The sequence below is a fragment of the Amborella trichopoda genome, chromosome 13 (genome assembly GCF_054954075.1).
Source record: "Amborella trichopoda isolate Santa Cruz 75 chromosome 13, AtrichopodaSantaCruz75HAP2 v2.0, whole genome shotgun sequence".
Lineage (NCBI taxonomy): Eukaryota > Viridiplantae > Streptophyta > Magnoliopsida > Amborellales > Amborellaceae > Amborella > Amborella trichopoda.
The window spans coordinates 30,154,464-30,286,580 of NC_142348.1; the positions used below are offsets into that span (position 1 = coordinate 30,154,464).

Sequence of the window (132,117 nt, forward strand, 5' to 3'; positions counted from 1 at the left end):
CCATCATCCTATACACTGCTTGCTGAATACTGCCAAACTTGGGTTGTCCAAAGAGGAACTATCAAATTTAAGCTTAACACAACCCAGAGGCTCCCACCTGCACTTTAACAACATCAAAATAATTGGGATTTTTCAAATATAACTCTACATCTACCTTAGAGACCCATGCTCCCCTTTGTAATGTTAAACCAACTCCACACCAAATGCATTATTCTACTTTTAACCATTTGAATTCCCAAAGAAATTCCCATCAAATGTTCGTTTATTCTTTTCCAACCAAAGTTCCCAAATGATATCAGCTCTAAAGATGTCCCAAATCATAGTACAAATCTTCAGTAACCCCATTAATATCAATTGATCCAAAATCTACATGCATGAAGGTGGTCAAAACATCATGAAGCCCATCTTTTGAAACACCCAACACCATATCTCATAAGAGTAAGGGCACTAGAGAAACATATGATCTCCATTTTCCTCATCACTTTTACAAAATAATCAGACATTCATCAACATTTTACCTCTTCTCTTGAGAATTCAATCGTCATAACTCTACCCTGCGATGTAATCCATACAAAAGCCTGCACCTTGTGGGGAACTTTCTATTACCAAATATTCATCAGTTTGGTTGGCTCCATTGGAAGCCATCATGGAAAAGTAAGGTTGTAGGCTGATTTAATAAAAAAAATCCATCATTTTCAAACTCCCAAAGACTCTCATCCTCCAAAAGGCTTGAAACATAAACTCCCTCCAATGACTCAAGTAAATTTGTAATCTATTCAATAACTTTATGGGGCATTTTGTTGTAAGTACAACTTATTTTCCAAACCACAGAGTTATTAGTCCTTTGAAAAATATCATTGATCTTCACCATAGGCTGCATGACTCTATGAAACAAATTTGGATACAAGAACTTTAGAGCTAGAGTACCCATCCACTTATGTTGCCAAAAAAGAATTTTTTTCTCTATTTCCAACACTCCACCTGGTATATCTTTCAAAAAAAGACAGCATGAACAATATACCTTTCCAAATATGTGAGTGTCGATTTCCATTTCTACCTCTAGCACTCAGGATATTTGAAGGATTTAAACCATATTTTGCCACCTATACTTCATGTCATAACTACTTTTCATCTTGTGAAGACCGTTACCACCATTTAGCAATTAAAACCTGATTGACTATTTTCAACCTCCTAATCCCTATGCCTCCTCCTCTCTTATTTTCCAAAGTTAAAATATGTGCAATCTGTGTGTGTTCGTGAGCGCGCAACCTAGTTAAAAGCGAACTTTCTTTCCCAAACGCTGAGCTATTATGTACTCTCACCGTTACTACACTTGTGTTTCTCAATCTAATAATCCCCAAACCATAACTTTCAACTCGGCTTGAGCAACCCTGATCAAATAATTGAGATCTTTAACTTAACTCTTGAGCTACCAGGTGTAGTTAGGGATCGGTATTTGATGGACCTAGTAATTAGGCAGCTTGCCAAAGCCCAATGTTTATCTGGAATCGAAATCTTACTAAAAACCAGAAGAAAATTCCTTATATCAAATCACAGAAGTTCTTGCATGGCCTATTATCTCTTATGGTCGAGCTAAAATGGTGAAGCAAACTACTTACCAAATGGATGAGTTTGGAATCCATCGTCTTGTAGATTACTTCAACGCTCTTTAAGTGCACGCAAAGATGCGAGGGATAGGAAAAAAGGGCAATGTCAGTACTTAATTTGCTACTGACTTGTTACTGTAGAAATGGAAAAATTTCAGAGATGGGGCAAAAGGGTGGTTCCCACCTTAAGAGAATGGCGCCAGATTTATTTGAGAGAGAGATAAAATGGAGAGGATAAGGCCAGCAACCCACCTTCTTGCCCATTCTGGCAGCTTGCGAGAACTTCGGTACTCGAAATCATATGAGAGGAGAGAGCAAGGTTAGAGAGTGAAGTAGATTGTCAAGAGAGAGAAAAGGTTATCACAACAGAAGAAAGGGTAACCGGCTTAACAGGTCACTTTACCCGTTTCTCGATGAACCACAATATCTGACGATAGGTACGTGGGGTCCTATGGAGCCATCGGTATGTGAGGGACGCACAAGGTCATTTTCCTTACAATATAATATAAATCATTTAATATTTTTATACATTAAATAATATATAATATATAAATTATATGTTAATAATATTTATTATAAATATAAAAAATAATATGTTATATAAATAATATATTAGTTTATATTATAATATTATACAATATTAGATAATATGTATTAGTATAATATATATTTATGTTGTATTATATTACAGTATATTATATTACATTATACTTGATATAATAGATAATATTTATATTATATTATAATATAATATATTTATATAATATATAATAAAATATAAATAATATACTAGTCTATATTATATTCATTAATATTTAATATAAAATGTATAAATAATATTTTATATAATTAGTACATTAGTTTATATTATATTATGTACAGGTAATACATATTAGTATAATATAGTATTACATAATATCATATTATATTATATTGCATACGATATATTATATAAAATGTATAATATATATTACATGTTATTAATATTTATATTATATTATGTTATATGATAAATATTATATATTTACATTATATTATACACTATATTATACTATATTATATTATATATAATATATAATATGTATATTATATTATATTATATTATATTATAATATTATGTAGGGAAACGCTTATATAGAGCAGAGGCTCTAAACAATCAAATTTGAGCCTACCTCAAAACTCATTAGAAGAGGTTGTTTTGATGCCCTGATACCTTCAAACTGATCATCTTGACATCAAGATGAATGGATATAAGAAAAAAATGGATTTCAAGTTTTGGAAATAGTGTATTTGTAATGCATTTTTAGAACTTCAATTTCCAATATTTCAAAGTGTTTATAGTTATGTCAATCTACACTGTTTTCTAAGCTTTAAACTTTATAAATAAATATAAATATATATTTTAAGGCTATCACAAAGATTTCAAGTATTGAAACCACATTTCTCGATACTATTTGAAGGTAGGGTCTAATTTGATTGTTTAGAGCCTAGGCTCGATACAAACAGCACCCTATTGTATATTATATAAAAGAGAAAAATTTATATAGAGTCGAGGATCTAAACAATCAAATTCGAGCCTACCACAAAAATTTCACTAAAAGAGGTTGTTTTGATGCCCAAATATCCTTAAATTGATCATCTGGACATCAAGATGTATGGACATGAGAAAAAAATGGATTTTAAGCTTTGGAAATATTGTATTTTGTAGCACACTTTTGGACCGTCAGTCTTCAAGATTTTCAAGTTTTCATAGATCTATTGATCGACACTATTTTTGAAGTTTTAAACTTTATAAATAAAGATGATAATATATTTTCAAGCTATCACAAATATTTTCAGTATTGAAACCAAATTTCTCTAATACGATTTGAAGATAAGTTCTAATTTGATTGTTTAGAGCCTAGGCTCTATACAAACCGCACCCTATATAAAATCAAAGTAGAATGCACCTTCAAATGGTCTCGAGAAATGTGGTTTCAATACTAGAAATTTTTGTGATAGTCTTAAAATATATTTTTATCTTTAATTATAAAATTTAATGCTTCAAAAATAGTGTAGATTGAGCAGGTCTATGAAAATTTGAAAACCTTGAAAATTAACCGTCCAAAAATGCATCCCAAGATGCACTATTTCCAAAACTTAATTCACTTTTTTCTCTCTTGTCCATGCATCTTGACGATTTGAGGATATTTGAGCATCAAAACAACCTCTTCTAATAAAATTTTCGAGATAGGCTCTAACTTGATTGTTTAGAGCATCAGCTCTATATAAACTTTTTTGATATATTATTTAATATATTTGATTTATAAAATAGATATTTACAATGCAATATATACTATATCATATTTATATTTAACATATAAATAATATTTTAATAATATCTACATAGTATTTAAAAAAATATAGTTATATATTTTTAGTTATAATATTTAAATAATGCAGGAATATATTTAATATATTCACAAAATATAAACATATAAAATTCATTCCACAGTGCTTTTTAAATGTGTTAATAAATAGGGAGAAAATAAATTTTGCAAAAAACATTCCAGCAAAGTGTTTATGTATGTAAATATTTTTCTTGGATAAATATTTACACACCCTAAGTTTTCTTCACGATAATGGTGGTGGCAATGTTTTTCTTTTTTTTTTTTTATAATAGGATTGCGGTCGTGGTGGTAACATCACTTGTGCCCCAGTTAAGCTCTAGGCTTCTATTCTCACCTAACACATTAAAAAACCATTAACAATTTCAAAAAACAGGTAGGGACTCGTCATCCTTATTGAATTACTCAAAAAAAAAAAAAAACCAATGGAGTTTTAGAATCCTTGAGAGGAATTCTTCATGTTAATTTGAAGGTAATTTTAAAATAAATATTACTTTTCCAACATCAAATCTCACGCATCCCAAGTTCTTACAAATACTGATTACAACATATCTGGCTAGTGGATCTTGAAAAACTTTTTGTTTGGTAAGTTGAAATGAGGTACAATCTCAAGTTCTTACAAATATTAATTACAAGATATCTGGCTTGTGGATCTTTAAAAACTTTTTGTTTGGTAAATTGAAACGAGGGAAAGTGACCATTTTTATAGTTTAAAATTTTATAATTAAGGATGAAAATAGATTTTTAAATCATTTTAAGAATTTTTTATGTCAAAATTACATTTATGGATGCACATCAAAAATCCATTGGAAAAGGTTTTTTTAATGTTTGAAAAACTCTCTAATTAATCATCTCAACATCGAGATGTATGACTGTGGAAAAAAAAAAATTTGAGTCTCACAAATAGTGCATCTTACAACATATTATCTACACCGTCTATTTTCACGATTTTCATATATTTATAGATCTACTTGATTTTAATTATTTTTTGAGTTTAAAATTTTATAATTAGATATGAAAATAGATTTTGAGATAATCTTAATAATATTTTACATCAAAATTATATATTATGATAAAATTTGAAGGTGAGGCTTAATTAAATTGTTTAAGGTTGTAATTTATGTCCACACCCTTCTTCAAAATTATTATTTTTTTCATTAATTTTTTATTTCATTTGGATGTGATTTTTTCATCATTTTTAAAATATGCCTTTTCATATTTTATAAGATTCTTTTTGTATTTTTAAATTTTTAACATTTTTTTACTGCTCAGGATTTGTCTAGTTAGGCTCGTTGTAGTGACCGGTTTACCGATTAAGTCAGTTAAACAGTTTCCTGCCCGATGTTCCAAAAAGTAAGAATGATACGCGGTGACCAGTAAGAAAAAGAGAGAGAAATTCAAATTCTGAATATTCTTGGTGCTGATGTGGCATCACTTTATTCGGTTCACCCATTGGAACGTATAAAACCTTCTGGACTTTCTCTCTGCCCAATTCACCAGGACTCTCTCTATCTTTGAACTCATGAGAGCTATCTCTACCTTAAACTTATATGAGATTTCTCTCTCTAAACTTAAACTTATATGAAATTTCTCTGTCTTCTCTCTCTATTCCTAAACCTTCTGTCTCTGGTTTCTTCGTTCACTGCTATTCTTTTTAAGTTGTTCCTCTGCTTTGTTGGTTCCCTGTTTCAGTCAACTTTTCTCTCTCTAAAATCTCTCTCTCTGGTTTCTTGGTTCACTGCTAATCTTTTTACGTTGTTCTTCCTCTTTCTTGGTCCCCTGTATAATCTTTTTACGTCTCAATATAATCTTGGTTCATTGATTTTTTCTGCTTTATTTTTATGTTTCAGTGTAATCTTTCTCTTTCTCTCTCTAAAAGGTTTCTCTCTTTGGTTTCTTGGTTCCCTGCCCTTCTTTTTACGTTGATCCTCTGCTTTCTTGGTCCCCTGTTTCAGTAACTCTTTTTCTCTCTAAAATATTTATCTTTCTCTGGTTTATTGGTTCGCTGCTATTCTTTTTAATTTGTTACTCTGCTTTCTTGGTCCCCTATTTCAATAATCTCTTTCTCTCTCTGTTTCTTGGTTCACTGCTATTATTTTTACGTTGTTCTTCATCTTTCTTGGTCCCCTGTATAATCTTTTTACGTCTCAGTATAATCTTGGTTATCTGGTTTTTTCTGCTTTGTTTTTATGTTTCAGTGTAATCTTTCTCTCTCTAAAATATTTCTCTCTTTTCTCTCTCTAAAATCTTTATCTATCTCTCTGCGTTTTTCTTGGAGTATGAGTTTGAGGTGAGGATGCACAAGGGTAATGGCTGCTGCTTTGGAATTGGAGAACGTGTTGAGGTACACTCGCTCTTTCTCTCTCTAAGATTTTGAATAACATTAACCATGTTGAATTGCTCTCTCTCAGGAAGAATTAGTTATCAGTAAATTTTTTAGAACCATGTAAGTTCTTTATTTCCCTATTGGATTTTTTACATCTCTGTTGAAGCCTTCTTTCTTGTACTGTTGGTTTCTCTTTCCCTTCAGAGGAATCGTTTATCTGTAAATTTTTTGAAAACCAGGTAACTTGGGTTGATCCTCTGTTTCTCTAAAACTCCGGGCACCGCCTGAGTTTACAATTCTCTAAAGAATTACTTATTTCTTTGTTAAAAAACAAGGAAAACCAGGTTGCATTTATTCTTCTATCCCTCCCTATGCACATCTCTTCTCCTATTTCAAATTCCTGGATTTCAAATTCCTGAAAACCAATTCTGGGTTGCACTCTTTCTCTTCCTCTGCTGAAAAATGTTGTGGTTCTGTTCTGTTTTCTCTCTTTCTCTCCATCAATTAACACAATAGTGTGGTGCAGATGACTAAGAAACGGAATCAAGTCTCTAAGGTTGGAGAAGGGTTTGAAAGCACAGAGCGCATTGCTAAGATCGATGGTTTGAGAACTTGTGGATGTTCATCTCTGCGTCGATACGACTTAGATTTTGAGGACAATTCGGCTAATGAAGAATGAGAAAAAGAACCCACCTCCGAGCTGCTATCACAAATCACAGGAAGTTACAGTGAGAGAGATGAAAGCAATGAAATGATGGGTATCTTAGAAAGAGAAAGAGAACAATCAGAAACTCCGTGGACCCCAAAGGTTTCCTATAAGGTTGTGCACGATGAAGTTGAACTAGAAGTTGAATATTGCCCTGAGGCCATAACTGAATATTTGAATCTCAAAAGCCAAAGGGGGAATAAAAGAGGACTCCTTCAAGAGATGATGAGGAAAGCAAAGATACCTCTCATGGCATCTGGCTGGAAGTTGGAGCGCAGGTGGGCGACGCACCACCGCTACTTTCACAAAGTGGCAAGGTTTATCACTGTCTCTATCGAGCTTGTATGGTATATAAGAGAGAAGATGAACAACAACAATGTTCTACTCGTAGTTGTATCGACCAGGCAGAAGAAGAAGAAGAAGAAGACCGGGTCAATGATGAAGACATAAGGCCTTCCATATCGAAGAAACCTAGGTTAATAGAGAAGGTCAAAGATTTGAAGCCAGTATATTTTCCTGTAGCTCTAAGAGATTATCTTCTTCTATTTAAGAGTGATATCAGTGAAGGCCAGAAGATAAAGATTGGTAAATGGATGGCCCTAAAAGTAATGGAGCATCTGTTGGCTGTAGGGTGATTACTTTCTTATACTTAGAAGAAGTCAAGGTATAACAAGAGGTATAATTCACCGAAAGGGAAGCGCTATGCTTCACTTAACACTACTTGCTTATCACTAGACAGAGAAGAAGAAGAACCATGTTCTACTCGTATTTGTATCGACTAGACAGGCTCCACCATAGATGAACCCTGTCCTCCTAGCTTGAACTCTCTACCCAATTTTTCCTTTAACTCTGAAACTATAGAAAGAGGTACTCCAAAGCTCCCCATCTCTACTAGCAATGCACCTAATGAAGAATTAACTTCTGGTTCTTCCACTCTAGACGTAGTTTCTGATGTTGAAATGGGAGATTTCTCATTGTTTGAAAATCCTATGGTAGAAGAAGAAGAAGAAGAAGACTGGGTCACTGATGAAGACATAAGGCCTTCCATATCGAAGAAACCTAGTTTAATCAAGACGGTCAAAGATTTGAAGCCAGTGTATTCTCCTATAGCTCTAAGATATTATCTTCTTCTATTTAAGAGTGATATCCATGAAGGCCAGAAGATAAAGATTGGTAAATGGATGGCCCCAAAAATAATGGTGCATCTCTTGGCTGTAGGGTGGTCACTTTCTTATACCTGGAAGAAGTCAAGGCATGACAGGAGGTATAATTCGCCCAAAGGGAAGCACCATGCTTCGCTTCACACTGCTTGCCTATCACTAGACACAGAAGAAGAAGAAGAACAATGTTCTACTAGTATTTGTATCGACCAGACAGGCTCCACCATAGATGAACCCTGTCCTCCTAGCCTGAACTCTCCACCCAATTTTTCCTTTTAACTCTGAAACTATAGAAAGAGGTACTCCAAAGCTCCCCATCTCTACTAGCAATGCACCTAATGAAGAACTAACTTATGGTTCTTCCACTCTGGACGTAATTTCTAATGTTGAAATGGGAGATTTCTCATTATCTGAAAATCCTGTTGTAGAAGAAGAAGAATACTAGGTCACTGATGAAGACCTAAGGTCTTCCATATCGAAGAAACCTGGGTTAATCAAGAAGGTCAAAGATTTGAAGCCAGTGTATTCTCCTATAGCTCTAAGATATTATCTTCTTCTATTTAAGAGTGATATCCATGAAGGCCAGAAGATAAAGATCGGTAAATGGATGGCCCCAAAAATAACGGAGCATCTCTTGGCTGTAGGGTGGTCACTTTCTTATACCTGGAAGAAGTCAAGGCATGACAGGAGGTATAATTCGCCCAAAGGGAAGCACCATGCTTTGCTTCACACTGCTTGCCTATCACTAGACAGTGAAGAAGAAGAAGAACAATGTTCTACTAGTATTTGTATCGACCAGACAGGCTCCACCATAGATGAACCCTGCCCTCCTAGCCTGAACTCTCCACCCAATTTTTCCTTTAACTCTGAAACTATAAAAAGAGGTACTCCAAAGCTCCCCATCTCTACTAGTAGTGCACCTAATGAAGAATTAACTTCTGGTTCTTCCACTATGGACGTAGTTTCTGATGTTGAAATGGGAGATTTCTCATTGTCTAAAGCTCCTGTGTTAGAAGAAGAAGAAGACTGGGTCACTTCCATATTGAAGAAATCTGGGTTAATCGAGAAGGTCAAAGATTTGAAGCCAGTGTATTCTTCTGTAGCTCTAAAAGATTATCTTCTTCTATTTAAGAGTGATATCAGTGAAGGCCAGAAGATAAAGATTGATAAATGGATCGCCCCAAAAGTAATGGAGCATCTCTTGGCTGTAGGGTGGTCACTTTCTTATACCTGGAAGAAGTTAAGGTATGACAGGAGGTATAATTCACCGAAAGGGAAGCGCTATGCTTCGCTTCACACTGCTTGTTTATCACTAGACAGAGAAATCATGGGCTTGGTGTAGAGCATAAATGGCAGCAAAATGAGGGACTCCTCTGTCACTAAGAAGTCTATGGTGAGAAGGGATACGAGAATTAGCAAAGAAAAAATAAACAGAGCAACCCGAAAAGGTCATGTCAATAGAAAGCTCAATTTAACAAATTCAGCCCCCCCACCATCTTCCTGGCCTCCACTGAGCACTAGTGCCAATAGAGAGCTCGATTTAGCAAATTCAGTCCCCCCACCATCTTCTTTCGCTCCATTGTGCAGTAATGCCAATAGAGAGTTTGATTTAGCAAATTCAATCCGCCCACCTCCATTGTGCAGCAATGCCAATAAAGAGCTTGATTTATCAAATTCAGTCTCTCCACCATTTTCCTTGTCTCCATTGTGCACTAGGGGATCCTCTATCAGAAAGAAACAACGACAACATCAATTGACCAGAGCCACTGATAGACAAGGAGATAAAATTTTTAAGGCTTCCAGTGTCTCTCAGAAAAATATGAACCAACGGGCCTTTGCCGTGAGCTTCGTAACCTTCTTGGCACCCAAAAGAAGTCAAGGGATGTGTCATTGAGATCTAATAAGCCCTCTACTTGAACTATTTTGTCATGGATGATAGATCATTATGTGATATTACCAAGGGAAAACATGTCTTATTATGTGGATGGAGAGGATCGTTGTGTTAAAGGAGAAGCAAAAGCAACTAAAGTAGGGATCAAGTGTAATTGTTGCAGCGAAGTCTATCGTATTGCAAATTTTGAGACCCATGTCAAGACCCCATCCACCCAAATTTTTATGGAGGATGCGAGATCACCTTATGATTGCCAAAGGCAAATGCTGGATCAGAGTGTGTTGAAAGACATAAGGCTGAAATCTTGTGAGAGAAAGAAAGCAGATTATAATCAGTGTGAAAATGATGAAATATGCTCAATCTGCTACTATGGAGGAGAACTTGTGCTATGTGACTGCTGCCCCTCTGCATATCATTTGGCCTGCCTCCACCTAAAGGTAGGTCTCCCATTTCTTTTTGCTATGTATATTGCTGAATTTACCTTGTGCAATGGCTGTATTAATTAGTTTCTTAGAAATTTGATCATTAATCTTGTTTCATATACTCTTTTGTTAGATATTGATAAACTGTCTTAATGTTGTATTAGGAAAATGGTTTCCTATTTTTCATAAATGAACAATGCTTGGTTAAATAGTTGTGTGTTATCTTCATTTCCTCCCCCATCATATTTGTTCGTGCGTATTTCAATAAATGGAGTGGATAACAATGATGAATGCTTAATTTGTGGGCACTCACTCCAATTAGCAGTGAAATATATTGGTTTGCTTCCAATTAGCAATGATGTATAATAATGAACTCTCTCAGTGTCTTTTGGTTGAATAACTATCTTGTGAAATTTTCTCTCTTTAACTTTGAAAATACCGCTTGTTGTCTTAATCACAGTAGTTGGACATGTTTGATTGATTGTACACAAAACTTGATGAGATGATCACACTTTTCTTAAACATTTTTATTAACTTTCATGTAGCGGATAAGCATGTTTCAAACAAAACTGTCTTGACAAATCCCTAAATCCAGGACAACGGAATTAGCAATTGAATAAAATAATAGTAGAAGGAATTTTCTATACAAGTCAAACAAGTTTCTAAGTTGCATTAGTTGCTTGTCAATCATTTGTAACTAATCTGAAATGTGTTTTTTCTATAGGATTTTCCTGAAGGAGATTGGCTTTGTCCATCGTGTTGTTGTGCCATATGTGGGCGGGGTGAAAGCAATGCTGATAGTGATCATTTCACTGCAAAGACATTTGTTTATTGCGAGCAGTGTGAGCGTAATTAGGAGTTTTCTCTCTATATCAAAAGACATTTCCTTTCGTCTTTTTCTTTTCAGTTAAATGCTTAAAGTGGCATTTTATCTGTTTATTTTCAGATCATGTGGGTTGTTGCAATGAAAGAGGGCCCATGGTGCTGAAAAGCTATCCAGAAGGGAATTGGTTTTGTAGCAAGAAGTGCTCAGATGTATGCTAATCTTTTTCATCTCTTTATTTTATTGGTTGAATAATTTTTAGTTGCATGGGGATAGATTATCTATGGTTACTTGTTGTGACATTATAATATTTGGAAAATATTTTGACTCTTGGTTATCTAACACTACCTTTTGATGGCCTTGATACATAAAGTCATAGACATGTATATGCTTCAAAGAATTTTGGTGGATTGCATGTTTGAATGCTTAAGAATATTAAAATTGACATGCCTGATTACTAAATCTAGCACAACAATAATTGTCTTTCATAAAAAATATTCTATGTTCTGTCTCTTTTTATCCTCATCCAACACTTTGCAGGATCAAATATCAAAAATGAAAGTGTAACGTTCACATTAATACCCAAGAAAAAAGGAGAGCATATGCATGTTTGACACCACCATTGTGGTCTTGATGTCCACGTCTAATACTAAACGCTCAATCAATATCCTCAATTCTCCTATTAAACTTCTATTTGGCATCAGGAACTGACCACTTTATCCAATTTGGGAGTAGTACTAATTAAATAGTAATTTAAAAAAAAATCTCTCTTCCTTCCACCTAAGCTGAGTTTTCCCTTTCCTATTTTATTTTTTGTGCAAGTTGATGATGCCATGAAGCTAGCAAAACACATAAATTGAGAGAAATGTAAGGAACTCCAAACAATGCAGATGATTGAATACCCCACACCTTCCCTTATTAGAAGGAAATTGACTGGTTACTGCATTGATTAAGAGACTCTCCGACAAATTTAGTCCACTCTACAAGGACCAAGGACCAAAAACTCCTTTCTTTGCCCATCGGATCACATTTAGGTAGTCACCTTCTATGATGAGAAACCACAAGTGTCTATAAATTTTTCTATTTCCACCAAGGTACACCTTCCTTACTCCCAGTTTAGCCCTTTGGACCTTTGCTGAAGTATTGATCCACTTTATTCTTTCCAACTTAGCATCTTTTCTTTTATGGAAGTGGAGGCCTTAGCATGCATTCTAACAACCTTCACCTTTTAAGATATTGTATCCTCTCTTTTTGCCTTATCAACCTTTTGAAAACATAGACCATCTCCTCCAATATCTACCCTCAATAGACATATATCATTTGGTAGCAAAAGGTCTTTACCTACCTCACTTATTCTAACCCAGTTTCTATTTACTGCACCAACAGATGCCAGTTTTTGTCATTCATTAAGGGTACAACTGCATATCTTTTATTCTTTCGAGGGGAAAATATATATTTTCTAATATAAAAAGAAATGCAAATATAATAACTTTTCTAAGCAAATCATCATTTCTTATTGTTCCTCGTTATCTTTTTCTTGCTTTCTTGTTCTTTATTGATTTGACCCTTTCCCAATGTCTATCCTCCTGTCCCATGCTTCATGTATTAAGGGTAATATTGCTAAGTGACAGGCCTCAATCAATGTTAAGTGGCCTTTAGGTTGGATGCACCTTCACAAATTCAGTTGCCTAGCTCATTAGGTCTTATGTTAGTTGATCCGGTGACTTGTTTCATAATGTAGCCGACTATTTTGGGTATTGACTTTGTCATTGCACTAGTAGGCTGGTATATTGCAACATTTTCATCGCCGCTCATGTAATGTGAATTACATCTGATCTAGTCCATGCTATTAAAAGTACAAGTATTTTTAGGCTTTTATTCTTTGCATCCATAAGCTGTCTAAAATGTCAATACATGGAACCTAAGAGATATGTAGGGCTTGCTAAGACAGTTACTAAGACAAATATTGTTCTAGTAGAGTGAAAGGAATTCGTAGAATCTTACTAGATAGAATCTTCTTACTGTCAGAACAGTAGGCATACCTTTCTTAACTATAAGTTGGAATTTATTTATGCCTTTATCCACAAGTTTTTGTGTACTTTTGATTTAATTTTAGTTAAGTTACATTGTTTGAAATTGGTCACTGAAATGTAATAAATTGTAGGTAATTATGGTATTTTCTAATGCTTCTTGCTCTTATTGTTTGTAGATTCATACATGCATAAATGACCTTCTAGGCAAACGAATTCCAACAAATATTTCAGGCATAACTTGGACACTTCTCAGAGCTAGGAGAAGTCGCAATAAGTGCAATAACCAAGAGATTGAGGAGATGACAGGGTATCATTGCAAACTTTGTGTTGCATTTGATATCTTACATGAGTGTTTCATTCCGATTGTTGAACCCTGGACCAACAGATTGTGGATCTCCTTTCTAATAACAGGCAAAGTTTTTTCTGATGAATGATACTATGAAGTTTTTAGTTAAGAAGTAAATCATTTCTTTCAACTGTGAGTGCAATCTTACATAAATTTTTCTGATACAATTTATTGCTGCTTGGGATACTTGTAGGTTTTGCTTTTAAAAAAGGTTTCACAATTAGAATTTTATTACCTAACATACACTATGATAAAATAAGGTAGTTTTAGAGCCCAAAAAGTGATAACCAAGAGGGTTGAAAATGGATCAAATTACTTAAAGGTGAAACCTTGCCTAATTTGCACTGGGTAGGAGCTATTATCTTAATTACTAATTTACATAGGGATTGTATACTATGAGACCATCTATCTTTGATACAAGGAGGCCACAATTGCTACTTGCTATTGGATGTCAAATTGGACAGCTTGGGTAGTGACACAAAGTTCAAGAAGTTTTTTGAACTATGAGTCCAGTCAATGACACTCTCACAATCACCCAATTTGAAATCCGATAGACGAGAGTGATGGCGACCTCCTTGTATTGGAAGTGAATAATCTCTTTGAATTTTTCTTTTTATATATGACAAGGTGATTATCTTTGTTCACATGATTGAGATTTGCATAGACAAATTACTTGATGAAATCTACATTACGTAATAGCATGAGATCCTTGATGATGATATCATGAAACCCAAATCGTGAAATAAACAGCTATATGATTTTCCTATTAGAGAGTGTTTCTAGATTTCTGTACATGCTTATGGTTAAAGGTATTTCTGACGTTTAAGACTAGTGTGTGACCATTTTTATCTTTTTTACTTGTTTATCTTTTTCTTTAAGGGAGATATTGCTTTCTGTCTTAATGAGAGGTAAATTTTGCTCCCAAAGTGCTCTGACTTAACTTGGAGTGTCAACAGTGGCCAACTTTGTGCTTCCCTTGGAATCAGTGCTTGAAAGCCTAACCCTTGCAACCATTATCTCTATATACTATCTAGTGTGATATCCCTTGCATATGTTGATTTTTGACCAGACATGTTGCTCTTTGCATACACCTGGATAAAAAAGAACATAAAGCAGTAATAGGATAGGGTATAATTCTGTTCGTAGGTTACATAATCAGCATGAGGAATTATTTCCATGAGATCATGTGGAGGAAACAGGTGCAAGGCTTGATTTTCTTGGTACATCTCACTGATATGTGTGGAGTTTACACTCCTTAAGAGTTCAATGTTCTGAACATGTCAAGTGATGTCATGTCTCTTGTGATGAGATCACAAGGGTTTTTAGCTTTACCAACTGGATTGTTGGGTTCAGAATTCTGGTTACGTTCATCTTCATAGAGATAACAACATATGGCTTATACTCTGGCATTAGTATTGAGATAGATTTTCATTTTCTTAGGAGTATAATATCTGATGATTTTTTTGGTTATTGAGTTAGATTTTGATTTTTTGAAAAAGCATAATATCGAATGAATTTTCGGTTTTGGGGTTATCCAAAAGGAATATTAAAAATTTTAGTAGCCATAGATTTAGATTATAGCTCTCATCATTTTCTCATAGTAGGACCTGAATGTGATTCGATTGGTTCTATAAGTCTTAACGCGGGTAGTTAGTTATTACTAGCTTTGCGTACATAGGAAGATGGCAAGACCTCTAAGGGCCTATTATTCAACGAGGAATCACGATTGAGGGGCACTAACTATGGTAGAAGGGGTAAGTCTAGAAGAGTAATGTATTAGTCGAAAAGTGTATTGATTGGCTAAAGGTGTCCTAGTTGAGTAAGGTAGCTCTTAGCCTAATGAGTTTCTAGTCTGTTTCATAATCTCTACATATTATTTAAGAGTGGAAAACCAAAACCTAATGTAAAATTTTCAGTTTTAATGCAGTAATATCCATGATGTGCATTAGTGCCTAATGTAGAAAAAGCAGAGCTAGTCCATTGGGTGATTTTGACATCAGAAAGAAGAACGCACTTAATGAATCTACTCAAGTTACATTAGTTTGTTTCAAGTTTGGATTTCTCATCCCAATAGATGAAGGATTACAAACACAAGTCTACATTTGGTTGTTAGGTATGTTCATACTTCATGGTGAAATGAAATATCTAACAAATTTAAATGATGCCCTGATATCAGGGAGTCCTAGAAACTACGCTGAGTTAATCATATTTAGAGACTCCAGCATGACTCACAACATCTATAGTGAGATTTGACCATATTCATGTAATGTGATTCATTTCTTGCTAAAATGGTGCATATTTTGATTAAAATGTAAACCTCAATTTTATTCACTTGATCTGAGCAAGTTGTACCAGTGTATTTTACTGTCCGAGTTATTTTCAAGGATTAAATGTACAATTTATTGTATTTGAGCAATATTTCATGACTTAATATCCGTCTCAAAGTTATTTCTAAAAGCTTATCATGGATTTCAATGAATTCTGTGCATCCAGATGTGAATTGAAAAGATTGGACCTTGGGGGTTTCTACACCCTCATACTTGAAAATGAGGATGATGAGATGATATCGGTAGCTACAATAAGGTAAGTTTCATCTCTTTTCCTTTTTATATTTTTCCAGAGAAAATACACAGTTATAATTGTATCCACTTCTTGTCTGAGTAATATTTGAGTCTGTAGTCATGCCTATTTTTTTTAATTAATGTTATTTGCTTATTGACAAATCTTCATTGCAGGGTCCATGGGGAGAAGATAGCAGAGCTTCCATTAGTCGGAACTTCTATTAAGTTCTGGAGACAGGGGATGTGCCATCTTCTCATTGATGATCTTGAGAAGGTATTCATGATTTTATATGAGCGTTTGCTTTGCTAACTGTACTTCGAACATATTTATACATTGTTATATTGTTGGATCTTTTTTTGGATCATTTTTGCCAACGTATTTTCCATGTCTCTTTTGTTAGCTTTTGGCCAGCTTGGGTGTTGAGAAGTTGTTGTTGCCAGCAGCACATCAAGTGAAGAAGTTCTAGGAGAATATTGGATTCCAAGTGATGGAAGAATCTGAAAAGGAACCAATTGAAGAATATTTAATCCTGAATTTTCAGGAAACTACTTTGTACTCTAAAATGATAATTTAATAAAATTGAAAATATCTAATTATTGTGAATAGATGTTCATTTTTTTGTTGGTTATCGATGGTTGTCATTGGTTATATTTCATTAAAAAATTTACTAAAAATAATTGCGGGCGACCAGTTTGGAAATGGGGAGCTAAGATGGTATCTAGTAGTATCCAGTGTCCGCATTGTCATTGAATAATGTTATTCTCTCTCTTTTCTCTAAACTATATGTTTGAAAGTTTGGATGTGAAGCACATTAGCAAGTGGAATGTTACCCAGGCCATACAGGTCAAATAGATCTATCATTGCCTTCTACTAGGGCTGCTCCTGCGCATGCTCATCTACATGCAATCAAGGATAGAAAGAGGGGAATAATAGATGCTAGTGAAATGGTTCCCAGTGATGAAAAAGAAGAGAGGAGGGAATATTTGAGGGAGATATCTTCTTGCCATTCCAAAATGAGAGCACCCAAATTTGATGAATCTTTATCATGGAGAAAGAGAGAGGGGCCAAATATGTCCACTAAAGATACCAAGCTTGTCTCAGCAGCTGCTTCTAGTGTTAATAGGTTTGCCAATGATGGTAGTTTCTTGGCTCATCTTAATCAATGCGCAAGCAAGGATATTGATGGTTGTGCCAGCCCGTCTCATAGAATTGACAAGGCAAATGAAACTAGTGAACCTAGAAAAGTTTCTAGCAAGCATGATGGTGCTCGTGGTGAATCTTTAGTTAGTAATCAAATATTGAGCGCAAATTAGTCGGCTGTTGAGGTATTGCAACTACAAATGAAAGGGAAGCGCACAAAGAGGCAGAAAGGCTTTTGGTATGATATACTTGTCACTTTATCGGCTTCTTTTTTTATCATGTATACTGTTTATTCGTTGGCTTTAAAGTTACGTTTGTGCACACCCATGGTTTTATAGATTTGTTCATTGCTATGCTTGTATGTAGTTTGATCATCCATAGCTTTACAGCTATATCTATACTATCATTTTTAAAGCAACTATATGTAACCTTAGAACCCCTTACTTGCATTTTGTTTTCAGAAAAAATCAAGGACCATGCATGCCACATTGAATGCAAAGCACAAATGTCACAATCCTAAACATTCAAAAAAAAAAAAAAAAAAAAAAAAAAAAAAAAAAAAAAAAAAGAAGAAAGAAGAAGAAAAGAAACTTTTAATAAGTGATGGTCCATATGAGCATGATGGTCCTTAGGGGCCATCACTACTTTCAAAAGCTTTTACCTTCATTTGGTTTAAGCTTTTGCTGCCTTGCCACGTCCTTTAGTGGACATGGTTTTCACGTGTTAAAGGCGGTCAATTACGCGACACCTCATACATGAGATGGAGGCGTTTTAAAGAAATTAAATAGGCCGAAAGGTAAGACGTCGCCTAACAACTCCTTTTTCGCTGTCCCTCTTACAAACACAGTGACCTCCTCTCTCTAGCTGAATTTTTATTGGAAGCTTCTTCTCAAATATTTTAGGTAAGTGACTTCATTATCTTGAAGAATAATTCGTTTTTTTTTAAATAAAATAATTATTTTTGTCTATTATCACGAATTTTAAGCACGGTAAATTTTATGCGTAAGTGACCTCATTGTCTCGAAAAATAATCTTTTTAATAAAATTGTGATATTTTATCTATGTGAGAAATTTTAGATAGTGTAAAATTATTAGAAATAAATGTGATATTCCTGTTTTTAGTAAAATTGTGATATATCTTTCTACTGTTTTTGAATATTTAGACATTATAAATTTCATGTGAAAATGACTACCTCATTATTTGAAAATTGATATTTTTGCAATTAATTATAGCATTTTCTGTGAAATGTTTATTTGCGAATTGACATCCCATAAATTGTAATAATTCCATATTCTTGAATATCTATAAGAGTTTTTCTATACATTGGCAATTATGCTAGAATGTCTTTATGAACTGCTACCTTTCTAAATTTGAGCCCAAAGTATTTGACTGGTTATTTTTGAAATGTTATTGAAAGTGACTGTTATTAATGGTTTCAGTGAAATTCATATTAATAATTTCAGTGATATGTTGAGTACATGATATTGCTGCTTTCGAATGTTTAAAGAGATTTAAAAATACTTTAAGTATGCAAGTGGACTCATCCGGTTCACCGGTGAGGTATAAGTGGACCTATCCGGTACGTCAGTAGGGATTAAGTAGATTCATCCGGTTCGTCGATGAGGTATAAGTGGACCGATCAGGTACGTCGGTAGGGATTAAGTAGACTCATCCGGTACGTCAGTGAGGTATAAGTGGACCTGCAGGGATTAAGTGGACCTATCTGGGACGCTGATAGGGATTAAGTGGACGCATCAGGACGCTGATGGGGTATATAGGTGACTTACTTGGGACGCCAGTAGGGTAATTTGTGAAATCCTTTGAATTATGCACTGCCGTAAAAATGTTATATGCATTTCAATTATTCGGATTATACTTAATTATGCATTTTTGAAAGTGAAACTGTTAATGCATTTCTGTTAATAGAACTCCTTTTTTGAAAATATTGATATCTTTCAACCATGATTATTTTTGGGATTATGATGATCACTTACTGAGTAGCCAAACTCATCAAATTATGGTAAACATTTTTTTTCAGGATAACTGTGGTTTCATTTTGAGTGCTCGTCAGGATCAACTCTAGAAGATATTGTAGTTATGCTTAAACTTTCTTTTGTTACTTTGTAAGAATTCGCCACTGTAAATTTGCCCAATCAAGAGATGTATATATGTTTTGACTGTCACATCTCAGGAATAGCAGTATTGTAAATTCTTGGGGCGTGACAACAAAGCAGTCATGCAAGGTAATTCCATAAGGTAAATGCGACATTTTTAAATCATCTTTGATTAGAAATGTTGAATGTTTCTTACGATGAATTTCCGTTGGTCATCATTTTCTCTTAGTACAAAAATTGTTATAAGAAAAATATTGCACGTTTTCTTTACCGTTTTTCTTTTTGATAATAAATTGTACACTCTATATCTCTTTGCTGAATTTTCCTAGCCCATTCTTACGAACACATTCTGGGGAATTTTATGCTCAAAAAGAAAAGGGAGGAGGATGCTGACATGCATCTGTCCAAGAGAATAGTTCAAAACAAACAATACACAACATATGAAGAGGCAGATGATGAGTATGAATTTGATAAAGCACTAAGAAATAAGCAAAAGCAAAAAGGAAAATCTGCATTAGAGCAAAAATTAATAGAGAATACCAGTTTCTAGCCACGATTAGTGACCCAACAAGAGCAATGCCACATCTGCTTTGAGAATCCCATTAGACCAAAACATCTTATCTTATCCATTGCTAATTTCATGGACATAGTTGCATTTTGCCAATGCAGGTAAGTTGGTCATGTTTATCTCTTAGGGGATGTGCACCACAATCCATCAGACAATGATAAAGTCGTCAACTGATGGTTATTTATCTTTGTCTATGGAATGATGATTGGTGTTGGAGAGAGATTGAGAGCCACCACTTGTTTATGTCTTGTTTGGCGTATCCCACTGTCACGACCCCGCCCCCTAACCCCATACCATAAATGTCGGAGGGCGGCAGGTGGTGAGCACCACTCAGGTGGGAGTGGCTCAATGCATATAGAGACCGAATCAAGAGCAAAGCACGAAAGAAAAACTCAAATCCATTCGTCAAGACAATACTTAAATTCAAAGCAAAGTCAAATCCATTTACACATTCATTCATCAAAATTCTTTACAATAACCAGAATGTTAAAATTCATTTAAGGCACCAACATCCTATTAACAAAATTACAAAGCTTCACAAACAACACTATATGGCCGACGGCCAGCAAACACCTAAAGAAAAACAAGGAGATCTTCTAGTTGAGCGCAGTCCTTCAATCCACCAATCACGATCACCGCCCACCCATCTTCGACCTGCAGTAGACAATCTATAAAGCTGGAAGCAAAAGAATGAGCTAAAAAGCCCAGTAAGTAGATCACAGTATCATGCTTCCCAGCCTATGAATATTATCTCACAACAATGTTCAAGATTCTATACCATTTTCACAACATAGGAATCATATATCATAGTTACATCACAACTATAGAATGGTTATTTTCATGGTAGAGCACGCACAATTTAGATATCATATATCATATGAATTAGCAATCTCTCAAATCTCAACCGATCAACACAACTAAGCAAGCATAACAAAATCAATAGACACTAACTCCCTCTCTAACCCTATCTATCAGGCCAACCACATATCTCAGATCGATCACATATCTCAAGTAATCATATATTTCAGGTCAATCACATATCCAAATCAATCACATATGTCAAGCGATGCGATATGCGCAAAGCACGCCGGGAAGTCACATCTTACCTCTGGCACACCTCACTAGTGTCAATCATGGTCATGCAATACGCTCAAAGCATGCCAATCAGTCACATATCTCAAGCAATGCAATACGCTCAAAGCACGCTGAGAAGTCACATAACATATCACCTCATGCGCACCTCATGAAAAATCACTTATCCCAGGCGATGCAATACTCACAAGCAAGCCAATAAATCACTGATTACATATATATCTCATATATCACACAGTTGACCACACATGTCTTATCACATATCATTCATCACAGTCATATCATACCACATCACCCTATTAATGGATGACCCATTATATAGTGCTTCATATTACATCTGTGTCGGGTCTCACATCATGACCATTCACTATTTCAGAAGCATGTCTTATAAACACTAGGCACATTCACTAATTCACCCGCATTTACTATTTCATTGCCCTTCATAGGCATTCATTGCTTCATGGCATTCACTACAGCACTCATAAACATTCACTAATTTAGGGGTGATAGTCTCACAGAATTAGACAGAACTTTTAGTTTATAAAGAATCTCAACCTAGTCACAAAACAACAATTAAAGTAGACATAGTTATCTCTCACTCAAAAGTGGTTCGGAGTCAATTGACGATTGTTTGATCAGTCAACCCTTAAGTACAACATAAACAACATTTCTGTAGTTTTCTGCATTTACTAATAGTGACCTGTCCCTCTTAACAAAGGTATAACTTTCAATCTAGAAGGAATTTTGGGATGGTTTCAACATGTAACTTAAATTAAACACCCATATCTTTCAATTGGCAGAGGTTTGGGAGCAATTGGACTCCATTTAATTAGTCAAATCTTATGGCAATAGAAGCAACAGTCATGAATTTCAGTGAAATCTGCTAACAGTGACATACCTTCACAGTTTGGGTCATAGCTCCCCAATTATACAGAATTTGAACTAGGTTAAAACATAAAACTCAAGGTAGACTCATGTATCTTTCAAATGATGGTGATTTGGAGCCATCTGAACTTCAATTTCTCAGTCAAAATCTCAGTACAACAGAAGCAACATTTCTGGAATTTATTACAGTCTGCTAACAGTGACATACATGCACAAATCGAAGCATAGCTTCCAAACTATCAAGAATTTCAACTAGGCCTAAACACGAAAATCAAATTGGACACATATATATTTCCAATGGTAGTGATTTTAGGCAATTTAGATATCATTTTATAGGTCAACAGAGTGTTACAAAAACCTTAAACCTTCTTGAAATTTCACAGCACAGCCATGGCACACTTCAAAGATTACTTGATAACTTCTAATCTATACTAGATAACAACATAAATCTTTCTATCTTAAACTAGACTCATAGGAGCATCAATTCACATATTTCTATCCTCAACAAGAATGATAACAGTGCCTAACATATTAAACCAAGAAAGCCCAATTTCTGGAAAATAGAACACAAAACATGCATGCAATCCTATTCTCTTCACACCATTTATATACAATCTCATGCCTTATTCCATGCTTAATTTCATGCTTCACACTATGGACACATAATAGCATAATCTACTTACCTTGTGCTCCAATGGTGATTCCAAAAGCCTTCACACAGCCACTTCTCCAAGCTTCTTCCACAAGGTGCAAAGGGGCTGGAAATGCTAAGTGTTAAAAGGGGAAAGATACAAAAAAGAAGAGGGAAAAGAAAAGGAAGTCCCTCATGGACTACCCTACTCCAATAGTCCCGACGATCTATTCTCACTCTATTTCTAATACTCGGGGCGGTAACAGCCTCTCATAGCCATGCGTGCTCCATCTCCATCAGACTTTTCCTGCTTGCCTATCTTCCTGGCCAGGAAAATCTCGGTCCTTACATCATACCCCTTTTAAAAAGATTTTGACCCAACATATGGTTGATCTGTACTCCTCCTATACAGTGCCTCGAAAAGTGTTATTTAGATACTGGTTTGAAAACTGTTGTTATAAGCAAACTCTATCAGAGGACTATGCTAAGGACACTTCTAAAACTTCCTAGGCCAAGGATCATATCGTGGCTGCTCTGATACCATAAATTGTCACGACCCCACCCCTTGACACCGTACATGCCGAAGGGCGGCAGAGTGCATGACCATAGCATGAGGTGGCGAACACCACTCAGGCAACGCATATGGAGAAGGAATCAAGAGCAAACCACGAAAAAAAACTAAAATCCATTCATCAAGACAGTACTTAAATTCAGAGCAAAGTCAAATCCATTTACACATTCATTCACCAAAATTCTTTACAATAACCAGAATGTTACAATTAATCCAAGGCACCAAAAGCCTATTAACAAAATTACAAAGCTTCACAAACAACACTGTACGGCCAACGGCCAGCTAACACCTAAAAAAAAACAAGGAGATCTTCTCGAGGGCTTTCAATCCACCAATCACGATCACCGCCCACATGTCTTCAACCTGCAGCGGACAATCTACAAGGGCGGAAGCAAAAGAATGAGCTAAAAAGCCTAGAAAATATATCACAATATCATGCTTCCCTATCTATGAATATTATCTCACAACAACGTTCAAGATTCTATACCATTCTCATAACACAAGAATCATAGATCACAGTTATATCACAATTACATAATGCTTTTTTTCATGGTAGAGCAAGCACAATTTAGATATTATATATCATATGAATTAGCAATCTATCAAATCTCAACTGATCAATACAAATAAGCAAGCATAACAAAATCAACAGACATTAACTTCCTCTCTAGCCCTATCTATCAAGCCAACCACATATCTCAGATTGATTACACATCTCAAGTAATCATATATTTTTGGTCGATCTCATATTTCAGGTCAATCACATATCTCAAATCAATCACATATCTCAGGCGATGCGATATGCACAAACCATGCTGTGAAGTCACATCTCACCTCGAGCGCACCTCACTGGTGTCAATCATGGTCATGCAATACGCTCAAAAGCATGCCAACTAGTCACACATCTCAAGCAATGCAATACACTCAAAGCACGCCAAGAATTCACATAACATATCACCTCATGCGCACCTCATGAAAAGTCACATATCCTAGGCGATGCAATACGCACAAAGCATGCCAATAAATCACTGATTACATATATATCACACAACTGACCACACAGGTCTTATCACATGTCATTCATCACAGTCATATTATACCACTTCACCCTATTAATGGATGACCCATTGCATATTGCTTCATATCATATATGTGTTTGGTCTCACATCATGAGCATTCACTATTTCAGAAAGATGTCTTATAATAACTAAGTACATTCACTAATTCACCCACATTTACTATGTCACTGCCCTTCCCGTTTCATAGGCATTCACTTCTTCATGGCATTCACTACAGCATTCATTACGTCATAACATTCACTAATTTAGGGGTGATAGTCTCACAGAATTAGACATAGCTTCTGGTTTATAAAGAATTTCAACCTAGTCACAAAACAACAATTAAAGTAGACACAGTTATCTCTCATTCAAAAGTGGTTCGGAGTCAATTGACCACCGTTTGATTAGTCAACACTTTGGAAAAACATAAATAACATTTTTGTAGTTTTCCGCATTTTACTAACAGTAACATGTCCCTCTTAACAAAGGTATAACTTTAAATATAGAGGGAATCTAGGGATTGTTTCAACATGAAACTTAAAGTAAACACCCAAATATTCAATTGGAAGTAGTTTGGAAGCAATTGGACTCCATTTTATCAGTCAAATCTTATGGCAACAGAGGCAACAATTATGAATTTCAGTGAAATCTGCTAACACCATAGCTTCACATTTTGGATCATAACTCCCCAATTATACAGAATTTGAAATGGATCAAAACATAAAAATCAAGGTAGACTCATGTATCTTTCAAATGGTGGTGATTTGGAGCCATTTGGACTTCATTTGCTTAGTCAAAATCTCAGTACAACAGAAGCAACATTTCTGGAATTTATTACAGTCTGCTAACAGTGACATACATGTACAAATCGAAGCATAGCTTCCAAACTATAAATAATTTCAACTGGGCCTAAACACTAAAATCAAGGTGGACATATAGATATTTCCAATGGTGGCGATTTGAGGCAATTTTGACATCATTTGATAGGTCAACAGAGTATTACAAAAACCTCAAACCTTCCTGAAATTTCACAGCACCGCCGTGGCACACTTCATATATCACTTCATAACTTCTAATCTATACTAGATAACAACATAAACCTTTCTATCTTAAACTAGACTCATAAGAGAATCAATTCACAAATTTTCATGCTCAACAAGAATGATAACAGTGCCTAATATATCATACAAAGAAAGCCCAATTTCTGGAAAATAGAATACAGAACATACATGCAATCCTAATCTCTTCACACCATTTCTATACAATCTCATGCCTAATTCCATGCTTAGTTTCTTGCTTCACACTATGGACACATAATTGCATAATCTACTTACCTTGTGCTCCAATGGTAATTTCAAAATCCATCTCACAGCTACTTCTCCAAGTTTCTCCCATAAGGCTCAAAGTGGCTGGAAATGCTAAGTGTTAAAAGGGGAAAGGCAAAAAAGAGACAAGGGAAAAGAAAAGGAAGTCCCTCATGGACTACCCTACTCCAACAGTCCCGGTGGTCTATTCTCACTCTATTTCTAACTCTCGTGGCGGTAACACCCTCTCATAGCCGCGCATGCTCCTTCTCCATCGAACTTTTCCTGCCGTGCACGTCTTCCTGACTTGGAAGAGCTCGGTCCTTACACCCATCACTATCCATCATGTCCTTGGATGATGATGACCCTATGAACAATGGTTTCCATAGTCAAAAGCATTGTAACATACTTTCTCTCTCCTATTCATTTCATTCCATAGGACTCGTATTTTCTATCTTGAAGTTTGATTTGACATAGATGTGAGAGCATCAATCATTTATTGTTATCCCTTCATTTGCAGCATAAAGGATCGAATCGAAACCTTGATGATGATGCATGAATGAAATCCGTATATTCAGAAAATGTCTTATTAGAATGTTTGCTGAACAACAAAAGAATGTGATTTTTATCGGGACTACGATGGGATTGTCACAACAGCATCGTCACTGCACGGTTGAATGCATACCTATACTATGTGATATCACCCCAAAAGCCCTCATGTATTTTAAACTGTTAGCTCCAGATTAGTCCAGACAACCGCCTTCCACATTCTTGAGTCAGTTTTCCCTATAAAAAACTACATTTTCACATTTTCAACCCCACTGACAGGGGGGGGGGACGATACATCTTTTAAAAGAAACACTAATTACCTAACCCTGAGCCTAGTCCTTAGAAAACCTTGACCTTAGCTAAGAAACCCTAAAATCCCAACAAGCATGGCCATCTATTTCAGACCAGAAACCATCCTTTCTTCATCTCTTAGAGCATAAAAAACCTTAGACTTTAATAAGACTTTAGTAAGGCAAATCGAGGCCTCTTATCAGTCCAGCTAGTCGTAGGTTTCATTTATTTGCATTTAGCTTATTTCCTTGATATATTCTTAGAAGTTTATGCATGTTTAGGATAGTTTATGAGCTGTTTATTCATTTTAGAGTTTATCATTCATTTCCAAACTTTGATGTGATTTACAAACTGGCACTGCTGACAACTTAAAGACTATCTGATCTCTTGTTTGAGATTCAGTCACCTTTGAGATGGAATTCAATAGGACTCCATCCATCTCTTAAATAACTCATGAAGAGCAGATTTATGTCCTGATCTCACATGAGATTAGTCCTGAATCCCGCTTTACATAATTTGGCGCCCACCGTGGGGCATGTTGAGCTATAAACACATCAAAGTCTCCCCTGAACAGTCTCTAATCTGATATTTAGAGACCTTCTATACAACTTTTTCATAGTTAGAATACACCCTGACATGATTCAGTCCTTTTTAAGGCCTAATAAGCTTCGCATCGGAAGTTGTGAATCAGAATGGTACTATTCCAAGGCAGATCTTGTGTCGTGAAGTAAACTGATCCTTATATCCTCTCTGGAGGCCTATTACGGGAAGTTTCTAGATTTCACTATAAGGCATAGGGGAATCGAAAATTTGATCCACTAAATATCAAAGCAAACTAGGAGATACCCCTCCTTGAAATTCAAAGGAGTTAAAATCACTACAAGGAATGTTGGCATACATCCAAATATTTATCTCAAACCTCTCTGGGAGATGCCATCCATTCTCAAAACTTATGAAGAACAACATGCCTTTTGTTTGGGATGAGGCATGTCAGAAGGCCTTTGAAAATTTTCAGACTTACCTACTGAATCCCTTGGTATTGATGGCACCCGTCCACGGAAAACACGTAATCTTTTATATGGCTATGCTGGAAAAGTCTTTAGGAGCTTTATTGGCCCAACATAATGTAGAAGGAAAGGAGGTAGCACTTTGTTATTTGAGCTGCACCATGACCAGGGATGTGTATAACTATTCCCCCATCAAAAAAATGTGCCTGGATCTAGTGCTCACAATGCAGAAATTACACCACTACATCTTATTTCCAGCCTGGCCCCATTAAATATCTGATGACTCACCTAGAGCTTTTTCCGACCGACTAGAAAAGTGGGCCCTATTGTTGATGGAGTTCGATATTACTTATGTACCATAAAAGGTGATAAAGGACAAGCCTTGGCAGACTTTTTGGCGCTCTTCCGTTTCTTGAAAGTGATCTGATAAAAAAAGGCCTCCTGGATGAGGTCTTGTACATTCAAGATACCCTTGAGTGGAAAATGTATTTTGTTCTCAAACTTTGGGAGCCATAGTTGGGATCCTCTATATAACCTCTGAAGGAAGCTATCTGCTCATCGCGTTTCGGCAACAAAAGGGGTGCTTCAATAATGAGGCAAAATATTAAGCCCTGATAATAAGTGTGGAAATGGAAAATGGAATGGGAATCAAGTGCTTGAACGCCTTTGGGGATCCCAATTGGTGATAAGGCAGCTAAAAGGAGTGTACGAGGTAAGAAAGCCTGAATTGGTGCCTTACTTCAACACAACCAAGCATTGGCTAGCGACCTTCGAAAAGGTGAATATCGAACACATTGCCCAACACCTTAATCACCAAGCTAATGCTTTGGCCAAGATAGCGGCTTCCTTTGAACTATAAGAAGGGTAGTCATTACACATCTCAGAAGAGATCCAAAAGGTGGAAAATCTGGTGGCAGTATTAGATGGTGATGTAGAAAGGACTCTGGAATAAGATTTCTCACCTTACCCAATCAAGAAATGAGTCCACACAATGGCGTGTGCGAATGTGGATGTAGTTGCTTGGCGTGAGCCGGTACTAGAGTAAATTTTATACAGCTGGCTACGTGAAAATCGGAAGGAGTGAAACACTTTGAGAAGGCAGTCAACCCAGTATACCTGCATCAATCAGGTGTTGTATTGAAGATCCTTCGATAGTATCCGCTTACGGTGCTTGTCATAAAACGAGGCCCAACAAACACTGGAAGAGGTCCACAACTAATTATGCGGCCTGCACAAATCAGGCCCTAAATTATATGAGAGAATGAAATGTCTCAGATATTATTGCCCATCCATGGCATGATGCTATCAAGTTTGCCAAGAAGTGCCATGTATGTCAAATCCATGGTTATTTCATACATTAAGCATCAGAGCCCCTCCACCCGACGCTAACCGTGTGGTCAGTTTCTGAGTGGGGGATAGATGCAATGGGCCCATTCAATCCCCCATAATAAAAAACACCTTTATATTTTAGCCACAACAGACTACTTATTGAAATGGGCCGAAGTTGTCTCATTAGGAAAGGTGACCAATATCACGATGCAGAATTTCGATATGAATCACATATCATTTTGGTATCCAAGATAGGATCATATCGGATAATAGAATTCCTTTTATAAACCAGTTGAACGACTTATTGGTTAGTCAATTTAATATCGACTGGAGATAACACCACTGCTTACAACTCAGAGTGAATAGGTTGGCAGAAGCATTCAACAAAAACTTTATGAAGGTTTTAAAAAAGACAATCTCTTGATTCAAAAGAGATTGACACAAGAGATAATTGGAAGTACTATGGGCCTTTCATACGATCATGTGCATGCCTAATGGGGCAACCCCCTACTAATAAGTCTACGGGCCGGGGCGGGGAGGGGGGGCGGGGGGGGGGGAGAGGGAGAAGTTGTAGTGCAACTCAAACTAGAAATCCCATCATTCAGGATTGCAATGAACATAGGAATGTGTCGAGAAGAAAGGGCTCGATTACAGTTAGCAAAATTAGAAGCTCTGGATGGAAACACATTGCTATCCTAGAAAGCACTCGAGGCCTACCAAGTTAGAATGAGTAAGCCATTTGACAAAAAAGTATTTCGATTTTAGGATCTCAGATATAAAACATCATGCAACCATTTTTCTTGTCCCAAAAAAAATAAAAGACTCAAATAAAAGAAATAAAACACCATAATGGCTGCAAGAAACCTATGCTCAGATACCAATGAAAGTTGGTAAGGTGATCTACCACAATTTATATAGTTTTTATTTTTCTTCTTTTCACCGGATAGAACACTTACAAAGTTCCAATTGCAATTAAATAAACTCAAAATAAAACAAGTAAACAAACAAAAGAGTTTCTCATTTGTTTTCACTAATAAAACTTTATTTTATTCAATAAACAAAATCACATAATACTCATGGGCATAAGAAACATACGACTGCAAACCGTAAAAGAAGATGTCAGAAAATTACCTCAATTGGACTTAACACACCACACTCCGAGTATTCTCCTCCAATGGCCAACGAGATCAATGGTCTATCTCATATATTTGAAGTATGGGAAAGCCAGCTACTACCCTTAACTAAATAAGAGAGAAATGGAACAATGCACAAGCTTAAATCCTCAATGCCTTTATGTGAATGGGGTGTGCCCCCTCTTAACACCTAGCTAGGGGCATGCCCCCTATCTCAATATTTTCTAAGAGAGAGAGAAGAAAGAGAGATCTTAGAAGGATGAGAGAGAGAGAGAGAGAGAGGTGAGAGGGTGGTGTGCTACCCTTAGGCGAGAGTGAGAGAGGTGTAGATATTTGATGGAGATAGAGCCCCTATTTATAGCTTTTCTTTAAAGATAGGGATTCTTAGGATTAGCCATTCTTATGGAGGTTAGATCCAAACCATCGATCATAGGAGACCTGTGATGTGAGAGATTTGAATCATACAATCCTTAGATCAACCATCATGATTCAAAGGAAGGTATTAAAACCTTATACTTTAGCTTCATTAATCTAATCTCATCAAATAGTAAAATATAGAAAATAATATCATACTTACTTTTATTTTCCATAATCTTCTTACACATTTTGTTTATTCCAATCAAATCACTTCAATTTCAAAACCTTCCATTTTATTCATCTTGATTGATTTCTTTGATGGCCCTCTTAATACAATTAGAAAGTTCTCCTTTAGGTGGGGCATGCCACACATGGGGCCTCCAATTGGCCCCACGGACTACCCACACCAACTGATAGTGGGCCACCATGGGCCTACATGGGTAAGGAATCTCATTTTAAATTCAATTGAATTTTAGAAAAGAGAAATTGATTTATTTTATTTTCCCTCTGAATAAAATACTAAAAATTTAGTTTCTCTCTATTTTTAAATCTATTTTAAATAAAATATTCATAGACTTCTAAAAATTCAAACTATTAATCTAAAATTGTTTAACATTAAAACAATTTATTATAAATAATTTTGATGGTATTTAGATCCAACTAGGTGAAGGGATTATAAAATTGCTGAAGCACTCCATCTTCAACTATGGGCTATAATCCATGCTCACTTTCTCAAACTAACTCAGCAGTTCCTATAACTGACGAACTATGGCAAGGGTTTATGATTGGGCTACCAAAGTCAGCCAATAAGTTCGAAGACACAATCTCAGTTTATGGATTACATGTTTTTCTGTAGAGACAAGTTCAAGGTCACACAACCACAGCTCTATGGTACATAGGGGTAATCTCTCGCACATATACATGCATCACCCTCAATGGTGATTCATTTTTCCAATACGACTATCACATGTACATGTTGTGTGATAGTTCAAAGATGAGACTTTAGCCATCATCTTTACAAGCCTACCATCGCACACAAGGGTCACATAATCTATTGGCTCTCTACCGTGGGCAACTCCAACCTCATTAAGGGATGACACTACTAACCCTCATTGATTGTGCACTCTACCCAGGTAATTAAGGGTTTACCAATTCGATTGGCATAGTATGTAAAGCCTAGTCAGAGTATCGACAAATAGCATTTGCCTATCTTGATTCAATTGGACCATCTCCCATTGAGTTTATGTTCCACTATATTAAAATATTGATTACAAACTCTCATAAGGTCCTTAATGGCCACAAAAGCGGAACAACTCGTCCATCTCAATATCCTCATCTTAGCTACACCCAAACTATTCACATATTGTTTCTTGACTGTCCACCTTCCTATAAATTATAGTTGGTCTCACCACCACTCTATAAAACTTCCCTTTTAATTTCATTAGTATGAGATGATCACTTAAGACTCTAAAAGCAAATCTCCATTTCATCCATCTAGCTCTAATTCTATGTGCAAAATATTCCTCAACTTCTCCATTTTCATAAATTATTGACCCAAGATATTAAAACTAATCTCTTTTATATATTTCTTTGGCCATTAACATTTAATTCCTCATTTCTACTCCAATTATTACTAAATTTATATTTTATATATTACGTCTTAATGCAGTTAATTTCAAAACTTTTAGATTCTAGATCATCCCTCCGAAGTTCTAACTTTGCATTAATGTCATCTCTAGTCTTACTAATCAGAGCTATGTCATCCACAAACAAAATACACCATGGTATCTCTTCTTATAGATGCTTAGTTAACTCATCCATAACAAAAGCAAGGAGATAAGGGTTCAATGTTGACCCCTGGTGTAGGCCTGCTATCAATAAAAACTTGTTTATCTATCCGCTAGTTTTTCTCACACTAATTAGTGCATCATACATATCTTTCTCCATGTTAATATATTCTCTAGAGACTCATTTCATTTTCAAAACCCATCAAATTAACTCTCTAATACTGATATTATGCTTTCTTTATATCAATAAATACCCAGTGGAGGTCTTTTCCTCTCCCTAAACTTCTTAATTAGTTACCTTATCGGAAAATAGCCTCAATTTGACCTCCTAGCATAAAATTGAATTAGTTTTATGGGACACTTGTTTCATGTTGTACTTGTTGATTACTCTCTCCACAACTTTATAGTATAGGTCATAAGTTTGATCCTTTGATGATTCATATGACTACGTTTGTCTCTTTTGTTATTGCAAATAGGTACTACAATTCTTTTTCTCCATTCATCTGACATTTTATTTGCTCTCAAAATCTTATTAAATAGCTTGATCGACTAGAATATTCAAACCTCTTCCTTGCACTTCCAAACCTCTATTTATATAAACTGGCCTAAAGACCTTTCATATCTTCATCTTTTGTAAAGCTTCTTTCACTTAATATGTCCTAATTCTACGAATGTATCTATGATCTTCGACCTCATTTTCGACAAAGGCTCTTCCTAATGTTGCACTCCCAGAGTAGTCATTATTTAACAATTTTTAAAAATAAACCTTTCATTGATCTCGTTGTCCCTCACTACGGCCCTCCAATCCTCACTATTAATGTGTTTTACATGATCTAGATCCCTACACTTTCTCTTTATCATTTTTCTAGTTTGTAGACATCTTTTTCACCTTCTCTTGTAGCCAATTTATTATATAAATTATCATATGTCGTATGCATAGCCTTACATTTTCTTTGCTTTCTTCTTGACATTTTTATATTCTTTTAAGTTTAACCATTTATATTCCATTGCCAAGCTTTGTAACATGATCCTTTTTCACTAATAGCCTTTTAAACCTCATCTCTTCACCACCAAGTTTCCTCTTCTGAATGTCTTTTCCTCTAGATTCTCTCAAAAGTACTTTTATCACTTTCTTAATACAATCGGCCATCTCCTTCCGCTTAACATCAACTTCATCGTAAGAATTATATTCTCTCTTTTATAAATTTATTCCTAAATAAGTTTATTTTTGTTCCTTTTTAAATTCCACCACTTAGTTATTGGGTACCTATTAGTTTCACTCCCATTTCATCTCTTTATGCATGCATCCATAACCCTGAGCCTATGTTGCATGGTCAAACTCTCACTTAGGATAACTATACAGTTTCTACATAATGGTTGTTCTGCCTTCTTAACTAGAAAAAAAAGTTATATAGCTTTTATATGATCCACTTTTGAATATTATTAAATGTTCGACCACTTTTTAAAGGAGGTGTTTGTTATTGCTAGGTCGTAACCATAGCAAAATCATAGCATCACCCATCATATTTTTTGCCCAAATCCCTATCCTTCATGTACCCGTTATATCCTCGATTATCTTTTCTTATATGATTATTTAAGTCTCCTCCTAAAAAATTCATATCTCAATTTGGTAATCCTTGAACTAATCCATCTATGTCCTCCCATTATTACATTTTAATTCTATCCTCTAGCCGCACCTTTGATGCTAAGCAGTAATTACATTAGTAATCTCTTTCACTAACATAAGTTTAATCAATAGAAGCCTATTACCTACTATTCTAACATCTACTACTTTATCCTTTAAATTTTTATCCACCATTATAACTATGGCATTTTTATTATTATCCATTCCTATATACAAAAGTTTATATTCATCGATTTCCTTGGCTTTTTCCCCTTTCTAAGGGTGGCAAAGGATCGGGCCAGGCCAGGCAATGCCAAAAAGAAATGAAGCAAAAGTAAAAGAAAAAAAAGAGGGTCAGGCTAGGCCTCATCGGGCCAGCACTAGCCCTAACACAGCCCTAACTATGGCCCAAACTATACTTTTTTTCTGGTTGGGCCAACTAGACCAGGTCGGGTCGTGCTACCTGGCCCATTGTCAACCTTACCCATTTCCACCTAGTTTCCTCTAAGCAAACTAAGTTAACTTTCCTCACAAGGTTTGTCTAAAGTTAATAACCCCTCAAATTACAAAGGCTAATATTAGAAGGGGTTGTGATGTGTGTATTTATAAAAAAGATCATTACTTTTTATTTAAAAATTATTTTAATAGGTAACTTAATCATTAAACAATGGAAAATTTGAAATTTTACAAAAGTACAATGGTATTTTGGAAATTAGTGTCCTGGAACTTTATTTCTAAAGTGCTTTTGTTCTTTAGTAAAAAATTTAACTTTACCCCTTATGGAGATGACAAAAGTACCCCTTTTCTTGTACTGATATTTACACAATTATCCTCACTTAATGATAAAGATATCACAAAAAATTAATTTTATAAAAAATAAATTATAAAGTTAGTAATTCCACCCTTCACAATTTATTCTATCATTAACATTTGTAATTTGAAGAGTTGTAAACTTTAGATTATCCCATATATATATATATATATATATATATATATATATATATATATATATATATATATATATATATATATAGAGAGAGAGAGAGAGAGAGAGAGAGAGAGAGAGAGAGAGAAAAACTGGCATAGGCCCACTGCCCTATAGCTACGTAAGATGGCAACAGCCCAGATTCAATCTAAGCCGATTCAATGATCACGATTACGGTTCGTAATTGATATTTAATTTTTTTTTATAAATTTGAATCACTTGAAATTTTGAGCATGTGTTATTTAAAATAGGTTGATCTAATAAAAATATCAAAAAATAGTTTGTAAAAAATAAGCTGATAAAAATACACATAAAACATTTTAGGGGTATTTTGATCAATTTATATTTTCCGAATTATTTTTTTAATATATTTATTAGGTGCGTCTTGATAAGAAGAATGGATGCCTAAAATTTCATGTGATTTGAATTTTTTTTTAAAAAAATTAAAATTAAAATAAGAAATGAAGGTCTGACCGTCAGATCGACCCTTATATAGATTAAAACTGAGCCATTAGACTCATATATAGCTATAGGCTAGTGGGCTTACACCAACATTTTCTATATATATATATATATATATATATATATATATATATAGATGGGGTCACTGCTATACGCCCATACGCGAATGACCCAAATTGAATGTGGGTCAATCTGCCCCCGATCTGATGCTCACAGATGTCCAATAGTGTTTGAATTTTTATTTTTATTTTTATTTTTACAAATCCAATCACTTGAAATTTTTTAGAAGTTGCGTTGCATTATACAAATTCAATGGTCACAACTTTATTTCGTATTTCATTTTCATTTTTTTTTTACAAATCTAAATCACTTGAAATTTTGAATGTCTACTATTCAAAATTAGGATAATCTAATAAAAAAATAAAAAAATAATTTTGAAATATAAATTGACGAAATATGTTTGGTCGATTTATTTTAGTCAATTTATATTTCAAAATTATTTTTAAATATTTTTATTAGGTGCAGAATGAACACCTATAATGTCATGTGATTTATATTTGTAAAAAAATAAAATAAAAATTCAAATACGAAATGCGGTTGTAACTGTTAGATCGTCTATGATTCAATCAGGGCCATTGGCTGGCATTTTATATATATATATATATATATATATATATATATATATATATATATATATATATATATATATATATATATATATATATATATGTACCAGTAACACGCCAAGATCTAAATTCCAGTTTTATCTTAATTAAATTCCACTTTTATCTTAATAACATTGAAAATACTGTAGTCTGGTCTAGTAGTGAACGTAAAATTGTAGTATAATATAAAAAACAGCACAGAATGATGATAAGAGAAATTACAGAGATGCCTTCTATAATCCAAGTAGTATGGATAATATTTCGAATCTTTATGCTAAAAATTAATTTAAACTGCATCTAAACAAGCTTTATTTCACAGAGTTCAAATAGGTACAGGAACAAAAGCAATAACAAATCACTTACAATTTACAAATGCAGTAACTTGAAAAGAGTGCCCATTCGAACGAAGGTACTTTATATAAATTACAATCACACATCTGTGTACATCGTATGACCAAAAGGAGTATAAAAGATCTTACTCAATAAGGGCTTGCCTCAAGGAAGAGAAGTCAGCAGAGCTTTCAGAAAGATGTGTTGAGTAAGTAAGGAAGAGAGAGTGCAGAAAAGAGATCGCAAAAATGGAGATTTCGACCTGTTTTTGAATGAAGGTTTGGAGGGGCTTTTATAGAGGAACGGAGCAGCTGAGGTAGAAGATTCGTTGAGGTTCAACAGTGACATGATAGACGCGGAGAGGCTGAGGTGGAAGATTCGCCAAGATAAGGATAAAAAGAAAGGATGCGACTTAAAGTAAAGCACGAAAGGATGTGACGTAAAGTAAAGCAGATGTGACTTAAAGTAGGAAAGATGCGATAGAAAAGGAAGAGAAAACGTAAAAAAAGGTTAGACCTGACATAAAGTAAAAGTAAAAAAGCAAAGGTATATTGCATAGTATTTTTTGTCGGTTTTTTGTCGGTCGGTGACATCTTCAATAGTTTTTCTTTTGTCGTTTGCGTGTACGGCGATAGCTTCTTTTTTCTGGCGGCATCTTTTGGCAAGAGCTTTTTTGAAGTGACAGCATCTTTTGAGGTGGCAGGAGCATCTTTGTACAGGATATGATCTTTTGAGGTGGCAGGAGCATCTTTGTACAGAAAATCGAGCTAGCATCATTGTACAGAAAATCTTTGCACAGGATATGGACAAGACTATCTTTATTCGATCCTTTGGCATAACTCATCTTCTATAGGTTCGGGCTGAGAGGTAGCATCTGAAGCTTCTTCTTCAATTATTCTTAATAGTTGGGTTTCAAGTTCTTCTTTCGTAGCTCTTGGGTTTTGTTTACGCATTTGTCTGATATATTCGGCGAATTTATTTGGGTCAAATTCAAGAGTATTATTAGTTTGATATTCTGTAAGAGAAAGAGGGATTCGTTTCAGTCTGAGTGAGTTCGGGTCCATGCTGAATACATTCCACCATTTGACAAATATTCGTTTTCCCAATCGAGGGATATACTCATAATTATTACTGGTATTTTATGAGATTCCGTATTCCCATTTGAGGATCCAAGGTATTTGATGTATTGCCATAAAATATAAATAATAATCTATATCAGTATCTATACTATTATATTCAGCAAATTTAGCCTGAGCATTTTTAAATGCATCAAGTAATATTTGGGTTCCTGAGCCCTATATTAAGAACCAATATCTAAACCAACTCGGGAATCTTTCAAGAATAGGCATCTTAAATTGTATATATCATGTATGAGAATTATTCATATTTTGATAGGCAAATATTTTGTGCTAAGCATCCATATATTCTGTATATCTATAAGATTTGTATTGAAATTCTTGGGTTTGCAGCTTTTTTCCTTATGTTGGTTTACATCCTCAATCTTCATACGATAATATTTTCTTTATCTGTATCTTAGAGTAAGAAATAACTTTTGTAGTATGATTAAAGAAATGAACAAGGGATATAGAGCCTGTTTCCATGAGAACGGTTTCATACCATTCTCGAGTTTTGTTTCCATAGGAGGGATTAAAATGATTTTGGAGATATAAAGGTACCAGCTTATTTGGGTCTATATGGATATATTTATCATCGATAGTAATATCTATTAAAAAGGTTGTTTCTTCAAAAACTGCCTTTTGTGAGGTAGAACTGGTTGGTTTATTTTGGTTGGGTACGAGAGTAAATATTGGACTTGGAATTTGGGTAGAGTGTTCTGGGTAATTAAGAGATCTGGCTGGTGATAAAGGTAGGTGCATAGATGTTGGTAAACTGGGTGTTACTATAGGGACAAGATCCATTAGAGTCTGTAGATTCTTTTTTGGTCGTTAAATATTAGTATTAATATTCATATTGAATAGCTGTATTGTTAATGAGGTTTCTTCATATTCAAACGTTGGTGGTGGTGGTAGATCTGGACCCCCCTGTAAAAATTCACGGGTGAGAAAATCAAGAAGAGCGTTAGCAAAGCCGTGAAGATGTTCAATCATAAAATCAAAGGCAGATAAAATAGCTTGCCAACGAGCAAAAATTTATTTGGAAACAAGATTTTGAACATCTTTTTGCAAGATATCTTTAGCAGATTTATAGTCTGTTCGAATAAGAAAAGTATTAAGAATATCACTTTGAAATTTATTCATACAATGAACAATAGCTAAAATTTCTTTTTTAATAGTCGAATAATTTTGTTGTGCAGAGTTCCATGCTTTAGACGTGTATCTTACTAGTTGTTCTTTATTGTTAATTCATTGTTTAAGAATTCCACCTAAACCAAGTTCTGAAGCATCACATTCAATAATCTTAAATGCAGCAGGGTCGGATAGAACTAAACAAGGTAGTTCTTTTGATTTACTTTTTAGGATTCGAATAGCATTAGTATGTTGATCCGTCCATTATGTCCTAATAATCGAATTTTTGTTTGACAAAGAGCTAATTTTTTAGCAGATACTACAAGTCCTGCAGCTTTTACAGTATTAAGGAATATAGTTAAATGTTTAAAATGCTGATGTATATCAGTAGAAAAAATAAGAACATCGTCAATATAGACTATCATAAACTTTAGATAGGGATTAAATACATCATTCATGATTTTTTGGAATTCAGATGGGGCATTTTTTAATCCAAATGGCATAACATTCCATTCATATTGTCCGAAGGGAACATTAAATGTTGTTTTATATCGGTCATTTTCATTAAGTTGTATTTGCCAATATCCTGATTTTAAATCAAATTTTGAAAAAATGCAAGCATTTAGAAGTATATCTAATAATCTTTTTTATTCGGAATTGGATATCGAATCCATTTTAAAACTTTGTTTAATGGTTTATAATTAATGACTAGTCTGGGAACTCCTGGTTCCTTTTCGGCATTATTCTCTACGTAGAAGGTGGCACAGCTCCATGGTGATGGGCTAGGCCTTATTAATCCTTTAGCTATGAGGGAATCTATTTCGTTTTTACATATTTCTAACATTCTTGTATTCATTTGAATTGGTCGGGCTTTAGTTGGTATTTTAGATTCAAAAAAGCTTTCTTCATGTGGTAGTGATACTATATGTTTATGTCTATTCCAAGAAGCAGTTGGTAAATCGCTACAGATTTCTTTTTCAACTTGCTGTTTTATTTTACTTATCGTGTTTTGAATTTCAAGTAGTAACAATTGTTCTTCAATTGTTTTATATTTTATTTCAGCTTTTAATTGATATAAGAACGTTTCTTTGTTTTGTATGTTTTGTTTTACATTATTTATTTCTTTTATTTTTTGTTTATCAATAAATTCAAATTTAACTTTTATTCCTTCTATTGTTGATTATAATCTAGTAAGGTCTATAATAATAGGATATAACATACTGATAAATGGGGTTCCTAAACTAACAGTTTGGTTTAGCCTTTTTACCATAATAAATGGTAGTTCTAAGAAAATACCATTATTACATATAGTGGCATTAGATAATTTATAATTTATTTTTAATTTACTTCCATCAGGTGTATTTAATATTTGTGTTGTTTTATAAAAATATTTTGTGGGGACTAATCCTTCGTTTATACAATTTAAATCAGCACCTGAGTCTATTAAGGCTAAGGTTTGGAAATTATATTCGTTCTGGACTATTATTTTAACTAATGTATATCATTTTTGGTTTAGTATTTTGTTGATTAAATTCAATTGAGGTTCCTGTTTAATATTAGAGGATACAGGTTTATCTTTCATGTTATGTAGTATGTTAGCAAATTCTAGTTCTTCTTCATCTTCAGAAGGATTGTCTGTTAATTCGGTTAATTCTATAATTTAATTCTGTTTTTTAACTTAGTTAGTTCAGATTTTACTTCATTAATTTTGTGTTTTAGTTCAGCAATAGTAGGTTCCTTTTTAATACTGTTCTTTTGACTAACTCGTTTAAGTATGTCAGAGAAACTATATTCTTCAGTAGGTTTTATTAATGGTGTTGGTTTATTACGTGTTTTTGCGATTTGAATATATTGACTAATTATATATATATATATATGGAAAATCTGAGGTCAACCCGCTAGATGATAGTTACAGTAAACTCCAATTGAATCTGGGTCTACCTAATGGTTATGATTATATTTTACATTCAAATATATATATACATATATATATATATATATATATATATATATATATATATATATATATATATATATATATATATATATATATATATATATATATATTAAAGTCCTCCCAACGCCTATAGGTTGAACAATGATTTCGTCTACCCTTATCACCATCCAAAGTTCATCGTACGGTCACGATTGTCCGGTAATGTTTTATTTTTTATTTTTTATTACAATTCAAAATGACTTGAAATTTGGAAAGTATATACATCTTAGTGAGGCTCACCTAATAAAAATATAAAAAAAATAATTCGTAGAAAGTATATTGACCAAAATACCTCCAAAACATTTCGAGGGTATTTTGGTCAATTTGTTTCATGTAAAAACATTTTTTGATATTTTTTGTAGATTCATCTATGTTTTATGAACACATACTCCAAATTTCAGGTCATTCTAATTTGTAAAAAAAATATGAAAAATAAAATACTACTAGACAATTGTGACCGTGCAGTGAATTTTGGTCTGTGATGAGAGTAGACGAAATCACTGTTCATTTTTGCTTATAAGCATTTTACAGTATCTTCCTATATATATATGGATAATATTAGGTCAACCGGCTAGATGATGGCTACAATAAACACCAAATGGCCCAGATTGAATCTGGGTCAATCTAATGGTTATGATTATATTTTACATTGAAATTTTATTTTTTATTTTTAGAAATGAAATTCACATGTAATTTAGTGCATCTACTCTTAAAAAATAGGTGCACTTAATAAAAACATTAAAAATAATAATTTGTAAAAATTAAATTGATCAAAATACCCCTAAAATTATAAGGGTATTTTGGTCGATATGTTTTATGTGAATAAATTTTTTTAATATTTTCATTAGGTGTGTTTTGATGAAAAGAGTGGACTATAAATATTGAAGTGATTTGAATTTGTAAAAACAATATGAAAATTCAAATACGAAATATTGACGTAACCATCAGACTGGCCCAGATTGAGAGCTTGTTTTATTCTATCAGTTGGTGGGCAGACATGATCTTTTCTTATACAACAAAGTTTAAATAAGGTTGCAATCTTAAAATGTAGAATTACATAATATTGAGATGTATGAATATGATAAAAAAAAAAAAAGATTTTGAGTACCAAAAATAATGCATCTTGCAACACATTACCTAAATTGTCCACTTTCAATTTTCATATGGTTATAGATCTACTTAATTTAACCATTTTTTAAGTTTAGAATTTTACAATTAGATATGAAAATAGATTTTCAAATAATCCTAAGAATTTTTTAGCCCAAAATTATATTTTAGAATATATATATATACTGAGATTAGCTGAGAGTAGCCTACTAGTTCATATGAACATAACTTAAAATTCGTGTTTGAATTTTATTTTTTTTAAAAAAATCCAAATAACTTGAAATTTTAGGCATCTATTCTTCTCATTAAGTCGCACTTAATAAAAATATTTCAAAAATAATTCGCTAAAAATAAATTGATCAAAATACCCCCAAAACATTTTAGGGGTATTTTGGTAAATGTATTTATTGTAAATTATTTTTTCGATATTTTTAATAGATTCACCTATATTTGAAGAATATACGCCTAAAATTTCAAGTTATTTGGATTTCTAGAAAAAAAAAATTTAAAATTCCAATACAAAATGAGGTCGTAACCGTCAAATCGGCTCAGATTCAATCAGAACCATTGGGATCATATGAACTCATATGTAGGCTAATATCAGCATTTTCCATTTATATATTTGAAAACTCAAATGGAAAACTCTTCCCAAATAGAATCCACACCCTTTCTTTTATATATATATAGGAAGATACTACAAAACGCCTATAGGCGAAAATGAACAGTGATTTTGCCTACCCTCATCACCATCCAAAGTTCATCGCACGGTCACAGTTGTCCGGTAGTATTTCAATTTTCAAGTGATTTGGATTTCTAGAAAAAAAATTAAAATTCAAATATGAAATAAGGTTGTGACCATTGGATTTGTATAATGCAACGAAACTTCTAGAAAACCATATTTGTTATATGACCCAAAATTTTGCACATACACTTTCTTTATCTCAATAATCAATCTTCCAAAAAAATATTCAATTTGAATCCTAGATATAGTCAAAATGTGTCCCCTCCAACAACAAATATAGAGTATTTATTTGGTGAATTTCAAGATCTTAGCATTTACAAACTCAAAATTGTTTTATCTTTTTTAACATTGTTCATCTAATTCGAATAAAGCCATCGAAAAAAATTGGTAAAGAAAAAATCCTTCTAAGGCCTAGATCTAAGCATCTCACCAAAATGGGCGGCCTATGTTAATTGGGCCAAAAAAATACTTTTTGAATTTCATTTTCAAAATTTTCTTTTTTGTGAGTGTTCATTAGAATGAAAAGAGTGTAGATTTTAAATTTTGGATCAAACAAATGGCCCTAACATGATTTTTGAAGATTGCTGCATTATATTACTATACAACTGTTGCATGTAATCACTATATATATATATATATATATATATATATATATATATATATATATATATATATATATATATATATAAAGCCACTATGCAATGCCTATGGGCAAAAATAAACAGCGTTTTCACCCATAGGCTTGACGTCGTCCTTTTTTTTTAAACGGCATAGATTAAAAGACCACTACGGGCATAACATGTCCGTAACGGTACTTTTTCATGCAAAAAAAACACGAGCAACTAGATCTGTGGCAGTTTTTATGACAAAACCGTCACAGACAAGGCATGTATGTAGCGGGGCGAAACACTATTCAATTTCGCTTATAGGCGTTTTTAAGAGTTTTCCACACATACAAAGACATATATATATATATATATATATATATATATATATATATATATATATATATATATATATATATATATATATATATATATATATATGTTAGAGCCATTTGTTGAACCCCCAAACTTCAAATATAAAACTATTTTCATTCTATTGAATAATAACAAAAAAGCACACTTTGAAAATACATCTCAAGAAGAACTTTTTTAGCCCAACTAATATAAACTGTCTATTTTGGTGAGATACTTAGATCTAGGCCTTAGAATTATTTTCTTGTTTCCAAAAGTTTTATATGGCTTTAGTATCATTAGATGAACAATATTAATGAAATAATAATAATTTTGAGTTCGTAAAGGTCTATATCTTGAAATTTACCAAATAGATGGTCTACATTTATTGTTGTAGGGGAGTTATTTTGGCCAGATATAGGGTGGAAATTGAATTTTATTTTTTGGGATTGATTACTGGGATGAAAAGAGGGTGTGTGTAATTTTTGGGATCACATAAATGCCATAAACATGGTTTTCTAGAAGTGTCGTTTCATTATATTACAATGACATGATGACATGAAATTGCTATAGATATATATATATATATATATATATATATATATATATATATATATATAGGGAAAAGATCATGTCAGCCTACTGGCTAATAGCTACAGAGTCAGTCAATAACCCATATTGAATCTGGATCAAATCCAATGGTCACGACCTCATTTCGTATTTAAATTTTCATTTTTTTTCTACAAATCCAATTCAGTTGAAATTTTGAGTGACTATTCTTAAAAAATACTAAAATCTAATAAAAATATTTAAAAAAATAATTTGAAAAATATAAATTAACCAAAATACCCCCGAAACATTTTGGGGGTATTTTGGTTAATTTAAATTTTTTGAATTATTATTTTTAATATTTTTATTAGGTGCGCCTTGATGAGTAGAATCTATGTCTAAATTTTCAAGTGATTTAGATTTTTAGAAGAAAAATGAAAATTCAAATATGAAATAAGGTCGTGACTATCAGATCGGCCTAGATTCTATCTGTGCCATTGGCTGATAATGTAGCGATCAACGCATAGGCTGACAGCATCCATTCTCATATATATATATATAGTAATGATACTATGAGAACCTCCCGTACCCATGTGAGTAGGACCCTAAACGATCACTATTAAATTTTGACACACATCTCTAGAAAACCCATTCACCCAAGTCTCACACCCATGTCATAACTTTTCTAGAGATCTGTATTAAAATTTAATGGTGATCCTTTAGGGTCCTACTCACATAGGTGTGGGAGGGTCTCATAGTGTCATTTCTTATATATAATATACAAATTGACCAATTTGGATCTGTATTCTATATAGTTTCAGATACGAACCCAATCCAAAAAATTCTCAACCCTAGGTTTTCTTGACTCTTAAAGGCCTTTAAAGTCTGTCACATTTATTAATAGAGGTTTATTTATTAAGGGAAAAGTTTATATAGAGCCTGGGCTCTAAACAATCAAATTAGGGCCTACCTCAAAAATTTCATTAGAGGAGGAAGTTTTGATGCTCAAATACTTTAAATTGATCATCTCGACATCACGATAGATGTGGTTAAAAGGAAATAGTAATCAAAGTTCAAAATAATAATAATAATAAAATAATTCTTAAATTTTGTAATATATCTCATGCCATCCAATTTGACATCTAATGATTAGGAGTGATTATAAACTCCTTGTAACGATAAATGGTTTCACATTATAATATCCCAAGTATTCAAGGAAGTGGTGTCCCCGAGTGTCTATTAAACTTGTCACCATGTAGGCCTTGTGAACTCCAAACGCTACTAATACACGTTGACATTTTGTAAAGAAAAGTGCAAATAATTTGATGAACGTGAGAAAATGAGTTGGATTTAGCTTATTATTATTATTTTAATTAAAGAGGGTCTCACAGGAATGTTTTTCTTGGGGACTATTTGAGGCTGTTCTACTTCCGTTAAAGCACAACTATTAAATTAACAGATGAGATTTTTATAAAGCCCAAGCTTTATGAAAACAAAATAAAATCTCACCTCAAATCATCGTCCAAAAAGTACTTTTGGCAACGGAAATTTTCATGATGGCTCTAAAATCAATTTCTAACACCGATAATGAAATCAAAAAAAGGTAAAAAACTTGTAGATATATGAAAAACTTATTTTTAGGGCAATATAAACAGTCTAGATAATTTGTTACAATAACAATATTTTTAGAGCTTGAAATCTTTTTCTTTTCACAACTATAATATTAAAGCTAAAATGATGGATATATTGCTTTTCTAATGCTTGAATTACCATTTTTGATAAGTTACAAAGTGAGGCTTTACTATCAAACCATTTTCCTGAATTAAATAGTGAGCGGTGAGCTTCACAAGAGGGCATCGATAGCGTTAGGCCTTGGCAGAAAAGAATGAAGTGCCACTCTTATAATTGCATCCATTGCTTACATTTGCCCATGAGCAGATGAGTCATTTTAATTATTTGTTACCCAAAAGATAAACAAGCACACAAAGCACAACACTTGATCAGGGCCAAGCTGCCATCAAGAAACCCCGATGATGGTATCTAATTCAAAGAACTTAGTAAAATAATAATAATAATAATTTTTAAAAATTGAGAGAGAGAGAGAAAGCAGAAATGGAGAGAGAAAAATAGTTGTTAGGCATATGGATAACGATGAAATGGTCAAGAAATGACTTGAGACTTTGGTTTATCGTATTGACAGGTTTTGCATCTAACAGTCAAGATATTTGCTTGCCCTAATCAATAGTTAAACCTTTCTTCTCCTCTTGTTTGAGAGTTTTGCATCTAACGGTCAAGATATTTGCTTGCCCTAATCAATAGTTAAACCTTTCTTCTCCTCTTGTTTGACCGTAATTATATGTGCTTAAAAGGAAAGAGAATGTGATATACCAAAATGGTGGTCAAAGAAACTAAGGGAAATATGACCATTATAGAAAGTAGATAATGTTATTAAATATATTAAAAAAATAAATAAATAAATAAAAAGAAAGAAAAAGAAGAAGAAAAATAATAAGATGATGAGAGGGACCATGAAGTAAATGGTAGTAATAGTTCCAACACCTCCCACTTAACCAAAAAGAAGATCAAATGCATTAACTTTCGTTGACCACAAGGTTTTGCTCGTATAAGGTTTTTACCTATTGTTACGAGGCCCACTATAAAGTTTTATCTATTTACAAGATTTGATCCTTTGTAGCAATGTTTGAAGAACATTTCAGCAGTCAATCTCATAATTAAGGGCTCTGTTATCATATCACTGGAAGGTAAATAACTTATTGTGATCTCTTTCTTTTCACTTTGTCATAGATATGGTGATAATAAACTCCTATGTGCCTTCCCTTAGAGCTAATTGCTCAATTTTTAATTAATGAAATTGCAGCTTGATTATCATAAAAAATCTAGACCGACTTGTTGATTATTTCCAACTCAAAACTAAAAGATATATTACAAGCGATGTATTATGCTTCCTTTGCGCACCACACAACACATCCCTATTTCTTACTAAATCAAGAAATAAAACCTTCTCCAAAGAGGAAAATATTTCAAAAAGTGGATTTTCTATCATCATGATCTCTTGTGAAGTCTATAACAGAGAATCCTTGAATTTTCAGGTTATCAGGCTGATAACATGAATTATAATGTTTGGTTCCTTGGATATATGTAAATACATTTAAATTGCGTGCCAATGAGTCATACTTGAGTTATTTTGAGGTCTATTGATACATCCAATAGCAATACAAAAGTCAAGTTTTACCGGTGTTTGCAAAATCGAATAGGAACGATTAACCGGACATGGGCCTGGAAGCGATTTAACCGGCCTAATCGTTACACCGGCTGATTCAACAGCTCTAATCAAGCAAGTCCTGAATGATTAAAAAAATGTTAAAAAAATAAAAAAGATATAAAAAAATCTTCTAAAACATGAAAAACATATAAAGAATGTGATTAAAACAAAACACACTCAAATGAAGTTGAAAATTAATGGAAATATAGATTTTAACGAGTCGATTTGTGCCTAGGGGTATTTTTAAAATTTTTTGAAAAGATAGGAAAATATAAAAGTGAGTATCAATGGCCAAAATATTTTTAAATCTTTACCATAATATAAAAAATATTAAAGTAGTATTAAAAAAATCAACTTGATCTACTCTTTTTTTTTAAAGAAAATGATCTTTTAAAAAAAAACAAACAGATTTTTCTTTATCTTTTTTCTAAAGGAAAATAATATCTTTTTTCTTAAAAGAAATTAAGAAAAAATTATGTTATATATAATATGAGTAATGATATGAGACCCTCCCACCCATGTGTATAGGATCCCAAATGATCACCATTAAATTTAACACATCTCTAGAAAAGTCAAGTCCTACACCCACGTGATAACTTTTCTAGAGATCTAGATCTATGTCAAATTTAATGGTAATTGATCAAATAATAAATGACATATGATTTAAGTTGATATGTGTCAAATTTAATGGTGATCATTTGGGATCCTACACATATGGGTGTGGGAGGGTCTCATAAGATCATTACTCATAATATAAACCCTTACTTTTATCAATTAAGTAGTTAATGGTGATCAAATAATAAATGACATATTATTTTTTTACCAATTCGTGCTAGCAGTGGGATTCGAACCATAAAAAAACCATCATTAAAGCTTACCAATGCACTATTCAAATGAAATGGATATAAATGTGAAGCATTATTTTATTTAAAGTTTAAAATATAAGGTGACCACCAACGAAAACCAGAACTGGTCACTGGCCGGTTCTGATCTAACCGGCCGGTTAGCGGTTAGATTGGCCGGTTTTACGAACACTGGGTTTTACACAAAGCATAGTGTACATATTGGACCAAATGGCTTGTTTAGATATAATATTTCAGAGCGAGTTCCGATGGCTTCATTGGAGGCATCCCTCGAAATATTAAAGTTATGGTTGTTAACTCAGGAAGTTCAAGCCCTAGTAGAGAAAGTAGAAAACTCATACCCTTAGTTGATATAGTAAAAGAGCTCACGCAGAAGGTCGCTCATCTCCAGTGTGAATGGAATTTGAAGAGTAACGTTGGAGATCAAGCCAATGAAGGTGAAGGAGGTGACTTTCATCTCATTCATATTATAAACGATATTCATGATATCATTGTTCATATAAAAAACGATATTCTTGAGATCAAGTTTCCTATCCATGTCGAAAATCATGTGGAAAATCTTATCTCAAATAAAACGTTGGATTTGGAGGATTTTGAGGACAATGTCAATCACCATTTTGTGGAAAATCCTATCTCAGAGAAAGTATTGGATTTTGAAGACAATGTCAATCACAATTTTGAAGACAATGTCAATCACAAGCCCATAAATGATGAAAAGATGGTTGAGTTCAAGATATTTGCATTAATCCATCTTTCTTCATATTTTGATCTATTCTTCATATTTTTAAAGATCAAGTAGAAGAAGGCAAAAGAAATATGCGGATTTGATGTAGATCTCATCTTAGCCTTTTTTAAAACTCGATGACGAGTTTTCTCCAACCAGAGGAGATTGATGCAGTCATGAAATGACCTAATTTGGATTTTTTTACGTGCTTTAATTAAGGGTTATATTTTGGGATTTTTAAGAATTATGTGAGTTTAGATTATTAGGGTTATCTTGTATCTATTGGGTTAGTTAGTTTGGAATGTAAATAGAATAAGGTTAAATCTAAGGGGAGTTCTATCATTTTAATAATAGGTTGGTTTTGGATAAAAACATGGGAAGCTTTCGATGGGAAGGTTTGGATAACACGTAGGAAGCAAATTTAGGACGTAAAGTTAAAGACAGGAAAAATAGGGATGAGAGAAAATAAGGGGATAGATAAAATATGAGAGTGCCTGTAGGAGTTTTTCTTTTTGCTTATCTTCTTCTTCTTTTTTAGTCTATTTAAATGGAGGTTTCTCTTATTTGTAAATCAGAGTGAGTGAGTTAATAAAATTTGGTCTCGTGAAGAGATTTGGTCTCGTGAAGAGATTATTTTGGGGTGGATTCCCTTACTGACCTTGAAAGAGGATATATTCTCTCAACTTTCTTTCTTTTTATTGTTAATTTTTCTGATTTTATTCTCTCCCTGCATCACTGACCCACTATTTTTTTCTCTCTCTCTTTCTCTGCAACATCCATAAGCCCACTCCACTACTTTTTTTTCTCTCTCTTTGTCTACAACATCCATAAGCCCACTTTGAGGTGGATGGTGAGGGAGCATTTTTTTTCTCTCTCTTTCTCTACAATATCCATAAGCCCACTTCACTATTTTTTTTTTCTCTCCCTTTCTCTGCAATATCCATAAGCCCACTTTGAGGTGGATGGAGCTTGAAATCTACAACATCCATAAGTCCACTCCACTACTTTTTTTTTCTTTTCCTTTCTCTGCAACATCCATAAGCCCACTTTGACATGGATGACGCCTGAAATTTTTAAAAAGAGGGAGCAGGTCACTGATAGATCAGAGATAAATTAGGAGGGAATAGGTCACGGCCTCTGATATATCAGAGAGAGATTTCAGAGGCTATGACCTGTTCCCTTCTTTTTTTATTTCTCTCCCTTTCTATGCAACATCCAAAAGTTCCTTACTTTTTTTTCTCCCCCTTTCTCTGCAACATCCATAAGCCCATTTTGATGTGGATGGCGCCTGAAGTTTTAAAAATGAGGGAGCAGATCACTGCCTCTGATAGATCAGAAAGAAATTAGCTTATATATCAGTGACTTGTTCCCTCCTTTTAAAAATTTCAGACATCATCCACCTCAAAGTGAGCTTATGGACGTTGCAGAGAAAAATGACTTTATAACCAAGAGACAATATATGAGAGGCCGTTACCTGTTACCTCCTTTTAAAATTGTCAGGAGCCATCCACCTCAAAATGGGCTTATGGATATTGTAGAGATAGAGAGAGAGAAACGACTGTACAACCAAGGCTTATGGATGTTGTATAGATAGAGAGAGAGAGAAACGATTGTACAACCAAGAGACGCCGTACATGTTCCCTCCTTTTTAAAATTTCAGGCGCCATCCATCTCAAAGTGGGCTAATGGATGTTGCAGAGAGAGAAAAAAAAAATAGTGGGTAAGGAGAGAGAGAATGGAGTGAATTGAAGTAAGGTGTGGTGCTGGTTAGTTTTGTATTGAAGAAGATTACTTGCTCCGCTTGCGCAAATAATAGAGAGAAAGAGAGGTGAGAGACAGAGTTTTTAGAGAGAGAGAGAGAGGAGAGATACAAAGTTTTGAGAGAGATAGAGGTGGAATCATTTTACAAAATGTTTAGATCAATAATGTATGGTCAAAGAGGTCTAAAGGATAGGAAGATAGAAAATATAGAGACTTTATGCCGCAAGAAATAGTTTAAACTCTTGTGTCTCTTGATAAATAGAAGCCAAAAATAGGGGATAGGGAGATATTTTCCCTAAATTCTACAGCCTTAATTAGAACTCCATTCAAAATGAACATAATTATACTGATGGCCTCAACCTAAAAATTCAAAGCCAAGCTAGCATGACCCATCATATAGCTAACCATATCTATTAAATGCATATTACGCCTCTCAACTACACCATTTTGTTGAGGGGTATAAGGTAAGGTTGTTTAATATATTATTCCATGAACTTTGAAAAAAAAAATTGTTAAATAATTCTGAGGTGTTTTCTCCCCCCCTATCAAACCCTAGAATTTTTATATTTATTACCCAAGGTATTTGTAAAAGATACAAGAGGTAGCAATCCTTTGATTATAGGGATCTATTTAACAAAAACAGAAAATATACCATGCTTATCTAAATTAGAAAATGTACACCAATACAAACTTGTTATTTGAGATTTAAATTTCAATTCAAAAATTTTGGTAACACTCCCCCACAAGTTCGAGTGTAAACATTGAGAACGCCTAACTTGCCCATGAGAAACTGAAATTAATCTTTTCCAATAGCTTTTGTGAATATATTGGCTCATTAAAAACCAGTTAGGACAAGAGCATTACGAATTAAACCCAATTGAATTTCATGTCAAGTTCAATACATTTTGTTCGTCCATGAAAAACTGGATTGACAGCAATATGTAGGGACTGATTTACAAGAACAATAAAGCATCATGGGCCATTGTGAAGAATGCCAAGATAAAAGAAAGCGGTGTTTTGGCCAAGTAAGTTGTTGCTATTAACCAATGATTGGCATAAAGTTATAGTTCAAAACTAAGGTTTCTTACTCATAGAGCCAAATACCTTTTGGGGCGTGTAGATTACCAGTAACAATAATTGATACAAAGACACCGTATGAATTCAAGAGCGTTGCGACGTCAAAAACCAAAAAAATCTCATTCACTGCCTTGGTAGATCCCTTAGCACTCAACTGCTAAAATCATCCGATGTGGATCTAATATGAGAGTTACACTTTCTATTGACTCCTTATAAACGCGGTTACTGAAAGAGCAAAGATAAATGTTCAAATCCTTGGGAAACCACTTACCTCGCCCAAGCTTTTGTGCTGAGATGTGACGTCTGCAAGCCTTGCGGCAACCCTGTCTAACATTTTTGGATTTTTTCCAAAATAATTATTGCTTTGTACATACATAAAGGCTTTTTGAATAAATCACACTTTCCATGGCTCAGTATTGGTAAGAAGGGCATGGAATGTTCTGAAGTTCCAAATCCCTTGCAGAGAAGTGGGTCTCTAAAGGGGCTCTCTGTTGAAGGATATCAGAGAAGTGTCCATCCCCAGTAGATTAACAACAGCACCTCACGGTAGTTACAATGTTTTCCATGACTTGCAAGTCCTTAAAGAATAACACTAATTTCTAATAAAATAAATAAAATTTAAGAATGCAATCATTTAACTAGAGAGCATCTTATCCATTATAAATAAGTTCAACTTTGGACCTCCTTCCTGGTAGAACGATTACATATCCTTTTTACATTTTGCACAACATAGCAGAAAATAGCAGAAAGAGAACAAATACGCAGGAAACCCAATTTCTGGCTCCATGGCGATTTGAAGACCATTACTCTGAATCCTCCTTTTGCTGGCTGGTTCCTGCAGTGAGATCCTTAAGCTTTTCTTTCAGCTCCCCAGACTGCATATGACACACAAAATAAAAGAGGATATACTGTTACAATTTCACTTAATTCATTGTCAACCAATACAACACTAACTGACCTTATGCATGTTAAGGATTATGTCAGACCCTCCAATGAACTCGCCCTTGATAAATAGTTGTGGGAAGGTGGGCCAGTTGCTGCACAAAAGCAAAAACACAATCAGGAAAAACTGTTTGGCCCAAGCCACATTTGCTGATGCAACATTTATTGTCAATCAAACAGTTTCTGAGTTCCACTTAAATAAGAGCAGCCCTTATAAGATCAGTCGCTAATCGTGTGTATCCGGATCATCCTCTTTGGCTGTACATTCTATAAATGTGCAGGCTTGCATGTGTTTGACTTTACAAAGAATCTCTAAGCTAGAAATTCTTATGTGATTGAACAAGAGAGAAGTACACATATCTATGTGTGCACGCATGTGTTGGAATGTGGGGATCAACCTAGGAGTGAAGTTTAAATGCATCTGTCTGTCCTTGATATGAAATGAAGTAAGGGCGCAATGCAAGAGATACATGGAAAGATAACGGCCCTTGTTCACCTATCCAATGGTAGAAAAATGCTCTACAAATAATAAAGCATTGTATTTGTAAATAGGTAAAAAGATTCAAATTGGAGATTGTGAATTATGGAATCAGCCTTCCTATTTCTCACGATATGACAAGGAAATTTTGTAATGGTAGCTTCATCAAGCTTCCCATAGAAGTCGGACATTAAAATGCAGCCATCTCTTTTTGAGGTAGCAAATGCACATATCCGTTTCATTAACATTCACATAAAGTACACTCATAGGTACAAAGACACAGGGGAAGTACACTTCAATCCATATGACCATAGAAAATATATGCTCATAAGCCAATTAAGGGACAGACAGCAATGGAGAGCGGGGACAGGCATTGACATGCTCCAGTGGGTCATGCCCTTTCTCCAGCACTGCCCATCCATCATTGGATGTTGGGGATACATGTGAACACTGATTTCTGTAATTATATTGACAGCCCCAAAACTAATTTTGTTTGATCGTATTTAGCATGGCATACTCTCTGCATTGCTTGTACGCAACCAATTTTGCCCTTCCTAAACATTCACAAACTTGCAATAGAATTAGCAAATCCTTTTTCCCCAGTTCAAATCGGGGTGTTGCCTGATCAACAAAGGACTCTAAATCTCTTATCCAGCTGATATGACCCGCCTTATTTTTGCCCAGCATAAGCAAAGGGCTGTCAATACTTTATCTTCAAAACCCTGAGGTTCCATGAAATGAAGACTATAAATTGAAATTTCAATTTTTTCTTTCTTCAAAAATCTGCATATCGCCTTCACCAATCTATAAAAATCTCTTTAGAAAGAAGATCTTTGGTCTCATGGTAGCCTGCTTCAGTCCCCTTACGAAACTTTCGTTATTGTGTTAGCCATATACTTCACATGTTTCTAACGATTCACATGGCATCATCATCAAATGATACAAGTCTTGGATAAGAATCTACAACGCACTAGAACGCCCTTGCTGATGATCCTTTACTCCGACAGCATCTAGGGTTCCTCAAACAATGTGATATCTCACAACATGTAAATCCTTAACCCTTCCTCCTCTTACTAATACTACAGAATGTTCTAAAAAATCAATAATTACTTGGCTGCACTAATGCATATTGAAAGAATGGCACTTGTAAAGTTTATGGGCTTTCCCTGGTACTATCCAGCAACTGTGAGCCTACTACTTCCAACCACCCAACCACAACCCCAAGCCCCCACAAAGAACAAAAAAAAAAAAAGAAAGAAAAACCATTCGGGCCTACTTCTATGGCAAACCTCCTCCTGGCTATGCTGTGGACAGTGGTTGGAGTGCCCAAGGAGGATCTAGAAGGGAGTCTCCCATCCAAACTTTGAAGGAGAGAATTATGTCAACAGTGTTAGAACTGACTTACCAATAATTCATCATCTCAAGGTCCACCCCATTTCAATCACAAGATTTTTGCACTGGATTGTGCCCAAGTTAGGCAATCAAATGGAACTTGATGAGTGCTTTCTAATTGATTCAGGAAGGGCAGAATCAGGAGAGTCTCTAGAAACAGCACAGGACCATGCTTTTATTGTTTACAAGGCCCATTGATACGATCACTTCGACTGTCACTGAGGCGCAGGCCCTCTTTGCAAGGCTCGAACTATTTAATCCAGCTTGGAGCACCTTGTTAGTGATAGAGGGATCGATTAGGCTTCTAAGGTCTCTACAAGGTCATGGTGGTTGGAGCAAGTGTTTAATGAGATTTTCAAGATCTGAGAATCCCTTCAGGTGTCTTTCCAACAAATGACATGAGGCGAACACCGAACACCTTGCCAAACAAGGGGCTTCCCAAACAAATTTTATAACTTTTCTCCTCAGGAATAGAGGGAATTTCTGTCTTTTGGTTTTACTCTTTTGAATCCACTTGTGAATCCACTAAATTTTACTAACTTTACAAGAGACCCACTTGTGAATCCACCACTATTAATATAGTGTTACCTTATTCAAAAAGAAAAAGGAACTTGCATTATATTCCCAACTTGTCTCTCATCATAGTAAATCTGTCCTAGTACAATATGCCTCAGTTAAAACTTTGCTAGACGATCCTGACTTAAAATTTTTGCTCTTCTTTATTTGTGGTTCAATATCCACATGTTACAATTGAAAGCATTCTATGCATTCAAGGTAAAAATGGTTAGAAGCAGGGTAATTAGGTTCTTCCAGTCACTGAACTTCATCATTTGAAGAATTTCTTCTGTTTGGCAGTTTTTCTCCTAGACGAGATGATATTTGTGGTATTGAGAAATGGGGACAATGCTTCTAGAAGGAGACCGATGCTTGTCGTCGCCTCCTCAATGGCCATATCCTCTTCTCTTTCCTGTCAGAAAAGGCAGCCAAAGCACCCTCCAAACCCAACCCCCTCCTTTCAAAGGAGCGTCCTTGTCTCTCACAGCTTGGCCACCTCTTTTGGGCACCTACAAACCTCAGAAAATTTGGCTTAGGGTCACCAACATTTCCCTACATGTATTCCCACCACTTTGAAGCTCATTCAAGAGAGATAAGGGAGATTCCTCTACGTAGAAATCCTACGAATTCCTTCCTCTTGGTTCCATTCTCCTGCTTGTTGAAGTTCTAGATTCCCACTTGATGGAGATTTGAGCACAAGTAGCCATGAGTATCTTCTATGGGAGCGACAAATTCCTTCTAATTTTTCCTTATATTTGCAGGACGAAAACCCTAAGAGGGCTTCCAAGAAGAACAAGAAGAGCAAGAAAGAGTTTGGGTGTTCTTTTTAGTTTTTAAGGATATTTCAAATGTTATTTATTTATTTATTTCATTGCTGGACCAGTTAGGGATTTTTTAGATATTTTAATTAAAGTTAGGGAGTTTAGTTTCAAGTTATATTTAAGTTAGGACCTTTTGGTCAAAAGTTAAATTGTATAGACAAATATTGTCCAAAACAATAATTTTTCAATATAAATAAGGGCATGGATGGGCTGAAAAGTCATTCATATATTCTTCTTTAAGAAAAGAAAGACTTTGTCTTGTAAATGGGGAGGCTTTGGTGATCCGGCGCAGCATGGTGACACCCAAGGTAGTAGATGAGGCAGATTGGTTGCACACTAACATTTTCCACACTCGATGCATAGCCCCTACAGAAAGGCTTGCAATCTTCATTGATGGGGGCAGCTATGAAAATATTGTTTCTCAGGAGATGGCCGACAAGCTGAAGTTGAAGACAGAGAACCATCAAAAACCATACAAGATAGCTTGGTTCAAATACGGAAATCAGGTAACGGTTTCTAAACATTGTCTAGTTTCTTTTTCTATTGGAAAGCATTATAAAGATGAGGTGTGGGTGATGTTGTGCCTATGGATGCATGTCATTTATTATTGGGTAGACCAAGGCAGTATGTTAGACATACCATACACGATGGATTTAAAAACACTTATTCCTTTGTCAAAGATGGAATAAAAGTGGTTTTAGGTCCATCTAAGAAGGAAAGTGCATCCAAATCAGATGAAGGGTGTACTAGCCTTCTTCCTTTGGCTGAGTGTATGGAGGGATTGGAGGAGTCGAGGATGGTGTTTGCAGTGATCCAAGTGGAGGAGCAGCCTATTAGTTCAATTCCACCACAATTAGAGCCCTTAATGAGGGACTATAGCGATGTCACCCCAAATGAGCTAAAAGCGGGTTTACCACCCATGAGGGACATCCAATATCACATAGACCTCGTTCCTGGGTCTAGCCTACCAAACAAGGCTGCATATAAAATCAGCCCAAAGGAGTGCATGAACAAGTATGTGCTAGTCTAGAAGCCAATACAGTTAAATACAAGGAAGCAGCAGACAAGCATCATCATTTCAAGGAGTTTAATGTGAGAGACTAGGTAATGGTGTATCTCAAGAAGGAACAACATCCAGTGGGAAAATACAGCAAGCTGAATGATCGGAAGGCAGGACCATTCAAGATTTTGAAGAAGATGGGCAATAATGCTTACAAGGTCGCCTTCACACATGGAGACTTCAGACATTTTCAACATTGCTGATCTATCGGAGTATCATGGTATGGAGGTACATGAAGATGAAGATGTGAACTCGAGGGCAAGTTCTCCTCAATCCAAGGAGAAACATGGAGATCAGAGCACAAGTAGCCACGAGTATCTTCTATGGGAGCGACAGATTCCTCCTAATTTTTGCTCATATTTGGAGGATGAAAACCCTAGGAGGGCTTCCAAGAAGAGCAAGAAATAGTTTTGGTGTTTTTTTAGTTTTTAAAGCTATTTCAGATGTTTTTTATTTATTTATATCATTGTTAGACAAGTTAGGGATATTTTAAATATTTTAATTAAAGCTAAGGAGTTTAGTTTCATTTTATATTTAAGTTAGGACTTTTTTGGTCAAAAGTTAAATTGTATGAACAAATATTGTCCAAAACAATAACTTTTCAATATAAATAAGGGCATGGATGGGTTGGAGAGTCATTCATGTATTCCTCTTTAAGAAAAGAAATACTTTGTCTTGTAAAAGAAGCCTAAGGCTTAAGCCCTAGGTAGGAGAAAACCTAGGGTTTCTCCAAAATTGTGTGGTTCTTGCAGATTTTTCTAGGTTTCCTACATCACCACTCCATCCCCTCCTGGCTCTGGCTGAGCATTGAAGGAACTGACTATCGAGTTCTCACTTCCTGGTCCTTTGCCTCCCATGCCTCTGCTCACCATGTTCAGGGAGAAGACCACTCAGCTCCTCCTGCAAACCAGAATGCATTTCTTTATGGGGAATTAAAAGAAGTCTATATGCTACCTTCATTTAGATTTCAGGCCCCTGGATATAAGGGTAAAGCTTGTATACTGAGAAAGGCCATCCATGGACTAAAGCAATCTCTTCAAGATTCGTTGAGATATTTAGTGTGGTTGTTCAGAGAATCAGGTAAACAAAGAGCCATGTTGACCATACCTTATTTACCATACCTTATTTATCAAAGATACTAGGACCAGCACTATTGCCCTGATTGGATGATATAGTTGGCACAAGTAATTGTCCTCAAGAAATTCAGCGACTTAAGAATTTTCTAGCAATAAGAGTTGAAATCAAAGTCCTAGGTCCATTGAAGTATTGTCTTGGAATAGAAGTGGCCAGGTCTAAGAGGGGAATCTTTATCTCTCGAAGGAAGTATGCATTAGACCTTCTTAAAGAGACAAGAAAGCATGGGGCTAAACAATTGACACTCGTATCAAAACATAATCATAAAATTGACAACTAAAAGGGTGAAGCTCTTAAAAATGTTGGTATATTTCAAACATTGGTAGGTAGACTGATGTATCTTTCACTTACAAGCCTACAAATTTGCATATACTGCGAAAGGGATTAGTCTATTATGTATGTTCCACAAACTATCCATCTTTTGTTGTCAAGGTTCTCAAGTTCTCTTGCACAATGTAGAGGATTGTTTGCGAATCATGGACACTTACAAGGTGAAGCTTATACAGGTACAGATTGGGCTAGTTCTATTATGGATTGGAGATCAACATCAGGCTGGGGCACTTTCTTAGGAAGTAACCATGTAACTAGAAGGAGTAAAAGCAGTGATTTGTAACCAGAATCCAGATCAAGTGCGAAAGCTCAGTACAGATCCATGGCTCACAGTGCATGTGAACTACTCTAACTAACAATTCTTTTACAAGAAATTGGCGTTACTGTAAAGGGGCCAATGTCCTTGTGCTATGCCAACAAGGTAGCTACAAGTATTACCTAAAAAATACAAAACAAGGCAGCTATAGGTATTGTTTGTAAACCAGTCCAGTATGATAGAGCTAAGCATATAGAAATGGATCAACATTTTATTCGTGAAAGAGTTACTACTAAAAAAATTTGTCTTCCATATGCTAAAACTGAAAACCAGCTAGTAAATATTCTTACCAAAGCCATTGGGAGACCTCGAGACCTCAACTATAAGTGATCTTAAGCAAGTTGGGCAAAACCGATATCTATGCACCAGCTTGAGGGAGAGTATTGTGAATACCAAAGGTTATATTTATTTTTCTTGTATTTTAGTTCTTAGGACTTATTTGTCTTTTCCTCCTTCATAAGGGCAATGTTGTACTTTAATATTTTATTATTGTTGTAAAAATGTTTAAGTGGGGTGTGGGGGTTAGTTTTGACAGCACCGTGCCTCCTCTCTCATTATCTCTTCAACGTGACTCACGATCTCTCTCACCCGTCGATCTCTAAATCTCTCTCTTTCCAAAACTTCAATCTTTCTTAGTCATCTTCATCACTTATACACTTGGTTGCTGATTTTAATTCATATAATGAACCATTTTCAAATTTAGCTTGGCAAAAACAAACTACACACAACCATCTCAAGACTGCAATTAAATGGCAACATAAACTGGGTTAGTCTACAAATTCTGTAAATTGCCGGAACATGTGCCTTCCAAGAATTTGGAGTGTCTTATTTACTGATGCAAATATAAATAATGCATGCAGCCTGCTTCAAGATGCGGCTTCCAAAAGGTCTTATCTAAATCATTGTCCTACTTTGCATGTTCATTATCTTAACTTCCTAAAGGCTATATCTAAATATTAGCCCTTTTTAGGAATGACCTTTATCCAAAAAAGAAAAATCTTACTCATATTCCGGAGTGTCCTTTCCCTGAACTATCTGATGTTTTCTAACCATGTCAATGATTAAAGCTCCTTGGGAGAGGCAATTGCACCCAGCCATTCATACCCAAGATCATTTGAGACAATGGAAAATATACAGATCTTCATCCATTTATCAACAAGTATTATCTGGTGATGGGTCTACTTCAAAACTCAAATATCCAAGATGTTGCACCACATGCCGTAGAGATGTATAAGTCACTCCAAGGCACTCATAGGATATGAATGAAGGGTTTTACATGTCCTTGTGCTGAAAATCGAGGCAATATTTAATAAACTTATAGATAACAAGGTGAATGAAAATTCTTAACAAGTCACCTTCAAAGAACAGCTTCTATTTAATTATTCGAGCCCAATTAATTACATTCAACAAGTCACCTTCAAAGAACAGCTTCTATTTAATGATTTGAGCCCCTCCAGTAGTGCTTCAGCTTCAGCTAAAGTAGATTAGATTAGGCAACTCCTATAGGCCCTGAGTAAGATAGGAATAGAATGCCCGAGCTGTCTGTACATATGCCCCCAATGCCCACTGGTCCCGGATTTTTCACAGAACAGCCATAAAAAAATTGAGTTTGATGGTGCCCACTTTCAGAGCCAACCAATGATTCGAAAGAGGCATTGACACTGGGATGGTTAGCAAGATCGCAGTCCAATTTAGTGCAAAGTCCAATTTAGTGCAAAATATTTAACATAGCCATAACCTGTTCTTTATGGCCCCACATGTGACTCCTGACTCTCAAAGATCCTCTTGTGTCCATCCAATCATCCAACCACACCCAGTGGCCTTCAAGGCTCTCAAATGAGGGGCATACCACGACATCTTTTGTCCAATATTAGAGCAACAAGTGTTGGGAATTGGCTACCCAATGATCATTTGCCCAACCATTTGTCCTTCCACATTCTGATTAGATTCCCAGATCTAACCAATAATCTCACACAAGCACAAAAAAACCAATAAGAGGAGAGATACCTCTCCATACCCCTGACGAGTGAGCATTTCAAGATCCCTTCAGCAACCTCCCAGAGTCATTTAGCCCATATCTCTGATGAGACCTTCTTGTTATTCATTTCTTAAATTTTTCATTTCAACAAGCCAGGTTTATCTAATTTTGAGCTTGATAATTCCCTTTTCCATTTTCAGTAAAACCAAACCAGGTGATTACCACATCATGAGGGATGAATCCACTACCCAACAGACAGAAAAGGTGAAAATAGAGGAACATATCTCTTCCCCTTCTGTATTGGAATTGACATAAGACGGCAGGCACAACTTTGGAAGCAAGCGGCACTTCACTACAGGGAAATCACATGCAATATAGTCGTAGGCGACTTAACCCTTGAAAAAGGATACCATGGTTTGACCATTTTTTTCATGTAAAGCAATGCAAATGGCAGGACAAGCTTTATCGTTGAAAAAGTAAAAACTATTATATGCACTTGCCATACAAAAATTTGACTTCTATCATGTTAGATGTTATAAATTTTAAACCAGGTTGGTCAAAACCAGCGATAGTAAGGAACAATTATTAAACCTATTAGAGAGACAGTATGAACATTTGAATTCCAAGTTGTGTTCTGGAATTATTTCTGAGACAAGCTTAATAGAGATGTTTTTATCAATATCTCATACTCATGACCACACAGATGTGCATTTGTTCTAAACTTTCCAAAAAACAAAATAGTTATGAGGAAAAAGGATAAAAGATATCAAAAGCGAAGAAAAGATTGTTAGTTTCTCGGAAATCATGACTACATTGCAAGTACGACATTAAACTTGAATCTAACTCACCTGAAATCTTTGACTCCATTTTTCGGTTCTGAATTTTCTAGAATGTTTCTGGCACTAAGAGGAATATCTGTACCATTCCATTGACAAAAGAAATTATTAGCAATGATGGCATTCATTGCTTTCACAGAAATTATCTCAATGAAACTAACAATCAATAAATCCGGAGCTTTTTGAAAAGCCACCATGGATTTAATGAATCACAGTTATTCTGGAGATAAGCCTGAGGGCTTCTCACCAAACATAAATGGGTTTGAGTATCCTTTTTTTTTTTTTAGTCTGTTAATGTTTAAAACTGGGTTTGAATATCTAATTAAAGAAATAAAAAGAAAAAGAAACAACATTCAACTCTGCAAAGAGACAAGAATAGGCCACAGTTTAAAAGGTAATTTTGTTGTGTGAAAGAGAAGATAATTGTATTTGTTGCACTAACATTTTACATCCAGCATTGTGCTACCCTGTGCATTTCGAAAATACTAGATTGAGTTACTTGAGTGAAGGGAAAGTGATATGATTTGACAGAGTCACAGGCTCATATGCTAGATGAGCATAGTACAAAGGAAATTAAGTTTTCATGGTTACCTAGCAACCATTTTCTCCAGGATTTCCAGGATGTCATTTCCCTCACTCCCTCACGCTCTCCCTCCCTCCTGCTTCTACCAGATTGAAGCTCAGATCTGAAACAATATCTGAGTGACATTATATACAGTCACTTTGAATTGTATTGTCTATTGAAAGATTGAGAGAGGCCCTGTCACTCTAAGTTCTGGTTGAAAAAAGCCTTCAAGCTGGCCTATCAATTTCAGCAAAAAATTGCCGTGTGAAACAAAATCCTCACATCTGGCATGAAAATTCCTGGCGAAAATTTGTGAGATCTGGATTCTTATATAAATCCGCAAAGTTTAGTCAATGTTTGCAATCTACAGCTCATGGATTTAATGAATCGCAGTTATTTCGGAGACAAGCCTGAGGGGTTCTCGCCAAACATAAATGGGTTGGAATATCCTTCTTTTTTTTTTAATCTGTTAATGTTTAAAAATGGGTTTGAATATCTAATTAAAAAAATAAAAAGAAAAAGAAACAACATTCGACTTTGCATAGAGATAAGAATAGGCCACAGTTTAAAAGGTGATTTTGTTGTGTGAAAGAGAAGATAATTGTACTTGTTGCGCTAACTTTTTACATCCAGCATTGTGCTAGTCTATGCATTTCGAAAATACTAGATTGCGTTACTTGAGAGAAGGGGCTGTATATGATCTGACACAGAGTCACAGGCTCATACGTAGAGGAGCATAGGATGCTGCTGCAAATAGATCTATCTATCAAAGTACAAAGGAAATTAAGTTTTCATGGTTACCTAGCAACCATTTTCTCCAGGATTTCCAAGAAGTCATCTCCCTCACTCCCTCTTGCTTCTACCATATTGAAGCTCAGATTTGAAACAATATCATCATCATCATCATAGCCTTTTTTCAATTAATTGGAATCGGCTACACAATTCCTGGTCCGTCATTCTGCTCTATTTAAGGTTACAGGAATCATGTTCTACTACTTATGTTGAGAAAATACCATGGGATCATTTATGATTTGCATTGTGATCATGATATTCAGGAACTAAAACTGAATGATCTTTGACCTGCTTTTACTAGATCTCTCTTACTTGAGCTCATTGCAAGTATGAACGTCGTACTGACTTTTCTTCACAGAATAACAATATTCATGGCCCACTGGATCTAGTCAGAGTTACATCATCTAGTTTCCTCTATATGGCTTCTATGGATCTTTCAGAGTCTTACAATAACTTAATCTCTTCTTTTATCGTCAGATATATTATTGAAAGAATCTAGTACAGCCATGTAACCCACGGAAACAACATGTAGATCAGCACATCAGAACAAAGAGAGAAGAGAGAGAGGGCAAAGAGGATAGATAGGGAGGGAGGGAGGGAGGGACAAGAGAAGGGAGGGAAAAGAGGGAGGGAAACGAGAAGGGAGAGATAAAGAGAAAGAGAGTGGTGGACAGAGAGAGTGACAATAAAAAACATAAAAACTACAAAGACAATGAGGAGGGATGTCAAGGCAACAACACCCGAAAACTACAAAACCATATGAACAATTAAAATATTCATGTCCACCCTTCATTGGCAAGTCCATCCACCTCCTCATTAAAACCATAAAGAACATATTCAAAAGAAACCTCCTTGCCACTAAACAGGTTGAAAAATCTCCATTAAAATACTCAACAATAACCGAGGAGGAGGTCTGTCCTTCCAGGCCAATCAAATAAGGATTAAGACAATCCCCATCCACAACTATAGGTAAACCCAACTTCATTAAATATGATTCCTTCCAATAAAGCTCTCCCGTCCACCTCTTAAGAATGCCTCCCATTCCATAGGAGGTTCCGAATTTCCCCTGGATGCCCCATCAAACTTCAACCTATTCATCTTGTTTTCCATAGACCCCCCATTTTCACCAAATTTTGAGCTTCTTGATCAGGGGTGTGACGAGCTTCTTTTGCCACAGTTCAGAGTCACATTGAAGTCCAAAAATCCTATTTTTTGTGGGAAGGTCTCTTTCAGCATGTCTTGGAAATTAGTTGCACCATGTTCCAAGACTGTTTGTGGGGTCTGCTTCCGGTGTTTAACATATTGATTAGCAGATGAGTTTTGTATCGAACATTGGATGCCTGTTTAGTTTGTGACCTATTCAAATGGTGGGCAACAAGAAAACCAGCTCCCCATGGAATCTCTACCTTTTGGGCTTGGTGGTTGTAGAAGGGCGGTGATGGCCATCCATGTACTGCGTATTGTTACCTGGAAGATATAGCCACATTTTTCCAGTACAAGGCCATATGGCTCGCGTGAACTGGTTTGATGTTAGGGTGTTTAGGAAGGGTGTGGTTTGTATAAGGTTGCAACCTTAACCAATCAAATTAAGATTTACCTCCAAACTTAGTCGTGAGATGCAATTTTTATGTCAAAAAATTCTTAGGATGGGGCCAGAATATCTTTTTATCTCTGATTATAAAATTTTAAACATAAAAAATGGTTCAAATCAAGCAGATCCATAAATGTACGAAAATATTGAAAATGGAAGGTCCAGATATTGTATTGCAAGATGTACTATTTTTAAGACTTGAAATATTATTTTTTCTCCATATCCATAAATCTCGGTCCACATCTATAAATATCAATGTTGAGATGATCAATTAGATATTTTTCCAATATCAAAACAACCTTTTTCAAAGGATTTTAGAGGTGTACCTTAATTCTACATTTTAAGGTGTTAACCTTATATAAACTTTTTTCATTTAGTAATTTAATTTGGTGAGTGTTGGAACAAAAAAAGACTATCAAGATACTATATCGACTTGGTGAGAGATGTATGATGGAGCACTATGTAGTTCGGAACAATTAGTGGAGAGATGAGTGAGTTTTCAATGACAATAGGTCTACATCAGGGGTCAATGTTGAGCCCATACCTCTGTCTTAGTTATGGACGACTAGTTATAGGTACCTACAAGACAAGGTACTGTCGTGTATGTTGTTTGCAGACAACTTAGTTTTGATTGATGAGACCCAAAGTGGAATCAACACAAAGTTAGAACTTTGGAGGGATGCTCTAGAATCCAAAGGTTTTAAAATTAGCAGGACTAAGATAGAGCATATGGAATGCAAGGTTAGTAATAATAGGAGTAGAGACAAGGAAGTAGTTAAGATTGACATCCAAAAAATACAAAAAAGAGTGGACTTTCGATATCTTGGGTCGACAATCCAGGAAAATGGAGAGATAGAGGAAGATGTTGCGTACATAATTTGAGCTAGATGGGCAAAGCGGAGATATGCAACAGGAGTTTTATGTGATTTTCACATACAAATGAAGCTGAAGGGGAAGTTCTATGGGGACAACTTTGAGACTAGTTGTGCTTTGTGGGGGGGAATACTGGGCGGTCAAGAAACAACACACCCATAGGATGAGTGTAGTTGAGATGAGGATGTTGAGATGGATGAGTGGCAAGATAAGAACGGATACAATTTGAAATGAATACATTCGGAAGAACTTAGGTATGGCTCCAATAGGCGATAAAATAAGAGAAAGTAGACTTAGGGGGGCTAACCATGTGCAGCGAAGACCCAGTACGGCACTTGTTAAGAGGTGTGAGTTGGATCAAATGGAAGTTTTAAATACATAAGGGGTAGGCCCAAAAGAACATAGTTGAAAGTAGTGAAAAACGATATGGGGACTTATGGCCTTACTGAGGGTATGGGCCAAGATAGAGCCAAATGGCAGACCAGAATTTATGTAGCCGACCCTAAATAGTTGGAAAAACTCTCTGATGCTGATAATGAATCATGTTGATCCAAAATACACCCAAATATAGGTCATATAAGGATGTAATAGAGAGTTTGGGCTTCGAACGAAATAAAACATAAGTACAAGCATATTTCAAAAGTGGTGAATTTTGATGGAATATTTTTATTTCCGAGACAAAAGGAACTTGGGAGCGATAACTTTGGATGTTAGCTCGATGACAATTTTCATATTGAAATCTAATGAAAAATATATTAGGGGTCTTCTTTGGAGATTCCAAAAAGGGATCACGAAGAAAACCTAGGGATTTCGAGCACGCACGAGCTTATAGTGCCCTAGAGTTTAGATTTTGGAAGCAAACTTTCAACAAGCATACCAGCATTTGTTGTAAACTAAATAATTTTTATAAAATAAGGCAGAGTGCAAAAGAGAGCAGCATTGAGCTAAAGCTGCTCTCACGTTTTCCTTTACACGAAATTTCTCAAAACCTTGTAAAGAACCAACTGTTTCCCTCAAGAGGTAGTGGAAGAAATTGTTAAGCATAAATATGGTGAGTTTTTCAGGTTACTTTCAATATGAAACAGAAAAGCTAAAATCTACATGAATCCAAGGTAGCTTGTGAACGCAATATATGCTACTGTATGTTGTGCCAATTTCCTACCAGTACTCGTGCAAGCATGGATGCCAATACATATATGTATGTGCACGTGGATATAATGTGCATCCATATCTTGTATGGATGCACATAACAATTCACAATTTAGATTAACAATGGATTTGTCATGCATTCTGAACTTTCGGCACTCGGGAATTTGAATATGTTCACGATGATAACACATTATTTAAACCTACCACACTTTTCAGTTCAAAGATCATCAGGAAGCAAGAAAGGAACCAAGTTATCAAGGAAATGTGTTGGTACCATATAAATGAAAACTAAACACTCTTCCAATTTGATAGGCTATCGTTATTGATCAACAAAACTGGTAATGTTCCATCTTAGGACAAGTAGGAGAAATTGAAAGTACTCAGTTTTTAGCATTAAAGGAAACCAAAAAATAATTATTTATGATGAGAGAAAATAGCAGACATGGAAACTGCAAACTGAAATTCAATCATATGACAACTTAATTTCCAAGGTATTGAAACCTAAGTTACTAACTGAAATAATGCTACAACAAATTCATGCACAGATGAGTAGAAGTGAAAATAAGGCACCAGATAGAAGTGCAAATACAGATACAGTAATATTTAGAAAATTGTATTTTTGTTTCTTTATAATTTAGACAACTAGGAATAGGCTCAAAGCTAGGCAATCAGGGTGGTGGGTTGAGTTCCATTCCTATTAAGGGACCCCTACCCCACTGGAGTACCCAAAAAAAAATGATATAGACAACTGTGGTATCGCGTTTACATAGTTCAGGAAATTTTTGAACCTAACAAAATCAAAGTACAAGTAGATAATTTTAGAAGGACGCTTCAAAATCTAAAGGTTTTAAACTTAGTCAGACTAAGAAAAAATATATAGAATGCAAGGCTAAAATAATAAGAGCATAAATGAAGAATTAGTTAAGATCGATCGTCAAGAAGTATTATTTCAATATTTTGGGTTGATAATCCATGAGAAATGACTGATTGAGGAAGATATTGCTCATAGAATAAGAGCTAGGTGGATGAAGTAAAGATGTACTTCTAAAGTCTTCTGTGACTGTTGTCTATCAATAAATCTAAAGGGGAAGATCTATAGGACATCTGTAAGACTAGTCATCTTTTAAGGGAATAAATGTTGGGCTATTAATAAGCAACATATTCAAAAAATGAGTGTAGCTGAGATGATGATGTTGAGATGGATGAGTGGCAAGACAAGAAAGGATATAAATCGGAATGAGTACATTCGCGGGAACTTAATGGCACCTCTAATAGGTGATAAAATGATGGAAAGTAGACTTGTGGTCTAGTCATACGTAACATCGACTTAGAACAACACCAGTTATGAGGGACTATTTGCTGGACTATTTGCTTCAAGTTGAAGGCTTTAAAAGGGCAAGGGAAATGCCCCAAAGCACATGATGGAAGTAGTGAGAAAAGATATGGTAACTTCTGGTCTGACTGAGGATATGGCCCTTGATAAAGCAAAATGGCGAAACATGATTCCTGCACCCACCCCAACTAGAAATGATGATGAATAATCATAACAGTAAGCAGTGTATCAAAAAGCGATAGGCGGGTCCTAGGCGGTATGGGGAGTCCAGGCCGCCTAGAGCCTAGGCGGGCGCCCAGAACCTGGGTGGCTGCCCAATTGAAAACAAAGTAAAAATCCCAATATATCATATTCCAAGTTGAAAAAAAAAAGAAAAAAAAGATAGGAGTTGAGAAGAGAATTTTGATAATTCATATTGTTAAAACAGTAAACTGTAAAACCATACAAGTGTAGGATATAAATGTCAACACTCAACATAACAAAAATATACATAAATTTAAAAATGTACAGTCTAACAAAAGTCAACACTCAACACTCAGCAATTAGCACTAAGAGGCAAGAGTCTTCAGTCATCATCAGCACCATCATCAGAAGGAATATCAATAGGGCAAGCCTCATTATATGCATCAGAGCCGAGGCTATCATCATCAAAGTCATCTCCCTCTTTAATATAACGCTCGTCCTCCTCTGTTTCTTCTGAATCTGTCTCTTCCTTCTCCTCTTCTTCTACCTTCCTCTTACTAGTATGTGCAGTCTGTGCAGATCAGGCCTAGGAGTCTTGGCTGCTCTATCTTTTTTTTTGTGCTTCTCTGAACTCAAATATTATATAATTTTCTCCTTAGTAGCCTTAGGAACATTTTTACACGGGGCAATATCCCCCGTCATACCGGCAAGTTGTTTTTTAAACCAATAAATGCCCTTATTAATATCCTTTCCACAATAATTACATTTAATACGATTTTGATCACTTGGATTCGAGTTATAACCATACTTCCAACCCGGATCACCACTCCGACTAGAAACTGGAGAAGATACTTCCATAGAATAAGGCTTATTTTCATCCTTTTTTAGTTCTTGAAAACTCAGAAGATGTCTAATCTCATCTCATACTGCTTCAGGAACCTTTGTACAAGAAACAACACTACCTCTAACACCAGCAAGGTGTTTTTTGAATTGCTAATACCCCTATTGGTATCTTGTTCACAAAAATTACACCTTATAAAATTTTTATCATTTGGTTTTGGGTTGTACCCATACTTCCAGCCCGGATCACTTTATCTAGGAGTAGCAGAAATAGATCTATGACAAGGATTTTGTTCTTGTTTTTGTTTTCTATAACTTAAAAATTGATTAATCTCCTCCTTGATAGCTTCAAGAACATTTTTACAAAGGGCGACATCCCCCTTAATACCGGCAAGATGTTTCTTAAACCGGTTTATGCCTCATTTTGTATCATTTTCACAAAAATTGCATCTAACGCAATTTTTGTCATTTGGATTCGGGTTGTATCCATATTTCTAACTCGGATCTCCACTTCGACTAATTCCTGAAGAAGACATCTCAATGTAAAACAAGCAATCTAAAAAGTACACTTACTTTGGTTGCTTAAACTCCAAACTTTGAGAAACACTTCAATGATTCGATCCAATGAAATATAGTTTTTTGGAGGTTTTTTTACTCTAAAATGGGTTCTGGTGGGTTTAGGGTTCAAATGAACCTAAAAGCCATCATTCTTAACTTTTATATCTTTGAAAAAAAAAAAAAAGTTTTCCGCCTCTGGGAGGGGCGCAAGGCCTGGGCGGCTGCCCAGGGCAGGGCGCTGGGCGGCCGCCTAAGCAGCTGCTCAGGGACCACCGCCAAGTTTGGCCACCTAGGCCTGGGCAATGCGCCCAGACCTTTTGGACCGCCTAGGTGTTGGGCAATCCGATTTTTAAATCATTGATGGTAAGGAGAAGTACATCACTGAAATCACAAGAAAATTGTTTGTCGCATTGTTACTAAAATTTCTCACCCAAGGCCACAATTCCCATTTGGAGTCCCAATTTTGCAATCCCAATAAGGAATCTTCATGAAATTCATTTCTATGAAGTCAGGAATCTCGATTCCTTATTATAGGAATCTCAATTCCAACACTTACAAGATATCGTTTTTAATAATTATTTATTCTCGATTCTACAATTGTTCAATCTCGATTCTACATTTGTTGAATCTAGATTTCCACATATAATCTCTCCATCAAATTAGAATCACGAACATAAGGCCATGAACTACAAAATAAACAATTCAGAACCTATGAGAAGCATCAAATTAGAAACTCAATTCCATAGACATCTGATTTTCAATTCCATATATGAAGGAACCTCGACCATATGGGTCCATTCCAAACAGGTCAGAAATTCAATTCCAAATGGGATGGAATCTCGATTCCATATATATAAGGATCTCAATTCCATTTGGGTTGATCTCGTTTCCCACAATTTCCCTTGCAAGGACGTCGATTCCAGAAACAGGAATCATCTTCTACGATTCTGATTCCTAAAATGATACGGAATCTTTCCAACATCTATGGTTTGTCGTGACATAAACCATGTAATCAGATAATTATCTTTCTCAAAGAAGAATGAAGAGGCAGGTTTGGTTTCTTTAAGAAGAACAAGGACCATGTTTGGTTTTCTTATATAGAAATGTTCACTATCCATTATCATCAATCTGCCTGTCAAAATGCAGGTCCATACAGCTTGAAGCATTAAGACTGACTACAATTAAAAGAAGGTTGTTGGTAATTAATAAGAATATAACAACCATAAGATATAGCAAGAATTACATTGGGAATTGATTAAGAAGAAGCAAAGCATGCACACTTACCATATTCCTACAGAACTTTCACAGCCAGTGCACTAAATCCACAGCGTGGAGCTTCAGGAACACCTTTCATATATATCATTATAGGGTTTTCTTTAACATCCTACACCAACATCAAAGAAATATTCATAAATCACAAACGTTGACGAATGCCTTGTTAATATGCCCGAAAGGATTCAATTAAGCATGAAATGACAACAGACCACATTGAAGAAGACATATAATTTCCTTTAATAAAAAATGACAAAAACCCAATACCTTGTCCAGAACCTCTTGAACAGAAGAACGTGAATTTGCCAGCTTGTTTGCAGGTCGAAAATCCTCATTACTGTCAGGATCACCAGTGGTCGCTATAAACCATTGCCGACCATTCTTGTAAGCTGAATTCGTGGCAGCCTGCATCCATATATTCAGATCAGTCCAGAAAAATGAGTCGTTAGTTCAGTAATTTAACTTTAACTTGATGTGTGAATGTTATATATGATATATGTATATATTTTATTGTATAATATATAATATACTTTTCTATATAATATATAATATATTTTATTATATAATATATTTTATTTATATAATAAATGTTTATAATATTATATAATAAAAATATATATTAATAGAATAAATGTAAACTACAATGTATATATCATATGTTATTTATATAATAGATATTTATAATATTATATAATAACAATATATTAATAGAATAAATATAAACTACAATGTATAATATAATATATTATATTATATAAATATATATTATATAATAAAATAAATAAAAATACATTATTATGTTATATATAATACAGTTATGTAATATAATATATTTCATTATTTAATAAATATTATATATTATATAATAAAATAAATATAAAATACACTATATTATATATTATACTATGATATATATATTATATAAAATATATATTTATATATTATATATTTATGTAATATATATTTATGTAATATATATTTATGTAATATATATTTATATAATATATTTATATACTATAAAATTTTATGTAAATATATAATAATAAAATAAATAAAAATTATATTATTATGTTATATATATTATAAATTTATGTAATGAAATATATTTTATTATATAATATATATTATATATTATATAATAAAATAAATGTAAAATACACTATATTAAATATTATACCATGTTATATATATTATATAAAATATAAATTTATAAATTATATATTATGTAATATAAGATATTTTCATATATATATATATTAAAAATAAATATAAAATATAGTATATCATATATTATAGTAAGTTATAACTATTATTTATTTATATTTATATTATTATCAATGTAAATATAAATATAAGATATTTACCATATATCCCAGGAGTTATCAAACACATAAACTATGAACTTCTTAACTTCCCAGGGAGGTTATCAAATAGAAACCCTGAACTTCTTAAGTAAGTTTTAATTTGCCGTTCTTTAGGAACTTCCAACTTACAGTTCTTGAACTTGCTTCCAGTTATCAAACAGGTCCCAAATTTAAGTAGCCCAAAAATGCATTGGGTAGTAGTAAAAACTAAAAAGCCACCCATCGCGAAGGAAGCAAGCGTGATAATGCCATTCAATAGTATCAACTTCGAGAATGCATTGGGCCCTTGACGGTAGTATTGCGGCGCCCTATAATGAGGTATCGAACTCCATTCAGAAGGGGGGTTCAAATCCTCGCTAATTTACTAGTTTTAGGAAAAGTGTTGGACTTAAGTCGTGTCTCACGATTTGCAATGCTACGTCCTAGGCATGATTCTACTAATAAGGGTAGGGCCCCCTCCCCACTGACTCCCCCAAAAAAAAAAAAAAAAACTTAGAGAAGAGCACGTATATTCTTCTCTCTCGGGAGCATGGCTTACCCATAGTCAATCTGAAGTTTTGGGAACCACTTAAGAATGGATGATTATTCTAAAAATAAACAAATTTTAGGTCAGCATCACCATTATAGCATTTTTTCAACTATTTAGAGTCGGTTATATGAATCCTGATATGCTATTCTGGTCCATCAAGAACCATACCCTCCAAATAGCATTGATTCATGATTCATGAAAATTTTGACAAAGTTTTACGTTGGCAGCTTACCTAACACAACCTACCTCCTTTACCCAGGTTTGGGAAAGTTTAAGTCTTCACACAATTTCTAATACTTAAATCTCGCCATCTAAAAATTAGATAATTTCTATTCAATATCAAGATATTAGTTTCTCGTGTATATAAGGTACAATTAGGAAATTTTTTATTGAGTTTAATCTATTGATTGAATAAACTATATCCTTAAAATTTAGTGTCCTAAAATTAATTCTAGGTGGAATTTTATGCATAGGAGTAGATAAACATTGTACGCGATTGGCAGTAGGATATCTTTTGGCATCGGAAAACAAGATATTTTTTCATAGTTCAATAGGAGAGTTGAAGAATAACATGAAAATGGGGACTCAGTATGACTTTCAATTTTTCATGCAAATATGGTACCATGCCAGCTTTTTAGTTGAAGAATATTGCTTTGCTATTTATTTTAAGATAAGATTTTGATTAGTAGTATGGTTTGTGTAAGGTGCCCAATTTATACCATATGTGTAGGTGCACCTCTAAAATTTGCCAGAAGATGTAGTTTTGATGTTATAAACGGCTTGAAAATACATGTTTAATCCTAATCATGAAATTTAAAATTTAAAAAATGGTGCAAATTAAGCAAATATATAAACATTTCAAATATCTTGAAAGTAGAGGTTTAGATACTTGTTGTGAAATGAATTATTTTTAGGACTTAAAATTGTTTTTTTCCTTTTATACTATACATCTTGAACTCGAGTTGATCAATTGGAATGTTCTCCAAGTTTTGGTTCACCTTACTTTTAGGGTATAAGGATGCAACCTTATATAAGCTTTTTACTTTCATGAATGAGTCCCCCCTACAAAATCCATCTTAGGATATGTTTGGTTCACATGTAAATACTTGATGAAAATGATGTCATACATGTTTGGTTGATGCTTATGAACGTGTGAAAATACATTCCATGTGAAAGGCTTTTACCATGGCCTTTCCTTGATGCACAAGTGCTTCCCGTGCTCCATTTAAAGAGCTACTACGTTTCAAAATTTGAGATGGTAGTAGCTTTTCAATCTCACTAAAAAAGTACTTTTCATAAAAAATAAAGGGATTGTATACAATACGACTATTTTATTTTATAGTAAAGAAGTTACATTTGCTACTAATTATTTGATGTCATATTGGATGGCTTATGATATATCACAATGGGAATTGTTTACAAAGAGACCATTTACATGGAGGTTACAATCATCGTTATCCCTTAAATTTTAAATTGGGTCGTTGTAAGAGTGTCATTTAAATAAACACAAACTTCCGAAAATTTTTCTTTCAGACGTCATGACTCACCCTAAGCCATCCAATATAACATCTAATGAACGTGAATGATTATGACCTCTATGTGCAAAAGAGAAATAGTTTCTTTGTAGATTCGAGAATTTTTTGTTTGAACTTTGATTCTAATCAATGACACAATCCCAACCACCTGATTTGAAATCTAGGAGACAAGAACAATTGTGACCTCTTTGTATTAAAAGTAAAAGGTCACAAGATTTGATGCTCGGAACTAAATAGTTAGAAATCAAAATCCAAAATTTTTATTTGAGATTTCAGAATACTAGTATGCTTTGTATCCCAAAATTTCTCATACAAAAAGTCCTTCCAACCAGCTATTTTAGGAAAGGGCGTGAATAGTACAGCCGCCTTGGTTTGTTTGGCGTTGGCGGCTTCTACTGGGTAGGCTTCAACGCGCATGGAGAAGGCAAGTGGAAATTTCGAATGGAAGAAAAAGATCATATAGAGCCGAGGCTCTAAACAGTTAAATTAAAGCCTATCTCAAAAATTTCATTAGAAGATGTTATTTTTATTTCAAATTTATCATCTCGACATTAAGATGCATGGACATAAAAAAAAAAAAAAGATTTTCAGTTTTGGAAATAGTGCATCTTGTAATATATTTTTGGATTGCTAATTTTCAAGATTTTTAAGTTTTTATATACCGGTTTGATCTACATTAATTTTGAAGCTTTAAATTTCATAATTAAAAATAAAAATATATTTTAAAGCTGTCACAAATATTTTCAACATTGAAACCATATTTTTCGATACTACTTGAATGTATGCTTTATTTTGATTATTTAGGTCCTCGACACCATAAAATTGCACCTCTTCCCCACACTGGCATATATTTAAAATAATAATAATAATTTTTGAAGCTTTGTAATTAAATATAAAAATATATTTTAAAACTATCACCAATATTTCCGATATTAAAAATTTTATAATTAAATATAAAAATATATTTTAAAGCTATGACAAACTTTTCTAGTATATTTATTGCTTTATTTTGATCGTATAGATCCTCGTTTCTATACAAATAATAATAACAGCTAAAAATGCAGCGACGGGGTCTCGTCGTCCCGTGCGCCCGCCGTTTACCCTCGCTCTCTCCCCAAGCTTCTCCCCCCTCAACCTCTCTCTCGAGTTCTTTGACTCTCTCTCTAATTAAATTCCTCTGTATCTCTCTGCCCATATAAAGGAATTTTGGGGCGAGTTGCAGAGGGTTGGGGCAGGGTCCTCCTGGGTTGCTGAGGAGATAGAGAGAAGCGGAGATGGAGATTGCATCGGCCCAGGAAGAGGAAGCGAGGAGGGAGCGCATGCCAGAGAGCTTCCGGGCCATGGAAGCTTCAAATGACTCGAACAGGAGACATAATGAAGAGGAGGAAGATGAAGAAGACGATGTTTGCAGGATCTGTAGAAACCCGGGCGATGCTGAGAATCCCCTTCGGTATCCTTGCGCATGCAGTGGAAGCATCAAGTTTGTGCACCAAGAATGCCTACTACAGTGGCTTGATCATAGCAATGCGCGCCAGTGTGAGGTTTGCACCTTTAACCCTATTTCAGTCTTCTTCTTCTTCTTTTGATTCATGTGTTTTGATGTTTGTTTTGTCTGATTGTGCATTTTTTTTCTTGTTTTCTTGTTTTGATAATTGTATCATGAATGATGTACTATCGAGTGACTTGAATTTAGGGATTTTGATGCTCTTGTTAGCGTTTATTAGCTGTAGTGTTGTGAATTGGCTTGTAGATTGATGACATATTGGTGTAGGGAAGATGAGAAATTTGCCCGAGTAACTGCTGGCTTTCTTTGGAGTCATGGATTGCCCATGATTTCTTAATTGAAAGTCAAAAGTTTTGTGTGATATTTTGCTCCAAAATGACTCCCTGATTTCTGCACAGCTGCGTAGAATTGCTGATATTATGTGACCAGCCGGTACCATTTTTTGCAAAATCCTTGAATTTGTGTTTTCCTTCATAACGTCCCCTATTGTAACTTCATAATCCATTTTCCTTTTGTTAAAATGGAATTACCTAATCCTTTTTATTTTTTTGTTTGAAAAAGTAGTAATAATATATTATTTGAAGTCACCCTTCAATAGGTAAGGTTTTAGTGGTGAACGGTTAATTCTAGATTGGTTCCATGTTATGGGGCTACTGCCTCAGCGATGAAGCATTATCAACAAAGCCCAAGCAGTTCACTTAGAATATTTCTGAACGCTCTTCCTCAATAAGTGTGTCTTAGAAACTAACATTTATTTTGAGCTTTCGGTTGAAAATGAAATCGATAGAATCATCTTATTTATTTATTTGTTAAGTTTTACATTTTTGTGTGGAATGGGGAGGCAATGGATTTTAGTATCCAAACTAGAGTGAGCTAACCTTATGAAAAGAACTTGTGTTTTTATCGAGCAAATTATTCCTCATGTCCCGACTCTGGCTCCTCCATAAATTTCTTTCAAACTACCCACAACATGTCATCTTTCTTTAATATGTCAATAATATCTTGTTATTCGTACTTGTATCCTTGAATGTGCTATGATTTTATTCTTTCAAAATTGTACTCATGATAGTTGGGGATTAACATCTCATTGGAGTTTCTGAAACTAGGGCCATGTCTTCATTCTTGTTCTCCGGTGAGTGGGAATCACAATAATAAATGGTACATTGATTAGGTTAGGGAACTGAAATCCTTTCAAGGCCTGTTTCACCAAAAACGTGGAGCTACTAGATGAAACTACTTTTCATCAAATTTCTATCTATGAAAGAAGCCGCCCCTCCCCTCGCCTCCCCCGATCACCCATCAACTTGTATATTGATTGACAAAGTCAACTTTCTTTAAAAAAAAAAAAATGGCACATGGATTGGCAAGAATGTTCACTGGCCCCAATGGAGGTGAGTCTTTGTACCCTGTTTTTAAGCCTATCTTGTTTTACAATGGAACAACTTCTTGTCTCCACCATCTGATGATAAGTTCGGATGGTGGATAGCCAGTTTGGGTACCTTTCACTGTATTTGATGAGAGTTTATATAGTATACGGTCGACTATATATGGTTGTGAGAGAGAGAGAGAGAGAGAGAGAGAGAGAGAGAGAGAGAGAGGTAAATAAATCCTCTGGCATGAGTTTTACTAAAGAAATCACTAGAAAGTGAGCTATGACTGACACTTCCAAAGCATGATGCCAGCTTTAGCCTAAGGGAGTGGGTGCAACTAGGTGAAGAGATTGGGGACATTTCTCGAAGTTATCCAATACCCACCCAAAAAGTGTAACAAGTCCCCCCACAGGTCAGTGGCCACCTTGCAATTGATGAAGAGGTGAGGGTTCGTTTCTTCGGCTGTCAAGCACATTGTGCATCTATTAGGTATGGGTAGGCCTCTCCTTTATAACTAGTCCACTATCAAGGCCCCACTCAGCTAGGGTTATCCAATTGAAGACCTGTGTTCTTGGGGGAATAAAGGGAAACCAGGCCTTCGGCATAGAGGGGAGGAGAGGGCTGACGGAAGTGATGTATGTCAAAGAGAGCGATCGAATGAGGAAACCGAACAGATGCCATAGGCAACAAGTGACCAAACTATTTGGCCATCACCTTGGAGGGGGAGGAATACTGTTTAGATGAAGGTGGACAAAGCTCCTTGCAGAGTTCAGGGAAGAAAGGACCATCTAAGGTTAAAAGGTTAGGGTGTTTAAATTGAGAGTGGGTGAGGGTGGGCATGACGGAAGGAAGCGGTAGTGGAAGCCCTTGTGGGCTGACCGGGGGGATTAAGGACTTCATCATAGTTCAATTGGTGTTGAGGAGGAGGGGGTTGGGCAGCAAAGGCTCTTTAGAGGTGTGTGTAATTGTGGGAGAGGTAGGGAAGAGTTGGAGAATACTAGGAAGGAGGGTAATGCTGGAGCTAATGGGGGTGGTGGGACTCTGGACGGTGCTGTGCTGGAGGAGGGTGCTGGAACGAGGGAGGGAGTGACGGAGGAGGGTGCTGGGACGAGGGATGGAGTGACGGAGGAGGGTGCTGGGACAAGGGAGGGAGTTGGGATGGAGGCATTACAAGTGACTGGACCAGCTCTCTAAACTTGATTCGATTAAATCTGACTAAATAGACTTTACGTTGAGTTTTGGTAAATCTTTGGTTATGTAAAGTAACTTGACCTAGTTTTTCTTCGGCCAGGTTGACCTAATCCACTCATTCAAGACCGGATCAGGTCTGCATACTGTGACTAGAAGTGTGTATTTGGCCCATTTAGCATCCTATTTACCTTCTTTCTTCCACGTTAACAAGCACTCTATGGAGACTTTAACTCCTCCAGGAGCTCATTAAGTTGCATGGAGTGTAAATAGATAGAAATGCATACTGCAGGGAAGAAAAAGTGAGGAAGGTCAAGGGTGAGGGTGATGCAGAGACCTGCCAAGCCACGGAAATAGGGAAAAGAACCCATGCATGTGTGCCAACCCACTGGACTCAAGTTCGCAAAGTGGTCTTGGATAAAAAGATCTCGATCATGCCTGCAAGTATCCATGATGATTGCAAGTATCTAAGGACATATGTAGCTGCTCATGGTAATTTAAGAGGCTTCTATGGGACCTATAAGGAGGGTGACCATCAGCTTCACTGATGTTGCAGGGCCTTGCTTTCTGGAGTATATCAAGCCTTCCCCCATTCATTGTTTACATTTGTCTTGGGGTGCTCCTTCACTGAAGTATGTTTCTGGAAACTATGTTACTATGTGAATGGCTGCATTTGCCTTCATGCTGGGTATTTCATCAACTGGGCCATGGAAATGAAAGATTGTTATAATTAAACTTCACATTATAAGTAGGCTTTAACTACTTTTTAATAAGAAGGTTATGGAACTGTTATTATGAACATGTAACATGTGACTCGGTGAGCTTTATTTGATGCTAGACCATCTTTACTTATTTGTTTTTATGTATTTTCAAGGAGAAAAAGCATGTGATATGTTGATTCATAAAAAATAGGCATGTAAGTTGGTGTTCCCTTGTTGATTTTTTCATTAGTGTATATAGTATTTCTAATGGAATTCAATTCTGCCATAGTCTTCAAGGTCATGTTCATGGATTTTTGCAAGTTCTAACTACAATTGCAAATTGAGGTGTTAACTACCACTAAAGATGATAAACACAGTCAGGTGGGAAATAATAAACAGTATTGGCTCACCAAGGTCTCCATCTTAAGAAATTGAGGATCTATTCTCTGGTTCGAATATTTGATTCAGTTGCATTTGCATTAGTGTTTATATTTATGCACTTCTGTGGATATAGGGGGAAGTCATCATTGTGGTCTTGTCCAAAACCGCCACATTCTCGATGGGCTCTTATAGCTCATGTAGCTATTCATTCCAGAGGCCTTACCAAAACCACTGGTCTTATTCTCAAATTGAACTGGGAGAAGGCCTATGACAATGTAGACTAGGCTGTGCTTGACTAGGTCATTTCCAAAAGGGACCTTGACTGGAGATGGAGGATATGAATACATGGCTAATATTCCTTCCTCCTCTTTCCTCGTCCTTTTCAACGCTTCCTTAAAGGGCCGCTATCCTCCTCGAAAGGTCTTTGTCGAGGAGAGACTATCTCACCATTTCTTTTTGCGTTGTTGCAAGGTCTTCAACATAACCCTTGTGAGATTATACCATTCGGGTCTCCTTTCCAGCCTTAAATCTTCTAGCAATTGTGAAACAATCTCTCACCTCTAATACACAGACAACACCCTCGTTTTTTGCTGCACTTCATACTTTGAAGTTTATATTGCCTTGAGGTGCCCAATCTAAGCTCTTGGGAATTGGGATTCCTCTGGATGCCCAATCTAAGCTCTTGGGAATTGGGTTTCCCCTTGATGTCCTTTTTGTTTTTGCATAAACTGACTCCTTGCCTGTCGAATATCTTGGCCTTCCTTTGGGTATCGGAAAACCTTGCATTTTTTTGAGACCCTATCATTGAACAATTCCAACGTAGACAACGTCTCTTGGCTTGCATTAGGTTCAAAGTGAATTGTGTTGACAAAGTCTCTTTCTGTTCAAATTCTTGGATAGGTTACCAAAGTCTTAAATTCATGTGGCCAATCTCATTCCTAATTACAAGCATAGTTAAGGGAACCTTGTGGGTAGGGTGATGATCCCGCTCCGGAACCTTGATCCCATGGTTCCTGCAAGGGATCTTGTAGGGACTTTGGTTTTTCGATTTTGGGACCTCGCTCCCAAGAAAAAGGGACCACGTTCCATTCATCAGTGGAATCTAGTTCCATTTTGAAATAGATCCCCACTCCCATCAACCATTGTCCAAGGTTTTGGTTCATTAAAATCTTGGGTTCCATGTTTATGGGATCTACTTTCATTAACGGATGATACCGGGTTAGAAATTGCCATCTTCCCAAGTTCCCGTTATTTAGTAATCATAAGTTCCATGATGGTAAAATCCATTCCTTTTTTCGCCTAGCATAAAGTTCCATTATTTTAGATTCTTAAGTTGAACTAGGCGTAGTCTAGAGCGACCCATTGTTTTATTAAGTCCGATTGTGTAAGCCATCCCTCTTAGTTGTGAGAATATGTATTTGATTTAAAATATTATATTTATGATGTCCTATTGTTTTAGATTCTGAAATCATACTGATGAATCCTCTTAGTTGTGAGATGAGAATATATGCTTTTATTTCAAGCTTTAAAAAGCTTCTTTTGCATGAGAGAGAGAGCAAGAGAGTAGTTCATCTTGTCCTCTTGCCCCTTCCGAGAGCCAGCCTTTGAGAAACAATGGAAGCAGAGGAGACTAGATTCGAAGAAGATGACTTTTGAGTGGTAGGATTTTGGGTTGTTGGGGCCAACCAGCTGAGGACCTTGATTCCTATACTTTAAGAATCTTGATATTAGAACAAGAGGAACCCCGTTATATGTCAATTCCTTAACCAAGGGAACTCGTACTAGCTCTACTTGACAACCTCATTTTTATGTGTAATGGAGCTTAAATTCCTGCTAGTCAAAACATCAAACCCATTGACATGGGATCTTGCTCCCATAAACCTAAGGATCTCATTCCTCGTCTTGTTGATTGACGCTGATCGTAACCTCAGGGAGCTTCCACTATAGGGCGGTTCAGCGAAATCCGAACCGATCCCGCTCCCGTCACCAACAACTATGGTTACAAGCCTTCCCTATGCAGCAGTCTCTCAATGCTCAAAATCTTCATAAAACCCTTTGGTATGGATCCCCACTTGTAGGAGACCGCTCTTGGAATGTGAAACAGAGGACCTTATTTCCCTCCTCAACTTGTTGTAAACCTTTTCACTCTCAAATTCAGGACCTGATTAGGAGTGCCAATGGTAGGGTTGCGACCTTAGACTTTTGAGCCGGGCCTTGATTTGAGCAGCATTCGGGCCTAGGTTCGAATTCTCGGGCTGGGTTTGGGCTGGGCTGCTAAACTTTTTTTTTGGGCCGTTTCTGATTGAGCCAGATAGTCTCGTGGCCGGTCCAAAAGCCCGAATTCTGGTGCTTATAAACCTCTTCTTTTCAGCCCAAAATCCAATCTCTCTCTCTGACCCAATCTCTCCCCCCCCCCATGAAAGGCAATCTTTCTCTCTCTTTTTTTTTCTTCAGAAACCCAATCTCTCTCACTATGAAACTCAATCTTTCTCTCTCTCTTTGAAAGCCAATCTCTCTCTTTGAAATCCAATTTCTTTTTCTCTGAAACTAAATCTTTCTATATGTGACTCTCTTTATAAAATCCAAAATTTCTCTCTATAAAACCTAATCTCTCTCTCTCTCTCTCTCTCTCTCTTCATTTCAACCTGAAACCCAATCTTTCTTTCTCTGAAACCCATCAAAATAAAAACAAACCAACCAAAACAAAACCAAGATATTAGTTCTTTAACTTGGACTCTCAAAGTGGTCATATTGTCGGCACCTTAATCAGATTTAATGGTGATAATATCATCATTTGATGAGCATTTGATCATTTTTGCCTTATTGTTCAGATTCATCCCCATTGCCACAGAGCATCTCTCTCTCGCTCTCTCTTTCTCTTCATTTCAACTTGAAACCCAATCTTTCTCTCTATGAAACCCATCAAAAAAAAAAAGACCCAACCAAAACAAAACCAAGATATTAGTCCTCCAACTTGGACTCTCATAGTGGCCACTGTGTCATCACCATAATCAGATTTAATGGTGATAATGTCATCATTTCATGAGCATTTGAGCTTCTTTGCCTTATTGTTCAGATTCATCCCCACTGACATAGAGCATCTCTCTCTCTCTCTCTTCATTTCAACTTGACACCCAATCTTTCATTCTCTCTATGAAACCCGTCAAAATAAAAAAAAAACCCAACCAAAACAAACCATGATATTAGTCCTCCAACTTGGAGTCTCAAACAAGGTCACAGGGTCACCACAATAATCAGATTTAATGGTGATAATATCATCATTTGTTGAGCATTTGAGCATCTTTTCCATAGTGTTCAGATTCATCCCCATTGACACAGAACAATCGCACAAAATTGCTTAAAACCCTCATATATGAGAAGAAAGGCAACAAGGGCAACATGGCTTGAGTCCATGATTTGCAATGAGAAACCATCGTTCGAACAATCGAAGTTGGCATTGGCGATCAGGTCTTGAATGGCCTCTAAGACCTTCAATAGGATCCCTTGCACAAGCCTTAGCTCCAACATGTTGATTGGCCTCTCTTTTTCTCTCTCTCTGCAATTAGAAGTCTCCCTTGCACAAGCCTTGGGCTTTCTTTGACTGTTTGGAGAAGAAAGCTGGAGAGAGAAATGTGAACTTTTGGGGGGAGAGAGAGAGAGGCAGTGGGCTGTTTTTTTAATGGGGAAAGAGGGGGGTGGGGGGGAGATGTGCCAACTGAGTGGCCACGTATCCTCATGCCTCTTCCTAATGCATTTTTAATAGTTTAAAAAATACCAAAAGGCCCGAGCCGTTTGGGCTTCAAATGAATCCATTTTGGTAGGGTCGGGTTAGGCCCAACACTTCTATTTTTGGCTGGCTGGGTCGGGTCTGTCCACAAAATTTTTGAGCTTTTTTGGTTGGGCTCGGGCCAAACCCAGCCTAGTGGCAGCCCTAGACCTGATAGATTCCAGATGACTCGTTCCCCTTCAAGGAACTTCTCTATCTCTTCTTTCTACTGATCCATTTCTTTGACTTCCAGTAGTGCTTCCCCCTCAAGCAAAATTTGGACCTCTCCTATCCAACCCAATGTCTAGGCCTTTAGTTTGCTTTCTATTCTCAACAGCAACTTCACTTTTGACAAGCTCCGAAAGGAGGTCGTACTCTTGCTAATCATTGTTGTATGTGCTCTAAAGCAAAGGAGACCCATACTCACCTTTTTCTATATACTAGTGTAGCTTCTTCCTTTGGGACTTGACCCTAAAGGACTTCAACTAGCAGCGGGTGACCACGGAATCCATCGGTAGTTCTTTTTTCCTCTTTCTTCTTACCATTGTGCCCTAAAATAGGGATTTCCTTTTGGAGAGCCTCTATCATGGGCCTCACGGCTCTTCTTTGGACTACCTTGGGGGAGAAACTTGATGATTTTAAGAGGTAGACATAGTCCTAGAATGACGATTGCGGAGGTTGCCCGTAACTGCACAATCTTGTGGGTCTCTAATGCAACCCTTTGAACTTCCGGCCAAGTCGGATTTCGTCTCACATTGGTCAGATGTTATCAAATTTAAACCCCCAAAGCCCTTCTGTCTTCCCTATGGAGTCCCGCTTACTAGGGCCCATAGACTTAAATTTTGATGGCTGCTCACTGGGAAACTTGGTACCCTGCGGTTCTTGGGGAATCTTCTAAGACTATGATGGTAAGACCCTTTCCTGCTTTACCGGCTTCCTTGGCACCGGGGAGTGCTGATGCCATTTCTCTACTCAAAGAACTCTCTAGGTTTTGACCCTTATTTGTTTTTTTTTAGGGGGGGGTTGGTTTGGAAGAGGATATCTCTTGGCCAACAATAGGAGTCAGCGTCCTTGACGTCTCCTTCCCATTTTTTACCATATGTTTCATTTATGCAAGCGACTTCGATCATATTTGGTGGTGACCTAACACGGAGGCCAATGCTTTTAGCAAAGGAGGGTGCCTCAATCTCTTAGATCTTTCTTTTACCCATGCCTCATTGCTCTTCTGCCTTTTTCTCTCTATTTATCTCCCTCATTACTCATTGATACTAGCTTGAGTGGCTGAGCACATGACATTTGGGGCGCAAACCGTTCCCCCACCCCGCCCTTTTTTTTTTTTTTATCAAACTTATACTAAAGCATTTATTGTATTATTGTATTAGAGCACTGAGCTTGTGGGCTGCCCTCCTCTCATTGCTTGTGAGAACCTTTGTACTTAATTACTACTTAGTAATATATCCTGTCACCAAGTTCAAAAAGGGGGGAACATACACTTTTGGGGCTCCAGGCAGCCATCTCAATGCATACCTCTCTCTGCCTAGGGGCCTATGTGGCCACCTGGTACAACCTTATTTATGGGCAGTTTCCCATCCCATGATTAAGGGCATAATTGTCAGTTTCTAACTAGAGAGGGAGTAAAGGCTTTGGGGGGTCTATACTCCTCAAAATCCCCTTAGGGCCAATTCTTTTTACTGTTATGGGGTTCAAAAAACAAATACTTTTCTTCTGCAAGTAATCCTTAGATAATGGAATTTTTTCTATTTGTCAGCACGTCTATGAGTCTTTCAGGTAAGATCTACTCCTCATTTCTTTGGTTACAATGTTTTATTGTGCTCCTCCTTGGCTTCTTCCACAGTACCAAATTTGTAATGGAATCATGGGCATCTTCCAACCCAAAGATAAAAATGTTGTACATAATTTTTGTGTAAAAATAAGTAAATATTGATATTAATTTTTGTTGCCCAGTATTTTCTTTGGTAAAATTCCATATCAGTATGTTCAACTGTTTGTTTCTCAATTGAATGTATGGTTCATGAATTCAGGCCATTTGTACTCTTCCTCTATAGGTTTATGGCTATACATAATATGTTTCTATCGCTCAGCGACTGCGATAGCTTGTGTGTTAGACAATATTCAATACATTTCCTATCAGCTACACAAGATAGCTTGTGTATTAGACAAATACTCAATTTGTCTTTGTCACTCTATCTTGGTCGCTCTACCCGCAACCAAGATAGCTTATGTATTACACAGATACTCAAAAAATTTGCCTGTATATAGAGTGATTTTGTTGAATTTTCCCTTTTTTCTGAAAATTATTGGTCGTTTCATTTGTTAAGCAGCCAACATCCTTCATCTTTCCAAGCTATAATCCTAATCTTGGACCATAATTTATGGAATATCCTAACTCATGTGGTGATCCCACTTCAGAATCTCACTTCAACACTCCTGGAAACGGATCTTCAAGGGATCTTGATTTTTAAGTTTTGGGATCTCGATCCCCACCTTAAAAAAAAGATGGCGACCAAATGGTTTTCTTGATTTATTGCCAGGTAGAAATGCAATTATATTTTTGTGTATATAGTCCTAGACTACATATAGTCTTTAAGGTTGGGATCAAGATCCCTAGGTTGGAATAAAAGGTTTGGATTAATCTCCCTAAAGGGGTTGGGATTGAGATCTCTAACATTGTGGGTTTTCGATCCCTAACATAGGAATTGTACAGACAATGCTTCCGACTTTCGGTATCTTCTAACCTTTCATGCTTCCCCTCTCCAGGTCCCAACAATTGTGTCTTGGACTCCAAATTATAGTTACTTGGATCGAGAGTGAACTTAGATCCCTGATTGGGATCGGGATCATGGGATCGAGAGATGCCAGAAGATGCGTGGGATAGAGATCTTGATCCTCATACTGTGAGTTAAAGTGGTCATTATCCCACAATGAAGGGAGCGTAATCCAAATTTGCCTAGGATCGAGGCTCCCAAAGTCTACTTCATAGGATACTATAGCTTGGGATGAAGTCTGTTGATGATATGATTAATGTTTTTTTTTTTAATTAAAAAAACCAAAGTATCGTTAAATATCATTAATTTTTGGTTATCATTGAGGTGCGTTTCACATGTGAGAAGTGAAACTCAAAACCCAAAATGAGGATCCAAATTTTAGTCCTCAGGCATGAAAGAAGCTCTAGTAGTTGATGAAAATGCAATGTCCTTGTTTTCTCTTGTTTGGGTCCTTTCACTTGTGATTGGGCATGCAATTGGTTAAATGTTGATTCAGAGGGAAAAAAGGGTCGAGAGGAAAAGAAAGGGTCAAAGGTCTTTATAATGGTGGAAATGGTCCATGAGAGGGCATAAAGACAAAGATCAATTGTACACAGCTTATAGAGCTTCCAGTAGGTGAAATGAAAAGGATTTAAGGTAGGACACGTGGAAGCTTTAACTTTGCAGCTGCTCTCCTTCATCTGTAATTTGGCTATAGCTTGTATGTTATAGTTTTTATTTTTGTGACTTACAAGTTCAAAGTTCCAACTCCAACTTTAAACCTTGGTTATCGTTGAGGTATTGGGACTGTTTCTCAACTAGTTGATCTCTATACTAAAAGCTAGTTCAGATTTTAGAAGTTTTAGAGAAATATGCTCTTGTGCACGCACACACACACACACACATAGAGAGAGAGAGAGAGAGAGAGAGAGAGAGAGAGATGGACTAGGGCGTTAGAGAGAGGATTGGGGGGGCGTCATTGCATGTGATTTGAAATATGCTGGTGATCTTTGGTACTAATGTAAAGGAAACTTGATTTCACATTGGTGGAGGTTCGATCCTACTTACACATGGACCCATGATGTGGATGAGAGGGATCTGGATCCCATAACCAGGGATCTAGATCCCCAATTTTTGTGGATCGAGATCCCAAAATTCAAAAAGCACCTGGAATCGAGATTCCTTGTCCTGGAGTACAGGATCAAGCTTTCGGAGCCAGAGCGACCACCTTCTTGGGCGATCTTGGTAAGCATGCTCCTAATTCCATCGAATTCTATTCATTTTGAACCCTAGCTTCCAACGGCTAACCAAATCCTCACCCAAACCTTAGCTGTCCATGAAGTCTAATGTCCAAAAACTCTCACTGTAGTTTTCCTAAACCCTAGCCTCAAACCCTCTACTGTAGCACACTAGTTCTTAGCCATACTCATGTAGGCTCCAAGTCTCTTTGTCCATCACATTTGGGGCATGGACCCAAACTGCTTGGAGTTTGCTGAGGCCATTGACTTATGCTATAACGTACATTTTTTAGACACACGAATGCATGTGTGTGTGCGTGAGTGAGTGAGAGAGAGCGAGGGAGGAAGAGAGTTTACGCTACCCACTAGGTTAGTGCTGTAGAAATTTGTTCCCCCCCCCCCCAACCTCTCTTATTTTGAAAATGTTAACATTGTATTTAAGGCAGAAAACATACAAAATGTAACAAAATTTGACCCCAAAGGAATGGGGGCTATATACATCCAAAAAATGAGACTTCCCTTAAGGGAGCCCTATACAAAATATGGAGGGTCGAAGGGGAGAGATAATGAGACACTGAGCCAATATGAAATGATGATTGAGGCTGCAAAAAATTTCTCAGTCAACACTTTATGTGGCAAGTGCGTATGCTTGAGACCAGAGATAGGGGGTGGAGGTGGAGGCTCAGTGAATTACATTGTGTGAATCACCTTCCACGATGGGGTAGATGACCAATTGTGGTTGAAGAGTCCAAGGCCTTCGAGGAGTGCGTGAGCTTATGCCATTTGGGAGTCAAAGTGTCCTATAGGTTTGGAGTAGGGAACCAGGATTTCGCCTTTGTGGTTCCTTAACAAGCCACCAATACCGCCCTATCCACGGTTGCCAAGGGAACAACCATCAAAATTCAGTTTGATGGCACCAAAGTCAGGAGGAATCCAGCGTGAGGTTCGGGGGACCCTGAGGTGTGAAAGATGGAGGGGTAGCCAGTCATGGTGAGAGGCCGAGCGATGGATACCCTTGAAGAGTTTATGGCTAGAAGCCCAAAAAGTCACCGGGATTTGATCTTGTCAAATAGAACTGCTGTAGACTGGTATTGTCCTTGGAGGCTCCTATGATTGCGTGCGTTCCACACAGTCCAAAGGAGCACGAAGTTGGATGCCTTCCAGAGGAGAATGCCAAGCTTAGGCCATGGGTAGGGCTGAAAGGAAGAAAAGAGCCGAGGGTTAGATTGTGGGGTAACCTATTACTAATGGAAAAGGTGAAGATTCTAGAGGACAGTGGCAACGGGACAGTGGTATATTGGGATGCTAGAGAGCGTAGCTCGGATAAGAATTTCAAAAAAAGAAAAAAGAGAGCGTAGCTTTGAAAAGAATTTAAAAAAAAAGAAATAAGAGAGCATAACTCAGATAAGTGTGGCTTTGCCAGGCAGGGAGAGGAAATGACCTTTGTAGCAAGCCTATGCTCAAATTTATTAATGATGTGTGCCCAACAGCTAAGCTTAGGTATGCCAATACAAATTGGGAGACTTTGAGGGAAGGGTATTTGTACTGCTGCCCCAAATCTTGGCCAAAGCTTGGGTTAAGTGGGGGTCAAACGCTACCCTTATCATCTTCGATTTACCCATATTAAGCTTGAAGCCAGTAGCTCATTTAAAACATTCAAGAAACAGGAAGAGAATATTAGTCTCTTGAGGGTGGAGCATTACAAAACACCAAGGTCTCATCTGCATATTGTAAGTATGGGATGGTAGGGCCATGAGTGTGCCGCACTTAAACTCATGGAGTAGGCCTTCACAAAAGAGCCGGGAGATGGAACGCCGGGAGATGGAACGGCTAAAGACTTCGGCTGCAATGGTGAAGAGGAAAGGGGAGAGGGGGTTGCCCTGGTGCAGATCCCTAGATAAGGGGAAGAAGTCCCCGTTAGTACCGTTAATCAAAACTGAGAAATAAGGGTTGGATATGCAGCCACGGACCCATCTCCTCCACGGCTATGAAGGATTTCATCAAGGATCACCCAGTTGACATGTTTTTGGGCCTTTACCTAATTGAAGTTGACAATAAGGCTAGGGATTTTGGATAGGTGGCTTGAGTGGATGCACTCATGAGCCACTAAGGCCCCATCAAGTATTTGTTGATCTGTCACAAATGTACCCTGCTATGGGGATATCACCAGGCTGAGGACATCTCTAAGGCAGGAGGCATGCAACTTAGACAAAATTTTATAAGAACTATATATGAGACTTATCAGATGGAACACCTTGAGTTCCTCGAGTCCTTTTTCTTGGGGACAAGAGTGATGAAAGTGGCATTAAGGGCTTTATGCACTATTCCCATGTTGAAGAATTCCTTAAAGAACGTGAGGATATCCTGTCTAAACGAACTTCAAAAGGTCTTGAAAATGGTAACTGGTAAGCCGTCTGGGCATGGAGCCATGTCTTGGCCAAGACCTTGGATAACTCTGAGTATTTACTCTTCTGAGAAAGGTTGTTCGCTCCATTCGGCCCTCTCGGGAGGGAGGGTACGGAAGGATAGATTTCCCATGGTGGGTATAGGCCCAGGGGGGCTGAGAAGAGCTTTTGAAAAAATTTTAGAGTGGCTCTTTCGACCTCGGTAGGGTGTTCGAAGATGGAGTTCTCGACGTTGATGTGGGTGATGGTGTTGTCCCGCTGTCTATAGTTTGCGAATTTATGGAAAAAGGAAGTGTTGAGGTCACCAAACTTAAGCCACTTGACTCTCGACCTTTGGTACCAGTATATTTCCTCTTTCTTGATGGGAGAGAGAGGTATTTGAGTTCTGGTTAGACTTGCTGTTTCTTTTGGCTACCATGAGGGGTCTCAGTTCCTCTAATTGGTCCTAGTGTTGGATGGCTAGGAGAATTGAGCTTTTCTTGGCTCTTAGATTCCCGGGCAAGCTTTTGCTTCATTCTTGGAGGGAAGCCTTAAGAAGTTGAAGCTTCCTCTAAAATTGGAATCTTTCCCTATCAGAGACCAGGGGGGAAAAGAAATGCCACCAAGAGGGAATGAGTTGAAGGATGTCAGGATCCTGGATCTAGGCTAGCTAGAAGCGGAAAGGTTTCGGGCCCCTAGGGGTAGGTTGGGTATAGAGGAGGATCGGGCAATGGTTTGAGGTCGGTTTAGGGAGAGTTGAGGCAAAGGAGCTAGCAAAGGCTGCGTCCCATTGGGACTGAGAAGAAAACAATCAATCTTGGAGAGGAAGGGGTTGGACCAAGTTAATTGGGCTATGAAGTCCGAGAATCGAGTCATAGCCCCAGTGACTCTAGCCCTAGAATTTCATTCGAATGAGAATCTGGTGACATTAAAGTCACCCCCCGATCACAAAATTGGCGGGGAAAGGAATGCATCCAAGTCGAGCTCCTCGCACAACTCTTCCCTGAGATTGTTAGAGTTTGGTCCATAGATGGCCAAAAACTTCCATTGAAAGCCATCCGAGGTTTTGGAAAGAACCAATGAGATAGAGAAAGAGCCTAAGTGAGAACAAATGAGAGAATAGGTGGAGGGGTCTCAAATAACCCAAATACCTCTCGGGGCCCCTGATGTCAGCAAGGCTACCCATTGGCTCGGCCTTCGGTCCCAAACTTGTCTAACTTGGATTAGGGAGGGTGCTGGAAGTTTAGTTTCAGTGAGAGTTATGAGATCCAATGAATGGTGAGTGCAGATGTCACAGATGGCACTGCGCTTTGATGGGTTGCCGAGCCCTCACACATTCCAGGACAATATTAACATGATGAAGGGGGAGGGAGGGTAAAGCTCGCCTAGTTGAGTGTATTTGGGGAGAGCCCCCCAAGGAAGAAGAGGGATGGTGAATTGATGACCTTCGATTGGATGGCCTATCGTAGTTGATCCCAAACACTAGGTTTGAGAGTTTGCAGTTGCCTCTCCTGGTGACCTTGAATTGAGGGAGGGAATTCGCATGGAGGAAGTCCTGGAGGGCTTCTTCATGGCCTTCAAATTTGAATCCCATCACTCGCATGACTTGATTAGCGTTGTCTTGGGCTTGTGCATTAACAAAGTCGGAGTCCGCACAAAAACCTGAAATAAACCTTAAAAAACCGTTTTCTAAGGAGAGAGAAAATTGGGTTAATGTCAGTTCTTTATTTTAGTGCACTTTTAGATCTAGTGTTACATGTGTTCAAAATCATCCCCCCCCCCGCGAAACAAAAAACTGTTCATCTAGTGTTTTTTAGAGCATTCCTAAAATTTTGGGTCAAACAAATCCTGTTTGGATGGTCAAATTGAAGGTGACATATGCGGGCTGTATAGAAATGGAATTTATACATGTGTATTCCCTATACATATCTGTATGTATTTATATATGTGTGTATGTGTATTTGTATAAATCAAACTGTAATGATTTCAGCTTTGTTTATTGGACTTGTTTGACTTATATTTCTGATCAATGAGAGCTCAAGCATGCTGTTTCGTTGATTGTCTTGTATGGTGTGCCTCTCCATATGATGCTCATTGCATTTGTATTTGTGCTTATTATGCCCTTGTCATGCTGGCAGGTGTGCAAACATGCATTTTCCTTCTCTCCTGTTTATGCTGAGAATGCCCCAATGAGACTCCCTTTCCAAGAGTTTCTAGTCGGGATGGCAATGAAAGCATGTCATGTCCTGCAATTCTTTTTGCGTCTGGCTTTTGTGCTCTCAGTGTGGCTCACCATAATTCCCTTCATCACATTTTGGATTTGGCGATTAGCATTTGTGAGGAGCATTGGAGAGGCTCAGAGATTATTCCTTAGTCATCTTTCTGCTGCGGTCATTCTAACAGACTGTCTTCATGGTTTTTTACTTTCTGCTGGCATTGTATTTATATTTCTCGGGGCCACTTCCTTGAGGGACTATTTTAGGCATCTTCGAGAGCTTGGTGGGGTACAAGATGCAGAGAGAGAAGATGATGGCCTAGAGAGACATGGGCCTCGTGTTAGGAGACCTCCTGGCCAAGGTGGTGCAAGGAATCCTGCTGCTGCCGGAAATGGCGAGGATAATGTTGGGGGCCAAGGGATTGCTGGTGCTGGTCAAATTATTAGGAGGAATGCAGAGAATGTTGCTGCCCGGCTGGAAATGCAAGCTGCACGCCTTGAAGCACATGTTGAACAGATGTTTGATGGTCTGGATGATGCCGATGGTGCTGAAGATGTTCCTTTCGATGAGCTTGTTGGCATGCAAGGACCTGTTTTTCATTTGGTTGAAAATGCAATAACTGTGAGTCTCTCTCTCTCTCTCTGTGTCCTCTTCCTCATTTTTGTGTTATTCCTTAATGCTTTGTCTTATTGCTTCTACCAAGTTTATTTCTTTGCTTGTAGGAAATGTTATATGGTCTCAGCATTATCTGCTTATTTACTTTGCTTTATTTTTCACTGCCAAGATTGAGTATAAAGTTATAATGAATAGCAACTATGATCTTGCATGTGTCTTATGATATGAAGTGTTCATAAACTTGTGAGGTGCTCCCTTTTTATTTGGAAATATTGTTACCTCCACTCAGCTGTCCTTAAAATGTTTAGGGATTCTTGCCTTACTAGGTTTAGTTATTCCTGCCTTACAAAAATTTTGTTTGCTGAGATGATACTCCTGTCCATAAAAAATTTATTTGCCGCAGAAATTTTGAGAAATTAAGTTGCAAATCTATTCATCAATCAACTTTATTGTGAGTATTCCAATGCACTTCATAAGAGTTGTATACTTGCTAAATTTAGATATTTCTTCTATTTACAGGTTCTTGCTAGCAATGCAATATTTATTGGGGTTGTATTCTTCTTGCCTTTTTCATTGGGACGTGTTATACTCTTCTATGCATCTTGGCTTTTGCCATCCTCCACCTCTAGCGTCATGCTGTCAACAGTCAAGCCAGTTGCAGAGTCTGGTGTTGCCTTGGCAAACATCACCTTGCAAACTGTTGTTACAAATTTCTCCTCAGATGGTGGTAATGAAGGCTTGATTGATCAGGTTGTGAAGGTAGCTTCTGAAGCTCTGAAAACAAATATGACAGGATTAGATGAAGTTTCTCACTTAAAGAATGGACTGGGACATGCTGAATTGTTAAAAGGGGCAGGAGCCTTGCAGCTTTCTGATGTTGGTACACTGGTTACTGGTTATATGTTAATATTTTGTTTGGTCTTCTTTTACCTTGGGCTTGTGGCTTTGATCCGCTACAGCAGGGGTGAACCACTGACAATAGGCAGGTTCTACGGGATTGCCTCCATTGCAGAGGCCATTCCTTCCGTTTTCAAACAGTTCTTGTCTGGAATGAAGCATTTAATGACTACGGTCAAAGTTGCTTTCCTTCTTGTCATTGAACTTGGGGTGTTCCCATTAATGTGTGGATGGTGGCTTGATATTTGCACCATAAGAATGCTGGGGTCAACGATTGCTCAGCGGGTTGAGTTTTTCTCAATTTCACCATCAGCAAGCTCGTTCATACATTGGCTTGTGGGAATCCTTTACATGCTACAGATAAGCATCTTCGTCAGCCTTCTTCGAGGGGTATTGCTTTATCAAGAATTTGACCTTCATTACTTAATAATTTTTTCATTTAATTCAATTTATTGTTACCAGCATTTTATGGCCTTAATATATTATATTATTTGATCCAGGTTCTGCGCCCTGGAGTTCTGTATTTCCTCAGAGATCCTGCTGATCCAAATTACAATCCGTTTCGTGATTTGATTGATGATCCTGTGCACAAACATGCTCGTCGCGTTATGCTATCCGTTGCAGTCTATGGGACCTTGATTGTGATGCTCGTTTTTCTACCTGTCAAACTTGCTATGCGATTGGCTCCATCTGTCTTTCCACTTGACATCTCGTATGTTTTTCCGTTACATTCTTGTACATCTCTACAAATTTCATCATTGTTCTGATGTGCTGATATATTTACAATTTCACATAGCTTCTTAATGTTTTCTTCATCTTGTTGCTCTCAGTTGCTAACATTCAATCATGAACAATATTGTTGCAGTGTTTCCGATCCTTTTACTGAGATCCCAGTAGACATGTTGCTGTTCCAGATTGCCATGCCATTTGCTATTCAACACTTCAGGCTTCGTGCGACCATTAAGGCAGTCCTTTATCGATGGTTTGTAGTAGCTGGATGGGCGCTTGGGTTAACCGATTTCTTACTGGCAAGACCTGGGGATAATAGTGGCCGGGAAAATGGGAATGCTGAGCAAGGAAGGCAAGAAAGATTGCATGATGCTCGTCGAGGTGGTGTTGAGCAACAGGAGTGGGTTGTCATAGAACATCCAGCCAATGGAGATGCTAATCGTGCAGCAGGAAACATGGATGCGGCTGCAGAGTCTGATGTTGATGATCAGTCTGATTCTGAAGAGTAAGTTTTCATTGTTTTTCAAAACTATTTCTCGGAATTTTATATATGGCACTTGCCCATGTATCTGGAATCAAGGCAAGTATTGCTGTACGCCGATTTTTTTAGGTTATATATAATAATGTATCACTCTAAATCAAATGCCTCTGAAGGGCATAGCACGTAGTGTACATGGTCATTTTGAATTGTGGTGGGGGTTCGAATCCCACTAACAAATGTCACCTTCCTTTTTTCAAACCTGTATTTTTTTTGTTTTGGGAGTTAAAAAAAAATTCAGCTGGGGAATCAAACCCAAGACGTCTCACAAAGCGGCATTCCAAGAGCCATTTGCTGCTGGCTGTAATCAAAGTGAAGGCTATGTTATATATACTTTTTTTTTTGTTCATTTATTTATTTATTTTTAAATTAGGCTAGACTTGGGCGAGTTACTTGGACTCGCCAGAGTTACTCGGCTTAACCATTGGCCGAGTCAATTTTCTGTACATTGGCACTTGCTTTGCACATGTACCAATGCACTTTGCACATGTCAGTGTTGATTGCTACATATTGTTATAATTTTCATATTGTTCTCTTCTGGTGTCTCATTACTACATATGAAACTTGTTCACCTTAAAAAATGATTGATTTCTCATGTTCATCAATTTGAGATACCAAAAATCTGGCTCCGGTATTTTTTGTTAATGTGTATTCAGTTTGTTTTGGTTCTCATTGTTTTTGGGGGGAGGTTTTGTCGTTGCTTAGCTTCATAATTCATGTATAGTTATATATGGAACTTGATGACCTTCTGTGTTCTATCAAGAGAATAAAATGATTACTATTTTTTCTGAACTCAGGCTTCTTCTTCTTCTCTCTTTCTCTCTCTCTCTCTCTCTCTCTCTCTCTCTCTTTGTTAGGCTTTTTTTTTTGGGGGGGTGGGAGGGGGGTGGAAATTTTCCAAAGCATGAATATGATTGGGATGATTGTTCATCCTTTTATGTGTTGTTTGTGATGCAACCCATATTCTTTCTTGAATCCTTGCTGTTCAGATGTGCATACACCATGAACTGTGGAAAACAGATTTTTTATGAAGACATGTTTACCCTTAGATTGAAGGTTAGGGAACTCTTGTGTGAATGGTTAGCACATATGTACCTAGACAATTATCCTGGCAATAAGGTAACCTATTGTTCCCTTCTATAAAAAGGAATACTCTACACCATGGGAGTCTGGTATGCTGAACCAAACCCAGCATCCAACAACTTCTATTGATTGCAAATAAAATAATGACCAACGTCACTCCTGAGAAGCTTTATTTGATTGTTTCCATGACCCCTCCTTTAGCCAAACATTACACAAACATGAGAATTGCTTCTAGGCCCTGTTTGATCTCACGTAAGTTGACCACATTGCCGCTTTGTATGCCTGGAGCCTTCTTTTCGGTGTTTGGGGTCTCATGCCCAACTATAGTGAGTTGGCTGATTTTGTAAGTTAAACCTGCCTTATTTGACATGTGGATAAGACTTCAAAAAGCTGTTTTGTCCTAAATAGCAATCAAAAGCTTGGAACTTGATAACTTTGATGGTTAAACTACATTCTTGTGCATTACATGCCAGTTTGTGTGTTATTTTCGCTGGTTTCTTTTAAGTCCAATTTCTTGTACTGTAAATTATGCTTCACTGTGCTAGTTGCATTGTTGTGTACATTGATAAATTGAAGCTTTGTGTTCTGGGCCTGAGAAGTTTTTTAACTGACAATTTGTGGCAGGTATGGTTTTGTTATCCGCATCATCTTATTGCTATTCTTGGCATGGATGACTCTACTACTTTTCAACTCAGCTTTAATTGTGGGCCCTGTTTCTCTTGGGCGTGCTACTTTCAGCACCATTCCAAGACTTCCAATAACTCATGGTGTCAAGTGTAATGGTAATGAAAATATAAATCTCATTCCCATAATTATTTTCTGCATCCTTCATGGATACTAACTGGTGCTCCCCTTGGCTTGTTTGCACAGATATGTATGCATTTACCATAGGGTGTTATATCATTTGGGCTATGGCAGCTGGGGTTGGTTATTTGGCCGATTATCTCAAGACCCGGAGCACCAGAGTCCTGTTGTCCCAAACCTGGAAGTGGTGTACCATCTTGCTAAAAAGCAGTGCCTTGTTATCAATCTGGGTAAGCACTCTCATCTGATATTCCATGATTCAATCATCTATCCAAGGACCATGGTGAAATCAATGAATTAGATAAGTCAAACGTCATTTCTGGTTTTGAATTCAGGTTTTCATCATTCCGGTGCTTATTGGGCTGCTATTTGAGCTGCTTGTGGTAGTGCCGATGCGAGTTCCAGTGGACGAAAGTCCAGTCTTCCTCCTGTATCAGGACTGGGCATTGGGGCTCATCTTCCTGAAGATCTGGATGAGACTGGTACCCTACTTGAACCCTGTGCTATCTGTTACTTCTGTTTTCTCTTACAGGACCAGGGTTTCTATCGCACAACGAGGATTTTCTCAATGTTCTTATTCTCCCTCTTCCCATTGCCTTTTCTTTCTGGGTTGTCTTTGGTTGTTTGCTTTATGCATTCCTCATTATTGAGGGTTTGTACTATAATTTGATGGACTATGATGTACCTGCAATCGATTGGGACCATCACTGTTTGATGATAAGATGATGCAAAGTCAAGAGGTGGGGGACCCACAAGAATTAATGTTGGGTTCCCCTCTATCATTGTCCATAATCTCAATCGATGACCCCAAGGGCTCTAGTTTTTCTGTCGTCCTTAGGATTATAGTATGCTTTCCCCTTAGCTGTTGTTTGAGGAGCGATCTGTGAGATCCTTCCTGAATGCAACATGTATAACCTTGATCCCCGCAATTGATGGCCTACTGTTAAACCTCCTCCTTAGCATCATGCGCATGGGCACTGCACGGAATGTTAACCTCCCTTGGTGACATAACAAAGTAAAAAATGATCTGGAAATCCTTTATGAACTTGTGTTACTTTGGGTAATTAAGCTCTCTCTCTCTCTTGTAAAGTTTATTTCTTTATATCGACAAACCATATGAGGGAGTACCTTTAGCTTTGACTGACCTTCATTGGGAGGCAGGGATGGTATGGCATAGGGCATGTGATGTTCAGGGATGTGTGCACATGTGGATCAATGGAAAAGATCCTTGGTGCAACACCTTTGGCATGATGGTGCAGCTTGATGGCTAAGATGGTGGGACTTGGTGGACCATCAAGACTGATTGGCTGAAGCCTAGATGGTTGATCCATTGGCATTACAACTTAAAAGGGAAATGGGCATGGCCCATGTGCATGAGGTGTAGCTATGTAGATATGTGCTTATGTAAGTGGAATGCCATATGAGAGGGTGAGTGCACATGGGTCATGGACCTGAGTAGCGACTGATGGCTGTGTGATGTCCATTTCACATTTGGATTGTTATGCATGGTTTACTAATGACTCTTAGAGTGAGTTGAAGGGGCCTTTGCCCCCCGTCCTTAATGGGCCATGCGGGAGATGCCATTGATGGTGGGGCGTGGGCTGGTAACCGCCGCACCAGGTAGTGGGTAGAATGGTGATGCAGGCCTTGATGGCGATGCAACCGGTGGGTGATTGTGTAGGTGCATACTTGGTGACCCTCGAGGAGCAACTGTGACTGTTTACCAGTAAGTGCATAGAGTGAAATAAAGGTGGTTGAGGCCCTTTTCTATACTTCTTACATATCTTATGTGCTTATCTCACTCCAATCCTCTTATAAGTGCTTGTGGAGGTAGGCGTTGCCATAGTCTAGTTTTGTTTCACACTAGACTGTGTGGTTTGGTTATGGTAAAAACTTAGCGCTGTAACAATTGATATGTTGAGTGGTGTGTCTGCTGAGATCCAGGAACTTGTCATACCTTGAGGAACAGTTGGAGCAACTCATAAGGGTGCCCCAAGATGGCCGGGTTAGTGTTTTTCGAGGCATATGGTGAATGTGTCCCAAGAGCATCACTGCCTTGGTGGCTCGGGTTAGTGTTTTTTGAGGCAAATGTGGAGAGATGTAGTGCCGATGATGCATGTGTGGGAGGACTTATAGATGACCTCAGGGCCTTCATGGTGATATTCGATGCAAGTCTCACAGGCTTGCAAAAGGACATGACCCTTGTCGAGAAGACCTTGTGCAACACCATGGGTGGGCTAGAGTATAGTTATCGGGAGCACCCATGTAGGGGTCCCCTTCCACCCCGGAATCTTGATCCCGCTCTCCGAGTGACCAGATCTCGATTCCAAGTGCTTCGTTGCTTATTCGGATCTCGTATTTATTTGGGAGCGAGGTCCGTAGCAAGCGGGATCCAGATCCATATGCCCAAGATCAGGGCTCCAATATAATTCAGTACCATGATTCCATCATACCAAGAACTGAGTATCCTATACCACGGGAGTGAGATGCAGTGGTTATTGTATCCTATACCAATGTAGTGGTTATTGTAGGCGGGTGAAGAGTTTGTAATTCGTCTTTCAGGAGGAACCTCTCGGATGATGAATCCCTCTCTTTCATTCAACTTTCAACAGCTTTGCATGCCAACTACATTCCTATCAGTGGGAACGACGCTTTGGTGTGGACTTTCTCCCCCTTTGGTGTTTTACAATGGCCTCCTTTTATAGGAGACTTCCTCAATCTCCCACTCTGCCTTCAACCCCGCTCGATCCTTTCTAATGTCTGGACATCGATCGCACCCCCAAAGGTGCAGACTTTCAGCTGGATAGCTGGATCACATAGAGCTTTAACTATAGATCAACTACAGAAGTGAGGAATCCATATTCCCAACAGATGCGTTATGTGCCAAAATGAGGAGGAATCTAACGCTCATCTGTTCATTCACTGCGAGCAAGCGCGATACCTTTGGAGCCGGCTTTTGTTACTTTTTGGCATACAATGGGTTACCCCACCTATTGTCCTATCCCTGTTATCCATATATTTCCCCAAGCCATGGCCCAAAGGCGGAAAAATTATTTGGAAGGCTACGACTGCTGCGCTTATATGGGTTATTTGGACAGAAAGGAATAATAGGATATTCCAAGGACTCTATCAATAGTGGCCTGCACTTCTCCATAAGGTTACGGCCTTGGTAACCTTTTGGGCGACCAATCATAAAGTCTTCGCTGGGATACCTACAAACTTTTTTCTAAGCCATTAGGATAATATCCTATTTCACCAGCCACGGAAAACTCAAAAACCCAATAATTGGCAACCACCCCCGAGGGGAACTATCGAACTTAATTTTGATGGTTGCTCAAGGGGCAATCCAGGCTCAGCTGGTGCTGGTGGAGTCTTCAGAGATCACGAGAGGAATATTTTACTTACGTTTGCCAAAGCCCTAGGCCACACAGACTCACAACGTGCTGAAGCAATGGCACTATTGTTGGGGCTCAAGCTCTTTAACCCTTCTTGGGGATCCCACTTGATAGTTGAAGGGGATGCTTACAATATTATCTCTTGAGCATCTGGAAAGTCTATACCCCTTTGGTACATAGCTTCGATCTTTAATGAGATTGAATTCATTTGTTGGGATCTTTGATGAGATTGAATTCATTTGTTGGAATATCAACGTCTCATGGAGGCATATCTTCAGGACGTTGAACGAGTTCACAGATCTCACGGCCAATGACAGAGCCAACATCCAAGAAATTGGCCTATCTCCGCCTCGTGATCTTACAAACAGTTTTGGACCTCCTTGAAGTTTGCCGCAGGGTTTTTTTCCAATTTTTGCTCACCTCTTGTATTTACGTTGTAAAAATTGCCGTTTTATAAACCCTTTGACTTGTTGGATGTGTCAATTTTTTGTTGTCACAGTAGCCACTTGTCTGTTTTCCTGTTTTTTCTGTATAGGGATTACTTAGCCCCTTCAGGGCTCCGGTAGCTCCCAATTTTTGTACGAGATGCTCCCAACACTTGTACATACTATCTTCTTATTTAATGAAATTGTTAATTTTATCAAAAAAAAGTTTATTTTATTCGTGTATAGTATTCGGTTTTCCTCAAATTTTCTACGACGCACGCATTTTGCAATGACATTTGTGTTCAATTTTAAAGAAAGGCAACTAGAGTAGGGACAAGATTGGAAGGAGGTTCATAAGTTAGCCGTGTTGCAATTTTATTGTGAAGTGAGGTCACGATCGATACACTTCATTACGGTAAAATGGATGTGTTACACAATCTATTGATGTGTTGCACAATCGGTTAATGGTGCATTTCTAATGAAATAAGGTAATATTTTGTGCAAGTCTCTGAATACAGTCGGAAGGGGTTGCACATTGTAAACTATAATTGTATTGTAATACTGAACTAATCATGTTGTTTCTGTGTGCCATCTCTAGGTGGACGTTTATCAGCTCAGGTGAGATATGAAAGGGTGACAGTGGGTGGACGGCTATTGGTTGTGGCATGTAGACTGTTCATGTGTAAGCAAAATGAATCCAAATAATGTTGAAGGACCTACAACCTTGAACACTAAGAAATCACATCATCTTAAATACTTAATGACTTTTCTTGCCAATCTTCTAAAGTTAATTACTTTAATCTTATAGGCAAAGGAAGGGAAAAAGAAAAACAATTCAACCATATCTTTATATTCATGTTTGGGATCACATTCTTGGGCATTAGGGTCGATTACAACACAACCTTTGTAGGAAAGACACATAACCCATAGTACTTCGCTTTTCTATCCATTCCTCCCACTCTCTCGCCCACTCCCTTTATCCACCCAAGAGCCCATTATTACCATAGCAAAAAATGGAACTCGCTCCCACTTTACAATTTACTTGAAATAGTGAACTCCGGAAACCCCGATCCTAAGAATGACACAACACGATCCCTTATGGTAGGGAACCTGCTCCTGTCCATATAGAAATGCGCTCCCTAGAAGTCATGGAACTCGTATCCTTCCCCAAACCATGTACGGAACTCGCTCTGCCGTCTAGGGATCTTCGAGATAGACTCACTTCGTGCTCCCATTCCTGTTCTTGGAACTCCTCACGTTCCCGTTCTCGGTAATTGTAGGCTAGACAGAGTGTGTGGGTGTTAGAACCAAGACGTTTGAAGGCATAAGGATCTCTAGAGTTTGCAAAACTTCCTATTAGACATGGAGCAGTATTTTGAGGCTGCTCATGCTCATGGGGATGATTTTATTGGCTTTTGTGTCATGCACCTCACTGTGGAACTCCTGTGGAGGACGTGGGTGAACGATGCTAAGATGAGCACTTGGGAGCATAGTTGTAGGGAAATTGGTCAAGGGGTGGCGATCCCCTTATGGAATCTCGATCCGGCGATCCCTAAGCTGAGCTTGAATGATACTTGCTTCCTTCCATTAGGGAATATCGACCCCTACCTATTGGGATCTCGGTTCCTAACTTAAAGGGATCTCGATCCTTGACTGCAAAGGATTTTGATCCACTCCAAATTGTCTACTTCATTGATGGTTTTATTATTTTATATTATTCCAAAATTTACTATAATGATGGAAACATTCCATATATTTTCTTTTTTCTCTTCGTTTTCATTAAAATTTGTACTTTATAATAAAATCTCTTCTTGGATTTCTTAATGCCCTTTGTGTCATTTCATGCCTTTATTGTATCTCACTTCAAATATTAATCTTTTCCTTGATTTTTAGTTATTAATATTTTTGTTCGTTATATTTTTATTAACACGAAATGTAGTTTCTACCTTTCAAAAGTGTGTATTGAATTAAAATTTTTTTAATATTATATTATTCAAAAGTGTATGAAAATGATGATGTTTTTCATTGATTTATTTATTCTCTTAATTTTTATTTAAGTTTATATTATTCGGAAATGTATGAAAATAATGACGTTTTTCACTGATTTATTTATTCTCTTAATTTTTATTTAAAGGCTTCTGTTTATAGTAGAAAATCTTTTCTTGGATTTCATAATACCTTTTATGTCTTTCATTTCTTAAATGATTAATTTATTGTCGTTTCATTTGTTGTTTCTCAATCTTCTCTAAAATCTTTTCATTTTTAATTATTAAGATTTTCGTACATTATATTCTTTTTACACCAAATGTCTTATCCACTTTTCAAAAGTGTCTACTCAATTGATGAACTATTTTGTATTTTATATTATTTTAAAGTGCATGGATATAATGACCTTTTTCATTGATTTGTTTAATCGCTTAATTTTCATTTAAAAACTTCTGTTTATAGTAGAAATCTTTTCATTTTTAATTATTACGATTTTCATACATTATATTATTTTTACACCAAATGTCTTATCCCTTTTTCAAAAGTGTCTACTCAATTGATGAACTATTTTTTTTTTTATATTATTTGAAAGTGCATGGATATAATGACCTTTTTCATTGATTTATTTAATCTTTTAATTTTCATTTAAAAACTTCTGTTTATAGTAGAAAATATTCTCTTGGATTTTGTAATGGCCTTTATGTCTTTCATTTCTTAAATAATCAAATTTAATATCATTCATGCATACATTGTATCTCATTTCAAATCTTCCTAAAATATTTTTCTTGATTTTTAATTATGAAGATTTTTGTACTTTATGTATTTTTTTTAACAACAAAATGCCTCTTTAATTTCATATAGAAAATTGATTTTTGGATTTTGTGATTTTCTTAGGTCTATCATTTACTTGTCTACAGACTCCGGCGATTATGGAGAGAAATATGGACACCGTTGATAAGTCTATAATATTACAAGGTAGTGCCTCTTTAATTTCATATAAATTTTCTATTTATAATAGAAAATTGATTTTTGGATTTTGTGATTTTCTTATGTCTATCATTTGCTTGTCTATAGACTCCGGCGAATATGGAGAGAAATATGGATACCTTTGATGAGTCTATAATATTACAAGGTAGTGCCGTTGATTTTGTTTGAAAATGCCTAGCCAGAAGTTTGGGGCTGTATGTCTTGCCTTAGCATGGAAGACATGCTGCTGTACTTGGGCCCTTTGGAAGGCAAGAAACACGGCCATTCGCAATCAGCATGGACCTGATTTGGCAACCATTTTGGCGTTAAACGTTGGTATACACCGTTGTTTTTGTGAAAGGACTTAGAAGGCCCTAGAGGAGTGACGGAACATAACTTTTGCACAGGCTTTTGACTCAAAGGTGTAGCCCCCTGCCCACAAAGGATGACCCCTACTCTTTGGCTAGCTCCACTGCACGATTGAATTAAGATTCACTTTGATTGATCTTTTCAGAAGGGAGCAGCCCATGCTAGTGCCCAACTATACTCTCATGTCTATAGACTCTTAGTATACTCTTTCTTTCGATTTCACAATTTTTTATGGAACTTTCTAACAATAAAATTCTTATTAGCAAGTTCTCAACATATTGATAATGCTAAAAGATTGATTCTTCACTTTTATTTTTAAAAGATCACTTTTGAAAAAGTTGATCAGACATATTTGAAAGCATATGCACACATACATTTATGATTTATCATTAAGGTAATTGCAATAATATATAATAACAATTGACGATATGTGTGTGTGTATATATATATATATATATATATATATATATATGCATTATATATTGGAATTAATCTATATAGCAAAAATAAAAGCATACGCACACACACATATACATACACACATATACATATGCAAATATACGATATACATGTAGTGCATATACATATACATGTAGTGCATAGATAGGAGATCGCTCCCAGGTCGCTCCCTGAGCAATGGCCCAAGCGCCCCAAGGGGTAGGGAGCTTCAGCCAGGACTTGATCCCAAGCTCTAGCACCCACACCCCCATCCGCCCTTGCTCCAAACAACTATGCTTGGGAGGCCCTGAAATAGGACCTAAACGATCAGTTTTTGCTAGCCAATGCAACCTGGGTGGCTCGTGAAGGTTTGCTAAAGCTTTGACAAGTAGGTTTAGGGGGAGTATGCAAAGAAGTTTCTCACTTGTTGGATATCCTGACTGTCAATGAGGAGCACTGTTTGTTCAATTTTGTGTCTGGACCACGAGCTCGGGTTCAGGCGGAGTTTAGAAGACAAGGTGTGAGACACTTGCCTTCTGTTCTGGCAGCTGCTGAGGGCCTACTAATCTACAACCCTCATGGCAAGATGAAGCCTAACCTCAAGGATGGGCTTTCAAGGCCTAACAGCGAGAGTGGTGCACCGCAATGAGGTTGGACTTGAGAGAGTTCTATCAAAGAGAGAGAGGCACCCAGGAAGGCCTTCACAGGGCATTTCATTTGCTGTAGTGGCCATAGAGTGTGGGATTGCACATAGAAGCAAACTCCTCATTGCAGTGAGAATAGTTGGAAGAGACCCTGGTGCAATCAAGCTTCTTGCAGCTATTGAACGCATTGCAGCTGCCAGAGACCAGTGTACCAACTTGGAAGATCCTAAGCCAATGTGTGCAGAGGTGATGGTGCTTGTGACTCTTGCTAAAGGACTCATAGCAGTGTCAAGGAGAAATTAAGTGGAGACTCTTGGTCACCACGTAGAGTCCATCAGTGGTGAGAATGGCCTATTTGCAAAGGTCTCCCTGGTGGTTCTGCATCCTTGTCTAACGAGGGGTGCAATGTCAGGGACATCTTATCTGTCCTAGTAGGCCAATGAAGATGAGACTGGACAATTGGCATGAGCTTCGCGGGTGGTATTCAACTTGTGGTGAGGCTAGAGTTAGGCTTTCCTTTGGCAGCATGGGACCCGGTGGCAGTAACAGGGCTGACCATGCACCCAGTTGGTACATGGTGGCAGCAAAGGACCTGTCCTTGTTTGCACGAGAGAAGATACTTGGTGGCAGTAATGGATATGACCAAAGATTGTGGATATAAGAACTTGGAGGCTTTGTCAAGCATGTGTGAGCCTTCGCCAAGGGGTTATGGGGAACTTGTCACATGACATGTTTTATTCAAGGATGTCAGAGTTGGCCTCTCTTGGTGGTGGAACAAAGTAGAAAAGACCTTAGCTCTGCTTCTGGGCAGGCTAGTTGTTTTCAAAAAACCTATATGAGGGAGTACCTTTAGCCTTGACCGACCTTCTGCAGGAGAGCAGGGCTGTGTGGTGCACAAAGCATGAGGCTCGGGGATTCGTTCCCATGTGAGCTAGCAGCAAGACTGTTGGTGCGAGACTTGGGCATAATGTTGCAAATGGATGGCTAAGATGGTGGGACTTGGTGGACCATTTTAGACTCATAAGGTGAGGCCTTCACGGTGGGCATGTCCCATGTGCTAGAGGTGTGGCTGGCCACTGGCCATAAACCTAGGGGTAGGTGTGTTGACCAATAAAGGTCAAGTTTGGATTTGAATTGTGTAATTTCAAATTCAAGTGTGGATTTGAATTGTGTTCAGACATGGTCTTATGCAACAACGATAGGCCATGTGAGTGAGGGTGAGTGCATATGTAATGCTCCTGTGTGGCCGTTGATGGTTGTGTAATTTCCATGAACGTTTGAAGTGTCATGTATGGTGCAATAATGCCCCATGGACTGACTTTACTGGACCATTGTCTCCCTTTAATAAGCTGTGAGGGAGAGGTCGTTGATGGTGGAGTATGGGCTTCTAATCCTAACGGAGTGCTTATCTTGGCGAGTCCCAAGTGGATTCGCTGAGTCCCTCAAAAAGGCTAAAAAAACCCCGAAGAATTTGGGAAAAGTCTGAATAAGAAAAGGTAAAACTTAAAAACAGTAATAAAGAAAGTCAATCCAAGCTCTTAATTTTCAGGCAATCCCTATTTCATAAACTCACAAATCTGAAATTTTGAGTTTCTTTTGTTTAGAGGGGGTAGTGAAATCTAAGCTTTGGGTTCGACAGAGAAAGAAATAGGCCTAAAGGTCGAGCTAGGGTTGCGAAAACACAAGCAAGATGACAACTTCAACTAAACCCTATTTCAAAGAAAAAATCTCGCAAATCCAAGATTTTTGTTTTTCCTTTTTATGTGACTATATCTAGTGGTTGGATTCAACGGACGATGGAAAATACACCTAGGTGTAAATTTTGAGAGATTCTGTATTGAACCACAAAGAAAATGGAAGAAATAGGGGGTCGGATTCTCCTCACCTCCAAAACCAGCAAAACATTTTGGACTCAAACTAGTTTTTGTGGATTCACCTGAGCCCAATGTACTCGCCATAGTTACTATAGTAATTTGGACTAGTACTGCTACATTGCTAGGGGCCTTCCAGACTTGGCAGGCTGCCATGTCCCGAGTAACTCAACTGAGTACAAGTCGGACTCGGCGAGTTTCTAAGCACTGTTTGTAACTGCCACACCAGGTGGTGGGTGGTAATGGTAATGCATACAATGGCTAGGCATCCGATGGGTAAACGTGTATGCGCATAGTTGAGGCTATATAAATCCCTTGCCCAGACCCTTGAGGGGCATCCATCACTGTGTGCAAGCAAGTGTATAATGTAAAATAAAGATGGACTGAGGACCTATTCTATATTTGTTTGTATGCTATGTGCTTGTCTCCCTCCTTTCCTTATGCATGTGCTTGTTGAAGCTGCCTTTGCCTAGTCATTGTTTGACTTTGGCTAGGCATTTTAGGGGTTGGCTGTACTAAAAGTTGAAACTGACACCTACTATGGATGGTGGAGTTGATTGGTATTTCCACCTGATAGAAAACAATGGACTTTTGACAAAGATTTGGATCAACACCACCATCCATGAAGATTGGAGTCCCTACGGATTTCATGTAACGGCTCATGTGAACGATGATAAACATGTATGGTTCGGTCTTGTATGAACATGGGAAAGTATGCTATAACCAAAATGTTCATGGCAACGGGATGATCATAGGGCATCACTGTCTTGCCAATAAGTTCAACAGTGATGAAGGCTGGTATGTACCAAATGTTAACCTGCTATCCCTCTATTGCCATCCAATCTGTTGATGGATGTTGGAGACTCCTATGACCATATTGTTACCATGATGATCATATGGACAGAATACTTTTATTGTAATCACCTATAGCTTATTATTTATCAAACATGGGAAGGAAAACGAAAGAACTAGAGAGGAAAAATAGTTTTCTGTTGGAACCTGTTGGTTTTTGATTAGGATCTTGACAGGTGATGCTGGACCAGGTGGTGCCACTTATTGATGAGAGCTGGCGGGTGAAGCTTGAAAGGGTGAGGGCTGATGGCTTCTACCGTCTACAAGGTGCATGGGTGTTGAAAGAAGTTGTGGGGCCTATCCTCATCAAGCTCTTGACGGTGCTTTGCGTTCCTTATGTTCTTGCACGTGGCCTTTTCCCTGCACTAGGCTACTCTCTTGTTGTAAATTCAGCTGTTTACAGGTTCGCATGGGTTGGGTGCCTTTGCCTTGCTCTCCTGTGCTTCTGCATAAGGAGGTTCCATGTTTGGTTCACCAATCTCCACAACTCTATACGTGATGATCGCTACCTCATTGGAAGAAGGCTCCACAACTTTGGTGAGGATGCCCCACTCAACAACCCCTTAAAAGATGGGGAGGTCCCTTCCACCTCTTCTTCCTTCTCTCCTAATGATACGTTGCTTCCACCACAGGCAGAAGTTGCGGATTTTGGGTTGAGAGCAAGAATTCGTAATCATAATTAGTTGTAAAGAAAGGCTTATTAAGGTTATAGAGAAATTAAGTTGATGTTTCACTTTTCATGTTGGTTTTGATGGGGGTGATGGAGGCTGTCTTTCTTTGCCCAGCTCTTGGCACTGGGACTCTGCTGTTTGTGCAGTCCTTGTGTAACATGATAGCAATGAACATCTTAGTTACTGTTAGAATGAAAGAGTGAGATGGTACTCCACCGCCTCTTCTACCCTTCTTTTTCTTTTTTTTGGGGAAGATTGATCTACCTAGACCTCTCTCTCTTCTATTAGTGTATGACTTGTATTTTTTCTTCTGGTGCATAACTTGTACATTTCGTTATTATGAAACCAAGAACAACTTATCAAAGCGGTATTGGGAATCTGTATTTTTGGTTTTGGAAACTTGCATCATGAAACGGTTTTCATTTGAAACATATAGTAATGCATGTTGGGTTCATATGTAAAGCCCATGAAAACTTGTCTTATGGGAAAATATTTTACCGCTATGGGGTACAAATTGTGCGAAAACAAGTTCCCACCTCATAAGGTGGGGTAACATGTTCTTGGGGATGCTCGGACTCAAAATAAGAATAAAGGGTTTAGGGCAAGGAGAATTGTCTCATGCGGGCTGGACCGCATGAGTGCATATGCGGTCCAGAAAGTGTAAGGCATCCATCTTAAAGATGGATGCAAGTAGGTGCTCCATCTAAAAACAATGAAAACTACTGGTTCAAATGTTTTTTTACTAGAATTATTATTTTTAATTTTTAAAATTTATTTATTTGTTCATATTCATGATCTCCGTGTTAGAGATTACAAGTCTTAAAAAATTAAGCCCAAAAATCCATCTCAAAAATAGATTTATTTATAGGCATGCATTTTTAAATATGCGGGCTTGGTCGCATGGAAACCGGGTCCTTAGCACAATGGGTCTGAACAGAAAACTAAAGGCAGCGCCTCTCTTAAAACCTTGGCACTCTCTCTCACCCCCTTGCGTCTTCTTCCTCAACTCTGCTCCTCTCTCCCATACTATCGTGCTCTCTAAATCGAGAATCACTTTCGAAGTTTCATCCTCCTCAACGTTCATCTTCTTCAAGGAGTTATGATTTCAATTCTGGATGATGTAAATCGAGTTACGATACCAATTGTGAGTGATGTAAATCTAGTGATGTTTATCTAGTGTAATTTCAGCAATAAAATTTGATAATTTGTCAAAAAAAGTTACGGTTTTTTCTTTTATTTTCGTTGGTTTTCTTTACGTTTTTTTTTTTGGTGGTTTTTCTTTTATTCTTTTGTTGGAGGGAACTAAATCATTGATAACTCCACGAGACTGACCTGGTTAATCTTTCTATATATTTTTTTTTGACAAGATCAAAATGACTTTATTACTCAAATCCATGTAACGATGAAAAACACAACAATTAAAAAGATGAGAAATTGAGCACCAAAGATGGGGCCAACACTCCCATTCCATCATTAGCAAGTGAGTTTGCCCTCTCATTCGCTTCCTTAAAGACATGATTGAAAGCCATTACCTTATTGCGACAAATATCCAGAGCTCCAAGGTGGCTTGCTAGAACGGGACATCCAGTTGACAACGTTACGGGGTCGTTTGGGAACCTGGAAATCTATTATAAATATTCAGAGCTCCAAGGTGGCTTGCTAGATCAGGACATCCAGTTGACAACATTAAGGGGACGTTTGGGAACCTGGAAATCTATTACATGAAAATAGATTATTTGGAAATATTGCGACAAATATCCAGAGCATTAAGGGGTCGTTTGGGAACCTGGAAATCTATTACATGAAAATAGATTATTCGGAAATATTGCGACAAATATCCAGAGCTCCAAGGTGGTTGGCTAGATCGAGACATCCAGTTGACAACATTAAGGGGTCGTTCGGGAACCTGGAAATCTATTACATGAAAATAGATTACACGGAAATAATGAGACAAATATCCAGAGCTTGAAGGTGGCTTACTAGATCGGGACATCCAGTTGACAACATTAAACGGTCGTTTGGGAACCTGAAAATCTATTACATGAAAATAGATTATATAAGAATATGATTTTTTTATTGTTTGGGTACACTTTAATAGTAAGGAAATGAAAAAAGATTACCGATATGTCCAAAAAATCACGGTGAAAATCGATTATCCGGTAATGGGGGAAAATCACTCCTAATAAACCACAAAAAAAAAAAAAAAAAAATCTTCAACAAGCGGCTCGGTGATTTTTGCTACCCAAAAATCCCGTGATTCACCTCTTAATAAACTACAAGAAAAAAAAAAAAAAAAGCTTCAACTATAAGCTAAAACGTGGTAGCCTGCAAAAATCACACAGCAGCCCCATCTTCTTCAACTAGTCGCTAAAACCCCGCAGCCCCATCTTCTTCAACTCGTCACTAAAACCCCGCAAGCCCCATCTTCTGCAACCAATAACTCCCATCTTCTTCAACTAGTCGCTAAAACCCGCAACTCCATCTTCTGCAACCAATAGCTCCTTTTGAAAACCGAATTGTACATATATTTAAACCTCAAAAATCACCATCTTCTGCCACCAATATATTTAAACCTCAAAAATCACATAGCTGCCCTATCTTCTTCAAGAAACTAAAACCCAGTACAAAACTGCCCCATCTTCTTCAACTAGCAACTAAAAACCAGCAGCCCATCTTCTGCAACCACAATTGTAGCTATTGTTTATTTCCAGATATCCAAGATTTATTTTTTTGGGTTCTGCAACAGAGTCGTAGCTATTATTCCAAAAAAATTAAACAGATTTGGGTTCTTTGCTAAGATCTGTTTGTTTTTTTGGCTTTATTTTTTCTTTTTTGCTGCTATTGTTTGCTGATAAACTCAAAATACTTGAGTTCACTTAGAGAATCGTCAAATTAGTGTGCTTGAATTATTATTATTATTATTATTATTATTCAAACCTTTTTAAAATTAATTTACCTCTTCAATCTCCTCCAATGCCCCAACATAATTTCTCCTCCAATACACATCTCATTTAGTCATAAAGCCTCCTAGGTTACTAGCCAAATTTCTCCAAACTTATTTTTTTCTTTTGAATTTGCCCATGGAAGTTTTCTGGAGAGAGATGATCGAAAGGCTTTAGCACAAGAAAATAAAATATAAAAAATATGATGGCTTATCATAATAAAAATATGTTATTCCAAATTTCAAATAATTTGGATTTGTAGAAAAAAAATAAAAATTGAAACACTATTGGACACTGTGACCGTGCGATGAAGCTTGGATGGTGATAACGGTAGGAGAAATCACTGTTCGTTTTCGCCTATAGGTGTTGGGAAGAGTTTTAGAGTTTTTTCTCTCTCTCTCTCTCTCTCTATATATATATATATATATATATATATTAAAAAGATAGAGAGCTTCCTTAAGTGGGCATGCCCCCTAGAGAGAGAAAGTAAAGACAATTTAGAGAGAGAAGAGAGAAGATTAGAGGTGTAGAGATTAGGGGAGAGGTGACCCCTATTTATAGATTTTCTAAGGTTTAAGGTTTGTCATCTTTAGTGAGATTAAATCTAGAATATCGATCTTAGGAGACTTGTGGGGTGAGAGATGTAACTCATCTATTTCTTAAATCCACTATTAAGACTCAAATGAAGGTGCCATAACCCTATAATCTATTTCCTAAACTTATTCCCATCAAATATTCTAATAAGAAAAATATAAATGTACTTTTTCTTTTTTTGGATATTCGTTTATTTTTCAACTAGACTTTGAATAGTCAAAGATCTTACAATGCAAGACATACCAAAATAAATTTCTTGATTCCTAAACCAAGAAGGGTTTACACAAATATTAGAAAGTCAACTTAGCATGAGGGGGCTTAGACCAAAATGGCAAGTCAACCCTCTAAGTGCAGGGTGTGCCAGCTTAGGTGGCTCTAAGTGGTCCCCACACAATCTCCAAGTTATAAAAATAATAATGGCCCCCACCTCTCATGGTGGGCCCCCATATGTTGGGTTAATTAATAAATAATTTTTAGATAATTATAAGAAATGTTTATTTCTCTTATATTATTTGAGTTATTGAAAATTGATTTTATCTTATATTATAAATCCAAATGGTAAAAACAAAATATCAAGAGAATAAAAAAATTCAAATAATCAATTTAAAAATCATATAACATAAAAATAATTAAACCTAAATAATTGTGAAGGGAATTAGATCCATATAGGTCTACGAATTAATAAATAGCTGGCGCACGTCACCTTCAACTATAGACTATGATCCATACTAACTTTCTCAAACTGATCTAGTGGTTCCTATGACCAACAAATCACTGCAGGGGTTCATGACTGGTCCACCAAAGTCACCCAATAGGTTAGAAGACACAATCCCAGTCTATGTACTACAGGTTCTCTCTAAAGACGAATCCATAATCCCCCAGACCATGATGCAACCAATGCTCTATAGTACATATGGGTAATCTCTCTCACATGTACATGCTTCACCTTTAAAGGTAGTTTGCTTTCTCGATCATTTGTACATACCGTGTGATGGTTTGGAGATGAGGCTTTGACCCTGTCTTTAAAGGCCAACAATCGCATACAAGAGTCACACAATCTCTAAGCTCATTCGTCTGGGCAACTCCAACCTCATCAACGGATGACCAACTGAGCCCTTTTCGGTTTCAGTTTTATGCCTAGGTACCTTGGGTTTTCCAACTCAACTAGTCTAGCATGTCAAGCCACGTTTGAGTATCAATAAATAGCATTTGCCTAATATGGTCCAAAAGAGGACGACATTCCTATTGAGTTTATGTTTCACTATTATGAAATGTTTATACAAGCTTTCATAAGGCCTTTAGTGGCAACATAAACCTAACATCTCTCATTTGGCCTTTGAAGACCTTACAATCTCTCGTCCTCACATTCTCATCCCCTCAATTACAATTTCTCTCTCATGTATTTTCACTTATTCTCTCTCATTATATTAACCTTGGCAAAATTTTTCGCCATCAATCTTTTCACAAAGGATTTATGGACATAGTTTCCGTGAAAGTGATAAAGCCTTTTTCTCTTTGCTGCTTAGACACATCTCGAACGTGGTCGTAGTTCATCTTTCATTTCGCATCACGAATCATGGACTTGTCATCATTGAAAATCATCACGTACCCTCATCACATGATGTCGTATCTCAACAACTTAAGAGAGTTCTCTAATCACACTGCTCCCTTTTCTAGCTATATGATTAGTGCCACACATCTGCGTTCTATGGGTGAACAACATTAAAATATGTTGTTCCATCTAGCCCGCCAAATACAAGCTGGTACTCCTATTGTAATGTTGAGTTTATTTAGGTTTCTTATAATAGAGTACCTGTATATCTGAATATCCAAGCAACTGAAAACAATCGTGGGACTATAGCATCTCCCACTTAAAAACAACACATATATAATGTAGTTTCTCAGCATGCTTATACCTTTGTCAAGAGGTAGTACAACAAGTCTCATGTCTAAAAATAACTCAATGCCATGGGTTTCACAATATGCAAAAACCTTTTTCAACTACAAAATTTCAACCACATTAGTCACTTGGTAGTAAACTCATATAAACCAAATTATCTTATCCACACAACATGCGTAAAAGAGGCCTACTAAGATGGCATTTCTATACATTCCCTATGGTACATGGTCTTAGCTAATCGATGATTCTAAAGAGTTGAGTAACATGATATATAATTGATACTATAAAACATGAGTCAAGAATTATGGGTATCTAAAACCATTGTATAGATAAAAGACACTGTTTCCTATCTTTATAAAATACCTTCAAAACTTAATGTTTTTCCTATTATAAAAAACACCTGACTTGGTTTATTTTCACAAGTAATAGTTAGAAAATAACATGGCGGTTTATTTCTGTAAAGACTTAGTGGACCTAGCAAGACTATAGGGTTTTTTCGAAACTATATCCATAGACCTAGGTTTTTCAATATAAAAGTCCAATCTAATTTCAAAGAACATACTTAGCCTTTAAAATCATTTTACCACATACACCTTGAATTATTTACCAAGTCACGTTATAGCCACAAAAACAAATCATAAAGTCCATCTTATGATTTTATCCAAAATAAAATATGATTAAAAGCTGCTTATAAATATTTGACAAGTATCCCAAATATAAATATTTTCTTGACAAATATTTGAAGATGTAAACATGAGATCCTCATCATATACAACACACCATATCACTTGATATTATTAAGAGAGTAGTTACCAAGACCGAGTTCCATCAAAATACTCCTTTTGTGCTATATATTTGAATGGGCCATACCCATCTCTCGTGTTTGATACTTATGTCCATAGATCTTGATCAAAACACATCTCCATGTGTTTTACTACTTAAGTAGTTCACACAATATATTGGAAACATAAAAACCTAGGGTATTAAAAAAATAGCTTTTTCAACTTGTTAGCACATATCAACTAATGCCCATACACTCCATAAATATGCACAAAACCAGCCAAAATTTAATAGAAAAAGCGTAAAGGATAATAAATAAGTTAATGAATCATCTTTCCCTATATGACCTTACCATATAATGTGAGATAGATTTCATACCTTATAATGATATAGTAGTTGGTAACGGGGGTTATTTGATCTTGGCTTTTCTTGCTAACAAACTTTTGTAGTATTGAGATAGCACTTGGTCATTGAAGTGTCCATCTCTTTGGCCTTTGGATTCTCCATTTCCTATATCATGAAGAAACACTCTTCTTCATGCTCACTCTAAAAATCACAATTTTGATATCTCATTGATCTTTTAGAGTTGCTACACTGTCACTAAGTCTCTTCGCATATCCCTTTATTACGAAGAGAAACCATGATATTTTTTATATGTACTGTGCTTTTTCTATTTTCTGCAGTACCCAGATTGATCACCCCTCACATAGAGTGTCATCTATTATCAACATTGTATCTCTCTGAAGTTTTATTGTTACAAACCATACTCATGACATACTTACAAAACATTGAATGATTCTAAAAAAGAGGCTTCCATTATAAGGAGTACAAAGATGTGCCTTAACATGTCTCATCTTTCGATTTACTGCAGAATAGAAGTTGAGTATCTCATAAAATATCTTTTGAGTATAAAAGAATAGACTTGAATTTATAAAATGAATACTCAGTGCCATCCCCAAATCACGCCATTTAGTGAGTCTATTAATTAGTAACATTCATCTCATAATGTAGTTTTCATAGTAGAAAATTAGGTTGAACACCTCTCAATGAAATAATTATTTCTCCCAAGTCATAAAGATTTTTTCCTGAGACCTTTTCTGTTGTAAATTAGACTCAAAACCATGGTGTGAATTTCAAATAATTTTTTCCTCATGAAATTAAATAAGTGACATTCACATCACAAAATATGTTATATTGTAGAGTTGCACGATGAACACTATCTGATAAAATTACCTTTTCTCTCTACCCACATGGAGTTTCCGTTTCAAACTTCTTTCATTTGAAGGAAAACACAAAAGGGCAAGAAATATCTTTTTGCATGCTTCATATTACTCTTAGGGTTTACAAATATAGATATTCACTTATCAATGAAACACACCAAATTGTAAAAATTCAGGATGACCTTTTTCCAATAAATTTTTTTTTTCTTTGTTTCCCATGGATATTTCTCTCTCAAATAATGTTTATTAGAAACTAGACTCAAAATTACATCTTAAGAACTTAGAGTGAGCCTCAAAACACTCTAAAATATTATGTTAAGAATGTAAATAAAATCATGACATTCATGTCACTGAAACAATTTTCATTGCAGAAAGCAACATTTGCGTGCCCTTTAATAAAATAGTCATATCTTTTAAGCTACAAGATTTTTATTCATAAAATTATTTTTCTTTTAAATTAGACTCAATTTGATGAGTTACAATCAAATATTATTCAAAAATAAAATTATTTGCTTGGTGGGAAAATTCACAGAACGCAATATATAGTTCCTAGATTTTGCAGGTTTAGAATTGGTACCTCTCTATGATGAGTCCATAACTCTTAATTCTCCCATGATCTCGTACTGACATTTTACAAGAAGATCATAATCTCCAAAACAAAAAATATTACTGAAGTATACATTAGAGAAATACTTCATCCTCTTATTCATATCAGTGCTTCAAAACACCACAAAATATCTTATTATGCAGAGCGCCTTATTGGTGTAGCAATCATGCCTATAGTCTTTCCGAAGGGCTTCCCACACGACCACAAAGCCATTGTCTTTCAAATCTTTGACTTTAAATTCCCTAAAACAATGAAATAAAAGAGATATGACAGCAAGCAATGTTTAAAAAAACAGATCGGTAACCCGAATCGTTCCCACCCATACATGTGTCGGATCGATGGATCGAATCGGAGAATAGACAATTTTGCCCCAATTGTTTTTAGAAAATTCACTATAAATCTCTAAAAATAGTATTATTTTAGTTTATAAAAGAAATTAGGAGTGATGAATTATGTACTTTCGTTACTTTGTAAAAATAAGTGAATACTGAGACATTTTTTTCATGTAGGAATGTATAATTAATAAGAGTGACAATCCTATGAGACCCTCCCACACCCATGTGTATAGGACCCCAAAGGCTCACCATTAAATTTGGCACAAATATTTAGAAAAATTATTATATGGGTGTGGGACTTGAATTTTCTAGAGATCTGTGCCAAATTTAATGGTGATCTTATGGGGGCCTATACACATGGGTGTGGGAGGGTCTCACAAGGTCATTTCCCAATTAATAAATAAAATACAAGATTTGGTTATCAATATATAATTATTAATTAGAATAAACACAATTCAAGAATTTTTATATAACAACTTAATACAATTCAAAATCATATCAACTTTTTATTGCTATAAAAAATTAGTTCCTGTATCAATAACAAATTAACAATAAATTATGTTTTAATATTAGTAAAAGTTAAATATATTATATAAAAATACAATCTAGACTAAATGTGAAAATAACATAATCTATATAATAATAATAATAATAATAATAATAATAATAATAATAATAATAATAATAATAATAATAATAATAATAATAATAATAATAATAATAATAATAATAATAATAATAATAATAATAATAATAATAATTTGTTAAATAACATAGCAATTTAATATATTAAATTATGTGATGTTTTAATATATTTATAACTATAACATTTTTAACATAATTATATTAAATAAGTTAACATTTTTTACATAATTATATTTATTCAACATAATAATATAAATTTAATTTTAATGTGATCATATTCATATAATTAAAATTTTATAATCGACCACTATAGAAATATAAACTAATGTATTTGCGGTGGGGTGGTCGTGGGTGGGGGCGTGGCGATGGGGAGAGAGAAAGAGAGATTAATACGTTATACGTTAGCAGCGGAGGCTGGTTGTGGGCGGGGGCAGAGAGAGAGGTTATTGCATTATTTGAATAGGAGGGAATTATAACGAATAGCGACTATAAATTCGATATGTATATAAGGCCTCATAACATGCTCTAGCTTTGTGTGCGTGAATGGTACAAGTGGTTACTGAATGAGCAATGGTAGGTGTGGCCCCATGTGATGCCATTGGCAGTATAAACCAGCGAGTTCTTATGTAAAAACAGTCGAATCCGATTTTGGGGCACCAAACGTTTTTTCACACTACATTTTTTCACCAGATCTGGGATTGGACGATACCTGATTCCATATTGGGGCATCCAATTTTTTTTCTCACCAACTAGAATACTTATTTGCAATAAACAAATAGATAACCAAAAGTGGTTTTCACTCGTTGCCACTTCTTACAATTTATTTTATTTAATGAATAAACGAACACAATGTTTGTTAAAATAAAAAAGCGTAAGGAATAAAATACTGCAAACCACAAAGCAAGATGCTAGAATATTACCTTAATCGGACTTAGTCCACCCACACCGAGTCTCCTCTAATGACGCCTGAGATCAATGATTTATCTTAGATCTTTGAAGCATGAGGCAACATTGACTACAACTCTTAATCTATATGAGAACAACATGGAACATCACATAAACCACAAAGCCTTAATACCTTGTATGTGTGGTGTGCCCCTTCTTTACTCCTAGCTCGGGGCATGCCCTTATTTCTAACTCAAGAAATATTTTTCTGAGGGAGAGAGAGAGATCTTCGAGAGAAGAGAGAGTGATGAGAGGTGTAGAGATATATGGGAGAGAGGGCCCATATTTTTAGAGTTTTCAGGAGTTAGAGTTTCTTTAGAGTTAGCATTCCTTATGGAGATTAGATCTAGACTATTGATCACATGAGACCAGTACGGTGATAGATTTGAGCCATTCAATCTTTAGATCATTTTAAGCGGGGTGTGTCACCCATGTAGACTATGGGTGGTCCCCACGCACGTCCACATAAGGATTTATAGTGGGGCCCCATATTAAATATAATTTTTAAAATTATAAAATTTATTTTTTAGAATATGAAAAATAAAATTTATTTTCTTATAAATATTTAAATACTAAAAGTTGAATGTCTCTTAATTTATCAATTTGTTTTGTAAAAAGAAAATATCCGACTTATAAAAATTCAAATAATTAGTCTAAAAATTGCATAACATAAAATAATTAATGCTAAATAATTTTAATAGGAATTGGATACGTCTAGGTCTATAAATTTATTATATCGCTGAAGCACTCTATCTTCTGTTGTGGATTATAATCCATACTTGCTTTATTAAATTGACCCAGCAGTTTCCCATGACCCATGGACCACTACAGGGGTTCATGATTAAGCTACTAAAGTTAGCCAATAGGCAAATGGACAATCCCAGTCTATATAGTACATGTTCTCCCTTAGAGATGACCCATTGGTCACTTAGACTGGATGCAACCGTAGCTCTATGGTGCATAGGGGTAATATCTCGCACATGTACGCGCTTCAGCCTCAATGATGTTCGCTTTTCTGATACTACTATCATATATATATGCGGTGTAATGACTTAGTGATGAGGCTTTGAGCCTCTTCTCTAGAGGCCAACTATCACAAACAAGGATTACACAATCCCTTGGCTGACTCTCTTGGGCAACTCCGACTTCATTAAAGAATAACTCATAAACCCTCAGTTTCTTCCATGCCCAAGTAATAGGGGTTTTTCAACTCGACTGGCTTAGCACATCAGATCAAGTTTGAATATCGTCAAATAACATTTTTCTATCTCGATCCCTCTGAAGTATAATCTTTTGGTCCCTCAGGGCCATATTCTCGTGGTCCCTCAGGATCACACTCCCACTGGAGTTTTTTGTTCCACTATATCATATATTGATTACATGTTCTCATAAGGGCTTTAATAGGCCACATAATCTCTTTTACAGTCAATATATCTTGGCTAATTGCTCTAACCCTTAAAATCCAAACTTTATACTTGATGATTCTTATGAAAGCACTAACAGTGGACCATCTACAATGAAGAGGTATTACTCTTTCAAATAGAGGCATCGTGGACAAATTAGCTAGAGGAAACCAATAACCGTTTTCTCCTCCACAATGAATGTCATAACATTATGGACAAAATTACTACAAACCTTGCATTGGTCTTGGGTGCTACCTTAAACGATGCTGCAACTTGCAAGTCTTCTCATTGACACTTGCAAGTCTTCTCATTGACACTGTACCTAGTAGCAGGCATTTTTCTTTGGAAAGATTCAATCGCAGCAAAAATTTGGGACCTCCAAGCTGAAAGAAATGCACGAAGTTTTGAAAATAGGGTGACCACAACAAGTTGCAGTCTTGAGTGTGTAAAATCCATGGTGATTTCTTGGGCAGAAAACCATAAAGCTTTCGAGAAACTTCTTAACTACAAATTCACTTAACAATTGGAATGCACTCATGGAAGTTAGGCGACTTTAAATCTCATGCTTCTCACTATGGAGAGCACTCAGCACCAGCTGAAAGTTGGACAAGGTGATCTAGCATGGTGTATTTAGTTCTTAATTTTTATTTTTCTCACTGACTAGAACACTTACAAAGGTCTAAGTACAATAAAACTTATTTGAAATAAATATATAGATAACCAAAAAGTGGTTCTCACTTGCTGCCATAATTACAACTTTTTTTATTCAAAGAATAAAATCAACACAATGTTTATGAGAATATGAAAGCATAAAAAATAAAATACAGCAAACAACAAAGCAAGATCCTAGACGATTACTTCAACCGGACTTAGTTCACCTCATACTGGGTCTCTTCCTCTAATGGTGCACGGGAACAATGGTCTATCTTAGATCTTTAAAGCATGTAGAAGCTTTTGCTACAAACCTTAATCAATAAGAGAGCAACATGGAACATCATATAAACCACAAGGCCCCAATATCTTGTATGGGTGGGGTGTTATCCCTCTTTACTCCTTGCTTGGGGTGTGCCCCTATTTCTAATTCAAGAACTATTTTTCTAAGGGAGAGGGAGATCTTCGAGAGAAGAGAGGCCTAGAGATTTATGGGAGAGAGGGCCCTTATTTATAGAGCTTTCAGGGTTAAGGTCTAGTTATCCTTATGGAGATTAAATCCATACCATTGATCAGACATATGAGGTGAGAGATATGAGTCATCCATTCATTAGATCAGCTATCATGATTAAAAAGAATGTGCTAGAACCTTATCTTCTAGATTCCTAAACTTTATCCCACCAAAATATAAAAAATATGAAAAATATAAGATAATATCTGTATTCGTATAAATCTCTTAGTTATTGTAGACACCCCGATCTCGATTGGAGAAGTAATGGATGGGTTGAAATGTCCCAACCAAACTACTTGAATATTTTAAACCATTGACCCCACCAGGAGCTCTTCTCCGTAAACCTGGCCTCCATCAAGTCCTCATTGCTCCAATGGCACCAAAGGCGTCAAGAGGCGAAACAAGGCGAGACAGACTCAGAACAACCTGACCATGAAGCATTCAGAAGGAAATGCTCTGATGTTACCTCAATGGATGCCAAGGCCCTATCAAAAGTCTAATGGCGGAATATCAAAGGCACCTCAATCATCACACGGGCGACCTAGAAGACCAGAAGCCTGACGCCATTCCCACATGCGTCAGTGCGAAGCCCCCGACCCCCTTTTGAGCTCCAAAATGCCTAGAAGCCTGACATCAATGCCAATGCCGCCAAAGCCATTTCAAGTAGCGCTAGGTCTCGAGACCTCCATCAACCAGGAAACAGCTTGACCAATGTGACTGAAGTGACGGGCTGACATATCAGACCATACGCACTAACATGGCAGGCCTGTACTTATATGTCAGACGTCAGTACGGCTTAAGGTTCTCGAATTCTCATTGGTTGATGATCAAACGATGGTACAACCTAAACGGCATCCCAACTGGTATTTGATGGTAGTCCAAATGCCACCGGCACTAGTTCGAAAAGCCTCAAACTACAATTGGTTCATCTAAACCAGAACAGAGTCACTAGAACTTGACATGTGTCCAACAACATATCTGAAGGCAGTCGGAATGCCGCTGACGTTATTGCCAATGGCGTTGGACATTGGTAGGTCGTACAAAAGCCGCATTAATGAGAAATTAATATTTATTGACCGTCATTATTACAACATTAATGACATGGCGCCAACCCCAATCCAAGTGTCGCTAAAATTCTGATGGCAAAAAAATCGCACAAAACGGACCTATAGGCTGTCATGGATCCATTTTGCCTATAAATAACTCCTTTTGCCTTAAGCATAAGGTCTAAGATCTTAATAACTTTTGAGCCTCGGCTACGCCCAAATTTATTGAGTATTAGTCTAAGTCAAAAACCCCCTTTGATCCTGAGCTCAAGCTTGAGGTTGTGAGAAAAACCCCAAGGTAAGCCCACTTGAGCAACCCCCATTCTACCAAACCCCTTTAATCCAAAACTATAACTACAAAATCCTTCAAGCAACATTTCAAACTGAATGTGGTCCGGATAATTAGATCTTCTGGGCCCCTTTATTCCTATTGCTATTTGCCTCATTAAAAAATCGAAGAAAGTTCAGGATTGACGTGCAACCTTACAATCTGAATCGGTCCCGTCTTGTCACACCCCAAGATTTCTAACATTCCTGAGGTACGACAGACTATTCTTATACTAAAAAAAATTCAAATTCCTATTAATATATCTTGTAACAAAGCAAAATTTTTTATTAATTAAAATGGTACAAAGTTTGCTCACAACTAGTATTCACATGAAGTCTAGGTATACATCTGTGGATAGAACAAAAACTTACAGTGGTGAAGTTAAACAAAAGTTACAAAGGAGAATTTAGTTATGACATGACTGTATCTTCTTCTCAAGCTGGTCCTGATGTGCATTTAACAATGAGACTGCAATTACCTTGAAAAATATTTACCACAGTTTGGTGTGTTTGACTACTCAGTAAGTGATCATCATGGTCCTAAAAATAATCATGGTTGGAAGATATGAACATTTTTTGAAGAATGTATGTTAAAAAAACAACTTGAGGAAGAATTTCGAGCAAAAGCATTTATGAATAACAATTTCACTTTTTACAAATCCACAGTTAAACATAATCTAAATGAAGGAAATGCATATAAACATTTTAACAGAGATGCATAATTCAAAGGATTTTACAAAAAACCCTACTAGCGTCCCAAGTAGGTCACCTATATACCCCATTAGCGTCTTGATGGGTCTAAACAACCCTTGCAGGTCCAAACGTACCTTACCGGCGTACCGGATGAGTCCAAATAGCCCCTACAGGATATGTCTAAACAATCCCTGCAGGTCAAAACATACCACACCGGCGTCCCGGATGAGTCCAAATAGTCCATATCGGCGTAACCGGATAGGTCCTAACAATCCATGTAGGTCCGATCATACCTCACCGGCGTCCCGGATGAGTCCAAATAGTCCCTACCGGTGTAACCAAATAAGTCCTAACGATCCCTACAGATCCACTTATACTTAACTTATCTCTGAAACTCTTTAAACATCAGAAAGCAACAATATCATATATGCGAAGTATCATTGAAAACATTAACATGAATTCACTTAAAGCAATTTAATAACAATCACTTCCATTGAAATATCTCTAAGTAGCCATTTAAACTTTTAATACAATAATTTCTGAAAAGTAACAGTTCTGAAAAACATTCTTGAAATCTAAAATAATAACAATCTAGTATCAATAGACGAACTTTTATATGAATCCAAAATTAAATATGGAATTATCACAATTATGGAATTGTCAATTTGTAAACAATCATTTCATAGGCAATACTACAATCAAGTACAAAAATATCAATATTTCAAATAATGAGGCAGACATTTTCATATGAATTTTACAATGTCTAAATATTCAAAAACAGTAGAAGGAAATCTCATAATTTTACTAAAAGCGAAATTATCACACTTATTTCTAATAATTTACAGTATTTAAAATTCTGAACAATAGGCAGGAAAAATAAATTTATTTCTAAGAATTTATAGCATTTAAAATTTTTAACAATAGATACAATATCACAATTTTTACTAAAAAGATTATTCTTCGAGACAATGAGATCGCTTACTCTTAACTTTGCAGCCAGAGTCAAAGTAACAAGAGGACTCAAGAAATGGGGCGTGACAGAAAGGAGATAAAAGTAAAGGCCTCAATATGCAAACATTGTGGATTAACCTAGATAATAGAGAAGCAGCCATTCCTCGACCATTGACATTAAGTGATATGAATTAGTAAAAAAAAAAAACTTACAAAAAGTCTGGCGAAAGGAGACTAAGAGAGAGAGAGACAAAGAGAGTGTTGTTGTTCATAAGGCCGTAGCTTACCTATGGCTTAAAAAGAGAAAACACAACTCAAGGTATGAGAGAGAGCGAAGTTTAAAATAAAAAAAAAGAAACACTTGCAAGGTGTTTGAAAACCGAGATGAGAGGGAGATAAAGCTGCCACGTTAAAAGCAAAGTAGGTTAGATATGAAGTTCAAGATGGTGGACGTAAGGTCCATCTAAATAAAGCTGAACCCTCAAGTGTTTTAACATGATGTAAGTGGGCTGCCATGTAAGGTGGAGATGCCACCCACCTTTATACAAAAATTCTTACAAATAGTTGGTGGACCAAATACTAACAAAATGGTCAGGCAAAAACTTAGGAAAAAAGTTGAGAAAATCGTATAAGTGAAAATAATGGTCCCTATAATGCATAATGAACTATCGTTCTGAATATTTATTTATTGTAAGTATTTTATTTTATTTTATTTGTTTATTATGTGTTTGTTTCTATCAACACTATTAATATTTTGTTTTAATTCTACAAATTTTAGGTAGTCACATTCCCCCTCTCTTAAAGAAATTTAGTCCTCTAAATTTTGTACCTGATTGCTGAAAAAGATAGAGATATTTTTCTCTTATTTCGTCGTCTCGTTCCCACATCGATTCCTCTCTTGAATGGTATTGCCATAATATACAGACCAAAGGAATCTCCTTATTGCGCAACACTTGTATCCTCCTATCCAGTATCAAAATTAGCTGCTTAATGAAGATAGGTCCTTCCTGATTGGTAAAGGTTAATATTTCAAAACATGGGATGGGTCGGGCTGATATTTTCGTAATGAAGATACATGGAAGACATTATGGACGTTTTCCAATTCGGGTGGTAAGGCAAGTCTATAAGCGACATCTCCGACTCTCTCTTGGATTTCAAAAGGTCTGATGTAGCGGGGGCTCAGCTTTCTTTTCTGCCCGAATCTCATGATGCCCTTTATTGGTGAGATCTTTAGGAAAACTCGATCACCTTCCTTAAATTCAAAATCTCTCCATCGGTTAGCGGCATAACTCTTTTGCCGACTCTAAGTTGTCCTGAGCTTTTCTCGAATTAATGTTATCTTATATGTGGTTACCTGGACAATTTTTGGCCCCAAAAGCTTTCTTTCACCAACCTCGTCTCAACAGATGGGTGACCTACAATTCCTTCCATATAGGGCTTCATATGGTGCCATCTGAATACTGGCTTGGAAGCTATTATTAGAAGCAAACTCAATCAAGGGTAAATGGTCATCCCAGCTTCCTGTAAAGTCAATGACACAGGCCCTCAGTATATCTTCCTAGGTCTAGATGGTCCTCTCCGATTGTCCAGTAGTTTGGGGATGAAAGACAGTGTTAAAGGTGAGTCTCGTCCCCATGGCTGACTGTACCCTAGCACAAAATTTAGAAGTAAACCGAGTGTCCCTGTCCGATACAATACTGACCGGAACTCCATGTAACCACACTATATCCTTAATGTACAACTGGACGAGTCGATCCAAAGTGTAAGTCGTGCGGATCGGTAGAAAGTGGGCGGCTTTAGTCAGCCGGTCCACAATGACCCAAATGCTGTCATGCCCTGAATTTATTCTAGGCAAGCCGGAGAAAAAATCCATAGAGATGTGCCCCCACTTCCACTCTGGCATGGGTAAAGGATGCAACAACCCAGTGGGGCTTTGATGCTCAGCTTTTACTTGTTGGCATGTTAGGTACTTAGACACAAATAGTGCTACCTCTTTTTTCATATCATTTCACCAGAAGGTTTTCTTCAGGTCCTGATACATTTTAATACTTCTGGGATGTATAGTATAGCGGGACTGATGTGCTTCTTCCAAGATAATTCTTTTCACACTCTCATCATTTGGAACACAAATCTGACCCCTGAATCTCAACAAATCATCATTGCTTATAGAGAATTTGTCATTTTTTTCCCAACATCCCCTCTTCTACAATTTTTTTAAGCTGAGGGTTCTCCTTTTATGCCGACCGAATATGTTGAATTAATTGGGGTTCTGCCTTAATGTTGGCAATCATACTTATCACACCATTAAAGGACGGAGCCGGATGCTAATCCACTATTTCTTCTAATAATTTCTTTTTTTGGATCATTAGATGAGCTAAGACTCCTGTAGTTTTTCTACTTAGAGTGTCAGCCACAACGTTAGCCTTTCCTGAATGATAATGGATTGTACAATCATAATCTTTTAAGAAATCCATCCATCTTATCTGCCGTATATTTAAATCCTTTTGGGAGAAAAGGTATTTCAGGCTCTTATGATCTGTTTATATTTCGAATTGCTCATCATATAGATAATGCCTCCAAAATTTCAAAGTGAATACTATTGCAGTCAGCTTCAAGTCATGAATTGGATATTTCTTCTCATATTCTTTGAACTGTCTGGATGCATATGCCACAACCTTCTCATATTGCATTAATACACAGCCCAAGCCTTTATGTGAAGCATCACTATAAATTACAAATCCCCCACTCCCCTCAGGAATAGTTAAAATAGGTGTTGAAGTCAATCGAGCTTTTAGTTCTTGAAAACTCTCCTCATATTCCTTTGCCTATTCAAATTTAACGTTTTTTTGTGCCAATCGAGTTAATGGGGTTGCAATTCCAGAGAATCTTTCTAAAAATCTTCTGCAATATCCTGCCAATCCCAAAAAGCTTCGCACTTCAGTCACATTACTTGGTTGTTTCCAATTAACCACGGTTTCAACCTTTGAAGGATCAACTGATAACCCTTCCTTTGATATATCATGTCCTAAAAATTTCACTTGTTTAAGCTAAAATTCACATTTACTTAGTTTGGCATACAACTTCTTTTTTCTTAGTATTTGCATCACCAATCTTACATGTTGTTCATGTTCCTCCCAATCCTTGGAATAAATTAGAATATCGTCGATGAATACCACAATAAACTGTCCATAAAAGGCTTAAAGATTCGATTCATCATCCATAAATGCAGCCGGTGCATTGGTTAATCCAAAAGGCATGACTAAAAATTCATAATGGCCATACCTTGTTCTGAAAGCTGTCTTGGGAACATTGTCACTTTAATCTTGAGCTAATGGTATCCAGATCTAAGATCAATTTTTTAAAATACTTGTGACTCTTGTAATTGATCGAATAAATCATCAATTCTAGGTAGTGGATATTTATTTTTCACTGTCATTTGGTTTAGCTGTCTATAATCAATACACAACCTCATGGTCATATCTTTCTTTTTAACAAACAATATCGGAGCACCCCAAGGTGACACACTGGGTCTGATAAAACGTTTATCTAATAATTCTTTCAATTGCTGTTTAAGTTCCTTAAGTTCCACAAGTGCCATTCAGTAAGGGGCTTTAGAAATTGGGGCTGTCTTTGGAAGTAACTCAATAGAGAATTCAATTTCCCTATCGAGTGGTAACCCTGGCAATTCCTTACGAAATACGTTAGGAAATTCTCGGACGATAAGAATGGTGTCCAAGTTTACTTTTCCTTTATATCTATTTTAACATAAGCAAGAAAGCCTTGACATCCTTTTCGAAGGAGGCGATTAGCCCGAATTGAGAAGATTAAAAATGGTGGAGAGGCTTCCTTGATACCTTTGAGGTAAAATACTGGTTGATTCGGAATACAAAAAATAACCATTTTCTTGTAACAATCAATACTTGTGTGATATGCCGAGAGCCAATTCATGCCTAAGATCACATCAAAATCTTGAATTTCTAGGAGTATTAAATCCACTAACATTTCCTTTTCTTCTATGCTTATCACACAAGACTTGTATACTAGATTGGTATTAATTGAATTTCCCATAGGTGTGGCTACCTCTAGAATGTATTCCAATTGTTCTGGTTCTACCTTTAAGTGGCATGCAAAGTGTGGTGACACAAATGAATGAGTAGATCCAGGATCAATCAAAACATGAGCTGCTTTTTGAAAGATAATAAGAGTACATTGGATCACTGATTTTGAGGCCTCAGCATCTTGCTGGGTAATTGCAAATACTCTACCCTTTGTCTGAGGTTTCTGGCCTGCCTCTTCAGGCCTCGAATGTTGCTGCATTTTCAAGGCAGGACAATCTTTGATCTTGTGCCTCAACTTCCCACATTAGAAAAAAGCTCCGATTTCCCAATAACAGGGTTTCATCCCATGTCTCTTCCCACATCTTTTACAAGGCTCTAGTGGGCTTTGAAATGGCACCGGCCTTGGCCTTTTGTTCGCTCCTTCAGAGTGTTGTTGATTAGGTGGTGTGGGCCTATACTGATTTCTCTGGCTATTCCTCTTTTGGTAATCTTCTCAGTATTTTTCAACAATTTGGGCTCTGTCCACTATTTCGGCATGAGTCCTTATTTTTTAGACTGATATTCTGCTTCTGATGGCTAGTCTGAGGCCCCTTTCAAATTTTTTTACCTTTCTTGATTCGTTGCTAACCATATGTGGAGCGAACCTGGCCAAATCAGTATACTTGGCCTCGTACTGTGCTACTGTCTTGTTTCCTTGAACTAATTCCAGAAATTCCATTTTCTTTTGGTCTCGAATAAAATCTGGGAAGTACTTTTCATTAAATGTCTCTAGAAATACCTCCCAAGTCAAAGGTTTATTTTCTTGGATTAATACTCCTTTTTGCCATTCGCCACCAATGTTGTGCTTCACCTTCTAACATAAAAACTGCCAAGACCACCTTCTTATCATCAGAACATTCCATTACCTCGAATATTTTCTCCAATTGCATAATCCATCCCTCGACTTCTAGTGGGTTTACAACACCCTTAAAAGAAGGTGGGTTCAATTTATTAAATTGTTCGATATTACACCCACCATTTCCCGAAGCTGACTGCCTGGGTGGATTGTTGTTCTCCATCTAATGTTGCATTAGGGCAACCATATTTTCCAAGGCATTATGAATTCCTTCCATATTAGCTTCAGCCATTCTGGATCTTGATCTCGTACCGGTCTGTACAAACAACAAATATGACTTAAAGCACATTCTTTTCAAATTTCCTAAGAATCTTAAACCTATTGCTCTGATACCATAATTGTCTCACCCCAAGATTTCTAACATTCTCGAGGTGCGACAGACTATTCTTATACTAAAAAAAATTCAAATTCCTATTAATATATCTTGTAACAAAACAAAATTTTTCATTAATTAAAATTGTACAAAGTTTGCTCACAACTGGTATTCACATGAAGTCTAGCTATACATCTGTGGATAGAACAAAAACTTACAGTGGTGAAGTAAAACAAAAGTTACAAAGGAGAATTTAGTTATGACATGATTGTATCTTCTTCACAAGCTGATCCTGATGTGCATTTAACTATGAGACTGCAATTACCCTGAAAAATATTTACCATAGTTTGGTGAGTTTGGCTACTCAGTAAGTGATCATCATGGTCTTAAAAATAATCATGGTTGGAAGATATAAATATTTTCTGGAGAATGTATGTTAAAAAAGCAATCTGAGGAAGAATTTCGAGCAAAAGCATTTATGAATAACAATTTCACTTTTTACAAATCCACAGTTAAACATAATCCAAATGAAGGAAATGCATATAAACATTTTAACAGAGATGCATAATTCAAAGGATTTCACAAAATATCCTACTAACGTCCTAAGTAAGTCACCTATATACCCCATTAGCGTCCTGATGGGTCTAAACAACCCCTGCAGGTCCAAACGTACCTCATCGGCGTACCAGATGAGTCTAAATAGCCCCTACCAGATTAGTCTAAACAATCTTTGCAGGTCCAAACATACCTCACCGACGTCCCGGATGAGTCCAAATAGTCCCTACCGGCGTAACCGGATACGTCCTAACAATCCCTGTAGGTCCGATTATACCTCACCGGCGTCCCGGATGAGTCCAAATAGTCCCTACCGACATAACCGCATAGGTTATAACGATCACTGCAGGTCCACTTATACTCAAATTATCTTTGAAACTGTTTAAATATCAGAAAGTAACAATATCTTATATACGAAGTATTATTGAAAACATTAACATGAATTCACTTGAAGCAATTTAATAACAATCACTTCCATTGAAATATCTCTAAGTAGCCATTTAAACTTTTTATGCAATAATTTCTGAAAGGCAACAACTATGAAGAACATTCTTGAAATCTAACATGATAACAGTCTAGTATCAATAGACGAACTTTTATGAGAATCCAAAATTAAATACGAAATTATCACAATTTATGGAATTGTCAATTTGTAAACAATCATTTCATAGGCAATACTACAATCAAGTGCAAAAATATCAATTTTTCAAATAATGAGGCAGACATTTGCATATGAATTTTACAATATCTAAATATTCAAAAACTGTAGAAGGAAATCTCATAATTTTACCAAAAGCGGAAATATCACACTTATTTCTAACAATTTAACAGTATTTAAAATTCTGAAAATAGGCAAGAAAAATAAATTTATTTCTAAGAATTTACAGCATTTAAAATTTTTAACAATAGATACAATATCACAAGTTTTACTAAAAGGATTATTCTTCGAGACAATGAGATCGCTTACTCTTAACTTTGCAGCCAGAGTAGAAGTAACAAGAGGACTCAAGAAATGGGGCGTGACAGAGAGGAGATAAAAGTAAAGGCCTCAATGTGCAAACATTGTGGATTAACCTAGATAGTAGAGAAGCAGCCATTCCTCGACCATTGACATTAAGTGATATGAATTAGTAAAAAAAAAAACTTACAAAAAGCCTGGCGAAAGGAGACTGAGAGAGAGAGAGACAGAGAGAGTGTTGTTCGTTCATAAGGCTCGTAGCTTACCTATGGCTTAAAAAGAGAAAACACAACTCAAGGTATGAGAGAGAGAGAAGTTTCAAATAAAAAAAGAAACACTTGCAAGGTGTTTGAAAACCGAGATGAGAGGGATATAAAGTTGCCACGTTAAAAGCAAAGTATGTAAGATATGAAGTTCAAGATGGTGGACGTAAGGTCCACCTAAATAAAGCTGAACCCTCAAGTGTTTTAACATGATGTAAGTGGGCTGCCACGGAAGGTGGTGACGCCACCCACCTTTACACAAAAATTCTAACAAAAAGTTGGTGGACCAAGGGTCCATACTAACAAAATGGTCAGGCACAAACTAAGGAAAAAAGTTACTAAAATCGTATAAGTGAAAATAATAGTCCCTATAATGCATAATGAACTATCGTTCTGAATATTTATTTATTGTAAGTATTTTATTTTATTTTATTTTTTATTTTGTGTTTATTTCTATCAACACTATTAATATTATGTTTTAGTTCTACAAATTTTAGGTCGTCACACGTCTCTAGGCGCCGGGGCTAGGGGCCTCCTAAATGTTATTATCTTTTTTTTTCATTGATTTTTTTAGCATTTATTTTCATAGTTATGACTTTCTTCTTCCCTTTCTTTATTGCGTGATTTAACGTCTTTTTTCTTCTTGTTTTGATTCTTGCATTTATTTCTATCCTAGCTACTTTTATGTATCCTTTTCCATATTTTTCCCTTTTTATGATCCTCCCTAGATTCCCTTGTTTTCTCATAATTAATTATATTTAATCATATTTAAATATGATTAATTATATTTAAATATTATTAAAATATGCATAATTAATTATATTTAATCATCTCTTTCCTTTCTTTCTAATTGCATGATCATTTTCCCTTTAGTGGTTTGCATGTATTTATTGTGGATTCTTTTATTTATTTCTCTCCTATGTTTTCTTTATTTAGTAGTGTAGATCTTATTCTCTCACCCCTATCTCAGTTATCCTCATTTTCTTGGTATTACTAATTTCTCAATAGGTTTGCTACGTCTCTTTCTCGTTCCCCTTTTGTCATTTTATGATGTAGTTCTTTTCCCCCAACCTCATTTACTTCTCTTAGTTAGTTACGTTCATTTCTCTTTTTCCTTTTGCTTATATTATAAAGTATGTTTAATATTCTTTTGCTCCTCCTATCCTTTTTATGGATGATTACATTTCCTTTTGTTTGCTGTATTTATTTATTTTGATTGGTTACATTTGTTCCTCTTTTTTATTCCCTTTATTTGGCAGTGTAGATCTTCTCATCCTATCCAATCCCTCATCTCTTTTGCCAAATGGTTATTTTTTTTCTTTTTGTTGTGTTTGTTTCTTTGTATTTGTCTCTCTCCCCTCTTACCTATTGGTGATATGGATCTCTCTCCCTTTCTCATTTATTCTATTTAGTATTTGATTTTCCTTATTTGTTATGCTCTTCAGATAATGCTACCGATTCTTCTTTTCTTATTTTCCCATATCTTTTAAGCTAGGCCTTATTTCTTTATGTTTATGTCCCTTCTCTTTCTCTCATCTCTTTCTATTAATGTTCATTCTCTTCTCTTCATTATGTTATTTCCATTTTAGTTAGGGATCTTTTGGTTTTCTTTTTCTTTCTTTCCCTCACCTCATAGTTCAAATCTCATCTCTTTCATCTCCCTCATCTCTCTACTCTCTCTTATGTTTACTTCACCTTTTCCCTTATATTTTGCTCAATAGTTTAGTATCTATTACCTTCTTCCTACCCAATCCATACTCTGTTATTATTTTTATTCTCATCTTGTGCTAATATCTCTTTGCCTCATCAAGGAGGACCTCTTCTTAATCATTCTTGCATCTCTACAATCCTCA

The 132,117-nt window shown here is 36.4% G+C and overlaps 3 protein-coding genes across 6 annotated transcripts; 2 read left to right on the forward strand and 1 right to left on the reverse strand.

Moving 5' to 3' along the window:
- The first annotated feature begins 5,508 nt into the window (after positions 1–5,508).
- On the forward strand, positions 5,509–16,845 carry LOC148779157 (increased DNA methylation 1-like). 2 transcript variants are annotated; one of them, XM_088855196.1, is made up of 8 exons: positions 5,509–6,338; positions 6,847–10,514; positions 11,224–11,341; positions 11,446–11,534; positions 13,532–13,662; positions 16,195–16,284; positions 16,437–16,536; positions 16,664–16,845. In XM_088855196.1, exons 2-8 carry the CDS (start codon positions 10,119–10,121, stop codon positions 16,727–16,729), a joined length of 990 nt encoding a protein of 329 aa, XP_088711322.1. In that variant the 5' UTR covers positions 5,509–6,338; positions 6,847–10,118; the 3' UTR covers positions 16,730–16,845. The 2 variants fall into 2 exon arrangements, with proteins under 2 accessions (XP_088711322.1, XP_088711323.1); XM_088855197.1 differs by lacking the exons at positions 16,437–16,536; positions 16,664–16,845 and having other exon boundaries at positions 13,532–13,766; positions 16,195–16,282.
- Positions 16,846–51,951: 35,106 nt separating this feature from the next.
- On the reverse strand, positions 51,952–62,527 carry LOC18444920 (monothiol glutaredoxin-S15, mitochondrial). Of its 2 annotated transcripts, none has more exons than XM_020673989.2 (4): positions 61,884–62,527; positions 61,305–61,371; positions 52,409–52,487; positions 51,952–52,325 (listed from the first exon to the last, which is right to left on the reverse strand). In XM_020673989.2, exons 1-4 carry the CDS (start codon positions 61,999–62,001, stop codon positions 52,254–52,256), a joined length of 336 nt encoding a protein of 111 aa, XP_020529648.1. In that variant the 5' UTR covers positions 62,002–62,527; the 3' UTR covers positions 51,952–52,253. The 2 variants fall into 2 exon arrangements, with proteins under 2 accessions (XP_020529648.1, XP_020529647.1); XM_020673988.2 differs by having other exon boundaries at positions 51,952–52,358.
- Positions 62,528–74,936: 12,409 nt separating this feature from the next.
- CER9 (RING/U-box superfamily protein) lies at positions 74,937–108,036 on the forward strand. Of its 2 annotated transcripts, none has more exons than XM_006850452.4 (9): positions 74,937–75,417; positions 91,312–92,010; positions 92,524–93,291; positions 93,402–93,613; positions 93,767–94,135; positions 95,876–96,033; positions 96,122–96,285; positions 96,391–96,537; positions 107,178–108,036. In XM_006850452.4, the coding sequence occupies exons 1-9, from the start codon at positions 75,151–75,153 to the stop codon at positions 107,682–107,684; spliced, it is 3,291 nt and encodes a 1,096-aa protein (XP_006850515.1). In that variant the 5' UTR covers positions 74,937–75,150; the 3' UTR covers positions 107,685–108,036. The 2 variants fall into 2 exon arrangements, with proteins under 2 accessions (XP_006850515.1, XP_011625609.1); XM_011627307.3 differs by having other exon boundaries at positions 107,193–108,036.
- The last annotated feature ends 24,081 nt before the right edge of the window (positions 108,037–132,117 follow it).

What these genes read in the sequence shown, in the direction of transcription:
- LOC18444920 (XM_020673988.2), bottom strand. Translation starts at nt 62,001, where the DNA reads ATGTCACTCAGATATTGTTTCAGATCTGAGCTTCAATCTGGTAGAAGC. An exon ending in CTGGAGAAAATGGTTGCTAG is followed by an intron (nt 61,372 to 61,883) that starts GTAACCATGAAA and finishes GGAATGGTACAG; the next exon opens with ATATTCCTCTTAGTGCCAGA. An exon ending in TAATCCTTAACATGCATAAG is followed by an intron (nt 52,359 to 52,408) that starts GTCAGTTAGTGT and finishes AAATTGTAACAG; the next exon opens with TATATCCTCTTTTATTTTGT.
- LOC148779157 (XM_088855196.1), top strand. Translation starts at nt 10,119, where the DNA reads ATGATAGATCATTATGTGATATTACCAAGGGAAAACATGTCTTATTAT. An exon ending in TGGCCTGCCTCCACCTAAAG is followed by an intron (nt 10,515 to 11,223) that starts GTAGGTCTCCCA and finishes TTTTTTCTATAG; the next exon opens with GATTTTCCTGAAGGAGATTG. An exon ending in GAGATTGAGGAGATGACAGG is followed by an intron (nt 13,663 to 16,194) that starts GTATCATTGCAA and finishes CTGTGCATCCAG; the next exon opens with ATGTGAATTGAAAAGATTGG.
- CER9 (XM_006850452.4), top strand. Translation starts at nt 75,151, where the DNA reads ATGGAGATTGCATCGGCCCAGGAAGAGGAAGCGAGGAGGGAGCGCATG. An exon ending in TGGTTGAAAATGCAATAACT is followed by an intron (nt 92,011 to 92,523) that starts GTGAGTCTCTCT and finishes TTCTATTTACAG; the next exon opens with GTTCTTGCTAGCAATGCAAT. An exon ending in GTCTTTCCACTTGACATCTC is followed by an intron (nt 93,614 to 93,766) that starts GTATGTTTTTCC and finishes ATATTGTTGCAG; the next exon opens with TGTTTCCGATCCTTTTACTG.